The following is a 139,642-nucleotide window of genomic DNA, read 5'->3' on the forward strand; positions in this document are numbered from 1 at the left end:
CAACTGAGCAGGCTCAGTTGCCAACCAAGTCGGCTCAGTTCCAACTGAGTCGACTCGATTGATGCTGAAAGGCATCTTCTTCGTTGTAAACCCTAAAACTCCATTGTTTAGGCCTCTAAGCTTCAACCTAAGTCCCATAAGTCCATATTAATTTATTTTAGATATTCTAGCATGTAAAAATTCAACCTAAACACCAATTCATGCATCAAAAATCCAAAAATATACAAATCAAAAACATGTGAATAAAATTATAAAAACCTTTGTTCTAATCCGATTCAAGCATGCATAATTATTAAATTTTAATGTTTAAGCATCCTAGAATCTCCTAGGCATGTATAGAACACAAATCTAATGGAAAGAGATAGAAGAAGAACTTGCCTTTTAAGGAGTTCATATTGAAATCTTAAACTGCCTTCTTCTCTGATTTTTCGGCGACTCTTGCGTTGCCATCAAACCTCTCTGCTGCTCCTTGCTAGCCCATGCACAGCCCCTTCTTTCATCTCTCCTTGGTCCGGCCTTGAACCCCTCCTTTGGCCGTACCTTTTCTTCCGTTCTTCTCCTCTCTCGGTTCTCTCCTTTCTCTTACGTTCTCTCTTTTTCCCTCTCTGCTATTCTCTTTGCCTCCTCTAATATTACGTAAATAATAATCCCCTCTCTACAGACTATACTATATATATATATATAGTCTACACAAACCAACCCTAATCCCAATTCCTATCTAAGTCTGACAACTTAGGGTAAATAAAAAAAAAAAAAAGGAAAATAATACAATATACACATATATCCTAAGTCTGATACATGATGTACATATATATATATATATATATATAATATATCTTTTAACTATATATATATTACTAACTATATTAAATAATAATGCTAAATATTAATACCAAATATAATAATAATAATAATAATATCCTATATACATATTTACCTATATATATATGTACAGCTATCCATGGGTAAATATTCGTACCCATCAAACCTCCTATCCAAGTAGTCCATGCGACCCAATTGGTTTGTCTATTACTACTATCCATATCCATCCTTTTAAACTACAAATAAAATAAAATAAACATTTAATCTACCAAATAAAATTACAATAAACTCACATCATTTAAGCACAGAATTTAATTAAACAAATAACACATGAACAAATAGCCAACTAATCAAGTAACACTTAATTCAATTAAACACATAAGCAATTAGCCAAATAATCAATTAAACAATTAAATAAATACTAAGACTATCCTTTTTAAAATTAGGAGTATTACACATAATGACCCCAAATGAAATCCCATATATATATATATATATATATATATATATATATATATATATATATATATATATATATATCATGTTAATATGAAACACTCACAACATTAAGCATGACAACTCAATGCATATAATAAGGGAATGCAAATGCCATAATAATAAAAATAAATAAATAAATAAATAAAAATAATAATAAAAAAAAATCTACCCATTCATATAGGCAACACCAGTTATAAGGGCGAATATGTTCCCACATAGACATAATATCATGTTATCAAAATGTAACAATCAATATGGTAACTAAATGTATGTAGAAAAGGAATGCAAGTGCCCATATAAACCTACATACTTATATAGGTAATAAAAAAATAACATTAGACATACCTCCACACATACATGCATCATGCATTATGATATCTCAATTATAACTACTAACATGGTATTAAAGGAACTGCAAGAAAGAATGCAATAAATGCACCCTAACGATATCGTGTCCTAACATGTCAAAGGAATGAAATAAATCTTATCAACGATCCAAACTCCCGAAATCACAAAATCAATGAAACACCTCAACTCATCTTGGTCTCCAAACGCGAGTCCTTACCTCCATGGTAAGACCTAAACAATCCATTTCTAAACCTCAATATGACACAACAAAGTGATACTATCAAATGCAATGCTCTCACTACCCAACATATCAACAAACCAACCCAATCCCAAATATCACAACCCTATATAGTAATGTCACGCTAATAAAACTCAAAATAAATGGAAAACCATAGCCACGTCATCGGATAATCAGACCAATCTCTATAACTAACTCAAAAGTAACCATCAGTCATCGCCATATCATAGGACGCCCAAAAAATGAATCTCAAGAGACTCTATGCCTCTAACATCCTCAAATACTCATATCATAACCGTCATCAATCACAAGGACTACACCTACCAAAAGAGATGCCAATACTAATTCCATCCAGATTGTGCCCGTAGCTAGCTAGTATGGTAACCTGTCGATGTCATACACCCACCCACGCATACCTGTCTACAAAATCTCAACAACAAAGGAATCAATCCTAATAAACAAATAAGCCTAATAGATCTATACCTCGCCTTGGCTCAAAATCAACAGAAATCCCTCTTGATACTGAGAGTCCAATGCCATCAATCCCATACCTAACTCACTAAGTAATATGGCCACAAAACATAGCTCTTCTCACCGGAGCCTAAACAAAAGGTATCTCCCCACCTATCCCAAAATAAATGCTAGGTTAATCTCAACCTATACTACCACAAAATCGTGCCATCAATCACAATAAAATCTCAAATAAGAGTGCCTAAGCACCAATCATTCTCATCATCCATCAACACACTAAATACCTAACTCATCATGCATCTTAACCTCAACTCATGTAATCTATAGCCAATCCCATGTCATGCCAAGCATGCATCAGTAATTATACATATGCATGTCCAATTCTAGCATACAATCATATGCCATACTTATCACATTATATCAAATTATACCATACTTACTCATACTAAACATATAGCACATAAACATAACAACTAGCATACTTCTATTAAAATGCATCTAACAATGTATGAAATCCAAAATAAGTGGCTCTTGTGCATCTCTCATACCCCATTAATCCGTTTAAGTCAATGACACAATGAGCACCAAGAAAAATGGTTAATACAGATGTAAGTCATTAATCATTTTTAAGTGTCATAACCCCATGCAACTCACCAAATGAATGTACATAACAACCCCGTATAGCAAAGCATATAATCACTTAAATCATGTTAAGTCATATAACAAAATTGTTAAACATTTAAGCACATAAGCATAAAAAATGCTAAGTCAATATGAAGTATGAAGAAAACCTAACCCACCGTCTATGGTTTTCGAACCCAGACACTCTGATACCAAGCTGTGATGCCCCAAATCCCATTATCGGGTGCATTAACTAAAGAGATCGGAAACCAACCCGAGAACCCAGGCAATAAATGCGGAAGCTAAAGTTAAAACGGTCATACTGCGGAAGCTAAGGGTAAAATGGTCATTTAATGAAAAAAAAAAAAAACAAGATGGGATGTATAACATTGGTTAGCTTATTTAAAATCCATAAATTTAGGCTTAAAAATAACCTAAATCGGGTTTAAAGCGAAGGACATATGGCCATTTGAAGAAATGGGTCAAACACACAAGTAAAGTGCTCAGTGCTCGAGCACTAGAAGGTAGTGCTCAAGCTGAAGGTCAGACACGATGATTTTTCTCTCGAAAAAAGTAGTGCTCGAGCCCTAAAAGCCTGTGCTCGAGCACTAAGAGTAATGTTAGAGCTTAAAACCCTAGAAAATGCCAAAAATCATAGAAAATGATGCTTAAGGTCCCGGGTACCTCCTTGGTGCCTTACAAGATCCTAAGTATAACCAAAACTTGTCCCCAAACATCATGTATCAAGTGCGCATGGATACATACTCATACAATTGTGCAATATAAGAATGAAACATACATTAAAATGAAAACGACTCATTGGCCTCATTACATTATTGTTATGGTATCAAATATATGCAAGTTTGAGTATTACAATATCCAAAATAAATACATTTACGCATGCTTAACACATAGCAAGTAAGCATTATCCAAAAAGTGTCTATAAGCAGAAACAAGGCATGTTTGAGATGTAACGGAGGTGCATTCAAGTATAATATATTCTTACGTGAAAAATGATAATCAACTGGTGTGAGTAATTTAAATTACTCCATTGGCAATGCATTATGGAATTAAACTAGGTTCTTTGGCTCCGCAAGTACATCATATGCTACCCATATATGAGTCATATCTCCTAACGTCTAATTCAAGGGTAATTCTAAGGAAACAACCTAGAACTAGCAATTTAATTAAAAGCAACAATGGATTCAAGTATATACCAATATAAGACAATGCAATAAAACTGAATATGCTAAGTCACAACTACAGATGGATGTCAACTTGAAAAATAAGATACGAAATCACATAATAGGGATAACTTAGACACACCCATACCCCCGGTCATACTTACTGCATGAACTGATAAAATAGTTATTCTTGATCTATTAAACCGTAAGGAACAAACCTAATGACCACTATAAAGTTGGGGAAACCCAAGTTTCGCCCGCTAGCGCCAAGCCTTAGTATTCTCAAAGTAACAAAAGGTCCTAAGTATCTCCCAAAAATCATTAACCAAATCCGCAATGTAACACATATATTATAACTAATCAAAACACCTCACAAGCGTATATAACCTTCACTACTCAAGCAACACATATCCTAGAGTCCCAAATACTATCATGGCATTTAAATCGATACAAATGACATCAAATATGATAGTCTAAGACCATACACCAAACATGATAGTCTAAGATCATGGTTAACTGATAAGCGCCGAATATTATATATTCAAGCGCCCTAAATTGCATTAGTAAAGTCCGTTGTATGTTAATTTATGTAGATTATCTTCATTTCTATGTTTTTATGCATTTTCAGGTTCATTGGCCAAAATGGAACAAGAATAAGGCCTTGTGGAATCTTGAGCAACAAAAGGTGCCAATGCTGAATTCTGGCAGCAGTAGAACCTGGACTTTGCTCGCCATTTTGACCTTCCAAACTCGAGAACTGGACTTCCCTCATAACATGAAAGATTTAGAGCTCTGAATCAGCTTTCCAAATCTTCAAACGGTTTGTCATTCGGAGCTCGGAGCAGAGAGTTATGGCCTTGTTACCAGAGGTGCGGAGAACTGCCTGGCAGCAATGAAATTCTGCCTTGATCTTCATTTTCGACCAACCATACTTGAGAATTGGATCTCCACCAAAACATGAAATATTTAGAGCTCTGAATTAGCTTTCTAAATCTTCAAACGGTTCATCATTCGGAGTTCGGAGCGCAAAGTTATGGCTGTTTAACCGAAGTAGGTCTGGGCGGAGCAAGGCAAGAATGGAGCATTCTGCTCCAATTTCGAGTGCTCGAGCCCTTATTTCGAGTGCTCGAACTTAGGGCAGAATTACATCCGGAAATGGCCCATTTTCAGCCACTTGCATCTTGGGTTCCTCAATTCTAATTTCCCTCTTTAATGGTTGGTTGGAGATGTTGGTTGGTGGGGGTTTCTAGAGCCTTATCTCTAGAAGATAAGAGAGGGAAGCCACACAATATGATTGAGCTTCATTTTTACAAGATTAGAGGAGAGAGAAGAGAGCAAGAAAGGTGTGTTCTTGGAGCTAGAAGAGGGGAGCTCGAAAATGGAGGTCAAGGCTTTGCTTCCTCCTTCCTCTAGTGCATCAATGGGTAACTAACTCCCTTCTAGGGAGGTGATGAAACTCCTTCTTGTAAGCATGTCTTGTTTTTTATTTACATTTGGGGATGTAATGTATATATATGACCTTTCCATGAACTAGAGCTTTATTTGATGTGAAGAGCTTCAATGTCTATTAATGATCATTTTGAGTTTAAGATCTTGTCTTAAGATTGTCTCCTCTTATGATTATTTTGCTTCCATTTTCATAGTGACAATGAAGATGAGTTTATGGAAATGTTTTTATTGGCATGATGCTTGGGAAATTTGATAGTCTATAGCTTAGGGTTCTCTTTTGATAGATTATTCTTGATTCCTAATGTCATGTGCTTCTACTATGTGATTAAGGGCTTGATAACTCTATGCTTAGTGAGTATGTCTAAGGTTGCAACCTAGTTTAGGTAACCAAAACATGCAATACTTTGATAAGTTATTCTTTCCTATTGATTTCATAAAAATTCTTGAAGGTAATGTAGCAATTTTATGTTGTTGCATTTCATGGTTTTATGTATATATTATTCCCCAAGTAAATCATGTATTAACATGCTTATGGATAGGTAGTGGATTCACTTCCCTAGCCCTCTCTACCTAGATCTCCTTCCTTTACATTTACTAGCATTCTTGTTTTATGCACACTTCAATTACTAGCTTAGTGACAAACCAATCAACAACTCCTTATTACACCTTATCATTCTTAAATAACTCTAGATACTTAGGTTGCCTTAAGACTAGCGCAGTCCCAGTGGTTCGACTTACCCGACCAATAGCCCTATTTTACAATGATTCGTGCTATTGCGAAGGTTGATGTTTAGTTGATCAACCGATCAATTTTTGGCGCCGTTGCCGGGGACTGCAAACGGTTTAGCGACCAAAGTTCTAGGGTTAATTTTAGTTTGATTGTGAATACAGTGTTTTGTGAATATTTCTTGTGTGGTTTAACCATTTTTGTGTTGTAAGTGAGATTCTAGGAACTCGAAGCTCGCCGTGGGAATGCTAGCAAATTGTAAGTCTAGAGGACCCCAGGTAAGTCTCGTGACTTCTAGTTTCAAATTGTGAATATCGTGCATGTGTTAAGCTTAGAAGTAGATAAATTGCAAGCCCTTGTCGAGGCTTTTTCAATTGTGTATTTTCAATTCCAAGCATCGGTCCTTGTCGTGGCCATTTACATTTTTGTCTTGATAATTGAGGAGAAAGGGAATATCATATGTGGAGGTTATGGTGATGAAGTGTTGTATTGATTGCTTTGTGTGTTGTTGAATTACTCCTAGATGGAGGATAATTATCTCCCAACTCAATTCTACACACCACATGCGTTTTGTGCTTTTTGCTCTAGTAATTCACATCATACAAGAGATTGTCTTCCAACGAGACAATTCTCGGATTTTTATCTAGAGCAACCAAATGAAAATTTCTTTGAACCGGGTAGTAATCCATACTTCAATGGTTACAACTCGGGTTGGGGAGACCAACAAAACTTCTTGTGGCATGACATAGGAAATTCAACCCCACAATCTCATATGCAACCTTTTCAACCCAATGATCATCCTTTCCCGCCCTCTTCTCCTTTTCCACCGTCTCCATTGGATGAGCTAATTGTTGCTAACAAACAAATGATGGAGTCTATGCACACGCAAATGATGGACTCCAACAATCAACTATTGGCCTCCCTTGCTAGCATGCAATCCACAGTAGAGTCTATCAATCAAGTGGTACCATATCACCAGTCCCAAGTTAGTGCAATGATAGATGACCAAATATCTCAAATTCAACAAAGGATTAATGCTAAAAATCATGAAGAGGAGGAAACATTTTCATTTGAATTTATGGCCAATCCAAAAGAAAATTCTATGAATGATGAGATTACTCCTAGTAACTTTCATCATGAGAATGATCAAGTGGTTATTATATGTGAAAATGATGAAATGGTGGTGGAAGATCAAATTGTTGCCCCACATCAAAATGAAGCAATTGTGGCTCAAAATGGGAAAAATAATGATGTAGAGATTGTCTACCCTACTCCAAAACAGCCCCTACATAATGCTTTGCTTGATACACCTCCTTCAATGGAGGATCCTTTAAAAGCTTGTTTGGCTCATTTCAATTGTGAGGATTTTAATGTTGACAATTCCATTTCGGAGGTGAATTCTTTGCTTAATATTCATCCACCTATTCATTCTCTTCCTTGGTCAACATCAAATGTATCTCTTTCTTGGGAGCTTGCATCTCATCCCATTCCCTCACTTGAGTTGTCTCAAGTTGTTGAGCCCGAACCGTCGGATAAGTGTGAGGAGGATGTTGAAATTTTGAAGGATAAGTTGTCGAGCATTCCCGTGCTCAATATGACCCTTCAAAAGCCTTTGCTAGGTGCACTCTCACCTACTCCATCTTCCTATAATCCAAATAAGCCCCATAATCCAAAGTTCTTCATTGAGGATGAAGAGTGGATTGAGGTCTTTCCATTACCTCTTTCCAACTTTTGTCTTCAAGCTCTTTTTCTTCCGCTTCCAAAAGAACTTTCTTATTTAGGGAAGCTTGAATCTCTTGAGAGACATGGTATAGGGTGATGAGGACCACCTTGATCTCGGTGCGTCTAGCTATCGACGTTAAATTTAGCACTCATGGGAAGCAATTCTTCCAATTTCCATGCTTCCCTTGTCTTCAATTGCTCGTGCCTTGAAATTTTCTGGGAAACGGTTTAGAAAAGCCAAAAGTTTAATTTTTCTGGAAATATTTTTAGTTGTGTTCCACAATTTTAGACTGGCCTCTTAGATTATCTCAATTCTCACTTTCATTCCTGGAAGTTTCTATCTTAATGCATTAGCATGATTCTTGCAAACTTTGAGAATTTTCTCAAAATCATCCATGTAATGGAGAGATTGTGTACAATTTAAAAATTTTCTTAATTTCATCCAGGCATTAGAAGAGAGGTTAAGCAATTTAAAAAAATTTTCCAGAAATTTTCCATGCATGGCTTGAATTGAAGCTGCTGCTTGCAATGATTTTTCAATGCATGGGAATGACATGAAAAATTTTCGATGCATGGAATGGCATGCAAAGTTTTCAAAATTTTCCTAAAAATCTATCCATGCATTGGATTGGAATAGCATGCAAAGTTTCCAATGATTTTCCAATACAAAGTCTCCATTTCTTCCCATGCATGCCAAGCTTGAAAATTTCATTTTTGAGAAATTCATCCATTTTGCATCATGTTGCAATGTATCAAGCTTGGAAAATTTTCCATTGGCATAATGTTGCAATTGTTCAAAAACCCTTCCCAGTGATTTCATCCGCCTAGCATGCTCACTGCCTCTAGTTCGAGGGCTCTAGCACCCATTCCGAGTGCTCAGCATTTCATCTCATAAGCCTCTTCATTTTCCCGAGCTTACTGATCCAATTTCGAGCACTCGAATTGGCATTTCGAGTGCTCGACATCCCTCCACATCTTGGCCATTCTCTCTGCCCCAAGCTCGAGCACTCCAGCTTCCTCTTTGGAGTGCTCGAATTTTGCTCCATCCCATACTAACCTCTCTCAATCTCACTGCCTCATTTTCGAGCCCTCTATCTCCCATTTGGAGTGCTCGAAAACTCCATGAAACTCCTCAACCAACCCACATCAACCCACACCCATGCATGCACAACCATGCATGCACAACCTTCATCTCAAACGCATCAACCTCACCTCATCATCCTCAACCCGCATCTCACCTCCCAAACCAACCACCATCCCTCTCGGCCTCACACCATTCAACCACCATCAACCTCACTTCACCACCCTCATCTCATCCCACCATGCATGCAACCCATAACTCACCACCATCAACCCCCCAACCTTCCTCATCTCTCTCGGCAAACCTCAACCCATCAAACCAACCCCTCTCGGCATCTCTCTTCCTCATCCACTCTTTAACTCTCGGCTACCACCAAACCCAATCCCACCTCTCTCGGTAACCATGCACACCATCCTCCAAACTCAACCTCTCGGCACCCTTAAGCTCCAACCCAACTATCCACACCCACCACTTCTTGCATGCACCTCGAAAAACAACTCCAACCACCATGCAACCCAACCTCCATTAACCCTGTTCCCACATCCACATGCATAACCATGCATCCACCAACCTCACAACCCACCCTCTCGGCATCTCCATCCACAACCCCAACTCTCTAACAACCCACTCCATGCCAACCCCAAGCCACCCCACAACCTACAATTTCATGCACAAAGCTCCCCTCACCTCTCTGCCATATTTTCGAGCACTCGAAGCCAAGCTTCGAGTGCTCGCACTTGCTTGAGTTCTCACACAACAACCAGCCGAGGCCGCTGCCCCTATTTCGAGCACTCGAAGGCACCCTTCGAGTGCTCGAACCAAGCCTCTCTCTCTCTCCCTTTTAAAACCCCAGCCCACCACTCTCACTCAACCTCATCTCCTCTCCTCGGCTGCCAACCCCTCTCCTCCACCAACTTCACAACCCAACCACCCTCAACCTCACCACCCCATGCAAACCTACCTTCACCTCCTCCACCTTTTTTCCCACTCTTCTCTAACCCAAGCACCATCATCAACCTCCCACCCATTCCCACCATTTATCCCACGCACACAGGGCCTTTGGTTCTCCATTGTGGGGTAAGTTTCTCCTTCTTTTTTCTCTTTCACATTTGTGGTATCAATGGAGGATGGGCTTGCATGCAATGGAGATTTGTGATTGTTTGGGAGTTGTTCTTACAATTGCAGGGCCAAAAATTTTTGGGTTTCATCCTCCACCCCACTCATTTTCACCTTCTCCTTTTTGTGGTGCACGCCAGGTGTTCGCTGAAATTCCTCAACCATGCCAACCAACCTCAACCCTCCTGCATGCATGCATGCAAGCCCATGCATGCATGCCCCTCACTCTCTCATGCCACCCTCTCGGCATCCCCACCTCTCCACTCTCCACCTAACCACCCACACCTCCCCACCCAAGCATGCAAACCATGCATGCTCCCCACCCTCAACCATGCATGCTCCCCACCCTCAACCATGCATGTCTTCCACGGCCACCCTACCCAAACCAACCAACTTGGCTTCTATCCCCTTCACCCTCGGCATCCACCCTCCCCCACCTCACCTTCTCACTCACCACAAACTCATGCATGCCATTCATTCCAAAAAAAAAAAAAAAAAAAAAAAAAAAAAAAAAAAAAACATAATACTATATATATATAATAATAATATTATAACAATATATATATATATATATATATATAAATAAATAAATACGTCCTGTTTTTTTTTTTATTTATGTTTTGATTTTTACCTGTGTACATTAGTTCTGTTTTGATAGGTCTTCATGTCCAAGTTTGGGGGACGCCGTTGCGCACTCACATGGCTGAACATCTACGTCGTCGTCACTCCACTTGGTATTATTGTTCTTTTCCCCCCTTTACTCTTATTTTGTTTCACTTGTCTTCACACATTGAGGACAATGTGACATTCAAGTTTGGGGGTGCAATAGGACATTTTTGGTTTCACATTTTGACATTTTTGGTTTTATAATTTTTGCTAAGCAATGATAATGGAATTTGAAACCTGTTGGAGATGAAAGCATATGTTTAAAACTTTGTGTATAGAAGCAGCTGATATTTTTGAAAATAAAGAAATTTTGAGTTGAAATGATCATGTAGATTCAAATTAGTCTGTATAAATGTCTCAATTAAATTCTCGCTGGATTTGACACTCTTTTAAGCTTCACAATGCACGGATGCACATTGGAAACTTAACTGTGAGGCATGCAACTTGATCGACCTTGACCTTGGCCTAGTTAATTTGATTTGATGAACCTGATAGATGAATATCTTTGGCATGATGTAAGTTGTCTAAAAAAAAAAAAAAAACTGAAAAGGAAAGAAAATAATGACCAGTTGACGTTCGTAGCCTTTCCAACTCGAGCTATTAAGCCCTAGGAGTGTCTCTACACTTAACACCCTAAAGCCATCTGGTTTGGGAGTTGTTGGCCTAACGCTTGCTACAAGGGTTGGTTAGAAAGCTTAAAGGACTTAAACATTGCACGGTCATTCAAAAAGATTGTAATAAGCATGGTTCGCTAGAGTTCGTAGCCTTTCCAACTTGAGCTATTAAGCCCTTTGGAGTGTCTCTACACTTAACACCCTAAAGCCATTTGGTTTGGGAGTTGTTGGCCTAACGCTTGCTACATAGGTTGGTTAGAAAGCTTAAGGGACTTTAGCATTGCACAACCATTCTATGTTTCGCTTATAAGTTGCAATAAATTGTCAATAAGCAACAAAAGTTGTCTTGTAAATAAAATCATGCCTTAGGGACCTCATTTAAAGGGGAATTTAATGATTTGAAAACTTGTGCTTTGGAATTGGAAAAGAAAGTAAAAGCCGCATGTTGAGAATCCAATTCACTTTCACTGAAGCTAGAGTTGATTTCCATTCAAGAGATGATAATTGAGTTATTTATATAGACTTTGATGTTGATGCATGTATGTGGAAATGTATTTAGCCAATTTTTGTATCAATGCTTCATATATGCAAGGTAGTTTTCCCAATGACCCCATCTCCAGTTTTTGTCTGTTTCAAGTTGTATTTGAGCTATGTATCTATCTCATTTTACCATGGATGATATTTTTGTAGTAGCATGCCCATGGTTGTCTTTTCATTGAAGTATTCATTGTAGTTTTGCTAAGGGACTAGCAAAATGTAAGTTTGGGGGTGTGATAAGCGCCGAATATTATATATTCAAGCGCCATAAATTGCATTAGTAAAGTCCGTTGTATGTTAATTTATGTAGATTATCTTCATTTCTATGTTTTTATGCATTTTCAGGTTCATTGGCCAAAATGTAACAAGAATAAGGCCTTGTGGAATCTTGAGCAACAAAAGGTGCCAATGCTGAATTCTGGCAGCAGTAGAACCTGGACTTTGCTCGCCATTTTGACCTTCCAAACTCAAGAACTGGACTTCCCTCATAACATGAAAGATTTAGAGCTCTGAATCAGCTTTCCAAATCTTCAAACGGTTTGTCATTCGGAGCTCGGAGCAGAGAGTTATGGCCTTGTTACCAGAGGTGCGGAGAACTGCCTGGCAGCAATGAAATTCTTCCTTGATCTTCATTTTCGACCAACCATACTTGAGAATTGGATCTCCACCAAAACATGAAATATTTAGAGCTCTGAATTAGATTTCTAAATCTTCAAACGGTTCATCATTCGGAGTTCGGAGCGCAAAGTTATGGCTGTTTAACCGAAGTAGGTCTGGGCGGAGCAAGGCAAGAATGGAGCATTCTGCTCCAATTTCGAGTGCTCGAGCCCTTATTTCGAGTGCTCGAACTTAGGGCAGAATTACATCCGGAAATGGCCCATTTTCAGCCACTTGCATCTTGGGTTCCTCAATTCTAATTTCCCTCTTTAATGGTTGGTTGGAGATGTTGGTTGGTGGGGGTTTCTAGAGCCTTATCTCTAGAAGATAAGAGAGGGAAGCCACACAATATGATTGAGCTTCATTTTTACAAGATTAGAGGAGAGAGAAGAGAGCAAGAAAGGTGTGTTCTTGGAGCTAGAAGAGGGGAGCTCGAAAATGGAGGTCAAGGCTTTGCTTCCTCCTTCCTCTAGTGCATCAATGGGTAACTAACTCCCTTCTAGGGAGGTGATGAAACTCCTTCTTGTAAGCATGTCTTGTTTTTTATTTACATTTGGGGATGTAATGTATATATATGACCTTTCCATGAACTAGAGCTTTATTTGATGTGAAGAGCTTCAATGTCTATTAATGATCATTTTGAGTTTAAGATCTTGTCTTAAGATTGTCTCCTCTTATGATTATTTTGCTTCCATTTTCATAGTGACAATGAAGATGAGTTTATGGAAATGTTTTTATTGGCATGATGCTTGGGAAATTTGATAGTCTATAGCTTAGGGTTCTCTTTTGATAGATTATTCTTGATTCCTAATGTCATGTGCTTCTACTATGTGATTAAGGGCTTGATAACTCTATGCTTAGTGAGTATGTCTAAGGTTGCAACCTAGTTTAGGTAACCAAAACATGCAATACTTTGATAAGTTATTCTTTCCTATTGATTTCATAAAAATTCTTGAAGGTAATGTAGCAATTTTATGTTGTTGCATTTCATGGTTTTATGTATATATTATTCCCCAAGTAAATCATGTATTAACATGCTTATGGATAGGTAGTGGATTCACTTCCCTAGCCCTCTCTACCTAGATCTCCTTCCTTTACATTTACTAGCATTCTTGTTTTATGCACACTTCAATTACTAGCTTAGTGACAAACCAATCAACAACTCCTTATTACACCTTATCATTCTTAAATAACTCTAGATACTTAGGTTGCCTTAAGACTAGCGCAGTCCCAGTGGTTCGACTTACCCGACCAATAGCCCTATTTTACAATGATTCGTGCTATTGCGAAGGTTGATGTTTAGTTGATCAACCGATCATTAACATGATTATCATAAATGAAGCATTACATCAATATAAGCTATATCAATTGACCAAAATGATTATACAACTATGTAATCTAAATAAAGCTTACATTACCAACATTATAAGCACAAAATCATGTAAGTGTAGACATTAACCTAATATAAACTAAACACATGAATACACCTATATGTATATTATGATTTTCTCTAAAATTATCATGTATATATATATATCATGTGAGTATCTAAATCAAAGAGTTAAATAATGGCAAGCAAACTTTACCCTTAACATATTTAGGTATTCCTCTGTGTTCTTCAGGTTTAAAGAGGTCTCATTGTGCTGTTCTTATGGATAAAATTGCAAAGAAGATCAATGTTTAGAGTAACAGTTTATTATCATTTGCATGAAAGGCTGAACTAGTAAAGACAGTTATCACTCCTATTTGTTTATACTAGTGTAGTGTGTTCCCACTGCCTATAGCTGTTCTTACTGACATTCAAAAGTTGTGTAGAAACAACATTTGGAGTAGTAGTGTAATACCCCTAATTTAACAAGGGTAATCCTAGAATTTATTTAATTGTTTAAATTGTGTTTTTATTTATTTAATGGTGACTTTGTTATGGTGTAATTAATGAATTTTTGTAATTGTTTAAATTGTGTTTTATTTATTTATTGATAACTTGGTTTTGGTGTAATTAATGGTGTATTATTGAGTTATTTGGTTTTTATTTAATTATCAATTTTACTTGAGTTACTTGATTTTTATTTAATTGTCGATTTCTTAATTGTTTTAATTGCATGGTTATATTACTTGATTTATTTGATTTAGGTTAATTGTGTTTTTGTTAAATTAGGTTTTAGACGTCACGGATGTAGCCGACATAATTAAACTTTAATTAAGTTTTCTATGGGCCGATTAGAATTTAGTTTAGGGCTTGAATTAATTTAGGGTTTGGTATAACTCTATAAATATAAAGGATACGTCTGTTAAGGGTTTTAGGAAAAGAAAATAAAACCTATTCACGTCTGTGGAGGCAGAGAGGGAACAGAGGAGGAATTTTGCAGTAGGAATCGCCGGAACCTTAGAAGACGACGTAGAGATTTTGAACAAAAGTCTCAAAGGCAAGTTCTGTCTTAACTCTCTCCCTTAGGCTTCATGTTCTTTGCATACTTAAATAGTTCCAAGATGGATTATATGTTTTAAAAAAAAAACGTAATCTGTTTCCATGATTTAAAATTTCAATCGTAACTTTTATGCTTGATAAATTATTTAAACTTGAATTTTTCCCTGCACTGTTTTCTGTTTAATTCAATGTTAGTAAATATAATAAAGATTTAAACAAGGGTTGGAATCTACTGGGACTAAGTTAGAACCTCTGGGAACCTAAGCTGTGAAGTGTCGGAGGTGTAGACGATGACTGAAGAAGAAAACACGAGGCAAATGAGAGAGAAAGCCGGCTCTCCCTTGGAGGGAGCCGGCTCCCCTTGAAGTGGAGGCGGCTCCAAGGCCATTAGAGGTGGCTCCAAGGTTTTGGAGCCTGCTCCATGTTGTTCCTTTATGGTTTTTACGTTCTGTTTGTTTTGTTTTTCAGTTTTCAGTAAGGAAGCTTTTTGGTATTGAATTTCTAAGTTTTCTGAAGAGAATAAATACTGTAATGAATCTTTTAGAGGTTGTCCAGAGTAGATTAAAGTCTCAAAGGATAGAATAATGTAAAATTGGACACGGAGTATTAATCTTTAAAACTGTATGGATTTGTTTTATGTGTCTTGCAGACCTGTATGGATTTGGATATTTAAATTTCTTAATTATATGGGAATTTTCTGTGAGAGCTTGTCCACTGCTAATCACAAATTCGTGGAATAGAAATACATACTGGGAGGCTAAGAAGAGTGGAGCCTCCTCTACTTAAAATTGGAGCCCCCTCTACCCAAGTGGAGCCTCTTCTACCTTAAATTAGAGCCCTCTCAACCTTTTGTATTTGTCCAGTACGTGAAATTTTGGGATTTTTGTTTCTCTAGGGGCTAAAAGGCAATTCTGAAATTTGATGGGGGGTTCTTAAATGAAGTATAAAACACATTAAAGACTTAAAATTATTGGTTTAAATTTGTATTTTGCTAAAGATTAATTGATGATTAAATTGTAACATTTAGTACATCAATTTGTTGGACAGGAAATTAAAAATATGATCAATTGCCTAGATTGATTATGCATGCTCTGGAATTAAGTGATATAATGTTTATTTAGGCTCTGTTAATTATGGATATTGGGAATAGACTTGTATTTACAGACACAGTCCTGTGTTATCAAATAAGGGTTGCTGTGTTGGTTTACTTAAGCATGTTTGTTAATATACTTTAATTTGCTTAGTTTGGAATTGTTGATACTGATATTTATATTGTCAGTTCCTTATCAACTGTTGGTTATATTTAAGCATGTTTGATAAGATACCTTAATATGCTTAGTATGGAATTGTTGATATTGATATCTATATTGTCGATGTTTTATCAACTGTTGAATGGAAGGGATTGTATGCACCGATATAGGACGGTGTCATACTAGGTTTGGATTAGCTAAAGTTGCTAAGTCCTACCTATTTTAGAATAAGGGTATGGGTTATTAAATAAATCTTCCTTATATATATATGAGTCAGTGCGGTTGAATACGCCGAACGACTTACTGGATTTCTTGTAGATGGTTAGGAACGGAGTTTAGATATATTGTTATGATACCGTGACATGACCTTGAGTCTCAGAGTCGACGGTTAGGATGCGTATATGCAGTTGGATGCGTAGTTGGCTGTGAGGGTTGAGGTATACCCTATTTAGGCTTAGGTACTCATGCCCACTCAGGTGCGCTTTGCGTGATGCCTTCTATTCAGGTTGAGACCCTCTTCATAGTCTAGCGAGAGTCCAGTAGTGTGAATATATTTATGTATGGATTATTAGCTATTGTGAACTATTTAGTATGTACATGCGTATCGAGTCCCTGCTTGGATTGTAGTAGGATAGAACTTGTTCGTGGGCCTGACCCACACCTATTTTTCAGGTGTACGTTAGTTCCAGACTCGAGCTTATTCGTGCTGAGCAGAGACGATTACTTATTCTTCCGACGACGTAGGATCTTTCTCCACGATTTATTTATGGATTCTTTCTAGATTTATTTTTCAGTTTGGTTTCATTATTAGAGGTCCACTGGATGGATTCCCGAGATGTATCGCTTGGAGGTTTTGGAGATGGATTAATATTTATTATTTGTGATTTTGAAAATTTAAAAGGATTATATACTTTAGTTTTCATTCAGCTTAAATGTTTATTTCCTAAATTCGTTTTGTATTCTGTGTTCGCTAAATTATTAATTGTTTGATATTCCCTTGGGTTTGGGCCTGGGCCTGATCAAACCGTGTCTCAGATCCGAGGGGTATCACAGTTGGTATCAGAGCACTCTAGGTTCAAGTGTCTCTAGGATGTTTCGTATAAGACTTCCGCGTATCGTTTTCTCTTGATTAGAGCTTAAGTTTACGATTTGTTGAATTCCTTTATGGTTCATTTAGAACGTACTGATGTCAAGTTTATTATGTAATTTCAGAATGTTTGGCACTAGGAGAAGGATGTGGTCCGCGACGAAAGCAAAGAGGGACCAAAAGAAGAGGAAGGTTACTCCGACAATTCCCCTGCGAAAGCCGACCAAGAAGGCAGAATTGGAGACCAAGGAATTGGTTCTCATAGGTGTTGCTTTAGAGTATAAGCCAAGGAAGGTTTCTAGTGTGCGAGATTGGCCACCATACTGTGGACCCAACACAACTTCGGCGGTGCTCAAAGCTGAGCCAAATGGAGAGGAAGACCCCGAAGAAGATCAGGATGGAGGAGATACCGGAGCGTTCAAGATGGAGGTTACCGGAGTTCAGGAATGAATGTTCCTCTAGGAGTGATATGATTTTCGTTTCTAGTAGGAGTGGAAGTGTTGTTTAAAGAATAGTACTGTTTAACTGTCATACACTAGTATGTTCAAGAATATTTATGATTATTCTTTTAACAGTTGTGGTTTAAGAGAGGTTTTAATAAAGTAAACTAGTGGTTTTGGCTATCTCTATTGTGTTTTATGAAAGTTGTGTTGTGATGTATACATGAATGGTTTTTATTAAACTATATTGGAATGTGTACGTTGCGATAAGGAAGGAAAGTCAGTCACAGTGGGGTGATTGGTTTTTAGGCAAGCAAACAAAGTTTTGCTTATAGGTTCATTGTCTTACGATAGGATGATTACCAAGGAGTTATAAAAGAACTTGTGTAAACTCAATATGGTAGGTTTGGTATAGAAGGAAGAATTCTCAAAATAGAGCGACGTTCTAACTCTAAGTAGATTTCGGAGTATTTTGTGTACCTTTTGTGTTTTGCTATACAGAATATTTAGTATTTTGGTTTGGATGGTTTAGTTGAGGCACTATATATTTGCAGGCTCAGATTCCTAGCCAATCTATTGATTTTGGACATGCACACTTATACGGTATTACTTGGGGTGGATTGGTTATCTCACTACCAGACCCAAGTTAATTGTTTTGAGAGGTCTATGATGTTCACCATACCTGGTCAGGATATGTATGTTGTAGCTATGCCATGTTCTAATGGGGGCGGTAGCACTTATTTGTTCTATATGGATGAGGAAACGGGGGAGGAGGTTACTGTATCATTGGATCGTATACCAATTGTACAAGACTTTTCGGATGTATTTCAGGAGATTCCAGGGTTACCACCTAGTCGCGAGATCGATTTTGTGATCGACTTAGCTCCAGGCACTACGCCTATTACTAGGGCACTGTATAGGATGGCACCAGTGGAGATGTGGGAGCCGAGGGATCAGATTTAGCAATTACTCAGCCAGGTTTCATTCGTAAGAGTACTTCACCCTGGGGAGCACCAGTTTTGTTTGTAAAAAAAAAAAAGAATGGTTCGTTTCGCCTGTGTATTGATTATAGAGAATTGAACAAGGTTACTATTCGTAACAAGTATCCGCTACCCAGGATCAATGATTTATTTGATCAGTTAAGGGGAGCCACATACTTCTCCAAGATTGATCTGCATTCAGGGTATCATCAGCTGAGGGTTAGGGAGCAGGATATTCCTAAAACAGCATTTCTCATGAGATATGGTTCTTATGAGTTTCATGTTATGCCATTTGGGATGACTAACGCACCAGCAATGTTCATAGACTTAATGAACAGAGTCTTCAGGGCTTATTTGGATCAGTTTGTTATTATTTTCATTGATGATATCTTGATCTATTCTAGGTCTGAGGACGATCATGCGAGACATCTTCGGATAGTGTTGCAGATGCTTTGTGAGCACCAGTTGTATGCCAAATTTGAGAAGTATGAATTTTAGCAATGGGAAGTGAAGTTTCTGGGTCACGTGGTGTTAGAAAGGGGGATAGCCGTGGATCCAGCCAAGGTTTCGGCAGTGGTCGAATGGGGACAACCTATTTCACTTACTGAGATTCGGAGTTTCCTCGGTCTGGCAGGATATTATCGGAGGTTCATCCAGGGGTTTTCTAAGAAAACTGGACCACTCACGCACCTAACTAAAAAGGGTGTACAATTTGTGTGGGATGAGCACTGTCAGCGAGCCTTTGATGAGCTCAAAAGAAAGTTGACTTCTGCACCGGTTCTGACTACTCCACAGAGCGGGATCAAGTATCTTGTTTACATAGATGCTTCGTTGCAGGGTCTTGGATGTGTTTTGATGCAGGAGGAACTACCGATTTCCTATGGATCTTAGAAGCTTAAACCTCATGAGCTTAATTATCCAACACATGATTTGGAGTTGGCAGCGGTGGTCTTTGCTTTACGTATTTGGAGGCATTATCTGTTGGGTGAGTCCTTCAGATTATTAAGTGATCACAAAAGTCTACAGTATTTGTTCACTCAGCGGGAGTTAAATATGAGACAGTGCAGATGGTTGGAGTTTGTCAAGGATTATCATTTTTCTATATAGTACCATCTAGGGAAAGCGAATGTGGTGGCGGATGCACTCAGTCGCCGACCCGATACTAGTCTTTCTGCCTTATTCACCACTGAGTGGAATGCTTTGAGGAATGTGGATGAGTTATCGGATGCTTTTATGGTTTGTATGGTGGTTACACCTTCTATCATTCGCAAGGTTTTGCAAACACAACTCACGGATCAGCAGTGTATTGACAAGGTTGCAGAGATAGCTGCTGGGAAGTTCTATTCTACTATGTTAGGACTGACGGAGGATTGCAGTACAAGGGACGTTTGGTAGTACCTTCTGCTGACAATTTGAGGAAGGATGTGATGACTAAGACTCATCATTCTGAGTTTTCTGTTCATCTAGGAGGCGACAAGATGTATCAAGATATGAAGCTGCAGTTTTGGTGGGCAGGTATGAAGAGAGATATTGCTCTTTTTGTTTCTCAATGTAGTACTTGTCAGATGGTTAAAATTGATCATCAGAGGCCGCCAGGAGCTCTACAGCCACTACCGATACCGGAGTGGAAATGGGAGAGCATTTCTATGGATTTTGTGGAGGGTTTGCCTAATTCTTTCAAGGGTCATAACTCTTTTTGGGTCATTGTGGATAGGTTGACCAAATCAATGCATTTTTTGCCTATTCGCACTAATTTCACTACGGAGCAGTTGGCAAGGCTTTACATTGCGGAGATTGTGAAGTTACATGGTATTCCATTATCTATTATATCAGACAGGGATTCGAGCTTTGTGTCTGGCTTTTGGAAGAGTTTTCAACAGGCTTCGGGTACTGAACTACATTTTAGCACTGCTTATCATCCTCAGACTGACGAACAGACTGAGAGGGTTAATCAGATCATGGAAGATATGCTTCGGTCGTGTGTTCTTGATTTCAAGGGCCATTGGGAGGATTATTTGCCACTTGTGGAGTTTGCATATAACGATAGTTTCCAGAAGACTATTGGTATGGCACCATTTGAGGCATTGTACGGTCGACCGTGTCGATCGCCTGTTTGTTGGATGGAGGTTAGAGAGAGTAGATTCTTGGGTCCTGAGTTTATTATGGATACATCTAAGAAGATTGCTCTTATTCGGGATCGCATGCGTAATGCTCAGAGTAGGCAGAAGAGTTATGCTGATCGGCGTACTCGTGCTTAGGAGTTTAGGGTCGGAGATCAGGTTTTACTCAAGGTGTCGTCTATGAAAGGTGTTATGCGCTTTGGGAGGAAAGGGAAGCTGTCACCGCGATTTGTCGGTCCATTCATGATCACGGATCGCGTTGGAGCTGTTACTTATCGGTTGGCACTTCTGGATACTTTGGGTCGCATACATAACGTGTTTCATGTGTCTATGTTGCGAAAATTTTTGCGAGATGAAGATCGGTATCAGCATATTGATGTTGGGGAGATTGAGTTGCAGCCGGATGCAACTTATTTGGAGCCACCGTGTCGTATTGTGGACCGACGGGATCAAATCCTTCATAACAAGGTTATCCCTTTAGTTCGTGTTCAGTGGAGTCATCACAGTGAGGCTGAGTCCACTTGGGAACGGGAGGATGTCATTCGCTCGCAGTTTCCTGAATTATGGGAAGAAGGTAAGAACGAATTCCGAGGACGGAATCCCTATTGTTAGGGGGGAAGAATGGAATATCCCTAATTTAACAAGGATAGTCCTGCATATTTATTTAATTGTTTAAATTGTGTTCTTATTTATTTAATGGTGACTTTATTTTGGTGTAATTAATGAATTTATTTAATTGTTTAAATTGTGTTTTATTTATTTAATGATAACTTGGTTTTGGTGTAATTCATGGTGTATTATTGAGTTATTTGGTTTTTATTTAATTGTCAATTTACTTGAGTTAATTGATTTTTATTTAATTATCGATTTCTTAATTGTTTTAATTGCATGGTTACTTGATTTATTTGATTTAGGTTAATTGTGTTTTTGTTAAATTAGGTTTTAGATGTCACGGATGTAGCCGACATAATTAAACTTTAATTAAGTTTTCTATGGGCCGATTAGGATTTAGTTTAGGGCTTGAATTAATTTAGGGTTTGGTATAACTCTATAAATATAAAGGATACGTCTGTTAAGGGTTTTAGGAAAAGAAAATAAAACCTATTCACGTCTGTGGAGGCAGAGAGGGAACAGAAGAGGAATTTTGCAGTAGGAATCGCCGGAACCTTAGAAGACAACGTAGAGATTTTGAACAAAAGTCTCAAAGGCAAGTTCTGTCTTAACTCTTTCCCTTAGGCTTCATGTTCTTTGCATACTTAAATAGTTCCAGGATGGATTATATGTTTAAAAAAAAAATGTAATCTGTTTCCATGATTTAAAATTTCAATCGTAACTTTTATGCTTGATAAATTGTTTAAACTTGAATTTTTCCCTGCACTGTTTTCTGTTTAATTCCATGTTAGTAAATATAATAAAGATTTAAACAAGGGTTGGAATCTACTGGGACTAAGTTAGAACCTCTGGGAACCTAAGCTGTGAAGTGCCGGAGGTGTAGACGATGACTGAAGAAGAAAACACGAGCCAAAGGAGGGAGAGAGCCGGCTCTCCTTGAAGTGGAGGCGGCTCCAAGGCCATTGGAGGTGGCTCCAAGGTTTTGGAGCCTGCTTTATGTTGTTCCTTTATGGTTTTTACGTTCTGTCTGTTTTGTTTTTCAGTTTTCAGTGAGGAACCTTTTTGGTTATTGAATTTCTAAGTTTTCTAAAGAGAATAAATACTGTAATGAATCTTTTAGAGGTTGTCCAGAGTAGATTAAAGTCTCAAAGGATAGAATAATGTAAAATTGGACACGGAGTATTAATCTTTAAAACTGTATGGATTTGTTTTATGTGTCTCGCAGACCTGTATGGATTTGGATATTTAAATTTCTTAATTATATGGGAATTTTCTGTGAGAGCTTGTCCACTGCTAATCGCAAATTCGTGGAATAGAAATACGTACTGGGAGTGTGATGACCCTGGTTTTTAGGCCAGCGTGTCCTGTGATGAACCGTAAGGATGATCTGATAACGGATTTGAATACGGAAGCGAAAACAGAAAACAAAACTCTAAGAAGTCAAAGTGACCTTCCATGAGGTCGTGGAACTCAACAAGAACTGATGCAGAAACTGAAGATCAAAAATATGACAAATAAGCCCCCAGGGCAAAATAATCATTTCTGAAAACTGTAGATTCGGGCGCTACCGAGTACACCGCTGGAAGGACAACAAAAAAATAATCAAGATGGACTCAAGAATCGCATGATTCGGAGTCCGGACGAAGGAGAAACGGCATGACGAAGAAAAACGAGCACTTAAGGTAAAAGGGTAAACTGGTAATTATCCAGGAAGAACCGGGTGCAACTGAGCACACCGTTGGAAAGACAGCGAAAAATTAGTCAAGTTAAAAAAAAATTCACTTGAATCGAAGTCCGGACGAAGGAGAAAAGCCCAAAAGAAGAATTGACGTCGCGGCGGCCCGACGAGGGGGCCATGACAGCCCCCATGTGCGCCCATGCGCACACCCATGCACGCCGCGCGCGCGCTGGGCGCACACACGGCTGCCAGCAGCCCAAAAGCTGCTATGTGTTTTTTTTTCAAAAAAAAAAAAAAAAACAGAACAGAGGCTGAATTTGGAGGCTTAGATGAATTTTTTTGCAAAAACACAAAGAAGAAACCCCCCTCAAAATTGAGTTTTCTACATGACTCACTAGAGAATTAAAAAAAAAAAAAATGCAATGTAGAATGCCCAAAATGCCCCTCCATGAAATCTGGTCATGGAGGTCCAAAAAGCTGCTAAATTGAAAAACTGAGAGCTGAACTTCGTAAGCGATTTCCGATATCAAGACGACATTTTCTGGAAAAACACGGAAAAGAAACCCCCTCTAAAATCATGTTTTCTATTCAATCATGTTGAAAGAAGAAAATAAAACCACCGTGAAAAGTCTATAATGCCCCTAGATCAGAATATGCAAAAAAAGTGCAAAAGAAATTCACAAGAGGCTCAAAACACAAACGATAAGGTTTTGCCCAGAAACGACCATGCACGCAAACGTAACTTACCTATCTAGACGTGCTACAATGGTCCACGACTTAAAAATACCACCGATACAAAATCCGACCCCTCAACGAGCAAAAAGGCAAAAATGGAACTTGGAATGAAAACTTAGAATCCAAAAATATATAACGGGATCAAATGACCATTTGGCCCTTGGCCACACTTCAAACATGATTTATGAGACCCTATGAAAGAATGAGAATGGAATTCCCACACCCGATGCAACCATGGTGAAGCAATGACTGTGATTTTTCAAGAATTTCGCAATATTTCATGAAGTTAAAAAGTATATAGAATACAATATAATGGTCATTGGCCTCTGGCATCATCTCATACATATCAAATACATTGAAAGGAGTGTACTTAAGTACACATTACATACATGGAATCAAATATACATATTTTGACATATAAATCGACAAAATGACATTTTATGCTAACATTTGCATGAAATGAAAACTTGAAAGTTACACGACATCCAAGGAATGCTAAGCGTCACGAACCAAGTTTTTGTACCTGAAATATGCCCCAGTATCGTAGGGGTGAGTAACATAAATCTACTCGTAGGAGATGAGCACGCATCGACCTAGTATTTTACAAATTTATCACCTTAAGGTGAAACATGTTAAAGGGGTTCATGCCACCTAACGTCTATATCGAAATGAGACTCAGGGAGCATCCTAAGCTACCTTAGAGTGTTTCTAGCATAAATCACATCATCTATGCCATTTAAACAATATGGAAGCACGTTATACAAAGCAACAAGATATAGGTTCTTAAAGGTATTAACTTGCAATCTCGAATACAGAAACAACTAAAGTGATCATGTCATCTAACGTCTATACTCTAAATAAGTCTAAGGAATCATCCTAGGCCATACTGAACAATCAAAACGCAATTTACAACTTCAAAACAATCTAACCACATAAAAGCATATTATACAAGGCAACAAAATACAATTTCTTAAAGCTATCAGCTTGAAATCTAAAGCACAAAAACAACAGAAGTGGGTCATGCCACCTAACGTCTAAGTTATAAATGAATCAATAGGATCAATCCTAAGCTTTATTAGAACGTCAAAACACAATTTTTAATATCGATGCAATTTAACCAACATTGGAACTTCCAATACAACGCATAAAGCACAATTTCGCAAAGTTAACATCATGTAACTTAAAATGGAACGACAAATAAGAAATAACAGGTTACAACATCATCTAGTTATCAACTTGAAAATGAAATGCGAAATCAAACAAAGTGGATACTTAGACGTCACGCCGGATTAGATCGACAACATAGTTACTTTAGGGTTACTAGCCCATGGGTAACCTCCCTATGTGCGCACTAGACTACATAAAGGGACTATCCCTCGTACTAGAACCACGTCCTAGCCATAGCCAAACAATGACATCTCCAAGTTTCCAAAATCAACAAGTTGTGCAACAACGCATATATCAACAAGAATATGCAAGATAATCAACTATCTACCAAACACAACCAAATTTGGAAACCTATACAATACATGCTCTAAGTCCACAACTAATATGATATAATAAATGTCGAATCTTCAGTGTGCAATTCGTTACATGCTATGCATGAATGATGTTAAATATGAAGTGTGCAAATCATTACGCAAGATAACAATATATTCAATATTGAAAACATAAGCTCATGAGTTTAAATACAACAACAAGGTAGAACTTTAATTAAATCATGCTAATTTAAATCCCAAGGTTCTAAAACAACTTCAAATAGTCCCAAATTAATATATACTAGTAAACAAGTCATGGCCAATACAAATATCAAGTTAAAACCTTAATTAAGCTAATGGGACCATAAAATAGATTTAAATTAATTCTTTTAATTAAAATCTCTAGATTTTTAAACTTAACCAAATGCTCTCAAATTAACCTATGTTGGAAAACATGCCAAGGACTAATGTAATATCACATTACAAGTTTATTTCATTCAATTTACGATTATGCGAATTAAACTTTCACTAAAGTTAAATATAAAACAAAAGTTGCAATTCTAATGCAATAAATCCCAATTTAATACATGTGAACAACCATACCAAAACTTAATTTTCTAGCATGCCACAATACAATTCCAAGTTATATATCACCATGAGGATTAAATCTTAAACATGGAATTTAATTAAAAAAAAGGTTTCAAAACCTAACCAAATATTCTAAATCAAATATATGTGAAGTTATATGGCATGTAAATTAAGAATATCAAGTCAGAATTCAAATAGAGTGAATAGTGCACTCGGGGCAAATTAATTAATAATTACTAATTTTCAAAACACCTCCAATTACTTTCAAATTCAACTATGTTGGAGAGCATACTAAGGCCTAATTTAATATGCTAACACATATTGATTTCAAACTAGTTAAGGCCATGTAAATTAATCTTTCACCTAAGATAAATATTAAATAAAAACTTTAGTACTTATTTAAATGCTCTAATTTTAATACACGACAATGAGTATATCATGGGGCAATATAATATCATGCTACATATTTAAACCAAGTCACGAGCAACCGGGAAAATTAGATCCCGTACAAGAAAAATAAATAATAAAATCTCTAGATTTTATATTTAATCATGCAAACAAGTAGTATAAGCATCACAAGCATGCTATATAACAAGAATTTAAACCTAGAACATTCCCTACCTCAATTTGAGATGAAAATCTCAAATCCCCACCAAAACAAAAGTGCTCCGAATCCGATGATACCGAGAGGTTTTGTCGGGGACAACACTGTGAACAAGAATCTGCAAGAAGCCCCATGAAAATCCCAACTTGACTCCAAACCCGAACTCGAAAAATCGTCGGAAATGGATTCTAATAAGGGCATAAGATGCGCAGCGTCAAGACAAGCATTAAACGTTAAGGTCGAAGACTTTTCATCAAAGAAAAGTGAACCAAAAGAGGAGAGAGAAGATGGCAGCCATGGAAGGCTGTGGGATCTGGTCCAGAACATGTGGGGAAGAAGAGGAAAATTATGTTTTAATTTTTCAAACCCCCTATTTATAGAAAATCACAAAAAGTGCCCCGAAAGGGCCACGCCGGGTCTGAAAAAGTGGATTTTGAGCAGACGCGCTCAAACGGCAAAACTCCATGAACAAAAAAGATTCAAAATGAGAAAATATGAACAACGGAAGAAACGGCGTTGAAAATTGAGTCCCGAACAAAAAGTTATGTCCCGAACAAGTTCGGCGGCAACCGGATCCAGAAACTCTGAAACTGGAGAAAAACGATCAGAACGGAATTCTAAGAGTCCACGACTCAACGAAATGTGAAAATGAATCCTGTACGAGGATCCAGGCTCCAGACGAGACATTTTATAATAACTTTCGTTAATTGCACAATGACCCCTACAAAAAGGGTTAACTGCAAAACTGCCCAAGAATGAAAATATCTTCCAAAAGATATTTTCTTAGATACCCCTGAAATAAAATATCTTCAAAAGATATTTACAAAAAACATCCCAAGAAATGAAAAAGATTCTAAAGAATTGTGCATCCATGCCCCTGTGGGAACCGGGAGTAATCAGAGTACTTTCTTGGAAAAGTAAAGATACGTATTTCGAGGAAAGCACTCAAGATGAAGGCACGTGAAGTCAAAAACCAACTCCGAGCATGAGAAGTGAGATTGTGCCAAAAACTGACAAATAAAGATAAGACAGAATAGGGAAAAGAACGAAATAACGCATAGTGTCAAAAAACGAAAAATGTGAAAATGACTCGGTTCTCAAAGGAAGTTGTCAATCCACGGAAAAGAGTCTCAGGAACCAATTCCGAGCACTTGAGATGACACTAAGCGACACGAAACAGAGCTCAGAAAAGAAAATTAAACGAAAAAAATTCATTCGTAAAATTTCAGGAAAAAGGAAAGGAAGGCAGATGACCAGGTCGTTACAGGGAGGCTGAGAAGAGTGGAGCCTCCTCTACTTAAAATTGGAGCCCCCTCTACCCAAGTAGAGCCTCCTCTACCTTAAATTGGAGCCCCCTCAACCTTTTGTATTTGTCCAGTACGTGAAATTTTAGGATTTTTGTTTCTCTAGGGGCTAAAAGGCAATTCTGAAATTTGATGGGGGGTTCTTAAATGAAGTATAAAACACATTAAAGACTTAAAATTATTGGTTTAAATCTGTATTTTGCTAAAGATTAATTGATGATTAAATTGTAACATTTAGTACATCAATTTGTTGGACAGGAAATTAAAAATATGATCAATTGCCTAGATTGATTATGCATGCTCTGGAATTAAGTGATACAATCTTTATTTAGGCTCTGTTAATTATGGATACTGGGAATAGACTTGTATTTACAGACACAGTCCTGTGTTATCAAATAAGGGTTGTTATGTTGGTTTACTTAAGCATGTTTGTTAATATACTTTAATTTGCTTAGGTTAGAATTGTTGATACTGATATTTATATTGTCAGTTCCTTATCAACTGTTGGTTATATTTAAGCATGTTTGATAAGATACCTTAATATGCTTAGTATGGAATTGTTGATATTAATATCTATATTGTCGATGTTTTATCAACTGTTGAATGGAAGGGATTTTATGTACCGGTATGGGACGGTGTCATACTAGGTTTGGATTAGCTAAAGTTGCTAAGTCCTACCTATTTTAGAATAAGGGTACAGGTTATTAAATAAATCCTCCTTATATATATATGAGTCGGTGCGGTTGAATATGCCGAACGACTTACTGGATTTCTTGTGGATGGTTAGGAATGGAATTTAGATATATTGTTATGATACCGCGACATGAGCTTGAGTCTCAGAGTCGACAGTTAGGATGCATATATGCAATTGGATGCGTAGCTGGCTGTGAGGGTTAAGGTATACCCTGTTTAGGCTTAGGTACTCATGCCCACTCAGGTGCGCTTTGCATGCTGCCTTCTATTCAGGTTGAGACCCTCTTCATAGTCTAGCGAGAGTCTAGTAGCGTGAATATATTTATGTACGGATTATTAGCTATTGTGAACTATTTAGTATGTATATGCATATCGAGTCTCTGCTTGGATTGTAGTAGGATAGAACTTGTTCGTTGGCCTGACCCACTCCTATTTTTCAGGTGTACGTCAGTTCCAGACTCGATCTTGTTCGTGCTGAGTAGAGACGATTACTCATTCTTCCGATGACGTAGGATCTTTCTCTACGATTTATTTATGGATTCTTTCTAGATTTATTTTTTAGTTTGGTTTTATTATTAGGGGTCCACTGGATGGATTCCCGAGATGTATCTCTTGGAGGTTTTGGAGATGGATTAATATTTATTATTTGGGATTTTGAAAATTTAAAAGGATTATATACTTTAGTTTTCATTCAGCTTAAATGTTTATTTCCTAAATTCGTTTTGTATTCTGTGTTCGCTAAATTATTAATTGTTTGATATTCCCTCGGGTTTGGGCCTAGGCCTGATCAACCCGTGTCTCAGATACGAGGGGTATCACAAGTAGTGATAATTAGAAGAAATTACATCTTATGAGCTGGGATTTGATGTGTTGTCCTAAATTTAAAGGTGGTCTAGGTATTCGTAAGCTTCTTGATTTGCAGACAGCCTCTCAATGTGTCTTATCTTGGGATTATCTTTTAAGCAAAGACAGGATTTGGGTTCCTTGGTTCAAGAATAGGTACTATTCTCAATCCTTATATTGGAATGCAGTCCCTAAGCTATCACATTCCATACTCTGGAAGAATTTGTAGTCTTAGGACTGTCATGATTCTTAATGTCAATTTCTCAATTGGCACTGGGCAAGTTTTTAAGCTTCTGACAGATCCTTGGTGTGAAGGTCAGACATTAATTTAGAAATTTGGTTATAGAATTGTTAGAAGGCTTGGGTTCTCTTGGGAAGCTTCTTTGTCTAATCTAATAGATACTGGAGGCTGGAATTTGGATATACTTTAAGCTGATAATTTCAGGGTTATTAAGGACTATATTCAAACTTTGCTTATTCATGACAGAGCTGATCGTTTTTTTTTAGCTGGAGGTTCTTTCTCCTTCAAACATGCTTGGTAGAAGTGTAGAATTTCCTATCTTAAGGAGGATTGGTCTAAGTTATGTTGGGGAAAAGCAAGGCCTCGGTGGTCGGTTCATAGAGTATTTGTGTTTCAAGATAGGCTTCCTTCTATGGTTAATTTACAGAGGAGGAATGTGAATTTAGCTCCAAGGTGCACTCTTTGTCTTCACAATATTGATTCCAGAAATCATTTATTTGGGGAGTGCTCCTTTGCTTTAAATTTCTGGAAATGGTTGGATGATACAATGGGATAGAGGGTTGATTTTTCTTCATTCACATTGGAAGATTTAATACACTGGTTTTCTCAACAATCTAGTAAGATGTTTCATACTATTTTTGTGGCTGCTCTTTAGAGTATTTGGCAAGAACGAAATAGAAGACTTCATGGTCACTCATCTAGGACTTCTTAGGAAACTGCAAGGCAAATTTTACTGGAAGTTCTAGATATTTATAATGTTGTTATTTAAGATTTTTTCAACTGTTATATTTTTGTTTTCTTTTTGTTTGGTTCTGATCTTTCTCTTTTTATATTATGTTAAGATCAATTCCATCATTTTATGAGGGTATGCCCTCTGTGCGCTTGTAAATATTTATTTTTCTTTTTATATACAACCCCCATTTATGAATATATATATATATATATATATATATATATATATATATATATATATCATTATTAGGAAACTAAATCATCAACAATCATAGTCATAAATACTCATAACTCACACTATACATGCATAACACACACCACACCCCAAAACACAAAGAAACCATTAGGTTAAAGCCATACTACACCCCCTCCATCACTAGGGAAAGCAAAACCTAGAATCCAAAGTGAAAAATGTTCTGATTCTGAAAATGATGGAAGGGTTATGACGACCTTGGTGTCCCCAAGCTTTCTCCCTCCTATGGCTAGTCAAGAACATGAGTGGAATGTGAAGGAAAATGAAGTTTTAAAGCTTGGCAACAATGGAGGTTTGGTAAGAGGAAGAAGATGAAGTGTAGGAGAAAAGGTCAGATATTTGTAAAAAATATCACAAACACCTAGTCTTACACTACCTTTATCACACACATACATCTCCACCCTACACTTGTCATCCATCTAGCCCCACACATGACCACAATTTTCACAAATTGCACCAAAGTCCCTACATAAAAATATCTCAAAAGATAATCGCACAAATGTCCAAAATGAAAATATCTCAAAAGATAATCGCACAAATGAAAATAATATAATTGCATACAAGTGCAAAATAAATCCTACAATGTTATGAAGATAAAATATGACCCAATGGAATGAATGAAGTATCGGGAACTATCCCCAAGCACTTGAGTCTTGACCCCGCCTTGGGCCCACACAACTCGAAGATGAAAAAGAAATAAAATAAAATAAAAATAAATCCAAAAAGTAAAAATAAAAAATGACACCCATCCTCACACTTCCATTCTCCACCCTTCTACCACTGTTTGTAGATTTCTTGGAGGGATAGAAGTGTAACTTGCTTCACGGACCCTTGATAATTATCCCATTTATTTGTAATAATGATTTCAATACTAATTATATATGTAATTATCCTCATTAATTTAAATGGGTCGTCTAGACTTATTGGGTAATTTAGTTTAACAAATTGGCCCGTACGTTATATTGGGCCAAAATTGGTAATGGTGGACCCATAATAGAAATTTATGGTTTTTTTTTTGGTAATTTGAGCTATTATTTATTTATTCGGGGGCAAGTAATTTGAGCTTTCTTTTATTGTTGAGTCCTCCATCAAACAGATTCACCACACTCGTCAATTCTAATTTCTAAGCAATCAACCACTAGCGCTTGGCACTTTTTGCCGTCCGAATCTATTCCTCCTTCTCACACACTCTCTCTCTCTTTATTTTATTATGTCGAGTTCTTTACGAAATGTGATGATAATTATAGTCAACAAATTATTATGTATATATGATATGAGATTGAGTGCGTTGCTCTGCTATATATACTGGGTATATATTTTTGTCCTCTCTATTCGGCCCTTCCATCAATTCTACCAACTAGCAGTAAGACACAGAGACAGGCCTGACTGAACCAATGAAGAAGCGTTACAGAAACGGAGAGATTTGGGACTTCGAGCACGAAATGGCGGTGGCGATGAGCCGAGAGGTAATACTGGGTTTGGACGGTGGCACCACCTCCACCGTCTGCGTATGCATCCCTTTTACCGACCCACTCCCTCACCCTCTCCCTGTTCTTGCTCGTGCCGAGGCGGGTTGCTCCAATCACAACAGTGTCGGCGGTATGTAATTCTTCGATATCTATGAATTTCTTGTGCTATTATTATTGATGCTTTATTTATGTGTTCATTGTGACATTACTTCATTTTAACCATTGATCATAATTCAGAAACTGCAATACACTATTCTTCTTTTTATTCTATTCTCATTCTTGCTAGATTAGTTTCTTGTGTTGTTTCAATTTTGTTATTCTTATTGACTACGCAGCAGAAGATGTCAACACAGATTAGAATCATAATTACCAGTTGTACGAATGATGAATGCGAAAGAAACGATACTAAAGCCCTCCAGAACTCACAAAATATGGTCTTTCTATTAGTTCTGTTATTCTGCCTGGTATCATATAGATGGGCAAAATAAAAGTATACAGATTAGGGTTAATAAAGTTATAATTCAATTTAGAAACTGCTTTTTTGCAAAGGTTTGATCATCAAAATACTAGTCGATGAAGCTCTAGTAAGCGTCGATCAAAACCTCTATAGATCGAAGTCTACTGCCATTTTAGAACTTGCATAAATTCAAAAACCGTTTCCATTTAGGTGGGAAAAAAAATTCAAAAACCGTAAGTTTCCCAGTACCCTTTTATGCATGTTTTGAAACAATTTAGGGAAAAAAAAAATTTCCAACACAATTTAGGGAATTAAATAAGTTCAAATCATGAAACTTGGAAACCCTAATAATGCATGCAATGAATCTTAATTTTGGTGAATGTATCAATGTATTAAATTACTTAAATTACCTTTTTACCCTTGTAGAAGAAGATTACTCAGATATCCTTAAGCGTAGCTTGGAATTCCTTTGACCTTGAGTAGGAGGTAATCAACTATTATTTTATTTATTTATTTTTATTGTTATTATTATTTTATTTATTTTTTTGTAAGTAAGAGTATATTAGAAAGCCTTCAAAAGGGGAACGCATCCTGGAAACTATATAAGGTCCGAAGCCAAAGAAGGGGACCTAAAGACCCAAGGAACCCAAAAACTAATCAATCCCTCTATAGATTTACAATTTCTCCCCATGACCCACCTAAAAAGAATACTAAAGATAATAAATTTCAAAGCCCCTATGGAAGATTCCTCCTTGTCAAAAGATCTTCTATTCTGCTCCTTCCAAACACACCACCAAACAGAAAGGGGGGTTGCCCTCCAAAAAATTACGAGCGTGGGCTCCCACAAAATAGCCTCTTCAAGCATCGATCATATCCCTTGAAGACCGGGGCATAACCCATTGGACGTCTAACAAACCAAAAATAAGGCTCCAACAGTCTAAACCATGGGGCAATGCAAAAGGAGGTGGCCCACAAACTTTCCATCCCTCTTGCACATGCAACACCAATAGTAACTTGTCTTCTCTTGCTCAGATTATCCATCATCAAAATCTTGCCCCAAACTGCGGTTCAAACGAAAAAGGCTACTCTGAGAGGGGCCTTCGAGCGCCAAATCATCTTCCAAGGGAAACTAGAACCATACAAGTTGGAAAGACAATAAAACAAGGAATGGATCTCAAACCTCCCTTGAGGAGAGGACACCCAAACAATGTAGTTAGGGCCTCTACCATCCATTAATGAATTTAACCAAGTTACATATTATAATAAAGTTGATCTTTCAACTCCAATAAATTCAGCACATGTACATTTTCATTTCTTGGAATATCAATCGCCTGAATTAAACAAGGTTTGACCTAGACTTCAATTTCTTTATGAACATTTTTTTGCTTTATTCCTTGCCATTAGGAATAAAAAAAAATGTAACATTGGAATTCAATAACTTATCCACAACTTTCTTTTTTAATACTCTGAAACACTGTCAATGTTTGGAATCTTCTTACGATCATCAATATTTTTGGTTCGACTTATTTTTTCGAATCATTAAGATTCTTTACACACAATTTGACTATTGACTTTTATTGCTTTATTATTTGTCACGGCTGGTTTTCCAATGAGATTACTTTCTTCCTATATTTTTTAATCAAATAAATATGTCATTTCATAATCATGTATAGTCTTATGAATCCATGGTTTATCTAAAAATAAAATGTCAAACTGAATCCTTAAGAGTTACATTACATGACACAGATCCTTTGATGGAGAGGAGACTTCTATTTGGTCTCTCAAATACATTATACTGAGCTCTTTATTCGTTTGGGTAAATGGGCGAAATTGTAAATCTGTGGGGATTTTGTAGATTTTGTTGATAGCTTGAAATTATAGTTGGCTGTTTTTGCTTTTCGCTTATGTTCTTGGGAGCGCTCCCCTTTTGAGCACCTTTAATGAAATATTACTTATCAAAGGGAGGAAAAGAAAAACTAAATTTAGTTTTTAATTTTTTATCAATGTTATAAAACCATCCTTAATCCTTGACTGAAAAACCTTTACAACCACTGTCTGATCCCATTGAACCTTTCCAAAGGTAAACCAATACAGCTTTTTGTCCAAAACTGAGTCATAATATAATATGAAAAATTACAACTCGAGCTAATTTTTTGTCATGAAAATTGCCAACTCAGTGAGACTAAGTTCTTAGAGTCAGGTTCAGGTTAATGTTAATAAGTCATTAACTGCATTGTTGAATGGTGCATTCCTTTGTTACCAACAGTAAAAAGTTCTGCACTTAGGGTGCCAGAGATAGTGGGTTTGCATTGGAAATTAATAGCTTTATTTTAGTATAAAATCTTCTTGTGTTTTCATAATATTTGATGTACTATATTAACTAATATTTTACTTATCAAAAAACAATATTTGATGTACTATATGATCTTTAGTTATTAGTTAAGAAAAACTTATTTTTGAACCTTGCGAAGGAGATTAAAATTTTCAGTTTTTTTTATTATACAGAAACTGCTGCAAAGGAGACATTAGAGCAGGTTATGGCAGATGCCCTTGCGAAGTCTGATTCCAATCGATCTGCCGTCCGAGCTGTTTGTTTATCTGTATCCGGTGTCAACCATCCAGCAGATCAACAAAGAATATTAAATTGGCTTAGGTTTGCTATCTTAGATCTATTTGCATTGTTTTTCCTCATACTTCTAAAATACATCCAACTTTTGCGCTAAACAATATTTTGCTCTTGTAACAAAACTAGTCATGCTCCTGATTGGCTACTGCAATCGTGACTCTAGAAAACAAAGAGATTTGGGGGCCAGGAAATACTGCCTCAAGAGATAATTCTGAGTGGTGTACTAATGCTGAAAAGTCGTGAAGTTGACAAAATGTAAAGAACAACACACTTATAGATGCACATTTTGGTTTACATTAGGAACGAACAGGTTCTTTTTCGTGATATGTCAAATTTTGTGGAGTGGTTAATGAATTTCTCAAATAACTTGGACCACTTGGTCTTCATTCATAATATCAGTGCATTTCGTTGATTTTTTAATCATTTGATATACTTGTATATTATCAGTTATTAACCCGATTGATAAGTTAACTGATTAAGAGCTTCTTTCGAAGGTTCAGATTTTTTTTGGCAATGATGCTGTAAACTATCTTAATTATGTTAGTGATAACTAGGAATTCTTATTAGGCACAATAAACTCACATAGCTTTACTACTTACCATTTAGTATTTATTATAGCTTGCAACTCCAATATCTGTGATGCGTTTAATAACCATTTCAGCCCTTTTCATCTCTTAATGGTTATGGTTTTCACTTCTTTATGTAGTCATGCATGAGTGCTATTGTTTTTCTTCTCCCATATAATAATGTTTAGAAATAAAAGCCATTACCTAGTACAGACTTTGATAAACGAGGGTTTTGGGTGGGTGGACAGTGTACAAACCTAACATTTGGTATTATTGTGCAAAGTGACTGCCTTGAAACTCGAATAGACGTCCTCATTTTTTTGCCACTGTAGAAGCAATGACTCCTAAGAATGTTCATAAAAATGATTTGGAATGTTTAACTTCCATGAGTGACAGAAGAAGATACACTGAGTAGCCAAACCTGGCCTAGTTGTGGTGGCTGGGGATGGCAATAACCCAGGTTGATAGCATGACACTACTTACTTTTTTTTTTTTTTTGGTGATAATTAAGATTGTATTAGAAAGCGTTCAAAGGGGAACACAACTCAGAGAACTACACAAAGCCAAAATGTCCACTAAACTCTCAAAGAGTCCAAAAATTCTACAATTTCCCCCATATATTTACAATTTCTCCCCAAAATCCAACAAAAAAAGAGAAAAAAGAATAAAGAACTTCAGCGCTCCCATAGGAGTCTCTTCACCATCAAAAGATCTCCTATTCCTTTCTGTCCATAAGCACCACCAAACACACAGAGGTGTTATCCTTTAAAAGTCACAGGCTTTGGCATCCACTAGACAACCTCTCCAAGCCTCAATCAAACCCCTAGAGGACCTAGGCATAACCCAATGGACCCCAAACAAACTCAACAAAAGGCCCCAACAATCTTGGGCTATAGGACAATGGAGCAAAAGCTGATCAACCGTCTCCTCGTCTCTCTTTCACATTCAACACCAATTAACCACAGTTTGTTTCCTCCTTCTCAGATTGTCCAAGGTAAGGATTTCCCCTAGAACAACCATCCATGCAAAAAAAGCCACCTTGGGAGGAGCCTTGGACCGCCACACAGCCTTCCATGGAAAAGAAGATCCTGGATCATCTGTGAGGACCCTATAAAAAGACCGCACACCAAATCTCCCTTGCATAAAAAGGACCCAAACGCAGGAATCCAAGCCCACCCCCACAATCTCCTAACGGTAAAGCAAAAGCAAAAGCCCAAAGACATCCTTGACCTTCGATCTTCATTATGTTCCCATTTTGTAGCCTATTTATACTAAAGTTACATTTTATATATTTATTTGTTGAAATATATAAATATTTCCATATAACAGTGGAGCAAAATCCTCCACCAATCACGGTGCCTCCTTTGACTATTGTACACCTTCCATATTTTCTTATTTTTACCATGCCTATATTTAGGCTCTTTGTACTGAAACAAAACATAGATCTGAATAATAGAAATGTAGCCCTTAGTGGCTCTTTGTCCATGGATGTAGGCCTTAGTGCCGAACCATGTATATGTCTGTGTTTCTCTCTTCCCTTTTCCTATTTGCATTTCTTATTTCCGCATCCAAATTTTAGCATAGTATCAAAGCCTAGATGTTCTTGTAATCCCATCTATAATTTGAGGGGGAGTATTGGAATTATTATCATAGAGCATATTCTCTATGTCTTCACTCTTCACATTCCATTTCCCGGCATTGTATAGGCTTTTCCTAGCTTAGTTCTGGACACCTTCTCATCATCTTTCGAGGCGTTTCTTTGGCAAGTTGGGCATTCATGATATTCACGCTCCATCTTGAGGGGGAGTGTTGAAATATATAAATATTTCTATATAATTGTGAAGCAAAATCCTCCACCAATCACGGTGATCCGGGCAATTTCCTATTTTCTTCCAACTATAAATATTTCTATATAACAGTGGAGCAAAATCCTCCACCAATCACGGGGCCTCCTTTGACTATTGTACACTTTCCATATTTTCTTATCTTTACCATGTCTGTATATAGTCTCTTTGTACTGAAACAAAACATAGATCTGAATAATATAAATGTAGTCCTTAGTGGCTCTTTGTCCATGGATGTAGGCCTTAGTGCCAAACCATGCATATGTCCGTGTTTCTCTCTTCCCTTTTCCTATTTGCATTTTTTATTTCCACATCCAAATTTTAACATGGTATCAGAGCCTAGATGTTCTTGTAATCCTATCTATAATTTGAGGTAGAGTATTGGTATTATTATCATGGAGCATATTCTCTATGTCTTCATTCTAATAGGCGATTTCAAGATTGAAAGAAAATATGTATATTGCCTTCCTTTGAATGGTTTACAATGCTTTAGTTAAATAGGACATACAAGGGGCTAAAAAAAGGAAACTACAAGCTGACTACAAGCTGTGACAGCAAACTACAGGCTGTAATTACAGGCTGTATACTAACAGAAGCTACAGGCTGTGCACTAATAGAAGCTATAGGTTATACACTAAAATATCCCCTAAAATCTGGTCATTGACTATCTATATTTACACGCCTATCATATCCCCTAAAATATGGTCTTATTAAAACCAAATATCTCTTTTTCAACACTCCCCCTCAAGCTGGCTTGTAGATGTCTTCCATAGCTAGCTTGCTTCTTAAAACTTCAAACTGTTTCTTGTGTAGTCCTTTGGTAAGGATGTCTGCAGCTTGTTCAGTAGTAGAGACATAAGGAATGCAAATCATACCACAGTCAAGCTTTTCCTTGATAAAGTGTTTGTCAACTTCCACATGTTTGGTTCTGTCGTGGAGGACTGGATTATGAGCAATTGAAATGGCAGCTTTGTTGTCACAGTAGACTCTCATTGGAGGAGAAACAATAACCTTCAAATCTTCAAGGAGTCTTTTTAACCATATAGCTTCGCAAATCCCATGGGCGAGTGCTCTGAACTCGGCTTCTGCACTACTCCTCGCTACTACATTTTGTTTCTTGCTTCGCCACGTGACTAAGTTTCCTCCAACGAAGGTGCAATATCCTGAGGTAGATCGTCTATCAACTATACTGCCTGCCCAATCAGCATCTGTGTACACCTCCACTTGTAAATGACCTTGTTTCTTGAACATAAGTCCTTTACCTGGTGAGCCCTTTAAGTACCTCAGAATCCTGTACACTGCTTCAAAGTGTTCCTGTCCAGGAGAGTGCATGAACTGACTCACCATACTGACTGCAAATGCTATATCTGGGCGTGTGTGAGATAAGTAAATTAGTCTTCCCACCAATCTCTGATATCTTTCACGATCAACCATATTCTCGGGTTCGGCAGCTTCTAACTTCAGGTTGACTTCAATTGGAGTGTCAGCAGCTTTACACCCGAGTAGTCCTGTCTCATTAAGCAAATCAAGTACATATTTTCGTTGATTCACGAAAATTCCTTCTCTTGACTTGGCAAATTCCATTCCAAGGAAGTATTTTAATGCTCCCAGATCTTTGACTTCAAAATCTTTAGCAAGTTTCTTCTTCAGTCTGGTCAACTCTTCAATGTCATCACATGTCAAAATTATATCATCCACATACACAATTAAAATGGCAATTTTCCCTTCCTCACCGTGTTTGTAGAACATGGTATGGTCTGCCTGACTCTGATGATACCCATGACTCTTCACAGCCTTTCCAAAACGTTCAAACCACGCTCTTGGAGACTGTTTCAAACCGTACAGGGATTTTTTGAGTTTACAGACTTTGCTCTGACTGTGTTTTCCTTCGAACCCAGGTGGCAAGCTCATAAACACTTCTTCTTCCAAGTCTCCATTTAAAAAGGCATTTTTTATGTCCAATTGATGTAATGGCCAATTAGAATTGACTGCCAACGACAATAAGACTCGGATAGAATTTATTTTTGCTACAGGAGCAAACGTCTCTTGGTAATCAATGCCGTACGTTTGCGTAAAACCTTTCACCACAAGTCTTGCCTTGTACCTTTCCACACTACCATCAGCTTTACACTTAATAGTGAAAACCCATTTACACCCAACAGTTTTCTTTCCTTTGGGTAAGTCAACTATTTCCCACGTTCCACTCCTTTTAAGAGCATTCATCTCCTCTAACACTGCTGATTTCCAATTCGGATCATCTAGTGCTTCCTGAATGTTTCTTGGAACAAACAAGTGAGAAATATTTGAAGTAAAGGCCCTATGTTTATGGGAAAGTTTATCATAAGACAAGTATTTGGCAATGGGATGCTGGGTACAGGTTCGGATTCCTTTTCTAACAGCTATAGGGATATCAAGGTCTACAGGAACTTGGCTAGGTGTCTCTGTACGATTAGAAATAGTAGGGACAACTGTAGACAAGTTAGGATTTAGAGTACCTTGAGTGTTCAGGGAGTCATTGCTCGGGACCTCTGATTGGCCTTGCTCAGGTACAATAGTAGGCTCTCTACTCTTTTGATGAGTCTTTTTTCTGTTATAAACCAGAAGCTCAGGATTCGGTTTTTTTGGAACCGTTGGTAGGATTTCTCCCCCTGTTGGAGATACAGTAAGGCTCGGCAGATTAGGACTAGGAGGCCCCGGGTTTCCTGATTCTAGAACATCATTTTCTTGTTTAAAAAGATCAGTGTTTGGAGTAAAGTGTGAGACAATAGTTTTAGGTAAGGGAATATTAGTAGAAATCTCCCAAAAATTTTCTTCACTCTCTTTCTCCCCCTGAAGAAAAGTTTTCTGAAAATAAGGATGATTTTCTAGAAAAAAAAACATCCATACTGATAAACATTTTTTTTGTTGTCGGATTGAAGCATTTGTACCCCTTTTTATTCGGGGCATACCCAACAAATACACATTTTTCAGCCCGAGGATCCAATTTAGATCGAAGTCTACTAGGTAAATGGACAAAGACAGTGCACCCAAATACTTTCAAAGGCAGGTTTGAATAAATCCGAGTTTCAGGAAAAGATTTTTTAAGGCTTTCAAGGGGTGTAAAATAGTTAAGAACACGAGTAGGCATCCTGTTAATCAAATATGTTGCTGTTAAAACGGCTTCACCCCACAAATACTTAGGAACATTCATTGAAAACATGATGGCACGAGAAACTTCAAGTAAATGTTTATTCTTTCTTTCAGCAATTCCGTTTTGTTGGGGTGTGTCAACACAAGTGGATTGGTGAAAAATTCCTTTTTCTGTTAAAAAACTTCCTAACACTTCATTAAAGTATTCGGTGCCGTTATCAGTATGAAGAATGCCAATTTTTGTTTGAAATTGATTTTCAATCATCATATAAAAATCCTTGAATAATTTTTCAACTTCAGATTTTTCATTCATTAAATACACCCAACACAAACGTGTATGATCATCAATAAAAGTCACAAACCATTTTTTTCCAGAAAGAGTTGTGATCCTAGAAGGCCCCCAAACATCGCTATGGATTAAATAAAATGGTTTTGATGTTTGGTAAGGTTTAGGAGAATACGTAGTACGATGACTCTTTGATAAAAAACAATTCTCACAATAAAAAGATGAACAATCCAATCCTTTAAACAAATAAGGAAATAATTTTTTAAGATAAGGGAAACTAGGATGCCCTAGTCTAAAATGCCATAGCATTATTTGTTCTCTAACAGGGATAGAACGAAAACTACTCAAACCTTGAGCCTTTTTATTACTTGAAATATCATCTTCAAAATAGTAGAGACCATCTATCATCTTAGCACTGCCAATCGTCTTCCCCAAGCTCTGGTCCTGAAATTCACAATAGGATTCAAAAAAGATAACACGACAATTAGAGTCTTTGGACAATTTACTAACTGATAAAAGGTTACAAGCAAGCTTAGGGACATGAAGGACAGACTTAAGATCAATAATTTTTGAAAGTTTCACTAAACCTTTGCCTGCAATAGGAGAATAAGAACCATCAGCTATTCTGATTTTTTTTTCAGAGCCAGAACAGGGTGAATAAGTTTGAAATAAATGAGAACAACTTGTCATATGGTCAGAAGCCCCTGAATCAATGATCCATGGGGTAACACTGGAATTTGAACGACAAGATAAGGCCTTCGGGTTGTTACCTGTTTGAGCAAGAGAAACATTAGGAGTACCAGATGAGGAATTGAATTTCAGCAATTTTAGAAGATGATCCATCTGTTCTTTGCTGAAGGGAAGTGCCTCGGCTTCATGAGCTGATGGGGCTCGGTTGAATCTGCCTTCCTGGTTGAATCTGCCTTCCTGCTTACTCTTCCAATTCGCTGGTTTACCATGAATTTTCCAGCAGGTTTCACGGGTATGGTGAGGCTTGTTGCAGTGGTCACACCAAAGACGGGGCTTTTCATTATATTTCCTGCCAATATTCGCTTCAGATGCGACCAAGGCAGAGGTCTCAACAGCACCATTTGATAACTTTTTTCCAAGCATGACCAGCCTGCGACTTTCCTCTCTTCGAACCTCGGAGAAGACTTCACCGATTAAAGGCAAGGGTTGTCGTCCAATTATTCTGCCTCTCACTTCATCAAACTCGACATTGAGTCCAATGAGAAACTTGAAGATGCGGTTGTCTTCCACCTTCTTTTTGTAATGGTTGCAATCTTCAGGCGATTTCCACTCATAATCGTTGAACAAATCAAGGTCCTGCCACAAACGTTTCAGAGAGTTGAAATATTTTGTAACACTGTTATCTCCTTGACGGATCTCTCCGAGTTTCAGCGTTAGTTCATAGACTTGAGACTGATTTCCTAGGTCTGAATACATTTGGTTGACATTGTCCCAAAGTTCTTTTGCTGTGTGGTAACACATATAATTAGAACTGATGTCCTCCTCCATAGAATTCACCAACCAGGTCATCACCATCGAATTCTCTGCATCCCAGGTCGAGTAGGATGGATCTTCAGGTTTTGGTTCCTTCTTTTCTCCTGTTAGGTAGCTGATTTTGCCTCTGCCTCGGATATACATCCGCACGGACTGGGACCAGCGAAGGAAGTTTTCACCATTTAGCCGAATTGTGGTAATCTGGACCGAGTGTGTCTGAGAGTTTTGGACTTGGGACTCAAAGGTCTTGGTCTTGGACTCAGGTATGTCATCAGACATGGTGATTAGAGTTGTTTGGAAGAGAAAAAAAAAAGGAACAGCTAGGGGTTTTTTTTTCAGAAGAATCGGTAAGATGCTCTGATACCAAATAGGCGATTTCAAGATTGAAAGAAAATCTGTATATTGCCTTCCTTTGAATGGTTTACAATGCTTTAGTTAAATAGGACATACAAGGGGCTAAAAAAAGGAAACTACAAGCTGACTACAAGCTGTGACAGCAAACTACAGGCTGTAATTACAGGCTGTATACTAACAGAAGCTACAGGCTGTGCACTAATAGAAGCTATAGGTTATACACTAAAATATCCCCTAAAATCTGGTCATTGACTATCTATATTTACACGCCTATCATATCCTCTAAAATATGGTCTTATTAAAACCAAATATCTCTTTTTCAACAATTCTTCACATTCCATTTCCCAGCATAGTTCCGGTCCATTTCCCGGCATAGTTCCGGCCCATTTCCCGGCGTTGTTCCTGCTTTTCTGGCTTAGTTCGGGCCGTTTTCCCCTGCGTGGTTCCAGCCGTTTTCGCTGGTGAGTTCTAGTTTATTTTCCCCGGCAAGATCTGGTCATTTTCCCCGGCAAGATTTGGTCAATTCCTAGCTTTGTTCCGGACACCTCATCATCTTTCGAGGCGTTTCTTTGGTAAGTTAGGCATTCATGATATTCATGCTCCAACTTGAGGGGGAGTGTTGAAATATATAAATATTAATATAATTGTGGAGCAAAATCCTCCACTAATCACTGTGATCCGGGTAATTTCGTATTTTCTTCCAATTATAAATATTTCTATATAACGGTGGAATCACAGTGCCTCCTTTGACTATTGTATATCTTCCATATTTTCTTATCTTTACCATGCCTTTGTATAGGCCCTTTGTACTGAAACAAAAACATAGATCTGAATAATAGAAATGTAGCCCTTAGTGGCTCTTTGTCCATGGATGTAGGTCTTAGTGGCAAACCATGTATATGCTTGTGCTTCTCTCTTTCCTTTTCCTATTTGCATTTCTTATTTCCGCATCCAAATTTTAACATTATTATTTTTTATTTTAAACGAGGGCCGGCATTAGTGCAATGATATGGTTGCAACCTTGTGACTTAGAAGTCATGAGTTCGAAATTGGAAACAGCCCCTCTCTGCATGTTGAGGTAAGATTGCGTACATCTGACCCTCTAAAGACCCCATAATAGTAGGAGTCTCGTGCATTGGGCTAGCCTATTTACTTTTTATTTTAAACCCTCTTGATTTTTGGACTTCTATCCAAAACAATATTATATTGTTCAACCCTGTTTCATTTTTATTATTTTAAGTAATATCATCCGAATTAGGACTAAAATTGAAGATTATATTTATATGGTACTTATTTTGGGTCACACCTGGGTCTCTAATACCTTAATAAAATCTAAAACATATAAAATATGGCAAGTGTTTTGTTAAAAATGTCGATTTGTGGTTGGGACTTGGGGTGATGTGTTCAGTGCTGGTGACATATATAACATCCGCACCCTACACTTGTTTCTGAACCATATTCGTTCCTTTAGAGAAAGTAGGAGCAGTTCCACCGCATTAAATTTTTGTATTTCCATCTCTATTGCAAACCTGGGTAGCTGAATGTTCTCTCCCTAAATACTTATGCAGCAAGACCTTGTTCTATATCATAGATAGCTTACTTTTCCTGTATACTGCTACTCTCACAATATCAATTTAATTTTTATTGTCACTAATGCCAAAGTACTTTCCCCTTTCTATATGTCTGGTTCTCATATTCCTATCTAATCAATATTGTATTAATTCAATACTGAGCTTTGGCTTTATGTACTCAGAGACATATTCCCAAGCCACGTTAAGCTATTTGTTCATAATGACGCTGTGGCTGCTCTGGCAAGTGGAACAATGGGAAAGCTTCATGGATGTGTTCTAATTGCTGGTACGGGAACCATCGCTTATGGATTTACGGAAGATGGCAGAGAAGCGCGAGCTGCTGGTGCAGGACCTGTCTTGGGTGATTGGGGAAGGTATATGCTATATAATAGTTATGGTTTGTTCTCCACACCACGTGCATGAAGAAAAAGTGCTCTCTCTCCCCACAAACTGTTGCATAAAATCATGCAAAACATTAAAAGAGGCTGTGATGGCCATATTAATCTATGTATGTTAAGCATTTGGAAAAAGCTAAGTTTGTTCAACTAATAATCCTTTTTCAACCAACATCTTCTTGCAACAGCATTTATAACTGATTAAAATTCATAATGATGTTGCAGCATGTATAAGCTTAATGCTTCGTTCCTTAGGAAAGAAAAAATTTGGATGGAAGGGAGAGAAGAAGGGATGGATGAAACATCCCTAGAGAAGAAGTTATGTCCTTCCATCTTTTTGTTCTGTTCGATGGAAGAGAAGAGAATAAGCTCACAATTTATTTCGTTCATTAAGAGAAGTGCAAACAATTCCTTGAAGGGGTGTGTGTGAGTATCAACTAGGAAAAAGAAGAAGAGGAAAGAGAGTTTTAAATTGTTATTACAATTATACCCATCAATATCTATAATATTATAATTTATAGAGGACAATATTGTAATTTAAAAGTTGTATAATTTAGAATTGTATTATAATTCAAAACTTCCATAATAGCACCAATTGTCTTCCCTCCTCTCTTCTGTCCATATTTGGAGGGATGAAAATTTGTAAAGGAGGATGACTCATCCCTCCTATTATCCTTTCTCCCCTTGTCTCCTCTCTACTGAATGAAGGAAGTTTGTTCCTTCCTTCCTATTTTCCCTCCACTCTTCTTCCTTTCTTCCTACCGAAAAAAGCATAAATATATCTAGAAGAATCAAAAGTTTGGTAGGTATTTCTTCTTCATTATTTTTATTTTTTATTTTTGTTTTGTGGGGGAATCAGAGGGTGATGGGGACCCACCTCACATCCACACACACATTGATGCCCAACAGGTACTTGAACCCTAAAAATCCTAGGTGAGGAAGCATGAAGAAGATAATTATAAAGAGGAACGTGTAAAGATGCCAAATATACCAAACAACAATTATGACAATTATGATTTATGGTTGTTGCTCTCTCCCTCTCTCTCTATGACATGCATGTCATTTCTGTTCTATCCGTGCCTAATTACTAGATGGTATTTTGAGAGTGACACGGTCAGAAACCCATTAATGAATTCACAGTCAAAATAGACCTAGAAGAAAAAGATGCGCGGGGTGGCGGCGGCGATGTGGTTCAATAGGGCATTCGTCTCCTTTAGTTTAACCAGATTTTAATTTAAGCGGCATAATCAAGCAATTCAGTAATATATAAATCAAGTAAAGCAAATACCATTTTGAGCTGATGTTCTAATTAGTTTTACTATAAGCTAAATTCAATGAACTTATTTTGCATTATCCATCTTCTAATCTCTCCATTTAGCTGAGATATGACCATTATGAGTTCTATTGATGCATTCATATATGCTAGAATTTCTTTATTTTTTTTCGTTTCCTTTTTGGCAATTTTATATGAACTTGGAAAATATTTTTTTGTTTACCTGTAGTGGATATGGAATCGGTGCACAGGCATTGACTGCAGTAATAAGGGCTCATGACGGTCGAGGTCTGCGTACAAGTCTTACGCATAGAATTTTACAGACACTTGAACTTTCTTCTCCAGATGAACTCATCGGGTATTTAGTCAATTTCCTGTGACTATCATGATCACATATAATCCTACAGTTACTAAAAGTTCTTTTGGAACTTAGTTTGTGCAGCCCCATATGAACAGACATTACATGTATAAATATACATTGTGGGAAGGTTATATTTCATTAATTTGGGGACCAGGTAGGCAATTCTTTGTACGCACAAGCAAAGAAAATCCACAGTTTATACGGATCAAGTAATGACTGTTTTTTAGGGAATTTAATTATTCAGCATGGTCAAAATTTAGGACAAAAGATAAAGTCTGTTTTTTATGCTGGATTTCTCTATGCTTTTGCATTTATTATTCATTTATTATGCTGGAATTAGTCTGGTGTTATATGTTCTACTTGGGAGATTTCATAAAAATTTGAATGCATGTGGAAGCACCTTTGTTCACAATTGGTGAACTAATTTTACACATTTTTACCATTTGAATTTTTTCACTCTCTATTTCACCTCTGAACACCACATTTTTGTGTATAGAGCTGCGCTAGGTGCTATTGTTTTTTGAGATAGATTTTACTAAACTAATTTTCTTTCTTGAATTAATTTTTTAATGAAACATTCCATTTTTTTGAGCATCTTTCTTTGTAATGACTATATACAACATTACCCTTAACATGATAGGTTATAATGAATTTAAAGAAGGATTATGAACTACAAATGTTTCTTTTATTTGAATTTAGGTGGACCTATGCAGATCCATCTTGGGCTCGAATTGCAGCTCTTGTTCCAGTTGTGGTGTCTTGTGCAGAGGCAGGTGATCAAGTTGCAAATAAGATCTTGCTAGAAGCAGTTCAAGAGTTGTCTTCAAGTGTGAAAGCTGTTGTTCAAAGACTGGGCTTGACTGGTGAAGGTGTGTTACAAAACTAAAACTAAAGGAGTTTATTTGATTAAAATTTTCCCTCTAGTTGCGTGGGCAAATATGATAAAAGCTTTATACTCTTTGAGCCTTTTCATTGTTAATAAGGAGCTGTGGCTCAGTTTCAGGGAAGGCATCCTGTATGTATGGAGTCCCACCTCTTGCCATGTAAGAACCACATGGGCAGGCTGAGAAGCATGAATACACTTGGAAAATAAAATTGTTGAAACTAGGGTTTGAGAGAGAGAGAGAGAGAGCAGTTTCTCATCTCTATGCCCATATTTATATCATTAAAGAACCAGAACCAAGACCCTTGGTAAAAACATTAACTAGTTGTCCCCCAGAACCACCCTTGGTAAAAACATTACTAGTTGTCCCTCAGGCTTTGCAAAAGGGATAGAAATCATGCCATCATTGAGCTTGTCCTTGATGAAATACCTGTTAATCTCACTATGTTTTGTCCTGTCATGTTGAACTGGATTATAAGCAATGTTGATAGCCACCTTATGATCGCATAACCTCATGGGTCCACCATCACTGAATATTACTACTGAATCCCAGATCACTCATCAAGGTCTGAAGCCATGTAAGCTTATATATTCCATGTGCTATAGCTCAGTATTCAGCTTCTACGTTAGATCTAGTCACCACTTATTGTTTCTTAGTTCACCAAGTGACTATATTACCACTAATAAAGGTGCAGTAACTTGAACTAGACCACCTATCATCATTTGAACCTACCCAGTCAGCATCTTTAGAGGCTTCTAGCTTTAGATGACCATGATTAAGGAAAAAAAAAAAAAAATTTCCTTTCCTTGGAGCAGACCTTAGGTATCTCCAAATACGATAGACAACCCTCCTAGTGAGTGTTGCAAGGATCATTCATAAATTGGTTGGGAACAACTATTGCATAGGCTAAATCTGAACGCATATGAGAGATAATATAAGCCTTTCAACAAGTCTCTGATCTCTTTATCTACTTGGTTGCCTATACCACCTTCAAATTGATGCTTAACCTAGCCGCCTCGGTAGGTGCATCTATTGGTTTCCATTCTAGCGCCATTCTTTTTCAAGGGATCAATAATGTACTTCCTTTGGGAGATGAAAATACCCTTGTTAGATCTAGCAACCTCAATCACCAAGAATATAGTACAAATTACCCAAGTGGGTTTCAAACTCCCTAGCTAGATGAGCTTTCAAGCGATATACTTCCTTAGTATCATCACGAGTTACACAAGTCACTACTATGTCATCAACATAAACAATAAGAACTGTGGTCTTGCCCCTTGTTCACTTGATGTACATGTATGATCTACGTGACCTTTTTGTATCCAAATTTTACATAACCATATGAAATATTTTAAAGCACACACTTGGAGATTGCTTCAGCTAGTAAACAGACCTTTTTAATTTACGCACCTTCAGTTCAGTTATTAAAGAAGAAATCCTCCTCTTCCTCTAAATCTCTATGCAGGAATGCATTCTTCACATTCACCTATTGAAACCCGAGCCATAGTTGATAGCGCAGTAGAGAAGACTCGGATGGCATTCATCTTCGTGATTGACGCAAATGTCTCCTTATAATCTATATAATTTGTCTTAATTAGTCCTTTGGTAACCAATTTTGCTTTACATATGTCAATTATTGCTTTATAAATAGTAGACTCGTCACCTAACAAAGTATGTAAGGGTAATGATGTTGGAGTTGGAGTAGAAGCTCGAGATTGCCATTAACCTGGGGGAATATGGGTGTTATTCCTATCCTCCTTACCTTTGGAACAACGTGCATGTTTTTGCAAGTCCTCCCTATCCAATCTCCCACGAGAAAAGTGCACCTCCTCAGGTTTTGTAGGATTCTCCTCCTTAATAGTAATTTGCTTCTCCTCACCATGAACTCTTTGTTATGTATTTGAAGTTGTTAGTTCATCTAAAATTATTGTAAATAAAAACATTACTTAGTACTATCCTTGGTTCAATGTTACGTTTGTAGAAAATCACTAGTGTCGCGACTCTCGCCACATATAGAACGAACTCATGTCTTTGTATTCCTATGTATATCCTGAATAATCTTTAACCAACTTCTTATAGGGATTTTTTTCCTCTGTCACTCAACTATATATCTTGGTACTTGGTACTCTATCATATGCTTTTTCTAAGTATAAACTCATATGTTGATCTTTTTGTTTATTCCAATAATCCTTAACTAATTGTCGTATTAAGTAAATAGCCTCCATTTTAGATCTTATTGGCATATATCCAAATTTGTTATTTACCACGGTAGATTCCCTCTTCTTGTTTTGATAAGTAAAGATTGTATAAAAAACGTTCAAAAGGGGAACATATTCCTCAAAAGCTACACAAGGCCAAATAGAGCCTTTAAACCCTCAACGAGTCCAAAAAATCTATGAGTTCCTCCGAGAATTTACAGTATCTCCCTAGAACCCAACAAAAAAGGGTACTTATAATGGAGAACTTCAACGACCAATAGGATTTGTTACCCAAGGAAGTGGGTAACAAATCCTATTGGTCGTTGAAGTTCTCCATTATAAGTACCCTTTTTTGTTGGGTTCTAGGGAGAAACTGTAAATCCTCGGAGGAACTCGTGGATCTGCTAGATCTGCAAATCCGTATCGTGGCCCATCGATATTTTTGGATGATGATTCGGTTCGAAGAAGAAGAGATGATCTTCGGTTGGTGTCTGGTTGGGAAATTTGATAAGGAAGTGGGTGATGGGGCTCAGATCGCAGCTTGGGCCTCGCGTACTTGGAAGGTATCCTCAGGTGTAACGGTTTCGACTCTGCCGGATTCCTTACTGCTTTTCCGGTTCCCCTCCTCGACCGAAGCCTCTCGTGTTCTCAAAGGGGGTCGCCGTGACTGGGGAACGGCATCTCTGTGTTTGGAGGCTTGGAGCTTTCGGGTAGGGTGCTCGGATGAGTTGAAAGAGAAGGGGCTGAAGAAGGTAACGCTGTACGGTCTTCCTCTCCACCTTTGGAGTCATGCTCTGTTCGTGACAGTCGGCGATCTTTGTGGTGGGTTTATTTGGGTGGATGCTGATGAAGCTTTGGATGCTGAACGAGTTCGCATCACCGTCTCTGATGGTCGAAGTTGCCCTCTGTTTGTATTCATTCACGATGAACAGTTTTGCTATAAAGTGTTTATTTGGGAGGAGAAGCCTCCCGAGCTTGTCCCCACGACTGATAGCTTGGAAGGCGGTGATGGTTCGCACTTGCTCAAGGAGAAAGAATGGTTACGGTGGGAATCCATGGGGAAAAAAGGAATGGCTGATTTTCAGAGGTGGGAAGAATGGAGAGATGCGCTATGGATACGTAATTCCGAATGCTTTAAACGGATTTTCAATCAGAAGCAGAACCGGAAGGAAGGGCTCCTTGCCTTTCAGAATCACCGACGGCAAGAAGGGTTTCAGACGTTGCAGAGGGGTGGAGGTCTCGTCGGAAATGGTCGTCGGCCTTTTATGCAGCAACGGGATCATTCAAGACGACGCGGTGTTCTTCACTCCTTTCAGGCGCGTGGGAGGGGGTGGTTTCCTTATTGTCCATGTGGTTGGCGCTCAGGCCCTATACGTTCCTAGTGGAGAACAGCTATTCCCACGATCATTTCAAATTCTAACTCTGCTGGGCTGAATGGTGGGCTTGGTTCCAGGGCTTTCGTTTCTTCAAATGTTTTGCCTAAGCCTACTGGACTCCTTATTGGGCCTAAAAGACCTCCTTCAGTTTATAAGAGGCCTATTTCTGGTATTGTGGATGGCGGGCCGTGTCCCATTTACTCTAAAGAATTGTCTGTTGGTGGACAGTGTACCCAATCTTCTAAAGAAGCTACTGTTGGTGGGCCGAGCGTCCATTCTCCTAAAGTTTTTTCTGTTAGTGGGCCGAGCGTCCACTATTCTAAAGAAACTTATGTTGATGAGGATTTGGGGGTTAAGGTTGGACAGAACTGTGGATCTGGGTTGCGGTCTAACAGTTTCGAGCCCTTGTCTTCATTAGGAGATGTCTCAGGAGATGCCTTGGCTCCTTGTGCAACTGGTTCGATGAGAGCGAGAATTAAGGGAGATCGGAGAGTGAAGGAGCAGGTGCTAAGACATCGTTTGCCTAAGAAAAAGGTTATCCTTCCTGCTTTTCGCAAAAAATGGTCTTGAAAGGAAAAGCAAAAATGGGTGGCGTCTTCGCAGATGGGTTTTGACTCCGGTATGTTTTCAGTTCCTTCAAGTTCTCCCTCTCCTAAGATGTGTTCTCCTTTCTTGGGGGGGTCGACCACTTCTTTGGGACTGGAGTTGGGTGGTTCTACTAATGTTTCTCACTCTTTAGCTTCGGTGGGTGAGAGGGAATTTGTTTTGACAGACAGGCCGGATGGTGTTGCTGGGAATCGACTTGGCTTTTCTCGGAGATGTGATGGCTTGTGTGAGGGGGTTACAGTTTGTGTAGGTCGGGATGTAAAATTGAAACTTGATGATGATACGGCCTCAATTCTGCTGAAGGAGTTACGAAACCATTTGGCTTCGAAAGGTTTTTTCTGTGATTCAGGAGGAGTTTTGACTGAGGAGGAGCCTGTTTCGCAGTTTTGTTCGCATTCTTCTTCTGTTCTTGATGATTGGGAGGAAGCTGCAGGTTCTTCTTTTAATGGGGATTCGGGCATGATTCCATGGGAAGACTTGGAACAAGCAGTGAATTTGGCTGTGCCTTTGGCTGTTGTCCCCCCCGGAGGGAATTGGACCAGTGCCTTGACAAATGTTGGGGTGAATGACACTGAGGAGGAGTGGGTGAGGGAGAAGGGTCTGGAAGTGGGCCCTCTGCTGGGTGTTTCTTTTGAGGGCAGGGTGGATGAGGCGATGTGTTTGTTTAATGATGTTCTCAAATCTCATTTTCAGAAAAAGGAGGGTGATAAGGTGGGGTTGCAGGAGGAGAAAGGGGAGACAGTGATGCAAATTCCAAATGACCTTATCACATATGAGAGGAGAAATCGGGGGTCCAGATCAGGTGGGAAAGGTGGAGGAAGGGAAGGAGGGTTGGTTATTCCAAGTGTTTCCTAATGAAGCTACAAATTCTTTCATGGAATGTTCGGGGTCTCAATGACCCGGTTAGGAGGAAAGTAGTGAAGTCGGTTATTCGTAAAGGTGGGGGCCATGTGGTGTGCCTCCAAGAGACTAAGTTTGCTTCGATGTCTGACAGGATTGTGAGGAGTCTTTGGGGTGGGAGATTTGTGGAGTGGATTGCTTTGGATGCTGTTGGTTCCTCGGGGGGCATCTTAATTATGTGGGATAACAGATGGGTGTCTAAAGTGGATGCTCAGGTTGGGCGTTTCTCTATTTCATGTGTTCTTACTTTGGCTGAGGATGGGGTTCATTGGGTTTTTTCGGGTGTCTACGGTCCTTCGGAGGACGGTTTGCACCATTTACTTTGGGAGGAGTTGGGAGAGATTAGAAGTCGTTGGTGTTTGCCTTGGTGTATTGGTGGGGACTTTAATGCTGTTCGTTCTCCGTTTGAGAGGTCAACGGGAGGTAGGTGGACATCTGATATGGAGGCTTTCTCGGAGTTTATTGATGAGTTTGGATTGATTGATTTGCCTTTGGTTGGAGGGCCTTTAACTGGGTCCAGTGGCCGATCTCCTCCTACCCTTTCTCGGATTGACAGATTCCTTGTGTCCGGGGAGTGGGAGGAGAGGTTCTCTGATGTTGTTCAGGCTACATTGGCTCGTCCTTTCTCTGACCATGTTCCGTTGATGTTGGATTATGGCGGTTTGTGCAGTAAGCGCTCTCCTTTCAGATTTGAGAACATGTGGTTGCGGGCTGAGGGCTTTCTGGAGAGGGTCCGTCTCTGGTGGGAAAGGTATGGTGTGGTTGGCACCCCTAGTCATGTGCTAGCAGGCAAATCGCGTCTTTTAAAGGATAATCTTAAGACTTGGAATAAAGAGGTTTTTGGGAACCTCGAATGGAGGAAAAATCGGATTCTTGCTGAAATAGCGGCTATTGATCAGATGGAGGGTCAAGGGGATTTGGTGGATTCTTTGAAGGCTAGGAGGGCGGAGTGCAAGGCGGAGTTTACTGAGATTGCTGTCTTGGAGGAGATCTCGTGGAGGCAAAAATCTCGAGCTTTGTGGCTTAAGGAGGGGGATCGAAACACTAAATTTTTCCACAGATTGGCTAATGCTCATAGAAGAGGCAATCATATAGGGAGGATTCGAATCGAGGGGGTCATTTTTTGTAAGAAGGAGGAGATTCGCAAAGGATTCTCAGAATTTTTTGAGAATTTGTTCAACGAGTCTGTTGAGTGGAGACCTTTGCTCGAAGGGTTGCAGTTTGACTCCATTTCTGAGGAGGAGTGTTTGGGCTTGGAGTTGCCTTTTTCTGAGGAGGAAGTTCTGTTTGCTTTAAAGAGTTGCAATGGGGATAAGGCCCCAGTTCCAGATGGTTTTACTATGAGATTTCTTCTTGAATGTTGGGAAGTGGTTAAAGGAGAGGTGATGGGCACTTTCCATGCTTTCCATTCTCGGGAATCTTTTGAGAAAAGCTTGAATGCCACGTTCATTGCTCTCATTCCAAAAAAGGGAGGTGCTTTGGATGTTAGAGATTTTCGCCTTATTAGCCTGGTGGGTTGCATCTACAAGCTGATTGCCAAGGTGCTTGCTTCAAGGTTGAGGAAAGTGTTGGATGGCATCATTTCGGACTCTCAAAACGCTTTTGTAGGAGGCCATCAAATTTTGGATTCAATCCTTATTGCAAGTGAGTGTGTGGACTCCAGATTGCGTAGTGGAACCCCGGGTGTTCTTTGTAAGTTGGACATTGAGAAGGCGTGTGACCATGTAAGTTAGAGCTTTCTTCTGTACCTGATGGGGAGGATGGGGTTCGGCGATAGATGGAGGAGATTGATTCATTTTTGTATTTCCAGTGCTCGCTTTCCGATCCTTGTTAATGGTGCTCCTACTGGTTTTTTCTCTAGTTCAAGGGGCTTAAGACAGGGAGATCCCCTTTCCCCCCTCTTGTTCTTGTTTGTGATGGAGGCCCTTAGTAGATTGATAAGAAGGGCTACCGAGTTGGGTCTTTTGAGAGGCTTTCGGGTGGGCAGAGAGGCAGATTCTCAGTTGGAAATCTCTCATTTGATGTTTGCTGATGACATTTTAGTTCTTTGTGATGCGAACGTTTCTCAGATTAGATATTTGAGATGTGTTTTGATTTGGTTCCAAGTTGTTTCCGGCCTTAAAGTGAATGTGGGAAAAAGTGTTTTGGTGCCGGTTGGGGAGGTCCCTGAGATTGAGACTTTTGTTGATATTCTTGGTTGTCGTATTGGTTCATTTCCCATTGCTTACTTAGGATTGCCTCTGGGAGCTCCTTCGAGGTGTGTGGGGATTTGGGATCCAGTGGTGGACAGATTTGAGAGAAGGTTGGCGGGTTGGAAGAAGCAGTATCTCTCCAAGGGCGGTAGTCTCACGCTGATTAAGAGCACCCTCTCTTGTCTTCCCACTTATTTTATCTCTCTTTTCCAGATTCCCTCTTCAGTTGCGGAAAGGATAGAGAGGTTGCAGCGTAATTTTCTATGGGGGGGTGGAGGTGAAGAGTTTAAGTTTCATTTGGTGAGATGGGACCAAGTTTGCAGGCCAATTCGCAATGGTGGGTTAGGTCTCCGTAAATTGGTGCCCTTTAATAAGGCCCTCCTTGGGAAATGGTTGTGGAGGTTCGGCGTGGAGAGACATCGGCTTTGGAGGAGGGTTGTGGCATGTCGTTTTGGGGAAATGAGAGGAGGGTGGAGTTCTTTGGAAGTTAGAGATCCTCGGGGGGTGGGGGTTTGGAAATTTATTCGGAAGGGTTGGGATGATTTTTCCAAGCACATTCGGTTTCGTCTCAGAGATGGGAGGAGGATTCGCTTCTAGGAGGATGTGTGGTGTGGAGATGGGCCTCTTGCCCTCGCCTTTCCTCAGCTTTACAGGATTGCTATGGATAAGCAGGCCATGGTGGTTAACTGTTATCATCTTGATAATGGAAGACTGGTTTGGGATGTTCGATTCAGGCGTTCCTTTCAGGATTGGGAGATCGAGGAGGTCATTCGTTTCTTGGAGTTGTTATATCGCCAGAGGATTGTGGAGGAGGATTCAGACTGTTGGTCTTGGATTGCAAACTCTCAGGGGCGCTTTGAGGTGAGGTCTTTCTTCAAGTGCCTCTCTTTTGTTCCTGGAGTTCGTTTCCCTTGGAAGTCTGTTTGGCAATCCAAGGCTCTTCTTAATGTGGCTTTCTTTGTGTGGACTTCGGTCCTGGGTAGGATTTTAACCCAGGATAATCTGAGAAGGAGAAGCCAGGTGGTGGTCAACCGTTGCTCTATGTGTCTTAGTGATGAGGAGTCTGTGAATCACCTTCTTATTCATTGCCCTTTGGCTAGAGAGTGTTGGGTTTTGATGCTTGGCTTATTTGGTGTTTCTTGGGTTATGCCTGGATCTACTAGAGGGTTGATTGAGGCGTGGAGAGGTTGCCCTGTGGGGGCTCTCAGTCAGGATGCGTGGAGGGCTACGCCGCTTTGTGTGTGGTGGTGTTTATGGTTTGAAAGGAATAGGAGATTTTTTGAAGGAAAGGCTTTGTCGATTTCGGTGCTTAAATTCTCGATTATTTCTACTCTTTTTTGTTGGGTTTTAGGAAGAGATCATTGTTCTTTGGAGGAAGTAGTTGATTTTTTAGCCTCTTTGAAGGCTTGAGGCCTTTGTGGTCTTTTGTATTTGCATGGGTTTCGCTCCCCTTTTGAGCCTTTTTTTATAAAATTTTTACTTATCAAAAAAAGAAAAGAATTGACTCTAGAGGAAAAAGAAGGGGGGGAGGGGGGGAATAGAGTCAATGGCCAATTTTCGCGAATTATAGAAGTACAATTTCTAATCAACAATATAACCAATTATGCAATAATCAACATATGAAATCAAGATATGAAAGTAAACTATTTATAGCACAATTGTAAAATAGATAAGGGAAGAGAAATTGCAAACTATAACACGGCGATTTTTGCGAGGTTCGGAAACTCCTATTCCTCGGCTCAAGATCCCTCTTGAGACTTCCCAATCCACTATAGCTTCTCCTTATGGGTGGAGAGCAAACCTTTACATGAAGCACCACCTTTCTTCACCTTGCTAAGAGACAACCTCTCTTAGTCTTCCTTTGGGTCACACCAACCCTTACAAATTGAAGCTAGCTTGCTTCTTCTTCCTTGGGCCACACAAGCCCTTACAAATGAATATCAAATTTGTTGCATACAAACATATCTCTCAAAGATTGATATGCAAATTAAAGCTCACAACTAGAGTATATATGAATATAAATGAAGCTCAATACTCTATGAAAAATATGAATGAGAGAAGATGATTTAAATGAAGAACAAAAACTCTTATGAACTCAATAAGATCTCTCAAGTGAAGAATAGAGCAAAAGCTCTTTGAGGATTAGAACTAGAGCAACAGCCCTTTGAATCCTTAGTTGAATCTCTCAAGATTAATAGAAGAATGAAATGAGAGAAGAAGAGAAGATGAGAACAAAAGCTCTCTTTGCAATGTAATGTCTCTCAAATGGTGTGTCTGTTATTCTTTAGACATTCCCTTGGTTTTTATAGAGGTTTTAGAAGCTAAATAATGATGCTAGAGGTGGACAGCACAAAGCACAAGACAAAAGAGCCGTTGGATTTGAATTTCCAAGAGTAGAGCCTGCTCTACTTTGAATGGAGCTGGCTCCATTTGCTCTGAGAGCCTGCTCCTTTCAAAAGGAGTCAGCTCTATTGCTGGGAGTTGGAAGTTTTTTGACAATTTGGCTCCTGGAATGAAAAGAGCTGGCTCTACTTGAATGGAGTCGGCTCCATTGATGGGCAGAACTTCGAATGGACATAACTCAGTCCATTTAACTCCAAATGAGGTGAAATTTAAGTCTAAATTAATTGCCTTGAAGTCAGCTTTCTAATGCCACCGGCCTTACTCAAAAATTCCAACCACAGAAATAGTTATGCCTGTTTTAGTGCAACCTGATCAGAAATTTCGCAGACCAGAAATATGCATCTTGTGATGGTTATATCTCACTTAATTCAAATCCAATTTAGGTGAAATTTGAGTCTAAAATCAAGGGCTCGAAGTCAGCTTTCTAATGCCACTGGCCTTACTTAAAAACTCCAACTACAAAAATAGTTCTAGCAGTTTTAGTACAGACTGGTCTGGATATTTTCTGGGCTGAAAATTGCTTCGTATGAGATAGCCATCTTTCTAACACCTAACACTTTGATGTATGGTTCAATTCAATTCAAGTCCAGTTTCTAAGAGTCTAGGGACATATAAGGATTATAAATTTCAAGTGCATTGTGTCCTAGAGTCATTTACCAAATCATGGTAACAAAGGCTTTAAAGATGAAAAGATTAAGTTTAATGCCTTACTTTTACTTTCTAGAGACCAAATAAATCTTATGATTAATGTGCATGGTCCTAGCATTTCTAGCTTAAGTTGTGAGTTCTTTCAAAGCTTATGTAAGCTTGAATTAACTCATTCCTAGCAAAGACTTCATATGTCAAATATATGTAATGAAGTTCATAGTCTATTGCTAATGGTCATAGGAACTTATGAATGATGTAATGATATGCATGATCCTAAGCTTCAAATGGATTCATAAATACTTTGACATTGAATCCTAAACACTCACCATCCTATCTACCCCTTTCTTCATGCTTTGAGGTATTTTTGCTTTCTTTCTTCCTTTGAGTTGCTTTCTTACTCATTGTAGTCCAAGCTATCTTTGGATAGACTTTGCATTTGGCTCCTTGCAACTTCAAGTCTTCTTTGTATCCATTTCTTTCCTTTATGTGATCTTGAATAATGGAATACTTGGAATAATCTTTATAGCTTCATTGAGGTCATTCTTTGAATGTGAATAATCTATATAACACTCAATGTAAACATTAGTCCTTAAACACCATTAATGGTTTGTTATCATCAAAACATCTAGATTGACTTTGGATGAAATCCTTAAGGTCAACAGGATTCTCCTTTCCAACGAAGGATTTCCTATTTCTTTCAAGACAAAGTCACCACCACACGCATAAAGGCGCAACCCTCCAGAAGTCACGAACTTGGCCTCCCACCAGACAACCTCTCCAAGCCTCAACAAAGCCTCTGGCAGACCTAGGAATAACCATTCGAACCCTAAACATACCCAACAACAAAATCCAGCAATCCCGAGCCCCCAAACAATGTAAAATGAGATGATCAACTGTTTTCTCATCATTCTTACAAATGCAACACCAATTTACCACAATCTGTCTCCTTTTAAGGTTATCATGTGTCAATTATCTTCCCCAAAAAGGATGTCCAATAAAAAACACACCGCTTTCAGAGGGGCCTTCGAAAGCCAAATAGCCCTCCATGGAAACGGCAGCCCTGGGGCATCCGAAAGACACCTGTAAAAAGACCTGATATCAAAGCAACTCTGGGAAGAAGAAACCCACAGGTCCCACACCCTAAAGTCAGAAACGTCTCCCATGATCTCCTGACCATACAACAACTCCAAAAGGCCAATGGCATTGTCAATCTCCCAATCCTGAAAGTGTTTAGAGAAGCCCACATCCAGACCGTACTCCCACTATCGAGACGATAGCAGTCAACCACCAAAGCATGTCGATCTGTAGCAATCTGGAAAAGTCTAAGAAAAGTGTGAGCCAGAGAATGGTCACCACACCAAATATCCTCCCAAAAGCAGATTTCCATGCCGTCCCTAACTCAAAATCTAATATGTTTGGAGAATTCATCCCACCCCTTCCGAATGAATTTCATATAAATTATTTAACATGTTTTCTTTACCTATAGTTCGTATCTTCTTAGCTTCATTTTTTATTTTGTTATATTTCTCTAAATTCTCTTGTTTCTTAATTTTTTTGTCATTCTTTGAAACTCTCCCTTATTTTTTATTACTTGTTGTATTGGGGATTGGAATGCCATTAGTTTCATCTTGAGAAAACTGGAGGTCTCAAGGTTCCTTAAACTTTGTTTGATATGTTTAATGATGTGCTAAAGGATCTAAGAGGCGATGATCTTTCATTACAGAATGGGGATTGTACCTGGTTTAACAAGGATGGATAGGTGGATTTTGACTAGACTTGATAGAGCTCTTGTAAACATAGTTTGGTTGATTCCTTTCTCAGACTGAAAATCCCATCTTACTACTGCTTTTCTGTCTGACCATTATGGTATGACACTATGGCAGTTAAGTGCTGTTCTTCTTTTTCTGCAGATCCTAAGACTTTTAAATTTTTATAGATTTGCTGTATGCAGCAGGAGGTGGAGGACATTGTGGCTAAGGCTTGGTCTGTTCCAACCACTGGTATAATCCTATCTATTAACTTTTAAAGAAGCTTAAAGGGGTTAAAGAAGAGGTGAAGAGTTGGAATAAAGATAAGGAATCAGTTTCAGATCAATTGGGGAAAGCCAGAGAGGAGCTACATCAGAGTCATTTAGAATTGTTGCTTGATACATTGAATCAAGAGATAATTCATAAGGAATGTGAGCGTAAAGGTAGATTGGAACGCATTTCAGATTTAGAGGATGTTTAATGGGCTAAAAAATCTAGGGTTAAATGGTTGAAGGAAGGGGATAACAGCACATTTTTTACAAGAAAGACAGAAGAAATTTCAATTCCATTACAGCTTTGGAAAATATTAATGGAGAAGTTTTTGAGGATCCTAAAAAGATGGAGGACTAGCTAGTTCAATTCTATGAGGGTTTGTATTCTGCTAGTAGGGAGCATGCTGCCTTTAATCCTCCAAGGAAAGGTTTGACAGTTTCAGAAGCTGCCAGTTTGCTTTCATCTCTGCTAACCTGGTATTTTCTTGACACAAGAAGTCCTCTTTGGAACAAGGAATCATGATCTCATTCCTTTAGACCAATATCAAACAAACTTCCACGTCACTCCCCTATCTCTTTAAAATCTGTTATGTTTGCAAGAGGAATGTGAACCCATGGCTTAATCCAGATCTTATCAACTCAATAGATTGTGTTTGTGTTTCTGTGTAGGAATACTTGTCTGTATCTTCATACTATCTTTTTATGAAATTACTGTGTTGACATCTCTACGCTTGAACTTATGTCCCATATCTGTCATTGCAAAATAGCTTATGCTCTACTAGATTGTACAATGATGGAAGACATCTAATATCAAATAATCATGGGTAAAGAAGAGAAAGGATTTACCACACTGAACACACAACAGATAACCCTTGAATTTTTCATGCTCAATTAGTGAGATGACTAGATTTTTTATTTGTTCATATTAATGACATAGCCTAATTGAACATTGTAATTTATGTCGACCTTGTGATTTATGATTTGTAACTTGGATGATGATCAAAATCTCCTTGCACCATATGATTATCTCTATTATGATGGATAACTGATAGTTATATATGTTTCCAGTTGCACAGATTATCATTTTTTTCCCTTAGTTCACAGATCATCATTTGAGCTTAGTGGGAAGAGAAAATATTGTGTATTTTCTCGTAAAGACCTTTAAATAATGGACTTACAAATAAAAGAATATATCTTGTCCCTTGCTTTTGCCAAATTTTTCTTAAGACCTCACTGGTGAATTTTCTGTACATGTTTTAAAAATTGCATGCAGATGGAAGGGATTCTTTTCCTCTCGTAATGGTTGGCGGTGTTCTAGAAGCTAATAAGAAGTGGGATATAGGGAAAGAAGTCATAAATTGTATCTCCAAGGACTTCCCTGGAGCTATTCCAATTCGGCCAAGGGTAATCATATTCTACTCAGTTTCCAGTGCAATTTATTGTGATCTTCTTTCCTTTTTTATTATAAAGCCCTTGCTTCTGTTGCACTCTGCTTGCATCTAAGTGGAACAGAAACAACAGGAAAGTAACTGATATGAGATTCTGTAGATTTCCATTGCCTTGGATATAGCTATGGGTTACTGGTGCTGATTCTTGATATGCATTTAAAGTTGCATTTATCTAACTCTTATGACTTTAAAGACTTGGGAACTTGGCCTGACTTGTACTATTAGTATTTTATGCCGACACAATCCATTGGATAATATACATTAAATACTAGGACATACAAATCAAATTGATATATAGAATAATGGTTTCATTTTTATTTTGATATTGATATATTACACTACTAGTTTTTAGTCTACAGAAGACTATTATCGTTTGGGTTTCTTGTTTTCTTTTTTCCTTAAATCTTCTTTTACCACTAATCCTTAGAGTTTAAACTTCATCAAATTGGGAGTGTGCTTATATTTGGTATCCTTTTAAGGTTTCATGTAATTAGTTTTTTGTTGCATTGCTTGACAGTTAAATAAAGCAGACGGTGATTTTTGGGTATTTTACGATATCTAAATTTGATAGGATAAACTATTTCCTCCTGAGTTCTATGGCGATAAAAGTGTTAAATCATTCATGGTACTATGCTTAATCAGCACAGTGATAATAAAAGCTTTTTTTTAAAGTTGATCATATATATAATTACTATCATATAGTATCATAATAGAAGGCCTTCGGAATATGATTTTGGAAAGACAATTATAGTAGACCAAATCGACATAATAATTTCTTAACTTCTATCTTCTTTCTTTTGTGGTACTTCTAATTGTAGTAATTTCTTTATACTTTGGTTAGTTTTTAGATTATCTCTGTAATGATAAACGCTATTAAGTTTTTCCATGGTTCGTACAGCTAAAACTTTTTGAGTTGCTTATCATGTGTGATACTATTTACAAGGTTGTTTCTTTGGAATTGGAGAGCATGATATATTTTGCTTTTATTTGGTGATAGTGATGTGGTTATTTCCTCTACTGTGATCTATATCAGTTGGTTGTTGCTCAAGGATTCAGTTGATGTTGAGGAGAGCAGACTCCACTGTGCATCACATTGTTAAATGATGAGTGATTGGTTTTATTTTCCTTTTACTAAACCATTATTTCTCTCGTGTGGATTGTCGACTATGTGGGAGAAGTTTAGTTGGATTTTCTTTTGCTCCATTTTCCCTTGTCCAAGCTTCCTCCATCTCTACAATGCTAGATGGCCCCTTTACCTGGAAATGGAAAAAAATGGGGCTGTCACTCTTTATTGAGTAACTTAGATATTTTGTGATTGGAGCAGGGGCGGCTATGAACTTGTGATGCTTTCTGTGAAATAAGTCAAAGGACTGCCCAAAAATATTGATAGTAGTCTCCTTTAAAATAAATAACTACCTACTTCGTTGTTGATCCCAGAGGAGACTGCTTGGGCCGAAACCAAGGAAAGAAAAACAGTGCCCTGGGGGCATCAAATCACCCAAATAAGTCGGCCAAGAAGCATATCACTTCTTAGCCAACGTAAACATTCCTAATTAGCCAATTGATGTAGCCACGCGACTGCATTATGCAGATAACAAATTAGTTCTTACACTGCCAAGTCCCTTACGATGGGAATATACGTCCAAGGATCATTGACTATCTTATTACAACAATGAACATGTTCACTCAGTCACCTCTGTAAACTGAATCCAAGAAGCCTCTACCCTTCTCTCAAACCTCATAGGAAGGGAAGCAATTCCACTTCAAATTTTGTCGTCTTATCTTAGTGGTTAAAAAAATCTTCATTATTACAAGAAGTTCCCATAATATATCTCAGACCTAGACTTCCAATGGAGGAAGGATTATAATTCCAGCTCTTCTTTCTTCTTATCCTAAACCCCACAATTGTAAGAACTTTGAAACTGCAAATGGCGGATATGGATGCAAAAATCTTTCTTGAGCATTGGCATTGGATTTTTTATATAGAAACTGGTTGAAATCTATATGCAATGCCTCATCTATACTTGTGTTTGTGTATGTGCTTATCAAGCGTGTACTTGATTCATTTGTGGTTTTCTCCATTTTGTTTTTGTTTTCATATGTAACTTGTAGAAACATCGACTGTTTGAAATGATTAATATCTAATACTAATAACCGTAATTCTTTAGTAGTGGTGTTTCATTTGAGTAGGAGAATGTATTTTTACTAGACTATATTCATTTGTGGTTTTTTTCCATTTTGTTTTTGTTTTCATATGTATCTTGTAGAACCATCGACTGTTAAATGAAGTAACCATGCTTCATTTGTAGGAGAATGTAATTCGTACCAGACTATATGATAATTTTAACACACTAGAACACTTAAAATGAACTGGAGTATAAAATATACAACAATAGGGTTTCAGTTGCATGATCATGAATCAAAGAACAGAAAGAAGAAATATTAACAGAAAAAATAAGAAAAAAAAACTAAGATAAAACTTGATCTCGAATTCTTTAGTTGGTATGTCAGAAGGGTTTCAATTATCAATTTCTTGGCTTCCACTTGAACGTGGATTGATGAAATTTGTGTTTCCTAATTTGAAATCAGGTTGAGCCTGCAATAGGAGCAGCACTGCTAGCATGGAATTATTTGATGAGACAATCGTGATCAGATTATACTTCAGTACATATCTATTGGTCATTCTGAAGGGTCTATCATTGTACAGTAACAATGCCAAATGATAAAGATGAAGCAGCGGTGAAATCAGAAAGTAATATTGATTATTTTCATCTATTTATTTGAGTTGTGTTTGTAGGTTGTTTTATTTTCTTTGGTCTATATATATATTATACTCATTATTTTCCTCTTCCTTTTATTTCTTGCCAATTTCTGAGATTTCATTCTTATGAGAAGGCATCTAGGCCTTAGAAGCTGTAAAAGTAACAATTGGAATTATAATAAATTCCCAAGTGCACTTGTATTGTTTTGCGTATTTTCTTTCTTCTATGTTTCTATATCTATTTATTTTGGTGATAACCAGTATCCTATTTTATTATTAAATTACTGATTCTTTTCATTTTTTTTTTTTTTTCACCTGGCAATGGTTAGTGGGGTTAGAGCGGGAAGGGGAGGAGTTAGTAGTTAATAGCATGGTGTTGGGATCATATACCCTACAAGCTAATTATTTATTATTAATTCGATATTTTATTAATAAATATGATATTTATGTATTGGGCTTTACATATAATTGTATGAGATGCATTATAGTCCTCAAGTTGCATTATAGGTGACTTAAGTGTGTAAATGAGATTTACACGCAGGAGATTTGGGCTCACTGGTTTCTTGCACCTTGGCATTGTTCGCAGTCAGTGATAAAAGTTGAGCACTTTTATCTGTAAGACTGTAACACACTTGACCTCTATAAGATAGGATGGTTTGTCTCGACTATTGGGGTAGTTGACTCTAAGGTAGTGTGTCAATGTGCTTGGAGTACGTTGAACTGGATCACCATAAGATCACACCATACAATGTACTGTCAGTATTCTGGTGTGTTTCTTATCTACTAAATTCATAGGCTCTAAATCTTGAGAGATTTAGTGAACTCAAGTTTTAGTACTAGTCACTTTGACTTATTAATGTGTGAGATCTTTTTAAGGTCAATACCACAGTATCTTGGGTGGTTAATATTGGAGCTCTGGGAACACAAATGCTCAACATGGAATCCACACTCTTTATAAGAGTTAGAATATCCCCTTGATGCAATTTAATAAGTTTGATCACTGGAACCTGGTCAGGGCATTTTAGAAAAATGTTTACAAAATTATTTTTCTATTATTTATTTAGAAAAATATTTATTTTGAAAAATCCTTTCTAAAAGAATTTAATTCAGTGATCATAAAGATTAAGTTGGTTACTCAAGGAATATAAAATATAAATAAGCCTTAGGTGGGACAGTATATATTTTTCTGGGGCTACTTATGGATATTCGGTAATGGAGGGGTTTTTATGTAATTATTTAGTACACAGGGCCTTATCGTAATTTCTAAATCCTAGAGTACAGTTACAAAACTATTTGTGGTGCTTATTGTAATTGATTGGATAGGATAACTCTATCTCTATCCAATTGGAGTTAGGATAAGGAAGCCTTCTTGGATCCTCATTTCTAGGCCTAGACTTTTTAACCGATTCTCATTAAATAAATAACCGACTTTTGAACCTATATTGGGGTCATAGAGGTGAAGACTCATTAGTTTTCAAGGCCAAAGAAGAAAGTGAATACTGTTTTCGAATACGACGATTATTCAATCGTCTAAAAGTATGAGATCCATTTACAGTATTTATTGATAAATCACGTAGTTACGCTCCTGAAAATTTTTAAATGATTCCGTTGTGCCTTCACATGGATGGCTTGAACACTGGCACTCACACCAACCCGTGAGGCTCGCCCACCACCTGGGCTACAAGGCACATCCTATTAAATTACTTATTCACGTGACTTAAAAATATGAAATTAAAATGATAGAATGAGAGGTTTGCTGTTGTTTGGAATTAAGCTGCATCTCCAAGCATGTTAGGGGCAGGATGTAGCTTTATTTAGTTCAATCTTTGGACGCTGTTCATGAGATGGATCTGCTGTTTTCATATGTGTATGTTCTGTCAACAATTGGATCTGCTGTTAAGACTGGATTCGAGTCATGAACGAGAAATGATGCAAACTAGGCTTATACTTATGTCCGGTAGCTAAATCAGGTAAAATGGTTATTTCAAGATAAGGAAGGAAGGTAAGTTGACTCTAAATTAGTCAAATGGGATTCATTCTAATCATCCCAATCAATTAAAAACAATCCCTAGGAGATTGGTCGCCTGGGAAGTGTTCCCCACAATTGGATAGTCTCGGTTTAGAAGATTCATGAGCACACCTTATTAAAATGGCTATAACTTTTTCTGTAGTTAGAATTTTGGAATGGGATTGGCATCATTCGAAAGTTGACTTCAAGGCCTTCAATTTGAGCTCAAATTTGGAGTTAAATTGAAATAGTTATGGCCGTTTGAAGTTGACTCAACATTGCTGAGTGAACAGGCAGAGTCAGGCGCCTGAAAGTGCAGAATCAAACGGCTAGTGGCCTGCATCAGTAGCCTAAAAGTGAGAACCCGAGAGTTACAACTTCGATTTTGGGCCACCAGTCGATTGACAGCTTGCACTAGTGCCGGAGGTGCCTATTTTGGTCGATTGACAGCCTGCATTAGTGCCGGATGTGCCTATTTTGGTCTGATTTAGTCATTCAAGGCTATGGAAAGCCTCTTTGGTCTCATGGAGGTTAGTTATGACCCAAACCTGTTATAAAGTATATGCATTCCAACATAATTTCCAAACACATATAGCATGTATAGATATATACATGAGTTGCCCATAATGAATACATTGCATCCTTCTTCAGGTCCAAGTCTCATATACATCTAAGGGCACAAAATGAAAGAGTAGTTCCCATGTGTATATATACCAAAATACACAAGAGCCACCAATATGGACATTGGTTACATTAGCTAACCTATTCTGGCACAAATTTACATCATTTGGCATTATTATACATATCGAGTAATTCAACAAAACAACCAATTACACATGCTAGAATGGCAAAAATGATGTCCAAAGCTACGTCGCACGTCTCTAAGCTTGTGGGAGTGGATTCTCCTCCACTTTCATTCCGTTACCAGAAAGTGATGAGGGGTGAGCAACACTTGCCCAGTATGAGTGGCTAAAACACACCCCCTATAGCTACGTGAGCAACACAAATAAGAGAAGGTGGAAAAGGAAAAGTAGATAGAGGGGTCATGCTTTGAAGGGAAGAAGGAAAAAAATTAAAAGTCATCATATGAATTTCATTAATAAAATGAGATAAGGGATAATACAAGTAACGAGACCAAGTGTAAAACATCTTTGCAAACTAAAGTTATGTGTATGTTATATGTCATGAATACATGCACCAACCATCAACTTACACCCAATTCAACCCACGCCGAAATCTGTTAACACAACTCGGCACGAGGCGACTAATCATCACCACGAGGAAAGTTGGCTAACTATCCCTGGCCTAAGGCAACTCCTCAGCACCATTTGAGGCCTAGGTAACTCTACCATATACAAGGCACTCTCCCCGTACTCCCTCTAGATTGGCTAACACACTCAGAACAGAGGCGACTCCTAGACATCCGTTTTTTGCAAATATTTTTTCACTAAACTTTAGAAAATCATCCTCCATACACAAACCACCACACACACCCACACTATGCATGTGTGATGTGTTGTGGAAATTCCACATAGTTATAGAAATATATAAAGTACAATATGTAACGACCCGAACCGGGAGTCCGAATCACTAACCGGGTCCTTAACCAAACCCGAGGACACACTAGGGGTAAAATGGTCATTTTACAATATGAGAGGATAATAAGACATTAAATTAGTCTAATGAAGTTTAAAACAATTATTCTAGTCGTTCAATGATGCTTGGTGAAGTTCTACAGTCATTGGTTATGATTTCCCGAAAGTACCCTTACTCGGTTCAAGAGGAATTCTGACACTGTTCCACTAAAACAACCATAACTCTCAACATGAATGGATTTTGAAGATGAGGTTGGTCCCATTGGAAAGCTAACTCAAAATCCTTGAATATGGACTCAAGAATGACCCTATTTGGGTTTGGAACAAAGAAGTTATGACTATCTGAAGTTAAGTGATCAAAGTTGATAAAAGTGTGAAGGGCAAAAAGCCCACTGGAGGACTTGAACCGGTTCCCAAACTTGGTACCGGTTCCACATGGGCAGAATGCCCAAAACGTGAACCAAAGTACCCCTTGAACCGGGTCCAGAATGATGTACCGGTTCCCCCAGTCCAGAACTAAAAAAAAAAAATTATCCTAAAAAGCCTAAGATTGAGCATTTGTACACTTAGGTATCCCATTGGTCCCATAGTAACCTTAAATCCAAGTCCAAACCTATCCCAATACAATGCAAAATAATGTTCTACATTCCATGGTCATTTATATCAACAATTTGATAGAATACAACATTAGTTTCCATTCAAATAAGAAATAATGCATAGTCTTTACATTTGTCCAATTTTACATCAAAATAGAGCCAAAGGCTCATAGTTAAATTACATGGACATGCTAAACAATCTTAATACATATCAAGATGTTGCTTTATAAAAAAAATGGCTCAAGTCTACAAAATGGTTGCAAAACAAACTTCAAGTCCCCTCATGGTTGTGAAGGAATGTCATACACCACCTTCTTTCCGTGACCTAAAAAATGTTAATAATAGGGGATAAGAAAAATTGCTCAGTAGGTGGTGCCTAAGACACATCTCTTGTGACCCCGTGAATTCAAACAATGAATAGAAATATTGAAAACGGGATCATGCTATGCTAGGGAAAATACAATACAATTTTAAGGCCAAAAACAAACAATCTCATGCCATGAAATGCAATACCATGCTATGTCACTTCCCATTTTCAAAATCACTTCCATTCATCACTTTTCAAATCGTTAACATAACCCGTCCCACGGTGACCCCTTAGCGACACGAGAGAAGGATTTGCTACTGTCCCTGACTCTTGGTAACCTCGCGGCATCATTTGTGGCCCAGATAGCTCAACCACACTATGGTGTTTTCCCTGATTCCCTCTAGGTCACATTAACGCCACAGACCCTCGATAACCCCTCGGCGTCCGGGTTTTCGCAAAGCCCTTTATCAAAACTTTTTCCCACAAATTTATTTCTTTCATTTCAAAACAATTTTTCCTTTTTCATGCCTAATGCTATGCATGAATGTCTCATATATCTTAATGTTGTACAAATAAAGAAATTCATGCTCATCAAATTATCATTCAATAATATACATTCTTTACAAAAAAAAAAAAAAATCTAAAATTATATTTTATGTTTTCTAATCACTAAACTAGCACTAAAGGCACAAAGGGCTTGAATTAATCAACAATTAACATGCTTCATCATCATCATATATATATATATATATATCAAGCAACACATAGTCACAGCTTTAGCATAATATATATATAATAAAGTGTGAAATTTCTACAAATCAAGCATGCTAATCACAATTTAGAAGAATATTTCACAAAAGGCCGAAGAAAATATAAATTAGAAACCCCAAAACCCCCAATTCCAAGCCCTAGATTCGAAAATCAAGGGTTGGCCAAAAAATGAAATTGCTTACACCCACTTGTAAATCTCGCCAAGCTCTCCGGTTTGTCGTAAACGGCATCCAAAAATTCCCAACGGTTGATGATTAATCAAGCTTTGAAAGCTTGAGGAAAAAAAAAAAAAGAAAAAAAAATTAGAGAGGAAGAGAAGGTGCTACCGTGGAGAGAGAATGAGCGAGGGAGAGAGAGAGAGGGATGTGAGGCCAAAGTTGGCATCTTGGCCACTAAAGTGATAGTGGTGGGTCCCACCACTAAAGGATTTTTTTTCTTTTTAACTTTTATTTCTCACCACAATGTATATATATGTACACTAACCATATAAATACCACATAAAACACATAAAATAAAATAAATGAGGTGCAACTAGACCCAAGCAAAATTCCTGTACGCGACGATTCTGGAAGTGGGTCCCACGCAAGACTTTCGAGTCCGAAAAATAGAAAAGTGCCGAAATGGCAACCGGTGCATTTTCAAGAGTCCTAAACTCAATGGAATGCCCCAACCAACTCTCGGACACACCCAACATTGTCAGGAACGCAAAATAAAAAAAGACGAAAATGCCCTTGCAAAAACAAAAAATTCCATAAAAAGAAAATGGCGAAAAACAGAAATATTACACAATATTCATACACAATGAATAATCTAATAATGATGCTTTCATTAAACTGAATAATACATCTTTTGAACAATATGGATATGACAATGAATATGAATTTAACAAGATAAATAATTCAGCAATATAATATTAATATTAACTCAATAATATAAATTAAGAAGTAAAACGATAATAATAAAATAGGTAAGAAAGTGCTGGCCTGATTGTTGAGGCACGTGTAAACACATTAAACTAAAGTTGATAGTCCTCCCTTTTGTGCAGGTATTGGTGAAACTATTCAGCTCCAAGATATAACCCAATCAGCTCGCAGCGGTGTCTCTTCCATGTGCACGATCACAGGAAGACTAAGTCCAAGCCTATATAAGTCTAGTTGTTCATAAACTTAGTATGTAAAAGTACTCTCAAGGAAATAGGCTCACAGCCTTATACATGAAAGTATATAGCATATCCCTCTACAGTATATCACTCTACCATATATCACTTACTCAATTACCATACATATAAGAGATATATATAGAGAATAAATATGTAACGTCTATGGTAATATAATGGTAGAAATAATGATTGAAATAATATTCCCCATAAATATAATTTAACTCATGTAATAATGATTAATATATATATTATGTAACTCATATAATAATATTTATAATAAATAATATTTATTTTTTTTATTAAAATATTTATAACAGTCCCCACCTATTTTAATAAAAATAAGTAAAATATAAATAGTTGAGCATCTTTATACTATGCAATCGGCGTAGGTGCTTTCTAAGCTTGAACCTACACTTAGTGTAGTACTCTCCATTTGAGGAACCTGAATGAACTAAGTATTGAATTCGGTCCCTTGAGCCAAATTTTAACATACCACACACATAGTATTGACGATAGACTTAGTTTGGCGGGTTAACTCGATTAATTGCCATGCGCAGGTATCTTGATTCTCATGAAAGCTCTAGGGAACAGCCCAACTCCCATAGTCTCGGCCTCACGACGACTTTCACTTAAGTGAATCCTCTAAGGTTATATGTGACCTATACCCTATGAGAATATGCTCGCCTCGAATTCATTCAAGGCAAAGCCCTTCCTTAACGTCATATCACAACACGGATGCCATAGCGATGAACAGGAAAGAATCTTCTCGAGAAATCTCCTAATAAAGTAGTATTGTCAATTAGTCAAGCAATGCAGATTGTTTCTACCCATTAAACCTTTCGTCATGTGATTAAATCGCCAATCAGAAGGTTAGGTTACCTCCATAAGTGACTCCCTTGGGGCTTAGGCCCATCCCCCTCAACATATATAGGATTGTGTCTTAATAAGACACTTGACCTTTTTAACTTGGGTTAATTTCACTGAGACTCCCTCAGGTTTGACCAAATATCACCTTCAAACATTTTTCAAAAATAACTAGCACTCACACCCCAACCGTTAGTGGAACGAATCTAACACGATATAAAATGACTTAAATATCCATTGAATTTGTCAAAACAACCTTCAGCGTAAATAATTAAATTAAAAGACTAAAATACTCCTAAAAACTTGTAAATTTACAAATCACATATATAGATATACACATATATATAGATATACACACAGACATAGATACACACAGATAATGATATATTTAAAATGGATAGTACTTAGTTACCAAATAAAAGATAATGATGTATATCAGATCAAGAGGGGTGATTTAAGTATTTTCCATTTAAAATACTGTTGTAACTTTGATCAATTTGTTTAACAAGAAAGTTTGAACTTTATTTGCACACTGAGTTCAAAATTATTCAAAATCAATGAAATTTTAAATGAAATTAAATTAATGAGATTTGAAATCTCAAATATAGCAACTTTTAATCCCATCTAAAATGGTAAAGTTTGACATTAACTCACTAAGATAAGATTTCAATTCTAATTACTAAAAATAGAAGAATATACATATGTGTATTATATATGTATTATATATGTAAATTTACAAATCACATATATAAATATACATATATATATAGATATACACACAGAGCATCCGCCAGCATCCGCCATCGCCGCTACCCACACAACCCCAGCCCATCACCAATATATATATACGCACAAACATAAATACAAATAAAGCATCCGTAATCTCCGCCGCTCATACAATCCCAAACTATCACCAATATATGCACACACAGACACATATATACACACAGAGCATCCGCCATCGCCGTCGTTGCCGCCGCTGCCCATACAATCCCAGCCCATCACCAATCGCCGCCGCCTCCACTCACACAATCAAAATCCTAACCCATCACCATTCGTGCCACCACCCACACAATCCCAATCGCTGCCGCCGCAACCCACACAATCCTAATCCCAACCCATCATCAATCGCCGCCGCCACCACAACCACCACTGTCCTAACCCATCACCAATCTCGTTGCCATAATCTACAAGACTCATTGAACTCTTCTTTCAGCATCTTCAACTCTAGTTTGAGAATCTCGCTTTCTTGGCTGCCGAAGTCTATGACACCTTTCAGTTTTGTGTCTACCCAAACATTGTTTTTATCATATGTTGCCGGAATCTGCAAGATCCATCCGCCGCCATCACAACCACCACTGGCAATACCATCCATCGTCAAATTCTGCGAAACCCATCCGTCGTTGTCCTCGGAGTGTCATCAGAATCTACAAATGTCGGAGTCAGAGTTGCGAGTCTCTGTTAAACCAGTGGTGGCCATCCTCGAAGTGTTTGTTGCTGCGTCGTCTGAATTGGACGCGGGGCCGCTCTATCAATCTGATCCAACAAAGATTGATATGATAATCTGATATGGATTGATATGGTAATCTATGACTTCTCCTCCTCTGTTTGCTATAATTATGGAGGGGTAAAGGGACGAGAGAGAGAGGCGAGTGTGTGCGCGTGGGTCACTGGGTTGTGGTGGTGGTTGGTGGGTGAAATAATAAGGGGGTATATATGGTAATCTGATAATTGAGATTAAAAAATTAGGGGCAAAAATGTCTTTTACATATTTTTAACAGATTCTGTGACGGAAAAGTGAGAATGGACCTAACTGATAGTTATTTTCGAAAGATATTTGAAGGTGATATTTGGCTAAACCTGAGGGGGTGTGGGTGAAATTAACCCTTTTAACTTTATTTCTTATCCTTCACAACCCAACTCATGGGTTTTTCTTTCTCTCTCCTCATTTTTTTTTTTCCTTTTTATTTTCTCTTTCAAAAAAAAATTTTCCTCTATCTTTTTCACCATTTTTTTTGCATTCACCCCACCACTTCCTTCTTTTTCTCTCTCAATTTTTTATTTTTTTTTCATCATATTTTTTCCTCCACAAAATAATTCATCACTGATAATAGCTCATTGGAAAAATATTTAGATGAATACTTTTGTTAGCTTTGTTAATTCTATCCGTATAGAATGTTAGTATATGCTTTGGTTGTAAGATTGCAATATAAGAAGTGGCATGATGAAAGAGAATGCAAGCACACAAAAACACACACGCACCCCAACGGATGAGAGGACCCGGGTAATCCCGTGCGATCTCCCTCTGCCACACAAAACTTAAATTTTATTATGCGTGACCAACCATGCAAGCGCACTTGCTGTGGCCAAGGTCCAATTACAAAACATTAAACTCATTTATCTCTCTCTCTCTATATATATATGTATGATTTTTTTTTTTTCTCTCTTTCGGGTGAAGATGACACTGCCACATTTCCATTGTCATGTGTCTTATTTTCGCTTCAACTCTGAACTGTTCATCACCGTTCCTAACATGGAATCTTTATTTCTATGTGACATGGAACCACACCATTGAAGGATGGCCATAAACCGATTATAGATCTTTTGCTATCTGCTTAGTGGTGTAGTGCAGAGAGGAAGAGAGCAAAATGGATTTATCACTACACTTTCTTTCATCTCCAACTTTAATCTTGTTTTACCGAGACCATGGCAAATATTTCCATCTTCAAATAATTCCAAGCTCATTGCTTCGAAACTATGAGTCTCGATCTTGAATTTTCTATCTCATCGTTTCCAATTCCTTCTTTAATAGCTGATTTTTTTTTTTTTTTTCCTTCGCTATATCCTCAAGATGCTTCAGTACTATACCTCATGAATTTAAACAGAAAATCATTAGAAAATTCCTTCAAAGCATTCAATAAAAACATCTTTCATTTCCTACGGCGTTCGTTCAATGATTATAATATTTATGTTAGCCCAATATCTTATATTTATGTGTTGACTGAAGCAATTGACAGTTACGAAATATTTCAATAAATAGAAGTAAAATAATATATATATTTGAATACTGTATTATTACAAGTAGCAGAAGTTCATTCACCATAAATTAAAACAATTAATAATTCATCACCAAATAAGAAATTACTCCAAATAATATTATAGAGGTAAGAGATAATGTTATCCATAATATAATGACTAGTTCAATAAAGTTCCCTTTAAATACCACTTAAATAATAATAAAAATAGCACTAGCCGTTACATTATAAAACTCAATTGAAATATCTGTTACACTATAATTTTTTTAAAAATAATATTGCAATGAAGGCATATATAATTAACATAAATGATAACTCTAACTGCTCATAATAATATTCAATTTAAATGGATATACATCTTTATATTTCCACTTAATGCTGCTATATAACTACTCAAGGTTGTTGTTTACTTTATATAACGTGTATATATGATGAAACAGTAATGGCACATTTTAATAAAAAACATTAGTTACACATTGTTCACGTATTATATGTCAATATATATAAAAGGAAAACAAAAGATATAGTGTCCCGTAATGAATAAATTATAGAAATAACAATAGCATCTGTATAGAAAGAATATAAAATAATGACATTCATCAGATCATATAAAGGAAAATAATAATTCTCAAAACAGTGATTTTTTTTTTTTTTTCAATTATAAAGGGAAATTTTTTTTTTATAGATGCTCCTTCCAATTATAAAGAAAGAAATAATTCCAGTTTCCAAACCTCTATATCATTCCAAATATAAACAAGACAATTCTTCCAAATATACTAAAACCATTGAAAAAATAGGATTAATTACAATGACACCCCCTGAAGTTTGTCATAATAACACTCATATACAAGTTAAACCTCTGTTCCTCCATGCCGGGCTCTAATACCAAGTTGTTATGTGCAAGAGTAATAGACCGAGTTATAGGACGATGTGTTAAAGGTTGATTGATTTCCTGGACAGATTTCTTCTTTCGCCCCCCAAAGAATAAAGCCAGGAGAAATGGTTTGCATCGAGGGAAATCAAGACCTCCAAGTTAGATAAAACTAACTGATTGAAAATGAAAAAATCAGACACTTTTATTGAGCACCCATATTTAATTTATACAGATAAGCATAAGTACTTCCTACTAATTAGGGATAGATAAACAACTTTATAGACACTTCAATTAACTGATAAGATTTATTCTAATTACTTTTACTAGCTTTAACAGACATAATCTTTATTGTTTCTGATACTAAGAATATAACAAAATACAAGGTTTCTCTCAAATACCTTGTATTGACATAAAGAGACATACTCTCCTACAATGGATTTAATCAAATTTCTATTTTCACTTTGACAATTTCAGTTAGTTGAATATGCATATGTAGGTTATGTTTCTGAATCCACATAAAGTTCGATCATAAACAAGATACTGATTAACTTGTAGCAAAACCGCTATATCAAGGCGACCTATGAAGCAAATAATAAATTACAACTTATTTAAATCACTTCAGAATACTCGCAATTCATGAAGCAAGTCAGGAGTGCGTGTAGTTGAGCTCTATGGTATAACATTCAAGAAGCTAATGCATGATATTAAAACTCAAAGATGTTCCATGCTGAAGTAATGCAACAAATATGCATATAAGGGAGAGCAATTGATTAGAAAGGAATTGACTTAATGTACTAATAAGACAGTTTTAACCTATGCAATACTATTTTCATACACACAAAAAATATTGTACTTTTTTTTTTTTACTAGATTTTTATCTCACTGGCTTTTTTCTAACAAGATTTTAACGAAACAATTTCTTAATGAGTACAGTGAATCCCAAGGGAAAGTATTATACAGTATGGGGTCCACCATATTGTTTACTCCCAGCAAGTCATATGTAAAAGCGATAACAACTTGTGCCAAGGCGGTGAAAATTGTGATAGGCCTAGTGATATGAATGAATTGTATTAGCCCATTGATGTATATTCATTCTATTAGCCAACTAATGTCTATGTTCTTGATTGGTACACTGATGTGGTAATAGAAGATTGGTATGACGATGCAAAGACTTCGTGGGCCTCGAAATTAAAAGCAGCAAACGAATGCGGCATTGTGTGTGTATATATATATGTATGCTAGGATATTGTAATGTGTATCCTTTTCAGCAATAAAATTTCCTTCTATTTTTCTTTTGGTAGGTCTCTTATTATATATTTATAACTGATGCTCTAACCACTTGAGAAGAAAACTCTATTTTTCTTTTTCACACCAAAAAGTAAAAAAATAAATTATATTTTAGCAATTTTAATATTTTAATAATAATAATTATTATTATTGTTGATGTTGTTATATACATGTACATAGAAATGCAATATTGTATAAGTATTGTTTATTTTTCTTTCGGCATTCTCATTATTAATTTACCATATATCATTTTTCGGTTTCATTTTCTAATGTTATGATCATTTTAAGATTGGAACATATATCATTTTATTTATATGATTCTAATTGTGTTGTTTTTATCATTTATAATAGAAAAAAAAAAAAAAAAAAAAAAGAAGAAGGAGAGAATTAAGATTTGATTGAAGAAAGAGAATGCTATTTTTTCTTAAAAGGAAATTAAAGAAATTTAATGAGTCAAAGAAAAAAGAGGTAAGAAACAATATTCATAATTCTTCAGTCCCTCATATAGTAAGTAATTAATTTTATTTTTTTTCTCAAAGTGACTCGTGAATTTAAACTCTCAACCTCCAAATATAAAGTTAGAGTCTTCCCATTACATTATTAATACTTCAAATACAACGATCTTTGTGGGACTACGAATAGAGAAAGTGGAAAAGTGAATTGTTAATGGAAAGTGATGCATAATTAGATTAGGTCATTTTCACACATTACACCCCATGACTCATTTTTATTTTTAGTCCCCATTACTCTCATTCGTGAACTCAAAAACTACTTCTAAAAAAAAACAAAGAAAAGAAAAGAAATAGAATAGCCTTTACCCCTTGTTTTACGAGGTCTCTTTTTGACCATCCCTTTCAGTTCCTCTGCTTCTACTTGTACTAGTACCAGTACTAACGACCCAAGCAGCTATACACTCACTCACTCTATGGCAATTTGATTTTCCAATTGCAATCCCTAAGCTTCCTTCAATTCCTATGTAGCTTTCACTTTCACTTTCACTTTCACTTTCACTTCTTCTGTTGATGTAAAAAGCTAGGGATCTGGACCACAATTTTTCCTTCTTTTTTTTTGTTGCTAAAGATCAAACTAAGGTGAGATAGATCAATTTCTTTGCCTTATAGCTGCGGTTTGTTTAACTGCAACGGCTACACTGTACTGGAGATAGATCTGTTTCCCTTCAACTCTAAATTAGGGCTTTTTGCAAATCTTTATTTAGGGTTTTGGCATTGTAGATTGCGAAACATATGAAGCCTATAGAAGACAACTTGGGGTCGTTTCTCGTTGTAGTAGTAGCAGTGAAAGTGATGTTTGGGATATATTACTGGGCATTTCCATTATTGTGATTTAGGTGGAAAGATCGGCTGCTTGTTGTAGTCAGTATTTGCAGAATGAGACTCTCGTCTTCAACTTCAGGGTTCACTCCTCAGCCAGATGAAGGTGACCTGACCTGACCTTTTCTCTTTTCCTATGAATTTGTTTTCGAAACTAACAGTTTGGGCAGTCTTGTTGCGATTCCTTTGATTTTGGGTGTCAGTGTTTGGTTTAATTTATTTATGGAGTGAATAAATTTGGTGCAGGTGAGAAGAAATGTTTGAATTCTGAGTTGTGGCATGCGTGTGCTGGCCCTCTGGTGTCGCTTCCTGCAGTCGGAAGTCGCGTAGTCTACTTTCCACAGGGTCACAGTGAGCAGGTCAGTACTATTCTATTAACGAAACTCGGTCTAAATTTGATTTTTCTAAATTCTTACCGCGTGCATTATAATGCATTGCAGTCCAGTAGATAATTCAAGCTATGCCTTTAATGTTAGTTAGCTTCTCATTTAATTAGTTTTGTCATTGTTTTGGTGGTTGAATCTTCTCTGTTGAATATTGTCCTCCGGTTCTTGAGCATGCTTTATTTATTTATTGTATGGCCACGGCATTCTAAGAATGCGCTTAAGTTTTCTTTCAGGTCATTGTTTTAGTGTCATTCTATAGCCTGAAAGTATTGTACGCAAATTATGTTTAGTATTTATTGTATCCAGATCTCTTGGTGTTTCTGTATACCCTCTGTGATTGAGAATCCTCAATGCTGCTTATGCAGGTTGCTGCCTCAACCAACAAGGAAATTGATGCCCATATCCCTAACTACCCAAGCTTACCACCACAACTTATCTGTCAGCTTCATAATTTGGCCATGCATGTAAGTGCCTTTTTATGTGGGTTATATTTGCCTTTACTTATGAAAAAATGTGGGTTAACTTATAAAGGATGTGGGTTATATTTGACTTTAAATGTTTTTGAGGTAGGCTCCTAAATGATTAAATTTGTGAAGTGCAGGCAGATGTGGAGACAGACGAAGTATATGCTCAGATGACTTTGCAACCCCTGAGTCTGGTACTTATCTGCAAATTTTAATTTATTCATTTTTTTAATTATGAGTTTGATTATCTTGCAATTTTCTTAGTTTAATGATCCTAACTTTTGCGTAGCAAGAGCAAAAAGATGTATGCCTACTACCATCAGAACTTGGTACACTAAGCCAACAAAGCCAACAGCCAACCAATTATTTTTGTAAGACATTGACTGCAAGTGACACTAGTACTCATGGAGGGTTTTCTGTTCCTCGCCGAGCAGCCGAAAAAGTCTTTCCTCCTCTTGTAGGGTACCTTTAACTATGACTATATTATATTTCCATTTTTTTAATGCTTACGAGTCATTGAGTCGTGAACACATCTACAGACTCAATCTATCATTTGACCTTCTATTATTCCTTCAGGATTACTCGCTGCAGCCTCCAGCTCAAGAATTGATTGCAAGGGATCTTCATGGCAATGAATGGAAATTCAGGCATATATTCCGTGGTGAGTTTTTTTTTTTTTTTTTTTTTTTTTTGTATTTTTTTATAAGAAGTCAAATGTCTAAGATTCCCACTTAATATATGAAATGTTCTAAGTTAAAAAATTTGTTTTGTTTTAATCGTTCTAATTTGTTGCTTGTAGTTCTTTTCCTTTGTACTTGAGCACTTCCTTTACCTTGTTTATGTACAACTTTTCATTAGGACAAAAAGTAGAAAAAAGGGAGAAAAAAAAAATGAATATAATGCAACTGCTATAGCTTTATGAGGTAAATAAGTTGAGCTCGAAGGAAGGTTCAGTGACTCATAAAGCTATAATAGCTGGCTTATAAGTTCTAGACAACTAATAAGGGCCATACTTGGTGCACATGTGAATCATAAAAAGTGTCTAAATAAAAATTAATGCTATTGGATTATAGTCAAAATTCATTTTCAATCTGTTGAACCAAGAGGGGGGGTGAATTGGTTAAAACCTTTCTTTTCAAGTCTTCACAGTTTGTAAAAGAAGCACACAAAGATCACTGAAAACAAGGATTGCAAGGAAACCCTCTCAACTAGGGAAAGACCTTGGTTCTTGGCCTCAGCCAATAAAATCAACTACTAGCTGTATGTATCTTGTTACTCGGCTGTCTCACTCTCTGCACACACCCTTGTACAATAATAGACACTAGTTTTCACAACCAATATGCACACTAGTTAACCACAGTGCACACAGGCACTCCCCCTGTCCTAAGCAACCTTACTTGGACCAAATAAGCTCTCACAGCTGACCAAATACACCATAGCAGATGTAAAACAATATAAACAAGTCTTTCCTACAATTGAAATAGGTTAGACAGCTCAAAACTCCAAGTTACTACCTCAAAACACCATTCAGCTGAAGTTAGGGTTTGAGGGGTAAAATTGGAATTTCCCTTCAAGAACAGTTCACCAGCACCTTCCACGGTCTTGTTTCACTGTATTACTCATGTTCATAACTTTAAACAATCAAGAGCAGCATGAGTATATCACAAAGTTCAGCCTCAGTCAATAAACCAACGCGGCACAGTTCAGGTTTAGGGTTTTGCACAGTCAAAACCACAGTGTGCCAATATTTTGTCCCACGGCCAATTTCAACAGCTTTGATTCACCAAAATAAACTTGTTAGCAGCTATGTAATTCAGGGAATAGCTAGACATAACCATTTTGTACTTGAATCACAGATTAAACCAGAAAAACAAGCTTATAGATTGATCTTAGAGTCCAAATTCACATTCAGCATGTTTTTGTTCAAAACTAAGTACCGAGCAATTGTAATAAGCTTGGATATACCTGTGTCAGCCTTCAAATGTAACCACATCAGCCTTGAACAGATTTTCACTACTCAATCCAGCCCTTGCACCAGCAAATTTGACAGCATCAATTTCTTATCAGTTAACACACACACAAGGCTTGAATCAATGAGTTTTTCTGGCTTGGATCATCATCAAACATCACAGAAAAACTTGTTCATATGAAGCTCTTGAGAGTTCTTAGCTGCAGCTCAATATTCAGTGTATTTTTTAGGCTTAAACTCTAATGAATTCTATCACAGTATATATATATATAGAGCAATGCAAATACTTGGCTGCTTCACACTGAATAAATTGCTGTCACCATTTAGCCAATGATTGTACAAGACAGTTCTGACATTCTCTTAATAAAAAGACACTTGTACCCTTGTTACCTCACCACATATTGACACCTTGTGCACCAGTAAATTCTGCTCATGTAGGTGAGGCTGCAACGAAGTATATCCCTTAGCTTAGCCTCTAAGCTATACAATATTAGTGGACGAATATATCACCATGGACCACAGCCACGTGTCACACTCCTGAGCTCAACATGGAAAGCCCAAAAATACCCTTGTAACAGCTGTGTACTACACTCAGCACAATATGGGTACTGAGACTGTATTAATCACAATGCAGGCACAACCACAGCTGTTCAGTGCAATGCAGCTATCTAGGCATACGTGTACACATAGAATATAGCTGAGAAAAGACCATACTACCCCTGGGAACACCTGTAGCTAATTTTCAAGTGCTGAACCTCAATAACCACAGCAAATTCAGCTTGAACAAGCATATGAACTTTAATATACTATCTAAGGCCAATGTGTAGAGTGTGTCACTGAGGAGTAAATGACAATACTACCCCTGTACCTTATTTTAAGCCACAATGCAGGTTGAATACACCCTTGAACCCACTGAAACAAAGCTTTTTGACATTAAACAGGCAAATATAACTTAGGGGACCTTAGGACCAACACAATCGAACTCTAATCGCACTCTTAGATTTGGAGTGTCTTCTCCTTCCTTGTGTATCGCTAGTTGTTAGATAGTTTTAAGGTTTTAGTTAGAATACTATTGGCCAACTTGTCTCCTCTTTTTCTCCTAGGTATTGACATATACTTCATGTTAGGGTACTTTGTAGCTTTGATGGAATCACATGGAAAGTGTGACATACATAGATATGCATATCTGCAAATTGAAGGGATGATTTTTAAGTGTTTTGGTTAGAATTTGGGTTCGTATGCTGATATAATTGAGACAAGCACTATTTTGTTGAGCTGTATATTGAATTTATATACCAGAATATGAACTTGTTGAACCCAATATATTTGCAAATTGGCTACATGGTAGTTGGGTGTATGATATGTGCAAAAACTTGTCAGAATAATTGAACATGTGGTATATGATATATTCTACACAATGAAGCATGGGCATGGATACAATGGGCACGATATGATACTGGTGAGGAGATATGACTAATTCTTTTTTTTTTTTGATAAGTAAACTTCATAAACAAAAGGCGCCCAAGGCGACGCTACAATTTCAAGCTATCTACAAAGTCCAAAAGAATATCCATAGATATACAGTTCCGCCCATTAACCCAAAAAAAAAAGAGAAGGCATAATACTAAACTTGAGAGACCAAATAGGGGACTCCTCGCCCTCGAAGGGTCTCTTATTTCTCTCGTGCCATAGCCCCCACCAAACACAAAGGGGAGTGGCCCTCCAAGCATCTCTGACTCGGCTCTCCACCGTACACCCTTTCCAAGCCTATCACATACCAACCGTTGACCCTGAAGCAACCCAATCCACACCAAAAACGACCAAGAACATAGACCAGATATTCCTTGCCACGGGGCAATGCAACAAAAGATGGTTCACAGATTTTACCGACTTCTTGCACATGCAGCACCAATTCACCACTATATGATGCCTCCTTCTAAGGTTGTCGAGAGTGAGGATACTTCCAAGGGCAGCAGTCCAAGTGAAAAAGGCCACCTTCAACGGAGATTTAGTTTTCCACACAGCTTTCCAGGGGAAGATGGGGCATGAAGGCTCTGTAAGGCAGTGGTAAAACGACCTAACCTCAAACACCCCTCCAGAGGTGCCCAACCACACCATCTCATCCATACCCTCATCTCCACCACCTGCCTATAGATCAATCCTAAAAAATCTGCAACCTCCAAGATCTTCCAATCATTGAAATTTCTACGGAACTGCAAATCCCATGATGCCCTCCCATTATCTAGCTGATAATGGTTAGCAACCGTAGCATGCTTATTCACTGAGATCCTGAAAATATGAGGAAACCTGCAAGCCAGAGCAAAATCCCACACCAATGGTCCTCCCAAAAGCAAACATGACTTCCACTCCGAACCCTGAACTGGATTCGTTTGGAGAACTCAACCCATCCTTTCCGGATATACTTCCAAGTGCCCATGCCCGTTGGTGATCTCACCTCCCTAGAAGTCCACCCTCCAAAATCTTCCCCATAATGGCTTGCAATAACACGCTTCCAAAGATAAGACCTCTCCCTTCCAAATCTCAAAAAGCCATTTACCCATCAGCGCCTTATTAAACCGCTCCAACTTTTAGATCCCCAAACCTCCTTTTCTAATAGGGGTACATACTCTCTCCCAATTGACCAAGTGATACTTGAACTCGTCTCCCATACCTCCCCACATTACTAATTCTTAAAATATAGGATACAGGATATGGCAATGATACCGCAAAACAACAACAATAACAATCAAGCTTGTTTCCTAACTACGCAGGGTTGGCTAGATGTATCTTATGTTTCCATTGTGCTCTATCTAAAGCCATAGCCTTTGGTTAAACCACATGCTATATGTATCTTAATTGATTTTCTCTCATTTTATCTCCCATTTCGGCTACTCCAACCATCTCCCAAATTTGATCATTTCTAATTCTATCCTTTATAGTCTTACACTCTTACCACAAGTCCATCTCAAGATTCACATTTCTGCCACTCACTTAATGCATATGTTGTTAGGGTTGCAAATGAACCGAGCCTAGCCGAGCTTGAGTTTGTTTGGGCTAGACTCATTCGTTTGAGGGCTCAGCTCGGGTTCGTGATGAGCTCGAAAAACTGGGCTTGGGCTTGACTCGTTTAATAAATTTTTTGTTCGGGCTTGATTTGAGCTTGTGTTCAAGATTGTTTTAGTTCGTTCATGAGCGTAAACGGGCCTACACAAGCCTCTGTTCACGAGCATGTTCATGAGCTTATGTTCATGAATCTATACAAGCCTATGTTTAGGAACATATACGAGCCTACACGAGCTCATGTTCACGACCCAAGACGAGCCCAGCCGAGTCGAGTCCAATACTGTTGAAGATCAGCTCGTTTACCAAACGAGCCTAGAAATCGAGTTCGAGCTCAACTCTTTTGCTTAACGAACAAGCCCGAGCCTAGTCGTAAACAAACTGAGCCCGATGTGTTCATGAACAACTCGATTCATTTACAACCCTATCATATTCCTAGTTGCCCAACATTTTGTGCCATAAAGTATGATTGGTCGAATAGTAGTGGTTTAATAGAACTTCCCTTTCAATTTTAAGTGGATACGCCTATCATACTATACACTAGATGCACTCTTCCATTTAATCCATCCTGCCTTGATTCTATGATTAACATCATCACCAATTTCTCCTTCATCGTGAATAATTGAACCTAAATAACAAAAATGTTCACTCTTTTGTACCTCATGATTCTCAATCCTCACTACATCCTCATTTGTATTTCTAGATTTACTATAGTTACACTTCATGTATTCAGTTTTATTTCTATTTATCTTAAACCCTTTTAATTCTAAGGCTTCTCTCCTCACCTCTTATTTGGCATTTACTCATTCTCTAGTCTCATCAACTAAAACAATATCATTGACAAGTAGCATACACTAAGGAATTTCATCTTGGATGTGTCTTGTTAGGTCATCCATAACCAAGGCAAAAAGGTATGGACTTAATGCTGACCCTTGATGTAAGCCTATAGTGATTGGGAATTCACTTGTTTCTCCTGGCATTCTAACTATAGTCACACAACCATCACAAATGTCCTTTATTGTGTCAATGTATTCCATTGTGACTCATTTCATTTCTAAAACCCTCCATATCAGATTTATAGGTACCTTGTGATAGGCTTTCTCCAAATCAATAAAAACCATATGAAGTTCTCTCTTCTTCTCTCTTTATCTTTTCGTTAGTCTCCTCAATAAGTAGATAGCCTCCATCCTTTTAAGTTGACCTTCTCGGCATGAATTTACATTGATTTTTCGTCACTTCAGTCTCTCATCTTATGCATTGTTCAATCACTCTGTCCCAAAGTTTCACAGTTTTGACTCATTTAGTGTCACAATAATTATTACTCCCTCTGCCCCATATTAGTAGTCAATTTTTCCTATTTAGAATGTCCCAAATTAGTTGTCCAATTTGAGAAGTCAAAGCAAAATAAATGTTATATTTCCATCATTGTCCCCTAAGTTTTCAAAAAAATTCAAACTTTAAAAGGATAAGTTGGTAATTTTAAAAGGGAACAATGCAATTAGTTGCATGTCCCCTTTAAAACTTCTAGTACCAAAGATGGACATCTAATATGGGACGCATGGTGTAAAACTTTGTATGTCACCTTTATTTTACATATAGGCATTAAGATACATTTGCACCGCTCATCAGGCATCCTCTTAGTTGTAATGATACTGCAATGCATACATATATATATATGTGTGTGTGTGTGTGTGTATAGTATTAATGTAAATATACGTGAATTTTAGAATATATGTATTTATTTGTGTCAATTTAAAGTAATAATCATTGGTCATATTATTTATATATTGTTACTAATATTTCCTTATAAAAATATTATGACAAACAAGTTGAGAGTTGAGATGATATTGCATACATAAATTTTAGACTAAATTAGTAATGAAATATATTTCTCAATATATAAATATCTTTCGATAGTGCATACATAATTTTTAGACTAAATTAGTAAACTATGGACGAGTTTAGGAAGTATGGGAGATGTATCCGTGAGTATCCAAGGCATGTCAATATCTGACACGGATATGATACAAGTACGTCCCTCTTACAGAAGTCTTCATGAATCATGCTTCAATTTTACATCTTGGTTAAAATTCCCTGTCTTGCCAGTTTTGGAACATTAGATGTCCTTTTTCTTGATCATTACAGAATACAAATATATAAATATATATATCCTTGTACAACTCTTGGGATGCGTTCCCCTTTTGAACGCATTCTAATACAATTTTACGTATCAATATATATATATATATATATATATCTACCATATTCATTTGGGGTTTATTGTATCTAATTTTGTTCTGGATTTTTTGTTCTTCACTGTCTCTCTTGGCATGCAAATCCTCCATTGCGATAAATAATATAATGCCTACCACAGGAATCATACATGCATCCTTTGATTGGATAACATTTTCCCTACTTTTTATACTTTGTGGCCTTTGGCTCCATAACTGCCCTTTCACTCATCTCTTTGTCCCAGTAATGTATTTGTTATACTTGTTGTTTTTATAGATTATATAGAGAGAGATAGTAAAATGAGAGAGTAGGTGGCTGAGAGAGAGAGAGATCTGATAAGAGAGGCGCAACCCCTTTACTTCATGTTATAAAACCCTTACACATAACACAATATATATACAATATAAGAATGGCTTATTTACATAATGGCCACAAACCCTATGTCTAATTACAATATGACCCCAACATAAATACCTATTTACATATAACTGTTCTAACACTCCCCCTCAAGCTGGAGAATATATATCATATAATCCCAGCTTGGAACAAATTGCTTTTAACCGATTATGACCAAGAGCCTTAGTAAACATATCAGCTAATTGATCTTCTGACTTCACAAATGGAGTAGAGATGTTCCTGCTCAATATTTTCTCTCGGGTGAAGTGACAATCAACTTCAATATGCTTGGTTCTTTCAGGAAATACCGGATTTGATACAATATGAACAGCTGCTTGGTTATCACAGAACAATGGAATAGGAGTCTTGACTATTAACCCAAGTTCCTCAAGAAAGTGTTGTATCCACGTTAAATCACTAGAGGTATGGGCCATCGCCCTGTACTCTACTTTAGCGCTAGACCATGCTACCACTGTTTGCTTTTTACTTTTCCATGTAACAAGATTTCCACCAACAAATGTGCAGTAGCCTGTAGTAGATCTCCTATTTGAGGGAGAACCAGCCCAGTCAGCATCTGTGAAACCTTCTACCCTAAGATATCCATTTGGTTTATATAGCAACCCAAAACCTGGAGCTTGCTTGAGGTATTGGATAATCCGAAGAACTGCATTCCAATGTGGCATCCTAGGAGATCCCATGAACTGACTTACAACGCTAACTGCATATGAGATATCCGGTCGAGTGATAGTGAGATAAATTAATTTCCCAACAAGCCGTCGATATCTGCCAGGATCATCAAATAGATCACCCTCATTTGACATGAGTTTTGTATTTGAATCCATGGGAGCATCAACAGGACGACCACCCAACATACCTGTTTCTTCTAATAAATCCAATGCATATTTTCTTTGAGATAAACTTATACCTTCTTTGGATCTAGCAACTTCAATACCCAAGAAATATCTGAGTTGACCCAAGTCTTTAGTGTGGAACTGATTTTGTGGAAACAACTTCAATTTAACAATACCTTCAGAATCATCACCTGTGATCACAATGTCATCTACATATACCACAAGGAAAATGAAACCAGCTTTAGTGTGCTGGTGAAACACCGAATGGTCTGTCTGACATCTCTTAAGACCAAATGCTAATGCTGCCGCAGAGAACTTTCCAAACCAAGCCCTTGGAGATTGCTTCAATCCATACAGGGCCTTCCTAAGGCGACAAACAGTATGACGATACTCCCCTTGAGCAACAAACCCAGGTGGTTGCTCCATATAAACTTCTTCAACTAAGTTGCCATGTAAGAAAGCATTTTTCACATCTAATTGAAAAAACGGCCAGTTACGATTGGCAGCAATGGAAATAAGGACTCGTATAGAAGAAATCTTTGCAACAGGGGAAAAAGTCTCATCATAATCAACACCACAAGTCTGGGTTAACCCCTTTGCAACAAGACGAGCTTTCAAACGCTCAATAGAACCATCGTGGAGATATTTGACAGTGTAGACCCACTTACAACCAACCGGTTTGGAACCAGGAGGTAAGGGAACAAGATCCCATGTCCTATTATGATGAAGAGCATCCATTTCATCGATCATGGCTTGTCGCCAACCAGGATGAGAAAGAGCATCCTGCAAAGTCTTGGGAACAGGTATAGCTGACAGTTTGGATAAAAAACAAGAGAAAGTGGGTGAAACATGATTATACGAGACAAAGTTAGAAATAGGATGTGCAATAACACAAGATTGAATACCTTTGTGTAAGGCAATAGGAAGATCATCAGCAGCAATAGGAGCCTCAATAGAAGTAGACAATTGGGGGGGTGCTACCCGTGATCGTCGACTATACACTTGAAGTGGCGATGGCACTGGAGGTGGTCATGGTGGGACATAGGCTGATGAGTGTGACACAACAGGCAACGGAAGCAACAACTTGGTATCTAAAGACGAACCATGTGAAGAAAAATAAGGAGTGTCCTCAAAAAAGGTAACGTCCATGCACACAAAAGCACTACGAGTGCTAGGATCCCAACATTTATAACCCTTTTGAGTCTGAGAGTACCTAATAAAGACATACTTAATGGCACGAGGAGACAATTTATCAGTGCCAAGGCGTAATATGTGAGCAAAGCACACACACCCAAAAACACGAGGCGGTAATGCAAATAACGGCCAGGTAGGAAAAACAAGGGAATAAGGACATTTCCAATTAAGAACAGAAGATGGCATACGATTAATTAAATAACAAGCAGTTAAAACAGCATCTCCCCAAAATGCCTTTGGAAGATGCATATGGATCATCAATGTTCGAGCTATTTCAATTAAATGCCTATTTTTCCGTTCGGCGACACCAATTTGTTGGGGAGTATAAGAACAAGAAGTTTGGTGCAAGATGCCACGAGAGTTGCAAAAGGTAGAAATAACACCTTTGACATATTCCATAGCATTATCAGATTGTAAAGTTCGTATAACACAACCAAATTGAACTTCAATTTCTTTTAAAAATAATTGAAATATGGGAAAAAGTTCAGAACGGTCTTTCATTAAAAACAACCAAGTCATCCTTGAATAGTCATCAACAAAGGTAACAAAATAAGAAAAACCTGATGGACTAGTTTGACGAGTAGGACCCCAAATGTCCGTATGCACCAATTCAAATAAAGAAGACCGACGATTAACAATACGAGGAGGGAAAGACACTCTATGGTGCTTACCCAACTGACAAGACTCACAATTTAAAGTAGACACCGACTCAAGGAAAGGTAATGCAGACTTCAAGTACCGCAATGAGGGATGACCTAACCGATAATGCCACTGGTATACAGACATCTGGGAATGTAAAGCAACACCACTAGTGGAAGGTGTGCAATCCAAATAGTGTAGGCCATTTCTGTTAGTGCCCCCACCAATCGTCTTCTTCGTGTTGAGGTCCTGAAAGACACAAAATGAAGGATAACATGTGACAACACAATTGAGTGCTTGAGTCAGTTTACTTACAGATAATAAATTAAAAGGAAATTTTGGAACCAATTGCACAGAAGATAAAGAAATGGATGGGGTTAGTTTAATTGTTCCCTGGCCAATAATGGAATATGTTCTACCATCAGCCAAAGTAACAAAAGATGAGAAACGAGACTTCTGAAAATTAGAAAATAGAGATTCATCACCTGTGAGATGAGTAGACGCCCCAGAGTCAATAACCCAAGGGGAGGCTGAAGTTTGTAAATCGGACAAGCATGCAATATTACCTGATTGCGCAAAGTTAACCATATTAGTAGAGTGGGGATGTGTCCGGTTGACCAAGGCACTGAACTCAGCTCGTGAGAGTATCACACTGTCACTAGTAGGTGCAGATGATGGCAGTACAGAGTTTTGAGCAGGTGGGTGGTGGTGGTTAGGAGAGAGATGAGACCCAGCAATGTCGGAAGAAGACACTACTTGATATGCCCATGCTGGTTTCCTATGAAGAGCCCCGCAATGCTCAACAAAATGGTTAGTGTACCCCTACAGTGGCTGTAGTAGCGAGTATCAGTATGTCCACGACCACGGTGACTGCGACCTCTATCACGGCCACCATCGCCACGAGAACCACTCGAAGTTGCTCCATACCCTCTGTTGTTACTGGGAGTATCACGGCCTCTAGAGAACTGTGGAGAGATAGAAGGAACCATCGTAGCTGAATTTTCTTTCACAGTGGACGTCCCATGTGATTGTTTTGAAACACGAAGCAATCGGGCATAAATGTTACCTAGAGATGGGAGTCCTCCATCATTAGCAAGGATGTGATCCCGAATATTTTGAAGGCTAGGGTGCAAACCAGCAAGAAAAATGGAAATCGAAAATTCCTCACGTTGTCTCTTGAGAACGTCAAGATCAGTAGTTAAGGGATAGTATTGATTCACCTCATCTAGCAAGCTTTTGAAAGTACTGTAAAACTCACCGATGCCTTGACCAGAGGGGTCAGATTGACGAGAATGGAACATCTTCTCATACAGGGAGTATATGCGAGAGACATTTGTGTCTATAGAGTAGGTTTCTTTAACTGCATCCCATATTCCCTTTGCAGTGTTGACAAACATAAAAGTAGATGCAATGGAAGGTTTCATACTGTTCCACAACCAGGACATAACCATATAGTTATCAGCTTCCCCATCATCATATGTTGTGGATGTTTGAGGTGGAGGAGCTTGTGTAATAAACTTCAGCTTTCGTTGGGCGCCTAAATAGGTCTTCATTGCTTGAGCCCATAGTAAGTAATTTGAATTACTCAATTTCATAGTTGTAATTTGCAGCCCGACATGATCAACATGTGTTGCAGGAGTTTTAATTCCAGTAGACTCAGAAGAAACAATTGAGGAATCCAAATCCATGCCACGAACAACAGAATTAGCCGCTGTAAATGTATATGTAAACTGAAAAGAACTTATCTGGCCCAAGTTGAAGCTGCTGATGTCGAATCTGTCCCGAGAGGAACTGAAGAGAAACAAATAAAAAAAAACAGCCGGATCAAGGAAAAAGGGTCGAACCAGACCCGGATCTGAAAACAAGCTGGACCTAAAAACGGGCCGGGTCTACTGATCTGGGTTGATCTTTGATCGGTTGGCAATTAAACATCAACCTTCGCAATAGCACGAATCATTGTAAAATAGGGCTATTGGTCGGGTAAGTCGAACCACTGGGACTGAGCTAGTTTAAGGCAACCTAAGCGTCTAGAATCGTTTTAGAATGATAAGGGGGAATAGGGTGTTTGCTTGGTTTGTCACTAAAGCTATGAAATTAAGATGCATAAAATAGAACTTGCAAGAATTTAAAAGAGATAAAATGTCGGTAAAAGAGACTAGGGAAGTAACTTCACCACCTACAATATAAACATGCTAGAATATGATTCATTCGGGGAAAAACAACATAAATATGTGGCTATGATAAGTAGTTACTCATGGTTACTACATTACCTTCAAAGGATTCATGGAATCAATAGGCAAGAACAATTTATCAAAGATTTTACATGCTCAATTACCTAAACTAAAGTGTAATTTAAGACATGTTCACTAAGCTAGAAATTGTCAAACCATCAATCACATGATAAGAGCACATGAAGCTAAGAATTAAGAATAAGCCATCAAAGGAATAACCTAAGCTATGGCCTATCAAATCTCTCAACAACATGTCATTAAAACCATTCCAAAAATCTCATCTTCATTGTCACCATGAAAATGTAAACCATACAACCATGAAAACATACATTCTAAGACAAGAAAGTAGGTCTAACATGATCATTAAATCAAAATCAATTCATTACATCAAGTAAGAGTTCTAGATTATGGAATCACCACAAAATACATTATTTTTCCCAAACTAGAATCAAAAGTAAAGCATGCTTACAATGAGGGGTTCCATTACCTCCCTAGAGGAAGAGTTAGTTACACATGGGAGCCTTAGAATGAAGAAGAACCATGGATCCTCCTTCCATTTTCGAGCTCCCCTTTCTTGCTCCAAGAACTCTCCTTCCTTTGCTCTATCCTCCTCCCCTATCTTCTCAAAATGAAGCTTAAGAGATAATGAGTGGCTTTGCTTCCCTAATCTAGATCACTTATCCACCCCAAAAGCTACCAACCAACATCTCCAACCACTTCATAAAGGAGGCAATCCAAAAGGGCTAAAATCTGAGCACAAGTGGGCTGAGTCGTGTAGAATTTTGCCCTAATTTCGAGTGCTCGAAATAGGGCCTCGAGCACTCGAAAATTGGGCAGAATGCCCTATGCTTGGTTTGCTCCGCCCGGACCTACTTTGGTAAAACGGCCATAACTTTGTGCTCCGAACCCCGAATGACAAACCGTTTGAAGATTTGGAAAGCTAATTCAGAGCTCTAAAAACTTTATGTTTTGGTGGAGATCCAATTCTCAGGTCTGGTTGGTCGAAATTGAAGAACAAGGCAGACTTTCATTGCTGCCAGGTAGTTCTGAGCACCTCTAATAAGAAGATCATAACTCTCTGCTCCGAACTCCGAATGACGAACCGCTTGAAGATTTGGAAAGCTGATTCAGAGTTCTAAATCTTTCATGTTATGATGGAAGTCCAGTTCTCGAGTTTGGTAGGTCAAAAATGGTGAGCAAATCCGGATTTCACTGCTGTCAGAATTCAGCATTGCACCTTCCTATGTTCAAAACTCCACAAAGCATCATTTTTGCTTCCTTTTTGCAATTTAACATGAAAATGTGCAAAAACATACAATTGGAAATAATCTATATAAAATACACAAATAAAGAACTTAACTAATGCAATTTAGGGTGCTTGAATATACAATATTCGGCGCTTATCACACCCCCAAACTTACATTTTGCTAGTCCCTTAACAAAATCAAAATGCAAAACTCAATGGAATGACAAACATGGGACTGCTACTACAAAAATATCTACCATGGTAAAATAAAATAGATACATAGCTCAAATACAACTTGAAACAGACAAAAACTGGAGATGGGGTCATTGGGAAAACTACCTTGCATATATGAAGCATTGATACAAAAATTGGCTAAATACATTTCCACATACATGCATCAACATCAAAGTCTATATAAATAACTCAATTATCATCTCTTGAATGGAAATCAACTCTAGCTTCAGTGAAAGTGAATTGGATTCTCAACATGCGGCTTTTACTTTCTTTTCCAATTCCCAAGCACAAGTTTTCAAATCATTGAATTCCCCTTTAAATGAGGTCCCTAAGGCATGATTTTATTTACAAGACAACTTTTATTGCTTGTTGACAATTTATTGCAACTCATAAGCGAAACATAGAATGGTTGTGCAATGCTGAAGTCCCTTAAGCTTTCTAACCAACCTATGTAGCAAGCGTTAGGCCAACAACTCCCAAACCAGATGGCTTTAGGGTGTTAAGTGTAGAGACACTCCAAAGGGCTTAATAGCTCAAGTTGGAAAGGCTACGAACTCTAGCGAACCATGTTTATTACAATTTTTTTGAATGACCGTGCAATGTTTAAGTCCTTTAAGCTTTCTAACCAACCCTTGTAGCAAGCGTTAGGCCAACAACTCCCAAACCAGACGGCTTTAGGGTGCTAAGTGTAGAGACACTCCTAGGGCTTAATAGCTCGAGTTGGAAAGGTTACGAACGTCAACTGGTCATTTTTTTCTTTCTTTCTCAGTTTTTTTTTTTAGACAACTTAAATCATGCCAAAGATATTCATCTATCAGGTTCATCAAATCAAATTAACTAGGCCAAGGTCAAGGTCAATCAAGTTGCATGCTTCACAGTTAAGTTTCCAATGTGGATCTGTGCATTGTGAAGCTTAAAAGAGTGTCAAATCCAGCGAGAATCTAATTGAGACATTTATATAGACTGATTTGAATCCACATGATTATTTCAACTCAAATTTTTCTTTATTTTCAAAAATGTCAATTGCTTCTATACACAAGGTATTAAACATATGCTTCATCCCCGACAAGTTCAAATCATACTATCATTGCTTAGCAAAAATGTGAAACCAAAAATGTCCTATTGCACCCCCAAACTTGAATGTCACATTGTCCTCAATGTGTGAAGACAAGTGAAACAAAATAAGAGCAAAGAAGGTAAAAGAACAATATTACCAAGTAGAGTGACGAATGCAAAAATATCCATCGATGTAAATGCGCAAACGCGTCCCCCAAACTTGGACCCGATGACCTGCCAAAACAACACTAATATACATAGGTAAAAGCATAGGTTTCGGAATGAAAAACTAAAAGAGAATGAATAACACAAACATGAAGTCTAGTAAAAATCTAAACAAAACATAAATTAGCACACATTAGTCATAAGGTTACAATGGATAACAAAACAATGCCAAGAATGGGGCCATTTAGAGAGATGAAGCTGGTTCAGGCATTGTGTCGAACAGGTAGTGTGCATGACAAAAAGGAAGAGGGCCAAAGGTTGATTAGAGTGAAGAAAACCCAAAAAAAATTTTTAGACAAAATGCTCTCTAGCATAGAGCATAACAACAATCACACCCAAACTCCACAATTTCCATGCCCATACTCCTCAAAAGGATAACAACAACAGAACAAAAAGAATAAAATAAAAAGGATGAGAAAGCATACCTTGAGAGAAGAATGGAGAGAAGGGAAAGATGGAATTAGGAAGGAGGATGGAGGTGCATGCATGAGGTGGTGGGTTGATTGGTGCCGAGGGTGGAGGGTGGTTGGTTTGGGGTTGAGGATGGTGGAAGTCGAGAGGAGGGTTGTGGTGAATGCCGAGAGGAATTGTGTTGGGGAAGGTGATGGTTAGGGAGTGAATTTGCCGAGAGGGAGGTTGAGTGTGGGAAGGTGGTGGAGGAGTGTGCATGGTGGTTCATGCAGGAGGGTAAGAGGTGTTTGGTTGGTTTGAAGGTTTAAGAGGAGGATGGTGGAGGATGGAGAGAATGCCGAGAGAGGGAAAGAAGAGTGAGGTGGGTTGGTTTTAAAAGAGAGGTGGCTTGGTTCGAGCACTCGAAGTGTGTCTTTGAGTGCTCTAAAATGGGGCAGTGGGCTCGGTTGGTTTGTTGTGTGAGGAGTGGGTGATTGCGAGCACTCGAAGTGTGTCTTCGAGTGCTCTAAAATGGGGCAGTGGGGTGAGAGGGGGGTTTGGCATGGAGTTGTAGGTTGTGGGGTGGCTTGGGGTTGGCATGGAGTGGGTTGTGAGATGCCGAGAGTTGGTTCTTGTGAGCATGGTGGTGATGGAGTGGGTTGCGGTGTGTTTGTGTTGAGGTGAGGGGTGGCATGGAGTGGGGTGGATGAAGGAGCTTGAAATTGCCGAGAGAGAGAGAGAAGGTGAGGTTGGTTTGGTTGGTGCATGGTTGGTGCGTGGTGAGGGGCATGCATGCATGGGGCTTGCATGCATGCATGCAGGGCGTGGGAGTTGGTGGTTTGCATGGTTTTTGGGTTGATGAGGTTGGGAGGAGGATGGTGAGGTAGGGTAGTGAAGTTTGTGGGAGGGGTGGTGAGATGCAGAGAGTTGGGGGCCGAGGGTGAGAGGGTGGTGGCTGGTTGAGTTCGAGCATGGTTTGTGAGGTGGTGGTTCGGGTGAGGGGTGGTTTGGTTGGTTCATGCATGAGAGGGAAGTGGGTTTGCCGAGAGGGGTTGTGTAGGTTGGTGTTAGAAGGTTGGGTGGTTGTGTTGGAGAAGGATGTGTTGGGGTTGAGAGGAGAGAAAAGGAAGGTGGTGTGTTGGGTTGATTGTCCATGGTGGGAAAGTGGCCGAGAGGTGGAGGGGTTGTGGTTTGCTTGGGTTGTTTTTAGTAGGTTGGTTGATTGAGTTGGTGGGTTGCTTGGGTGAGCAAGCTCGAGCACTCCAAATAAGAGCTTGGGGTGCTCGAGATTTTGGCAGAGGCATGCTATGGAATTAGTGAAGCTTCGAGCACTCGAAGCTTGGCCTTCGAGTGCTCGATTCTGAGGCAGTAGATGCGGAAGTTGGGCTGAAAATTTGGAGCAATCCAAAAGGAATTTAGAGTGCTCTAAAATTGGGCAGTGGTGCATGCAAGATTGGTTCACAATTGGAGCACTCTAAAATGGAAGCTAGATTGCTCGAAATGAAGGCAGTGACTTCGGCAAGTTGGTGTGATAATTTGGAGCAATCCAAATGGAAGCTAGAGTGCTCCAAAAATGGGCAGTGAGCTTGGGATTGATGGTGAAGACATTTGGAGCAATCCAAATGGAATTTAGGGTGCTCCAAAATGGGTAGTAGCTCATGGAATTTTGGTTAGATCATTCGAGCACTAGAATCTTGGCCCAGTGAGCATTTTGAATGGATGCAATTGCTGAAACAAATGTGTCAAACTTTGCAACATCTTGCTAATGCATGAATCAAATTGGCAAAATTTTCAAAATGCAACACATTTCCAATGCATGGATGAATGTAGGAAAATTTTTAAACCTTTGCAACATCACACAAAGCATGAATTAAATTTCAGAAAATTTTTTAACACTTTGCAAATTCATTCCAATGTAACGCATGGATGGAAAATTTTGAAAACTTTTCAACTTCTTTCTAATGCATGGACAATTTTTAAACTTTTGAACTTCAATCCATTCTAATGCAAGGAGGGAAAATTGTCTAACTCTACACTTCATTGCAATGCATGGAAAATTTAGAAAATTTTTCAAACTGTGCAATTTTTTTTTTTTTTCTTCAATGAGTGCATGAATGATTTCAAGAAGATTTCCCAACTTTTGCAACCTCACACAATGCATGGATGATTTTGAGAAAATTTTCAAGCTTTAGAACATCTCTTCAATGCATGGATGAGATTAAGAACATTTCAACAATGCATTAAAAATGAGAGATTGCACATGAGTTGCATGCCAAAGATCCTATGAAATTGCTCGAAAGCGATGGAAATTTCCGGGAATGAAAATTAGAGCTGAGAAGGTCTAAGAGGCCAGTCTAAAATTGCGAAACACAACTGAAGACCATTTCAGAAAAATCAAATTTTTGGCTTATCGAAACCATTTCCCAGAAAATTTCAAGGCACGAGCAATTTAAGAAGGTAGAGAAGCTTGGAACATCGAAATAATTTATTCCCTTGCTTTGCTAAATTTAATGTCGATAGCTAGACGAAGTTAGAGCAGGTACTAATCCTCAAAAATCTCGATAGCTAGACACACCGAGATCAGGTTAGTCCTCCTTACCCTATACCATGTCTCTCAAGAGATTCAAGCTTCCCTAAATAGGATAATTCTTTTAAAAGCGAAGGAGGAAGAGCTTGAAGACAAAAGTGGAAAAGAGGTAGCGGAAAGACCTCAACCCACTCTTCATCCTCAATGAAGAACTTTGGATTATGGGGCTTATTTGGATTATGGGAAGATGGATTAGGTGAAGGTACACCAAGCAACGACTTATGAAGGGTCATATTGAGCACGGGAATGCTCAACAAGTTATCCTTCAGACTTTCAACATCCTCCTCACACTTATCCGGCGGTTCGGGCTCAATAGCTTGAGATAACTCAGGAGAAGGAATGAGAGGAAGTGCAAGTTCCCAAGAGAGGGATACATTTGATGTTGCCTAAGGAAGAGAGAGAATAGGTGGAGGAATATCAAACAAAGAATTTACCTCCAAAATAGAATTGTCAACATCAAAATCCTCATAATTGAAATGAGCTAAGCAAGCTTTTAGAGGATCCTCCATTAAAGGAGGTGCATCAAGCAAAGGATTATGTAGGGGCTGTTTTGGAGTAGGGTAGACAATCTCTACATCATTATTTTTCCCATTTTGAGCCACAATTGCTTCATTTTGATGTGGGGCAACAATTTGATCTTCAACCACCATTTCATCATTTTCACATGTAATAACCACTTGATCATTCTCATGATGAAAGTTACTAGGAGTAATCTCATCATTCATAGAATTTTCTTTTGGATTGGCCATAAATTCAAATGAAAATGTTTCCTCCTCTTCATGATTTTTAGCATTAATCCTTTGTTGAATTTGAGATATTTGGTCATCTATCATTGCACTAACTTGGGACTGGTGATATGGTACCACTTGATTGATAGACTCTACTGTGGACTGCATGCTAGCAAGGGAAGCCAATAGTTGATTGTTGGAGTCCATCATTTGCGTGTGCATAGACTCCATCATTTGTTTGTTAGCAACAATTAGCTCATCCAATGGAGACGGTGGAAAAGGAGAAGAGGGTTGGAAATAATGATCATTGGGTTGAAAATTGGCTTGAAAATGTTGCCCATGAGATTGTGGGGCTGAATTTTCCATGTCATGCCACAAGAAATTTTGGTGATCTCCCCTACCCGAGTCATAACCATTGAAGTATGGATCACTACACGGTTCAGAGAAATTCTCATTTGGTTGCTCTAGATAAAAGTCCGAGAATTGTCTCGTTAGAAGACATTCTCTTGTATGATGTGTATGACTAGAGCAAAGGCACAAAACTCATGTGGTGTGTAAAATTGAGTTGAAGGAAAATTACTCCCCATTAAGGACTAATTCAGCCACTTGATTAGATACATTAAGGTGAATTCACACAAAATATATACAACACAATTAAACTACATAGCAACCCTTCACCAAAACATCCAAATGCAATGATCCCTTTCTCCTCAATTATCAAGACAAAAATGTAAATGGCCACGACAAGGACCGATGCTTGAACACGAAATATAAACAAGATAAGAGCCTCGACAAGGGCTTCACAACTAAATTAAACACATACACAATATTCACAATGCGAAACTAGAAGTCAAGAGACTTACCTGGGGTCCTCTAGACTTACAATTTGCTAGCAATCCCACGGCGAGCTTCGAGTCCCTAGAATCTTACAACACGAAGATGATCAAAACATACAAGGAATATTCACAAGACACAATATTAATAATCAAACTAAAATTAACCCTAGAACCTTGGTCGCTAAACAGTATGCAAGTCCCCGGCAACGGCGCCAAAAATTGATCGGTTGGTCAATTAAACATCAACCTTCGCAATAGCACGAATCATTGTAAAATAGGGCTATTGGTCGGGTAAGTCGAACCACTGGAACTGTGCTAGTTTAAGGCAACCTAAGCGTCTAGAATCGTTTTAGAATGATAAGGGGGAATAGGGTGTTTGCTTGGTTTGTCACTAAAGCTATGAAATTAAGATGCATAAAATAGAACTTGCAAGAATTTAAAAGAGATAAAATGTCGGTAAAAAAGACTAGAGAAGTAACTTCACCACCTACAATATAAACATGCTAGAATATGATTCATTCGGGGAAAAACAACATAAATATGTGGTTATGATAAGTAGTTACTCATGGTTACTACATTACCTTCAAAGGATTCATGGAATCAATAGGCAAGAACAATTTATCAAAGATTTTACATGCTCAATTACCTAAACTAAAGTGTAATTTAAGACATGTTCACTAAGCTAGAAATTGTCAAACCATCAATCACATGATAAGAGCACATGAAGCTAAGAATTAAGAATAAGCCATCAAAGGAATAACCTAAGCTATGGCCTATCAAATCTCTCAACAACATGCCATTAAAACCATTCCAAAAATCTCATCTTCATTGTCACCATGAAAATGTAAACCATACAACCATGAAAACATACATTCTAAGACAAGAAAGTAGGTCCAACATGATCATTAAATCAAAATCAATTCATTACATCAAGTAAGAGTTCTAGATTATGGAATCACCACAAAAATACATTATTTTTCCCAAACTAGAATCAAAAGTAAAGCATGCTTACAATGAGGGGTTCCATTACCTCCCTAGAGGAAGAGTTAGTTACACATGGGAGCCTTAGAATGAAGAAGAACCATGGATCCTCCTTCCATTTTCGAGCTCCCCTTTCTTGCTCCAAGAACTCTCCTTCCTTTGCTCTATCCTCCTCCCCTTTCTTCTCAAAATGAAGCTTAAGAGATAATGAGTGGCTTTGCTTCCCTTATCTAGATCACTTATCCACCCCAAAAGCTACCAACCAACATCTCCAACCACTTCATAAAGGAGGCAATCCAAAAGGGCTAAAATCTGAGCACAAGTGGGTTGAGTCGTGTAGAATTCTGCCCTAATTTCGAGTGCTCGAAATAGGGCCTCGAGCACTCGAAAATTGGGCAGAATGCCCTATGCTTGGTTTGCTCCGCCCGGACCTACTTTGGTAAAACGGCCATAACTTTGTGCTCCGAACTCCGAATGACAAACCGTTTGAAGATTTGGAAAGCTAATTCAGAGCTCTAAAAACTTTATGTTTTGGTGGAGATCCAATTCTCAGGTCTGGTTGGTCGAAGTTGAAGAACAAGGCAGACTTTCATTGCTGCCAGGCAGTTCTGAGCACCTCTAATAAGAAGATCATAACTCTCTGCTCCGAACTCTGAATGACGAACCGCTTGAAGATTTGGAAAGCTGATTCAGAGCTCTAAATCTTTCTTATGATGGAAGTCCAGTTCTCGAGTTTGGTAGGTCAAAAATGGTGAGCAAATCTGGATTTCACTGCTGTCAGAATTCAGCATTGCACCTTCCTATGTTCAAAACTCCACAAAGCATCATTTTTGCTTCCTTTTTGCAATTTAACATGAAAATGTGCAAAAACATACAATTGGAGATAATCTATATAAAATACACAAATAAATAACTTAACTAATGTAATTTAGGGTGCTTGAATATACAATATTCGGTGCTTATCAATCTTGAACCGGATCTCGACACAACAGGTTTAAGTGAACCTGGATCGGGATAGCCTTGCGCCTGCAATCAAACACTACCCTTCTTAATGAACGCCGGCGAGAGCCATAATTTGCTACCGTCAACATCGAGCAAGGATCCTCACCTCCACAAGGCGAAACCCCAACCACAAATCTCGACTGCAGCAAGGAACCACACTCAGTTTCAGCGGCGACTACTCACGACAACCACCGACGTCAGCAAACGGAGAACAGCGAACAGTGAAGACGTCCAAGAGAGGCCGGATCAACGGCGAAAAGTGATCCCTTCACGAGCTAGTACACACCCTAGCATCGCAGTAGCAACGTCAATAGCCGGATCTACGCTCTGATACCATGTTGTTTTTATAGATTATAGAGAGAGAGATAGTAGAGTGAGAGAGTAGGTGGTTGAGAGAGAGAGAGCTCTGATAAGAGAGGCGCAGCCCCTTTACTTCATGTTATAAAACCCTTACACATAACACAATATATATACAATACAAGAAAGGCCTATTTACATAATGGCCACAAACCCTATGTCTAATTACAATATGACCCCAACATAAATACCTATTTACATATAACTGTTCTAACAATACTAATTCACTATGTGGGGTGGTGGCATAAAAAAAATGGAGGTTGATATAAATTTTGACATTACTTTGCACAAAGTGGATGCTTTTACTTGAACCATAACATCCTTATTTATGTATCGATCATATTTTCTCAATTTTTCCTTTTTTATGAATTTATTCTCTTATAATGTTTATTTTCAAGAACAAAGAGGCCTAAGTTTCTCCTTGTTTATCATTCTCTAAGATATTTTTCCCTCTCTCTCTCTCCATATAAGTAGAAGTTTCCTTAAAGGTGCCTAACGAGGTGTAAACCATGAACATGTTATGTATATACAGAACAAACACCATACAACTATGTAGGTACAATTGTTTGGTATCAGATGACTCGCTTGATATTTAGATTAAATTGTAATTAATCTCACATTACACTATATAAGGTGATTCATTTCAGATGCAACACATTGTTGTCAGGGGCTTATTTGTTATTACTTATATAATGTTGGGGCTTATGTGTAATTTATGAAACCTATTATTATAAATATAATGTGGTGGAAGGATGAAAGTATTCTTTCATTCTTTCTCTCTTTCCCCATCTCTCTCTCTTTTTTTCTCATCCTCTTTCTTCTCTTTTTCTTCTTCTTATACTTTACTCTTGATTTTGATTATATCTTAAAGTCAACACACATGCCCTGACCTGAAACTTGAGAGTTGTTGTGCTAGCGGACGGATTTGGGTTGGGGTTCCCCAATCCCAAAGACCTATAGAGGAAGAATAGATCTACTTGTTTATTTTGATTGGTTTTAACTTATTTAATTTCTTCAATTAATTTTGTAATATCATTCAATCATGAAAATTAAGAATGCAAAAACACAAATTCAAAGCAAGTAAAAGGGATAGAAGACACCAAATTACTGACGAGGGTGACTGAGTAGAATCACATTTATAAAAGAATCATGTTGGGTTTTTTTTTAAATTTTTTTTTTTAAGAATTCTTATGTTTGCTTCTTTTCCTCTTTCTTTTTTCTGGTTTATGTACAGCTCTTGGGACGCGTTCGCTTTCTAATACATTTTACTTATCAAAAAAAAAAAAAAAAAAAAAAAAAAAAAAAAAAAAAAAAAAAAATTCTTATGTTTGCTGTCCTTGTATTAGGAAGGATAAAACTATTTCATTAGTATTAATATTGATTGGACTGTACAAGTCTATATGTCAATTAATATAAAGTATTGGTTTCATCTAAATGTGTTAGGGATGATTATAATCTATTGTTTGCTTGGTGATCCTAAAACACTGCTTTCCAGACTTAATTTTTTAATATGTATGATGAATAGGGAAGTGACTATTCCAATTTTTCATATGCAGGCCAGCCAAAGAGGCATCTTCTTACAACTGGATGGAGTGTGTTTGTAAGTGCAAAAAGACTCGTTGCTGGTGATTCTGTCATTTTTATCTGGTAGGCACATTTAGTTCCATCTCCATATGAGTATATATGTTTATGTTTGTCATTGGTGTTTCTGTAATTGGTACAAACTTTTACTCAAAGGTGGGAGTAGTCTATCTTTGCCTTTCTTTGCACACTTGAGGTATACTTGAAATCCAGGGATGGCTTTTAAAATGGTCTGTGTTGTTCAATCAACGTCTATGATAATGAGTAAAAGGATATGTCTTAAGAGTCTGAGAAGGTTGGGATTAGTTCTTACATGATTAACACCATCTGATGAGACTTGTTTCAAGATTGGGAATTTTCCTTGAATGGGTAGTACCATATATTTACTGCAGTCAATGGCGCAGCTTCTTCCCTTCTCCCATCTAAAATTTATTTAAATTTTAAAAGTTTTATTGGGAGCAATTTTATTATTTTTATATAAGTATATTTTATCGCATCAGGAATGAAAACAATCAGTTGTTTCTGGGGATTCGACGTGCAAATCGTCTGCAAACTATCATGCCTTCATCAGTTTTATCAAGTGATAGCATGCACATAGGGCTTCTTGCTGCAGCAGCTCATGCAGCTGCCACAAATAGCCGCTTCACCATATTTTATAATCCAAGGTTCAGTTTCTTCTAGTTCTACAGATATTAAATATTACAATAATCATGAATAGCATTAAACATCTTATTTATTACCTTGATTCAGGGCCAGTCCATCAGAATTTGTCATACCTCTCGCGAAGTACGCAAAAGCAGTTTATCACACTCGTGTTTCTGTGGGCATGCGCTTCCGGATGTTGTTCGAGACAGAAGAGTCAAGTGTTCGTCGGTAGGTCCTACCTTTCTATGTATGTATTTTTTCACACATTAACTCAAATTGATCTTCAAATAGACAATTCCGTGATTAATGCAATCATAGTAAGCAAAGAGGAAGCTCACGGAAGCCGTGCAACAGTTAATATTGTTGTTTACTGGCCAAAATTTTAAGGTCAGGAATTCATACGTTGATCCATGCCATAGCCAACATCTGTCTCAGAAGCTACCAACAAGTTCTATCACGATTATCATCAGGACTCCAGTAAATATCTGTAATTGTAGGATATGCTTCAACCCTGTTCTTTTGTGCCTATAGCTATCCAGCATGCTTTATGTTGTAAACCACATCATTTTGTTTCCTGCCTTTTGAGGAACAGCTGCATATTTTTTTTAGTCTATTAGGACGATAGGAAACTGCATTCCATCCAGAGCTGGGTTATTAGTTATTACCATGGTATTTATATGCGGTATCAGTTGCAATAGCAGTTGAGGTGTAATGGTTTCCTAATGGGAATCAGTTAGCCAAATGGTGATTTTTATCTATTGCTAGCGTGCCACTAGAAATTAATGAATATGTATGTTTCCAATAACATTTATTGCTTACTACTGAAACCCCTGTCCAATAACATTTATTGTTTACTACTGAAACCCCCAAAGACTTGATTTGTTTTAGGTATTGAGTTTTACATTTGTCCTTGAGTTGATGTCAGTTGGAAAGATTTATCTATTTTTAATAATTTTCTACTTTTCATGACAAAGTAAAAATTGAGAAGTCATATAATGTACCCAATGTAGTAATATCAGTTGATTGTGCTATTGAATATACTGTTTTAATTTGCTGTTCTTCCTCTTACAGTGAAATGCCTCTTTAGCTCCTCCATTTGACGGTGTGGCTGGAGCTTTGATCTTTCTAGTCTTATTTGTAGAGGTCAAATCCAGTGTGAAAATAGGGATTTTTAAGTTCAAGATATGGAATGAGTGAAAAATACAAGAAAATAAAAAGTAATAGTGTAATTTGAGGTATTTGATAGATTTGAGTGCTGTTTGGGTGACAAGGGGTCCTATCTTTCTGTAGACTGACATGGCCATGGTTATCACATTAATCATTATTTCTGCACATAGCAGCAACTTCTCGATCCTATAATGTCATTGAAAAACTTTATGTATCAGTATTGTTCAATTGTTAAGATGATGGTTATCATGCTCCAAATTATTAGTAGGTGTTCTTTCCCCATTTCATCAAATTCCTATTTGCTTTTCCCATTGTGAACTACTGTTACACCTTTTGGACTATAAATATTAATTAATATGTTATTATCAAATTTGGGTCGTGGCAGCTAGCAAAAACCAACTCTAACAAATAGTGCAATTCTTGAGAGAGAGAATTTTCTTTAGGAGAAAGTTTGTCGTGGCAGAGATGCGGCCGGAGTCTACTGCTCCGACCAGTCACCGGAGTCATTAACTCCGGTGAAATCCTCTGTCATTTTTCTTTTTGATTCCCCTTTCTCTGTTGGCTCTATGTGTTCGGTTATTGTTGTGTGGATCTGCTAATGAAAGTGCTGGAGAGTCAGAAGCAGTCTTATTTGGAGGTTGCTCGTTTACCTCGTCTGGATCTAAAAGGAGAGGTGGAACGGATTCCTTCCTCAAGGGATCATGTGTTTAGAGTGGACACTCGCAGTACTTCCTCTCGAGAACGTGTTCTTAGGGCTTGTCTGGTTGGGAGATTCGACAAAGAGGTGGGGTCTTTGGAGAACATTGAAGATTGGGCTACGAAGACTTGGTTGATTACGGGAGGAGTTAGGGTTAATTCTTTGCCGGACGGACTTCTGTTGTTCCGGTTCCCGTCGGTGTTGGACGCCCATAAGGTTCTGGATTGGGGCAAGAAATCTTGGGATGAGGCTCAACTTCTTATTGATCCTTGGTACTATAGGGTTGGGTGTTCCGGTTTGAGATTGAGGCACAATTTCCGGCGAGTGATTCTGTATGGTCTGCCGCTGCACCTTTGGTGTCAGAAGCTCTTCGTCGCCATTGGTGACGCATGTGGCGGGTTTAGAGATGTGGAGGCTTTCGAAATGAGTGATACGGTAAGAATTGTGATCACTGTGGCTGGGGGTGGTGTGATTCCGGCGAGTGTGGTTGTGGAGGATGGAAGATGGGCGTTCAGAATTTCGCTATCTGAAGAGATTGATCCGACAATGGTTCCGCTGATTGGGACATGTTCCGGAAAAGGCGATTCGGGCTCACCGGAGGTGTTGGCCTGCATCTCTCGTTCGGTTTACAGTCATGGAGGTGGGGATGGATCTAAGCCGGATTTCCAACAGATGGAGGTGCAGAGTAACCGGATCCAAGGTCAGGGACGTGTGAACAGCCACGCGCCTAAGGCAAGTGGAAAGGGGAAGGCTTCGTCTGGGACACGTGGTTGGAGGAGAAAGGATAACCGTTATGAGTGGAAGACAGCTACCCTTCCTCGTGCTGAGTCACGTGCTTCTCTTGATTTTTTAAACTGAACTTCTTTTGGGCAGGATGGTGTTGGGCCTAGATTACGTGGGACTCATGCAGCGGGATCAAAAGTCACTGGGAAGGATTCTAATGCGTGGGGTGGACCTGGGTCATCCATTGGGCCAAGGCGGTTCATTAAGTCTGTTCAAGGGGATGGCCGATCTAAGCAATCTGGGCCTCTCTTTTCCTCTGGACCGATTCAGGTGAAGACAAGAGTGGATAAAGGAAGGTTAGTTAAATGGGGCCCAAACAACCATCTCTCAATTTCCTTCCACAGTGGGCAGCCCATCACATCTTTAGAAGCAGATCAAAGCCATGGCATTCCAGAACCTGACTTGGTTACGTCACAGAGAGTTTCGACCTCACGTGTTTGGTCGAGGAAGGAGAAGGAGAATTGGGTGAAGGTGAGTTCGAAGGTGTCAAAAGGGGCTGGGGCTAGTTCAAAGAACTTCCGGCATGGGTCGTGCTGTCATAATCGACTCTTGGGTAACAGATTTGAGATTCTTCAATCTGGATTTTTGGGAGATGACGAGAAAGGCGAATGTGTCTCCATTAAGAAGGATGTTACATCTCGGAGTTTGCCGATAATTCCCAGTAAGAAATGGACTAGGAAGGACAAACAGAAATGGGTGGCCCGTAAGGTTTCTCATTCGTGCCCAGGTATGTCGAGTTCCTTTCATGCTCGGAAATCTGCATCTTCTTCTATTTCTGCTTCTACTCCCTCTTGCGAGTTGAATAGTAAAGGGGGTAAGATTGTTGATGGGAGGCATCATTTGCTTTCACCTGTTGTTGAGGCTGACTTGGTGGAAGGGTTGATCTCTACGGTTGGCTCGGAGTTTGGGATTGTTGGGCTGTCAGAAAGGGATGGGACGGTTTGCTTGTCTGGTGACTGGGATGTGGATCGACACTCTGTAGGGATCGCTGAGACTTGTTCGGAATTTTCCTCAACCTCTTGGTATGATTCTTCAGGGGAGGAGATGGGCAGGTCGGCTAAGCTTCGTTTGGGTGGATTGGTAGGGGTGTGTTCTTCTTTTAAGGGTGATCCAGTGGCTTGTCTGAAGGATCCTGTGCCTGATGTGGTGACTGTTTGTGTGGGTAAAGATATCCGCATTTCCCTTAGCGAGGAATCAGCTTCTTTTTTGGTGAAGGAGTTGCAGAAGCACAGATTTTCGATCGATGACCATACTGTAGATTGTAACCCGGTCCCGGTCCCAGTCACACAGAATGATGTGTTGGATTATAGAGAGGACTGGATATCATCTGTTGATGAAGCTGTGGAGGCCAAGGGAGGTATGGCAGATGGGAGCAGAATGGATCAGGGGAGTTCTCTGGATATGATTTTGTGGGAGGAGGAGGGTTTTGCTAATTTGGGGGTGGTGGACCCTTTGGCTGTAGTTCATCCAGAGGAGATGGGCAGCAAGGTGTGTAGGCAGGAAGGTGAGGACACTGGATTGGATTGGGTCAAGGCTAACATTGGGGCTACTTGATCTACTGGGTGTCTCATGCAAAGGAAAGCGGGATCAAGCCTTAGCAATCCTTCAGGCCACGGCAGAGGGGAGAGAAGGAGAGATGATTCAATTTTCCAGAAGGAGGAGTAGGAAGAAGAACCTGACGCCGGGAAAAGGGGAAAGGGAGCTAAGAAATCTGTGCTGTGATGTGAATTATGATAGGGTGAGTGGGGGGGAGAAGGAGAGGGGTAATGCTAAGGGAGGAGGGAGGGGTAGGGGGGTGTAGGGGATGATTGTTTCCTCATGAAGTTTCGAATTTTATCGTGGAATGTCCGCTGTCTAAACGATCCAGGCAAGCGCATAGTGATGAAGATGGCAGTGAGGAAATGGGGGGGTGCACTTGGTGTGTCTTCAAGAAACAAAGATTGATTCTCTGTCTAATCGTGTGGTGAAAAGTCTGTGGGGCAACCGCTTTGTTGAATGGGAGGCGTTGGATGCTGTTGGGACTTCAGGAGGTGTTCTTATTATGCGGGATAGGAGATGGCTGACTAAAGTTTATGTTTGCAGAGGGAGATTTTCTTTATCTTGTGCTTTTGTGATGGAGGAGGATGGCTTCACTTGGGGTTTTTCTTGGGTGTATGGGCCGGTTGATGATGTTGTGAGGGATAGTTTGTGGGAGGAGTTGAGTGGGGTGAATGGGAGGTGATCTCTTCCTTGGTGCGTGGCAGGAGACTTTATGTGGTTAGATCCCCGGCGGAGAGGTCTACAGTTGGCCCGTAGACTCAAGCTATGATGCACTTTTCTGATTTTATTGATGGCCACCAGCTTATTGATCTCCCTCTTGAGGGAGCTTCCTTCACTTGGTCCAGTGGAAGGGAAGTTCCAACTTTCTCTCGCATTGATAGATTTTTGATTTCAGGTGAATGGGAGGAGAAATTCCCGGATGTTGTTCAGGCAGTTTTGGCTAGGGTGACGTCGGATCACATTCCCTTGGTTTTGGACTGTGGAGGTTTGAGATCTCGCAGTACTCCTTTCAGATTTGAGAACATGTGGCTTCGTGCGGATAACTTCTAGGAATTTGTCCATTCTTGGTGGGAGGAGAATCTGGTGGTGGGTACATCGAGCCATATTCTTGCCGGAAAGCTTCGAATCCTGAAAACAAATCTTAAAAGGTGGAATAAGGAGGTGTTTGGGAGCTTGGTGTGGAGGAAGAACAGGGCTTTGGCTGATATTGCGGAGATTGATCGATTGGAAGGGGAGGGTGCTATTACGGAATCTCAACGTAGTAGAAGAGCAGCTTGCCAGGCAGAATGTGTGGAGATTGCTCTTTTGGAGGAAATCTCATGGCGTCAGAAATCTCGGGCATTATGGCTCAAAGAGGGGGATCGTAATACGAAGTTTTTTCACAGAACTGCTAATGCTAATAGGAGGAGTAATCATATTGGGCGGATGTGTGTGGATGGTGCAGTTTTGTCTTCGGAGGAGGAGGTGCGAAGTGCTATTGTCTCTTTCTATCAAAGACTTTATTCTGAGCCTCTTCGTTGGAGACCTCGTCTAGATGGTCTTCATTTCGATTCTATTTCTGCCTTGGAGAGAGATGGGCTGGAAAATCCTTTTTCGGAGGAGGAAGTGTTGAAGGCTTTAAAGAGTTGCAATGGTGATAAGGCTCTAGGTCCTGATGGTTTCACGATGAGATTTTTGTTGGAAAGCTGGGAGGTGGTCCGGTACGAGATTATGTGCACTTTTCATGAGTTCCATTCCACGGGGCGATTTGAGAAATCGCTTAACGCATCTTTTATTGCCCTTATTCCACAAAAGGGTGGTGCTTCTAATATCAAGGATTTTAGACCCATTAGTCTGATCGGGTGCATTTACAAGATCATTGCAAAAGTCCTTGCCTTTAGATTAAGGGAGGTCCTGGATGAAGTTATCTCTGAGTCTCAGAATGCTTTCGTTGGGGGTAGACAGATTTTGGATTCCGCCCTTATTGCTAGCGAATGTATGGATTCTAGACTTCGTAGTGGGACTCCTGGTGTTCTGTGCAAGCTGGATATTGAGAAAGCCTATGATCATGTTTGTTGGAATTTCCTGTTCAATCTGTTGGAGAGGATGGGTTTTGGTGAGAGATGGAGGAAGTGGATTGTTTCTTGTGTTTCCACTGTCAGGTTTTCGGTGTTGGTGAATGGCTCTCCTTCGGGGTTCTTTGGCTGTTCTTGTGGGTTGAGACAGCGGGATCCTCTCTCCCTTTTTCTTTTTATTATTGTTATGGAGGCCCTTAGCAAGCTGATGAGAAGGGCGGTGGATTTGGGTTTTCTTAGGGGTTTCAAGATTGGCCCTGAATCAGTTCAACAGTTGGAGATCTCTCATTTACTTTTTGCGGATGACACTATTGTTTTTTGTGAGGCTGATGTATCCCAGTTGAGGTATCTGAGATGTGTTTTGGTTTGTTTCCAGGCTGTTTCTGGTTTGAAAGTTAACTTGGGAAAGAGTGTGATTGTTCCTGTGGGGGAGGTTCAGGAGGTGGACACTCTGGTTGCTGTTCTAGGGTGTGGGACGCAACACTTTCCCATCTCGTACTTGGATTTGCCGCTGGGGGACTCGGCTAGGAGGGTGGGAAGTTGGAACCCGGTGATTGAGCGGGTCGAGAGAAGATTAGCGGGTTGGAAAAAACAATATCTGTCAAAGGGCGGTAAAGTTACGTTAGTGAAGAGCACTTTGTCAAGCCTTCCAACGTATTTTCTTTCGCTTTTTCGTATTCCAGCCTCTATTGTTGGAAGACTAGAAATGCTCCAACGGAATTTCCTTTGGGGGGGTCGCGGAGAAGAGTTCAAGTATTATCTTATCAAATGGGAACAGGTTTGCAGGCCTATTCGGTTGGGAGGGCTTGGAATAAGGAGATTGGCCCCTTTCAATTGTGCTCTTCTTGGTAAGTGGCTTTGGAGATTTGGTAAGGAAAGACACAGATTATGGAGAAGGGTTATCTCATGTCGCTTTGGGGAGGAGAGAGGAGGGTGGTCAGTTAGACCAATCAGGTCTGTTAGCGGAGTGGGGGTGTGGAGGGCCATTGGTAAGGGGTGGGATGCCTTTTCCAAACATATTAGATTCAGAGTTTGGGATGGAAGAATTGTCCGGTTTTGGGAGGATCCATGGTGTAATGATAGGCCTTTGGCCCTTTTGTTTCCCAGGCTTTTCAGGATTGCTGTTGACAAACATGCTATGGTTGCTGACTACTATCGCCTTGGTAGTGGAAGGTTGTCTTGGGATGTGCGTTTCCGGCGAGTTTTTCAGGATTGGGAGCTGGATGATGTCACTGGGTATTTGGCTCTCCTTTACGGACAGGAGGTGGAGGGGTCTGGGGCAGATTCCTTGATTTGGGTGCCTTCTTCTCAGGGGATGTTCCAGGTCCGGTCCTTTTTTGTGTGCCTTTCTGGTTTTTATGGTACCTCATTCCCATGGAAGACGGTATGGAGGTCTAAGGCGCCTCTTAGGGTGGCCTTTTTTGTGTGGACTGCAGCTTGGAGTAAGATTTTGACTTTGGACAATTTGAGGAAGCGAAGGCATATCATTGTTAATAGGTGTTGTCTTTGCAAGATTAATGGGGAGTCGGTGGATCATCTTTTGTTGCACTGTCCTGTGGCTCATGATTGTTGGAGTTTGATGTTTGGCCTGTTTGGTATTTATTGGGTCATGCCTCGGTCATCTCGGGAGTTGTTAGATTTGTGGAGGGGCCAATGGGTGGGGGCTCAGGCCAGAGTTTTTTGGAGGGTGACCCCTTTTTGTATTTGGTGTAGCCTTTGGAGAGAGCGTAATGGAAGATCTTTTGAGGGAAAGGAATCCTCCATTGGGGTGTTAAAATTTTCTATCATTTGTAATTTGTTTTGTTAGGGTCAGGGGAGAGACTACTCCTCTCTTGAGGATATTGTTGATTTTATGAGCTCTTTGAGTTCATAGGCTCCGTTTTGTCTTTGTATAGTTTGGGATGCGCTCCCCTTTTGAACGCTTTTAATACAATTTACTTATCAAAAAAAAAAAAAAAAAATTATCAAATTTAAAAAAAAAATTATCAAATTTGTAAATATTTTAATCAAATATATCTAATGTCGTGTTTCCTTCTTTTCCTTCTTATTCTCCTTTTTGTCACATATATCTTTCTTAAATACTCCCAATCCCTTCACCTACCCTCGAACAAATGAAAGGTTTAACTGGTAGCTGCTTTATACTAGCACAAATATGATTTTTTACTTGTGCAAGTATGACTTCATGCAGGTACATGGGAACGATAACTGGCATTAGTGATTTAGATCTGGTTCGCTGGTCAAGCTCACATTGGCGCTCAGTGAAGGTTTGTTTATAATTTAGAGCTTTCGATAATAATGAGCTTTCTAATGTGTTTCAACTGCTTGGAATCATATTAATTGTAAACTCGTATTTGTGGTGATAATTGAAATTTCTCCCAGCTCTAATATATGAACCTGAAGCATTGCATCATGAGTTTTTTTCTCTATGGATGTAGGTTGGCTGGGATGAATCCACCACAGGGGAGAGGCAGCCTAGAGTTTCCTTGTGGGAAATCGAGCCATTGACAACTTTCCCGATGTACCCATCCCCATTTCCGCTCAGAGGACTGAAGCGGCCATTGCCTTCTGGATTACCATCCTTCCCTGGTATGCTTGTTTAGACTATTGATGCCGAGATATTCACTATATTCTAAAATTTTGTCAAATTCAAATTCTATTTGTTCCTTCCTTGTATACTACAAATTTTCAGGTCTCAATGGTGGTGATGTGAGCATTAATTCTCCACTTCTGTGGCTCCAAGGTGATGTTGGAGACCACAAGATTCAGTCATTAAATTTCCAGGGATTTGGGGTAACACCCTGGATGCGACCAAGGCTTGATGCTTCCATGCTTGGTCTACAACCTGATATATACCAAGCAATGGCATCTGCCACGCTTCAGGAGACCAAGATTGTCGATCCTTCCAAAGATGGAAATCTATCCCTTCTGCATTTTCAGCAACCCCAAAATATTCCTGGTGGGGCTTCGTCTCTAATTAAGAGTCAGATGTCTCAGCAGTCTCAGTTTCAAAATATCTTTCTCCAGAGTGTTCCAGAAAATCACGCTCCATATCAGGCTGAAGGTCTGGCTCAGTTTCTGCAGCAACATTTGCATGATAGCCACCAATATGATGACCAACAGCAGCAAAAACAGCATCAACAACAGCAGCATCAAAAACTTCAGCAGCCCCAACTTCATCTACAATTTACTGATCATCAACAAAATCCAAAAGCCAGATCTTTGTCTCAGATTGGGTCAGCTACTCAGTCCCAGTATTCATCTCTCCAGACAATCTCTCCGATATGCCAGCAGCAAACCTTTCCTGATGCCGTTGGGAGTACTGTAACCACATCTATTATCTTTCCCACACAGAGTCTCTTATGTTCGATCTCCCCAGAAGAAACGTCCCACATATCCCACCTATCCCACCTACTTAATGTGCAGGGATCTTACAGTCCAGTCTCTTCTTTTTCCTCATTACCCAAACAAGTTGCAGTGGAACCTCAGGTTCCTTCTGCAGTTGCTCAATTTGTACTACCCCAGGAGGAAGAATTAGTGACCCCCCACTCAAAGATCTCTGAGCTCTCTTCTTTTTTGTCAGCATGTCCTCCTAAAGAGTATCCTGACTATCGAAGTGTAACCGATCCCCAAAGCAATTTCTTGTCTGGGACTAACATGGACTCATCTCTTATACAGAATGGGATGCCAAACCTAGGAAATAGTGGCAGCGAGAATGAATCTTTGTCTATGCCATTTGCAACATCTAATTTTTCGAGTGCTATGGGAACCGACTTTCCACTTAATTCAGACATGACAACATCAAGTTGCATAGATAAATCATGTTTCTTGCAGTCCTCTGAAAATGTGGAGCAAGTGAATGGACCAACTGAAACCTTTGTGAAGGTGAATAAGATCATCATTATTTATGGCAAGCACCATTTTCTCAATTTATTCTCCAAATAATTACAGCAACAATTTGTCCAGCCCTCTTTTGTGGTGACAAGCGCCAAAAAAGATTTGGATTTTCTGAAACAGTTCATATGGTCATATATTTGGGCACAACCCAGTGTGGTCTCCATTTGTTGAGGGTTCTGGAAGGGGTAGACTATATAGTGGGTACAAACTAAATTTGGCATTATTTGCATATAATGGTTGCCTGTTGCCATTAAAGTGGAACCAGCATTCTCATGCTTCGTAGCATGAGCTTCTGTCACTGCACTTAGCTATGGCCCCTATGCATTCGTGTGTATGTGTATATATATATGCATACATATCTTTGTACAAAATTTTGGCACTGTTTTTCTGTTCTGGATTGTTGCCCTTATATTCCAGAAGTTGATCAAATTGGCTGCCTATATTATTTGGTTGGTTCTAGCTTGGAAGGCTTTTCAGAGTGGAGAAACATTCTAGATAAGAGTGTATGTTCACCTCAATATCCAAGTGGATGCCCCTTTTAGTCAGATGATGAGTGGTTGAACCTACAGTAAATCCACCTTTCTTTCTCTAATTGTTTATGCTCTAAATCAGTTACTATACCCTTCTCTTAATGCTTTACAATAAGTGGTTATTTTGGTTGGCCCAACTTATGTTTGGCCTTTTCTTCTTCTGATATTTTTTCATTATTTATGTGGCTATACGGTTCTCTAATGCAGAATTATATGTTACTGCTACTCATTTGTGCTGGTTGATTAAAATGGTATAATTCTGACAGGTTTACAAGTCAGGGTCCTTTGGACGGTCATTGGATATCTCCAAATTCAGCAGCTATCATGAGCTGCGTCGTGAGCTTGCTCAGATGTTTGGCCTTGAAGGCCAGTTGGAGGACCCTCAGAGATCAGGCTGGCAGCTTACATTTGTTGACCGAGAGAATGATGTCCTTCTCCTTGGTGATGACCCTTGGCAGTAAGTCTAGAAACAATTTCTTGCACTCTCTTATTTCCAAGTTAATTGTCAACTCCCAGGTCACACTTCACAGCCTAACATTATTCTGCTCTTACCCTGTTCTGACAAAATTTTCTCAATCCTCTAAGAGGCTTCTTGTTTGGTGATACTAGCTGACTGGAAGCCTGGTTTGGGTTGCACCAACATTAAATGGAGGGTGTCACAGATCAATGCTTAAAACACCTCGGCTTTGTTTCTCGCTGCTTTATACATAAGTTCACTTAGTGTTGTATCTGTTCTGCCCCTTTTGTATAAAATTTCTGATTGAAAATGGTTCATGTCATTTTGATTATTATCGGACTAAATCTCCCCCTCCCTTAGAGGTTGATGGATCTAAATATATGAGAAGTCTGATGGCCTGGAATCTGGCTCCACTTTGGAGCCAAATACTATGTGGCTTGGAATTAGAGTAAATATAGTTCGTATAATATCATCTGACTCTTGATATGATCCATTCATAGAGGCCCACAAACAGAATATGATAGTTCTAATATGTGGGAACTCTATTCGTTTGGACCGTTTGGTATACTTTTCAACTTTGGTGAGCTTAGAGTTATATAGCATTACTGTGGATGTCGGCTAGGACGGCATCATTAACACCAATGAGACATAGTCCAATTACGCACAAATATAAAGTGTTTCTACCTAATGTCATGGATCTAGTTGGTGGGATTTTGGTCCTGCGTTCTATCTTGATTAATAGTTGCTTTCATTTCCTACCAGGGAGTTTGTAAACAACGTGTGGTATATCAAGATACTATCACCGATTGAAGTGCAGCAGATGGGCAAAGGACTTGATCTTTCGAGCTCTGGCCCAATGAACGGGCTTTCCAGTAATGGCAACAGCTGTGAGCTGACAGCGTGCAGAAGTAAAAAAGATGGTATAAGGTCTGTTGGGTCACTTGACTACTGATGACTGGCTTAAAAATTGAACGGTGAGTTGTACCTTATTATCTACCATTGGCCTTATTATTAGCAATACTTTGTTTCGGTCAATGGGATTTAACGTCGGGGTTAACTCCTGCAGGAAGCTTGTATGTCAGATCGTTACTGTAAATTATAATATGATAATATTTACATATCTTCTTCCAGATATATAGATACAACTGCCAAATCTGTTGGTAGGGTGATTGATATTAAGAGTTAGGTGCTGGTTTAGCATCTTGTGATTTACTAAGATGGACATTTTTAAAAGAAATTGAACAGGATCTTTGGACCATGAGCCAGTGGGTCAGATTTTGAGGTTTATGCTAACATTTTCAGGTTTGGTCGTCTGAAGAATGTTGAACAAAATTTTTGAAGCTTGCGTAACTTGAAAACAACTTGAATTTTTCTTAAGTATGCATCTGGAAGTCATACATCACACTGTAAATTTGTATGCGTGCATATGCGAATGTGTATTTGAGTAAACAGTGTGTATGCATATACATGCACAGTGTGTGTGTGAGTATTATACACAGGATTTATACGTGTGTGTATATATAAGTGTCTATACGTCTACACATATTTTCATACCCTTTCATTCCAGGATTTGCTTGCTTGCATTCTGTAGATAGGGCCTTAGCGCCCCTTCATTAAAAACTCAAGGAAAATATGACTATCTAACGGTAGCTTGTTTGTACGTATGCCTATTTGGCAACCCCACGATACTTTACTTGATATATATCTGTTTAGAATCGTACATAATGCATTTTATAAAAGTGGGCAAAATGATTTCAAATTTTCAACTCTAAAAGATTTTAGACAAAAATACGTTTTAGTGTGAAATGTTTTTACATCAAAACAAACACAGCATTACTTCAAATTAATTTCTTGATAAAAAGAAAAAAAAGAAAAAAAAAAAATGATAGTGACAGTGTGTTTGGTTGGTTAAAAATGAGAGAAAGGAAAGAATAGGGAGGGATATCGTTCTTCAATTTTCTATCATTTTACCATTTCCAAAAAAACTTGAGTTAGATCGCTTTTTCATTTCCATTCAAGCATTCTTATGTGTTTTCACGCCCCTTTGAGACTCCCAAAAATGGACAAATTCCTTTTCTTAGGAACACATACAAGATTGTCACTACAAAAAGGATAATGGTAACCCCAACATTAATTACCTCATTTATGAATTTCATAGAGAAGATAGGGGGAGAAAGTATAGTGTTTAAATAGTATTCTCATAATCTCAAAACTGTCCTCAACAATTAAAAGGAGAAAATTATTATTCCACCCATATTCCATCTATTTTAAAGGACATAATAATAATTTGTGTGTTATTCTTTTCTTCTTCTTTTTTTTTTTTTTTTTGTAAGTCATATCCAAACAAGAATAGTATCATTTTTTTTCTCTTCTCTTTTATCTATTCAAACATAAATAGATATTATTACTATCATTTGTTTTATTTTTATTTTTTTATATATTTTTCATAACTAATACTATAATTTCTTTCATTTTTTCTCTAATGTATCCAAACAAAACCGACAACTAAGGTTCTGAAGAATAAAGAGTGTGTGCACGTAGTTCTCAAGAATAAAAACTGTGTGCGCAAGCGTGCGCATAGAGAAAATGCTAAGAAAAAGTAGTTGATTCAATCCAATGGTTCAGCATGTTACTGCAAAAGCATGCTTCCTTGTTTGCCACAGGACTTGATCAAAGTGACCAATTAAGGTTCTAAATCTCTAATTGGTTTAAGATTTTTTTTTTTTTTTTTTCAAACCTGTGAATCTCAAACCAATTATTATTATTATTATTATTGTTATTAATTTTTGGATTAAGTATTCATACAAACTTTTGTTTACGCCGAGATTTGAATAACTCTCTCTCTTTGAAGATGGAGAGTTTATAAATTTTTTGATATTATAACAAGAAAAATTTCTCGAATCTTTTCTTTTTTCAACAAATGAAGACCACGATCAAATCAAAAATATTTATGACCTAGTTAGTAGAGCTAGAAAATTCGAATTCTAAAGTGAAATTTCTATTGTCCATGAACAGGCATCCAAGGCTTATAAATACAGCCTCAAGGGTGAGTGGAGGGGATCATACTTTTATTACACAGATACGTATTGAGAAATCCCTCCTCTTTGTTCTACCAACCTTTAGCCCGAAGTTTCGTTTCGCGATCCTAAGAAATCAAAAGATAAAAGCAAGTTGAGCACTAATAAAAAAAAAAAATTCAGATTACTTTGTTTGGTGTAATTTTTTCATTTCTATGCATTAAATTGGGAGTTTTATTGCTTATATTGCTCTTAGTTATGTGTATATTTATTTATCTCACGAATATTGTGGCCGTTTGACACCTTAGTTGTCACATTGGTCATTCTTTTATACAAAATCTCTACTATAATTACATGACACCTTAGTTGTTATGATAGCTATAGTCATTTTATTCATCGACTCTTTATTTTTCAAGTACTTGCTTCATGTGTAAGCCATAATGCCAAAGCATCAAGACTGTCATGAGATCATTAAAATCCGAGATATTCTCAAAGGCATGAACCTTCTTTACTCCTTACAACTCCTCTCATAGCTTCATTTGGAGTACTCATACTCGTAATCAGACTTCTTTACTCCTTACAACTCCTCTCAAGCCATATTGCTCACACGAAGAAAATTCTATTTGATACATGTACTACATGGATGACACAGCACCAAAGCCCTCCTTTTTATTTATTATTTACTATTATTATTATTATTATTATTATTATTTAAGCCAATAAAAATACTGATGCATCACTTCTCATTTGATTATTATTATTACCATTTTTCTAGTAATGTAAGCCATGTTATTGCAAGGCTGTGCTACACATCTAACATTTTTTTACACACCAAGGATATTTTATAGATATATTATTGATCCTTTTGTTGGCGGCTAACTATAGTTGAAAAACTTACTGATAATAATTTAGCAAGTCCCTCTTTGTGTAATTGTCAAGTTATGTTTTGTTCTATGGTTCTCTCTCTAATGAATGTAATAAGGATGTTGTAAAATTCTATGGAGGAAGGTTGTATCACTATCAAGAAGCCACCCTAGGAATAAAAGGGACTCCAAAATTCATAAATTTTGAGTTTAAATAATTTATAGATACCCAGATTTTTTTTTAAGGCTTACACAAGGTATTAAAGTAAAGTGTGGATTTGTTACCAATTACATTTCATCCTTTTAAATTTCTGAAACTCTAAGGCTCCGTTTGTTTTGACGTAAAATATTCCTTTTACAAAATATTTTTCTTTTTTAGGTAAAATATTTTTTTATTTTTACTTTGTCGGTGTTTGGTAAAAGTCTATATCGAGGTTGAGGTCGAATCCATCGGGCGGAATATGTAAAATAACTTATTGAAAATTGATGAAGAAGTTATTTTTGTTAAATTTTAATATTTTTTTTCTTCGTAAATATTTTACAACAACCAAATACCAGAAAATAAAAAAATATTTTCTTAAAAAAATTTTACGTCCAAACAAACGGAGCCTATATTTTAAGTACTTTGGCCTGTTTATTTATTATTATTAGTATTATTATTATCACTATTATTTTATTATTATTTTAAAAGCTAGCATTCAACCTTCATATTAACTAGGGTGTAACTCATAAAGTTGCAGTTCCAGCACTAAGACTAAGATATAGTCTGTCAAATGACCCATTAAAAATAATGTGACTTTTCTTAAAGTAACCCCTCTTTAATTCCTTATATTCTTAAAATATGAAATACTATTTTATTTTCAAATCATATTCTTTTCTAAAATAAAAATTTTCTTCAAAGCTTATACTCAAATTTATTTTTTTCAAAAAACAAACTCATCTATGCTAAGTCTTTTAAGAATTCTTAAGTTCATTTCTAAAAAAGACTTGCATGTTCTAAGTATATATATATTAGGGCCATTATTTTTCTTTGCTTAATAAAATGTGCTTATAAAAGTATTGATCTTACCTTTCGTAGATAGGGTTAAACTTTCAAAGATATATTTAATGGGGCATCTTTAGATGCTACATTTATACTTATTGTTGATGCATAAATCTACATGACCCGATCCAACATTGTTTCCTGCAACAAAGAGAGATGCTGATCTTTGTCGACACCGATGTGGTGCCTGCCAAAGGTTCTCCGACGATCCAGTCAGTAATGGAACCTATGAAATTTAAGCAGGAAATATATTATTTAATTCTTACGTACCTCTTTGGTTTGACAGAACTATGCACTTTATAGCAAGTAGACGTCATCTGTTAAGAGTTGTTAAGATCGAGGAGATTTTTTGGGAAGTTAATATATCCCTTTGAATTTGAACTTTGGTTATCACTATTTAAACCTGTTCAACCATCTTTATTCGTATCGTTAAAATACCCTAATTCAAATTATCCTTATCAGTTGCCCCCCATTCTCGAGCTTGCTTGTCAAGCGTTCGGAATGTCAACACAATTTTTCTTCTTTTTGTTGGGTCGAGTTGTTTTTAATCAGAGCTAAACATATATTATTGCTTCAATCTTGTTCCTTTATCAATGGAAGTTGTTGTACTATGCTAATCCTCTAGAAGGAGTAGTTATTCCGAGTTTTACTTAGCTCGTTTGGTTAGTAAGATAAGTAAAATTTGTCGAACTTCACTTAGCTCACCTTTAATAAGAGAAGAGTATTTTACGAGCTTCACTTAGCTCACCTCACCTTTTAATAAAGGAAGCATATTTTACGAACTTCACTCAGCTCGCCCTTTATAAGGAAAGTATATTTTACGAGTTTCACTCAGCTCGCCCTTTATAAGGAAAGTATATTTTACGAGCTTCGCTCAGCTCCCCCTTTAATAAGGGAAGTATATTTTACGAGCTTCGCTCAGCTCGCCCCTTAATAAGAGAGTAGGCTTTTTTTGAGCTTCATAGACTCACCCTTTAATAGGGAAGTAAACTTTTACTAAGCTTCATGAGTTTCTCCCTTTAATAGGAGAGGTTGATTTTACTGAGCTTCATAAACTTCTCCCTTAATAAGAGATGTTGATTTTACTAAGCTTCGTGAGTTTCGTCCTTTAATAAGGGAGATTGATTTTATCAAGCTTCGTGAGCTTCTCCCTTTAATAAGGGAGATTGATTTTACTAAGCCTAGTGAGCTTATTCCTTTAATAAAGGAGGTTGATTTTATTAAGCTTCGTAAACTCGTCCCTTTAATAAGGGAGGTTGATTTTACTAAGCTTCATGAGCTTCTTTCTTTTATAAGGGATGTTGATTTTATTAACCTTCGTAAGCTTGTACTTTTAATAAGGAAGATTGATTTTATTAAGATTCATCAGCTTCTCCCTTTAATAAGGTAGATTGATTTTACTAAGCTTCATGAGCTTCTTCCTTTAATAAGGGAAGTTGATTTTATTAAGCTTCGCGAGCTTTTCCCTTTAATAAGGGAGGTTGATTTTATTAAGATTCGCGAGCTTCTCCCTTTAATAAAGGATGTTGACTTTACTAGGCTTTGTGAGCTCATCCTTTTAATGAAGGAGGTAGACTATTTTGAGCTTCGTGAGCTGTTTTTTTTTCTTTTTTTTTTTTTAGAGCTTCATGAGCTTCTCCCTTTAATAAGGGAGGTTAATTTTTCTAAGCTTCATGGAATCAATTTTCTTAAGCTTCAGCTCGTCCCTTAATAAGGGAGATAGATAGCCATGTCGTGAGCAATCTGTTTTGTTTTGTATTTTTTTTTTTAAAAGTAGGACATAACCACCACTATGTTGTTGTCGTTCTCTAGTGGGTTGCAAGCAGTGATTTGGTTGCTAGCGATGCTCACCACGTTTGTGATAATTTCATAACACGTCAAAAAAAACAAAAAAAAATCCCACAAGAGTTGAATCCACACAGTGTCTCAAAAGTTGCTAGATATAAACTAGCATCTTTAACTAGGGTAAAGTTTAGTTTACAAATGTAACCATTCATATACTCAACCTCAACCACACATCATTTAGAGAGCTCCTGTGACGGCCCAAGTTTTGTAAAACCCGCGTCAGTGATGACCAAAAGATGACCCGATAACGGATCCGAGATGCGGAAGCGAAAGGTGAAACAACGGTCTCTAGAGATACAATGCGTCTCTAAGACACCAATGTGACCCTCAATGAGGTCATGGAACCCAAAGGAAAACAAATGCGGAAGTGTCATTTCAAAAACGAACAAAAAGGAACCTAGGGGCAAAATGGTCATTTTGTAAAAAAGTGGATTCAAGTGCTATCGAGCACACCACTGGGAAGAGAATGAAAAACTAATCATGATAGACTCAAGAATTTCATTATTCGGAGTCCGGACGAAGGAGAAAGGTCAAAAACAAAAATGATGTCGTGGCGGCCCGACGAGGGCAGCCCACTACTGCTGCAACTGAGAGTAAAAATGGACATCTAAACGGACTTTTCTGGAAAAACTCAAAGAAGAAATCCCCCCCTAAAATCAAGTTTCCTACCCCGATTGTGAACAGAAACAAAAAAAAAAATGCATTGTAAAATGCCCAGAGTGCCCCCAAGAAAATCTAGTCAAGGGGTAAAAATTTCTGCGAGCTGCTGCCCAAGGAAATGAAATAGGGCTTCGGGAGGTTTTTAAATTACCTAAATTGAAAATGCAATCTTAAAATACACCCACAAGACCCCCGGATGTTTCAGATCGGTAGTCACACTTTTCAAAAAAAAGTCGATGAATAGTACCAAGTACATTTGCACTAAAAATCTGCAAAACCTGGCAGCAAGGATTTTTTGGACAAATATGAATTTTTGAGGGCCAAGATGGCATTTTCTGGAAAAACACAAAGAAGAAACCCCCCTTAAAATTGAGTTTTCTACGTGACTCACAAGGAAAAATGAAAAAATGCATTGTGAAATACCCAAAATGCCCCTGGAACAGAATATGGTAAAACTCCCTAAAAATGCTACTTAGAGTTTTTGTTTCATCAAAGATGGTGTTGTTTGCCAAAATGAGTATGCAAGTGCATGCAATATGATAAAATAGATGTATCAACATGGCCTAAAGCCTTTTTACATTCCATTAACAAGTTTTAGCATACAAAGCCTCCATAGCTGATAAAAATACATTTTCAAGCAAAATATGGCACCAATTGAATACAAGTGCAAATATAAACTTGCTTGGCCCTTGGCCTCATGTCCTACATGTCAAATGCATTAAAAGGAGTGTACTTATGTACACTTTACATACGTAGAATCAAAGAATACAAGTTTGATACATAAAGCTACCAAACGATCCAAGGCAATGAAATCTTCAAGTCTCAAGCCCTGTACCTGAAATATATCCCAGTAACGTAGGAGTGAGTAACATAAAGTTACTCGTAGGAGATGAGCATACATCGACCTAGCGTTTTACAGTTTTATCACCTTAGGGTGAAACATGTTAAAGGGGCTCATGCCACCTAACGTCTATGTCAAGTGAGACTCAGGGATCATCCTAAGCTACCTTAAAACATTTCTAGCATAATCACATTGTTCATACAATTCAAACAATATGGAAACATGTTATACAAAGCAACAAGATATAGATTTTCAAAGTCTTCAACTTGAAATCCAAGATACGAAAACAACAAGAGTGGGTTATGCCACCTAACGTCTATGTTCAAAGTGAATCTATAGGATCATTCTTAAACTACATTTGAACATCAAAACACAAATTATGATATCGATGCAATTTAACCAACATTGGAACTTCCAATACAACACTTAAAGCATGATTTCTCAAAGTTAACATCTTGCAACTTAAAATGAGAAATCAAACAAAGAACAACAAGTTACGATATCATCTAGTTATCGACTTGAAATGAAATACGAAATCAAACAAAGTGGATACTCGGACGTCACGCCGGATCAGACCTACAACATAGTTACTTTAGGGTTCTTAACCCATGGGTAACCTCCCTATGTGCACACTAGACTATATAGAGGGACAATCCCCCGTACTAGAACCAAGTCCTAGCCGTAGCCAAACAACGACATCCCCAAGTTTCCAAAATCAACAAATTGTGCAACAACGTATATATATATATCAACATGTATATACAAGATATCAACTATTTACCAAGCACAATCCAATTTTGGAAACTTTTACAATACATGCTCAAAGTCTACAACTACTATGGCATGAAAGATGTCAAATAAAAAGTGTGCAATTCCTTACACATAGCAACAATATATTCAATAAGGAAAAACATATTCTCATGAATATAAAAGTAACAACTATGTTATCCAATGCTCAAAAGTAATCAAGTGAACATACACCAAATCCAAATCCATGATTTAAATATAAAAACAACTTCCAAAATGCAATTAAATTCATGGAGTAATAAAATATAATTTAATTAAACATAAATAGTTAAATTCTCTAAATCCCAAATAACCTCAATTTAATATATTTTGAAGGACATGTCATGGTCATCACATATATATCATCAAATGACAAGTTAAGTAACTAAAACACTTAAAACAAAATTAATCAAGCTAATTAATTAATTTCCTCTAGATTTTTAAACAATTCCAAATGCCCTCAATTTAATCTATGTTAGAGAACATACCAAGGCCTATCCAAATATCACATTACATCATGATTTCATGTTTGCTATCACCATGTGAATTAAACTTTCACAAAAGATAAATATTAAATAAATTTTGTAATTCTTATCCAAATGCCCCAAATTTAATATATGTTCATCAACATACTAAAACTTAATTTCCTAGCATGTCACAATTTAATTCCATATTATACACAAAGCCATATGAATTAAATCTCAAATATAGAAATTAATTAAATTAAATTCTAAATCTTAAACAAAACATGCTCACAAATTGTATATGCTCATATAACAATCAATACAACATAAATATAATCCTAAGACACCCCCTACCTCAATTTGAGATGAAAATCTCAAAAGCCATCAAAACTAAACGGCTCCGAATTCGACGAAACTCCTAGGTTTTGTCGGGGACAGCACGATCTATATGAATCTCTAAGAAGCCCCATGAAAATCCAAACTTGGCCTAAATCCCAAACTCAAAATTTGGTCAGAAATGGTTTCTAATAAGGGGTAATGGTAGAGCACGACGAGGCGAGCAACAAATGCAAAGGCCGAATGATTTTCACTTAGGAAAAGTAAGTTAAAGGATGAGAGAGAAGATGGAACCTCCATGGGCATCCATGGCTGCCTTTGGTCGTGCAAGGAGAGGAGGAAGAAGAAGAAAATCTGATTTTTCTTCTTTAAGGCACCTATTTATAGTAAATCACAAAAAGTGTCCCGAAAGGGCTCCGCCGGGTCCGGAAAAGTGGATTTTGAGCAAACGCGCTCAAACAGCAAAACTCCGTGAACAAAAAAAATTTAAAATGAGAAAATATGAATAACGGAAGAAACGGCGTCAAAAACCGAGTTCCGAGCAGAAAGTTATGCCCAGAACAAGTTTAGTGGCAACTAGGTCCAAAAACTCTGAAACTGGAGAAAAATGACCAGAACGGAATTCTATGAATTTGCAAGTCAACAAAAAGTGAAAATGAATCCTGTACGAGAATTCAGGCTCCATACGAGACATTTTGCAATAACTTTCGTTAATTGCACAATGGCTCCTACAAAAAGGGTTAACTGCGAAACTACCCCAGAATGAAAATATCTTCCAAAAGATATTTTCTTAGATGCCCCTAAAATAAAATATCTTCAAAAGATATTTATGAAAAATACCCCAAGAAATGAAATTAATTCCAAAGATTTATGCATCCATGCCCCTATGGGCACCGGGAGCAACCAGAGTACTTTCTTGCAAAAGTAAAGATACATATTTCGTGGAAACCACTCACGATAAGGATACGTGAAGTCAAAAACCAACTCCGAGTACAAGAAGTGAGGTTGTGCCAAAAACTGACAAACGGAGATAAGACGAAATAGGGAAAATGACAGAATAGGAAAAGACGAAATAGCGCATAATGTCCAAAAATGAAAAATGCGAAAATGACTCGGTCCTCAAAGGAAGTTGTCAATTCACATGAAAGAGTCTCAGAAACCAATTCTGAGCACTCGAGATGACACTAAGCGATGAAAAACCATCCATAGAAAAGAAAAGACAACGGAAAAAATTTATCCGCAAAATTTGAGGAAAAAGGGAAAAGGAAGAAAATGACCGGGTCATTACAGCTCCCTCTTGGTGTCATCGTTTTCTAGATCAGAGTCTATTGAAACTATCAGGTTTGAAAAATGTAGACTCTGCAATGGAGTCTACTATCATAATTGAAAAATGCAGACAATGCGGTGGCGATACACTCCGAGACCAACAAATTGAAGTGCAAAAAAGTTAACCACATTAATCGGCTATTAGTATGTCTGACCATGTATGCCAAACCACTATCATCGACAAAAATATTTAAGGCCATTGAATTCCGTTATAATTACAACATAAGGTATATATACTTGCTGGACAAAATCTTTATGACTGTCGCACATAGGTCGATATGAACAAAATTTATTATTCCAGCAATTTGATTTCTGAAGTAATTTATTCTTCCAGCAGTAAGAATATAAAACATACATATATATATATATATATATGCATATATTGCACTTTTTTTTCCCGGACGTATATTGCACATCAATAAAGGAGTTTTATTTTAAAAACTTCCATAACTTCAATCATAGTGCATAATTCAGGATACCGTGCAAATGAGTTTATACATAGTCTAATTTCTATTAATGTATAACAGCTCTATATATGTTTTCATATACACCAGTTACACCACATAGCAAGTCCCTATTATTTGAATATTATATTAAGAATAATAAATCAAAGTTGTATGCACATATTGATGTACTTGAATATTGTTGAAAAAGAATATTTGGTTTTAATAAGACCAGATTTTAGGGGATATGATAGGTGTGTAATCAATTGCTAAGATTAGGAATTTTTGTTAGTGTACAGCCTGTAGCTTCTGTTAGTTTATAGCCTGTAAGTACAGCCTATAGCTTGCTGTTACAGCCTGTAGTCAGCCTGTAGTTTTCTTTTGTTAGCCCCTTGTATTTCCTATTTAACTAAAGCATTGTAAACCATTCAAAGTACGGCAATATACAGATTCTTTTCAATCTTGAAATCGCCTATTTGGTATCAGAGCATCTTATCGATTCTTCTAGAAAAAAAAAACCCCTAGCCGTCTCCTTTTTTTTTTTTTTTTGTTTTTTTTTTTTTTTTTCTCTCCCTCTCTCTCTCTCTTCCAAACAACCCTAATCACCATGTTTGATGATGTACCTGAGTCCAAGACCAAGACCTTTGAGTCCCAAGTCCAAAACTCTCAAACACACTCAGTCTAGATTACCACAATTCGGCTAAATGGTGAAAACTTCCTTCGCTGGTCCCAGTTCGTGCGGATGTACATCCGAGGCAAAGGCAAAATCGGCTACCTGACAAGAGAAAAGAAGGAACCGAAACCTGAAGATCCATCCTACTCGACCTGGGATGCAGAGAATTCGATGGTGATGACCTAGTTGGTGAATTCTATGGAGGAGGACATCAGTTCTAATTATATGTGTTACCACACAGCAAAAAAACTCTGGGACAATGTCAACCAGATGTATTCAGACCTGGGAAATCAGTCTCAAGTCTATGAACTAACGCTGAAACTTGGAGAGATTCGTTAAGGCGATAACAGTGTTACAAAATATTTCAACTCTCTAAAACGTTTGTGGCAGGACCTTGATTTGTTCAGCGATTATAAGTGGAAATCGCATGAAGATTGCAACCATTAAAAAAAGAAGGTGAAAGACAACCGCATCTTCAAGTTTCTCATTGGACTCAATGTCGAGTTTGATGAAGTGAGAGGCAGAATAATTGGACAACAGCCCCTGCCTTTAATCGGTGAAGTCTTCTCCGAGGTTCGAAGAGAGGAAAGTCGCAGGCTGGTCATGCTTAGAAAAAAGTTATCAAATGGTGCTGTTGAGACCTCTGCCTTGGTCGCATTTGAAGCGAATATTGGTAGGAAATATAATGAAAAGCCCAGTCTTTGGTGTGACCACTGCAACAAGCCTCGCTATACCCGTGAAACCTGCTAGAAAATTCATGGTAAACCAGCGAATTGGAAGAGTAAGCAGGAAGGCAAATTCAACCGAGCCCCATTAGCTCATGAAGCCAAGGCACTTCCCTTCAGCAAAGAACAAATGGATCATCTTCTAAAATTGCTGAAATTCAATTCCTCATCTGGTACTCCTAATGCTTCTCTTGCTCAAACATGTAACAACCCGAAGGCCTTATCTTGTCGTTCAAATTCCAGTGTTACCCTATGGATCATTGATTCAGGGGCTTCTGACCATATGACAAGTTTTTCTCATTTATTTCAAACTTATTCACCCTGTTCTGGCTCTGAAAAAATCAGAAAAGCCGATAGTTCTTATTCTCCTATTGCAGGCAAAGGTTTGGTAAAACTTTCAAAAATTATTGATCTTAAGTCTGTCATTTATGTCCCTAAGCTTGCTTGTAACCTTTTATCAGTAAGTAAATTGTCCAAAGACTCTAATTGTCGTGTTATCTTTTTTGAATCCTATTGTGAATTTCAGGACCAGAGCTTGAGGAAGACGATTGGCAGTGCTAAGATGATAGATGGTCTCTACTATTTTGAAGATGATATTTAAAGTAATAAAAAGGCTCAAGGTCTGAGTAGTTTTCATTCTATCCTTGTTATAGAACAAATAATGCTACGGCATTTTAGACTAGGGCATCCTAGTTTCCCTTATCTTAAAAGATTATTTCCTACTTTATTTAAAGGATTGGATTGTTCATCTTTTTATTGTGAGAATTATTTTTTATCAAAGAGTCATCGTACTACGTATTCTCCCAAACCTTACCAAATATCAAAACCATTTTATTTAATCCAAAGCGATGTTTAGGGCCCTTCTAGGATCACAACTCTTTCTGGAAAAAAATAGTTTGTGACTTTTATTGATGATCATACACGTTTATGTTGGGTGTATTTAATGAATGAAAAATCTGAGGTTGAAAAATTATTCAAGGATTTTAATATGATGATTGAAAATCAATTTCAAACAAAAATTGGCATTCTTTTTACTGATAACGGCACCGAATACTTGCATGAAGTTTTAGGAAGTTTTTTAACAGAAAAAGGAATTTTTCATCAATCCACTTGTGTTGACACGCCCCAACAAAACGGAATTGCTGAAAGAAAGAATAAACATTTACTTGAAGTTTCTCGTGCCATCATATTTTCAATGAATGTTCCTAAGTATTTGTGGGGTGAAGCCGTTTTAACAGCAACATATTTGATTAACAGGATGCCTACTTGTGTTCTTAACTATTTTACACCCCTTGAAAGCCTTAACAAAACTTTTCCCGCGACTCGGATTTATTCCAACCTGCCTTTGAAAGTATTTGGGTGCACTGTCTTTGTCCATTTACCTAGTTGACTTCAGTCTAAATTAGATCCTCGGGCTGAAAAATGTGTATTTGTTGGGTATGCCCCGAATAAAAAGGGGTACAAATGCTTCAATCCGAAAACAAAAAAAAAATGTTTATCAGTATGGATGTCTTTTTTCTAGAAAATCATCCTTATTTTCAGAAAACTTTTCTTTAGGGGGAGAAAGAGCGTAAAGAAAATTTTTGGGAGAATTCTATTAATATTCCCTTACCCAAAACTATTGTCTAACACTCTATTACTCCGAACACTGATCTTTTTAAAAAGGGAAATGATGTTCTAGAATCAGGAAATCTGGGGCCTCTTAGTCCTAATCTGCCGAGCCTTACTGTATCTCCAACAGAGGGAGAAATCCTACCAACGGTTCCAAAAAAACCGAATCCTGAGCTTCTAGTTTATAACAGGAAAAAGACTCATCAAAATAATAGAGAGCCTACTATTGTACCTGCGCAAGGCCAATCAGAGGTCCCGAGCAATGACTCCCTGAACACTCAAGGTACTCTAAATCCTAACTTGTCTGTAGTTGTCCCTACTATTTCTAATAGTACAGAGTCACCTAGCCAAGTTCCTGTAGACCTTGATATCCCTATAGCTGTTAGAAAAGGAATCCAAACCTGTACCCAGCATCCCATTGCCAAATACTTGTCTTATGATAAACTTTCTCATAAACATAGGGTCTTTACTTCAAATATTTCTCACTTGTTTGTTCCAAGAAACATTCAGGAAGCACTAGATGATCCGAATTGGAAATCAGCAGTGTTAGAAGAGATGAATGCTCTTAAAAGGAGTGGAACGTGGGAGATGGTTGACTTGCCCAAAGGAAAGAAAACTGTTGGGTGTAAATTGGAGTAGTAAAATTATTCCAATAAGTGAAAAACTCATAATTACATACGTATATTTTATAGAGAGAAAATTACATCAGTTCCTTAGTAAGAGAGATATTATTATATCAAATTCTCTACACTAAATTCTGAAGAAAATCTGAAGCCCACATTTTCAACTACTTGAGCAATTCCTAACCAGAATAGGACTGAAGATCAGAAAGGTACCACAGTCGATACAACATGGAAGGTCTTTGGATTCTGAATCTTACAAATAAAAAATATAATAATTGGTGGTAGACAATTATTTAATTTTCTACAAGGTATGTTGTTCTAGTCTTCTTCAGTATTGCAAAATTAATTTGATTTGTTTAACCTGATTGAGACAATCATGGGATGCTGGTAGATAAATTATTTTAATTAAATTAAAAATGCTTCTACTATAAAAATTATTACTCTACGGGTGTGGAGGGAAATTTCCCACTACTCAGGAGATGCCACATGTCAAAAGAATAAGTAAAGAAGCCCAACCAAATAAAACAACCCAGCATGCAGAAGCCCAGTATCCGAAACAGCCATAGGGCAATAAACCGCCCAAAAAGGCCCAGCAAGAAATAGCCCAACACCAGGAGCATTTTCGAAATCACGATCCGCCCCATCAAGCCCAACCTGGACAGTAGCCAAGTGTAGCTGGTAGTAATGCCTGAGATAAATGACGTACAATAATGGACATTCAAAACAATATATGTAACGGCCTGTAACGGTCCCTAAGAATTCTGATTGTAACTAGTATAAATATGAATGGCAAAGCCTAGAGAAATGCATCCGGTTCACTCTGCTATTTGCTCTTGTTCTTCCTTGATCCCATTTCCATTTTTCTACTCTCCTGTTTGTGCCTGTTCTTAATTAAGTGTTTAATCTTTCGGGTTGAATCATCATATTTAGGCTGAAATTTTATGCACCTACAATGGACTAAGTTCCCAACATACCACTGATGAATTCATTAAGTCACGCAATGTTTAGGAAAAGTTCTATAAAAAAATAGGTGATTACGTCGTTTAGGAAGTTTGGGTTTTAAACAAGGTTGTAATGACCTCGCCCATTCTTCCCGGGAACACCCCTGGTTGTGTGTGCTAAAGGGATAGTAGTTGGTAATTTGGAAATATCCTATGAATAAATGAAATTTTTGTTTTGGATCAAATGAACCCAAAACTCCTACCATCCCTTCATCCATCACACACAAACCTAAAACATACCATGGACTGCATTTGGTTCATTTATCTAAAAATTGAGGTGGAGACACTATAATACACATTTATGGACACTAGAATTCCCATGTCTATCCTCATTCCACCCTTCGGGGGTGGAGACCCAATAATATTTAACCATGAACCACATAAGGTTCATTTCTTCATCTTCTATAGATGAAGGTCTCTAAACTTAATTGGAGTTGAACCCAACTTATTATCATTTTATATGGCGAAGGGCCTAAAACTCAAATTGAATCCACCGTGATTCACCCTTCAAACTGAATCCACTGTGATTCACCCTTTAAATTGAATTCACCACTATTTATCATTCTCATTGAATCTACCGCGATTCACCCCCTTTCACTGAACGGAGGTCCTTAAACTCATTTTACTCTAAATTATGTTTTGACCTGATTCTTGCACCATGGGATACGTAAGCAGCTTAAGCCAACCTTGAGCTCAGTCAGGTCCCATATCACTCTCATCATTCCTTTATCAGGACCATCATTCACTACACCAGCATCTCTCCTCCATAATCACCTATATCTCCATTGCCATATAAATGTAAATTTCCCAAGAATGTACCTTATCATCAATCATTGCATAATCGTATTAATGGAAATAAAATTTTACACAGAGAATAGGTTACCGTACTTGGTACGGCGTCTTGGGGTGCCTAACACCTTCCCCAAGCGTAAATAAACCACAGAATCCCACATTTGGTGTAGCAGACCAATCAGTAGTCATTAAGGCCTTTCAACCAATCCAAATTCTCTATATTTGGTAACACACCAAAACTCAATATTATGTGGCGACTCCACAAATGTCTGAATTTAGCCTTATCAATCATTCACCTCCACATCCAAAATAATAATCCATCGCATTTAAATATTCGTTTCTTCTTCATGGCATGACAACTGACCTCCCAACCTAGGGGATAAATCTGGAGCCGGTTGTAGACTCGAGGAAAAATTGTGGCGCGACAGCTAATTTATGCACATTGATAGGGGGAGTACATTTTAAATTTCGTATCTATTATCCCTCTTTATTGAACACATTAATAGATTGTCATCATCAAAATGGGGTATATTGTTAACCCCAAGGTTTCAACCCAAAAGCATTTAGGTAATTTTGCTGATAACAACCTATTAATGTGAAAGTAACAATTTACTTAAATGTCCTTATTCACACATTATTCATAAAACTCAAGTACTCAACGCTCATTAGGACCCATGGATTATTATGATGATGATATGAATGTCAAAATCATGGGTAGTATAGGTTCGTAAGTATTAGGCTTGAACAGAAAGTAATGAATGATGCTAGTGATTTTACAAGTTCAAATCTAAGACTCTAAAAAAGGACTTAAGACCAAATAAAATAATTTCATATTGTAATACCCCTAATTTTAAAAGGATAATCTCGGTATTTAATTAATGATTTATTTTACATTTTATTTGATTATTTGCTATTTGTTTAATTGTTTGATTATGTGTTTAATTGGTTACATTATTTAATTGAGTTATTTGCCTGTTATTTGAATTAATTGTTGAATTATTGTATTTAATTGTATTTGTATTTCTCTTGAATTGAATTAATTATATTCTTATTTTCTTTCATAGAAGTAATTGTTTTATTTATAAAGTAATTATTTTAATTATTTAAATGAGTTAATTGGTTTACGTTAGGGTTGGTTAATGTTAATTTAGGTTTTATTTTTCTTTTATGTTTCACGTGGTGGCCGACTGGGATTAATTAGGGTTGGCCTTCTCTAATTATAAGTGGACTAGGGTTTGTATTAGTCTATAAATATATGGTGAGAAGTCTGTATAGGGTTAAAAAAAACCATATTCACGTATTGAGAGGCAGAGATAAACAGAGGGGTTCAAGGAGGACGGGACGGGTTGCTTCTGGATTGAACCAAGAGCAACGGAAGTGTGGAACGACAGTTTAGAAGGTGGTCAGAAAACTCAGAGACGGAGGGTTAAGGTTTTGAACGGAAACCTAAAGGCAAATCTTTGTTCTAACTCTTTCCCCTAAACATGTGTTCTGTGCATGCCTAGGTAGACTCCAAGGATTAATTTGATGCTAAAACATATCTTATATGCATGTTTAAACTTTATCTAGTTTCATTAAATTAAACTGGTTTGAGAATTCTTAAAGTTCTTAACTGAATCCTACTGTCTTTAAGCTTAAGCTTTGTTTAAGTGATATCGTTGATACATGTCGATGTCTTTTAAATATTTTGGGACATTGATTAAACACTGGAACAAGTATTAAAAACATTACAGAGGCCCTGGATATCGCTGGAGGCAAGGAAGATGAAGCAGAAAAGGTTAACGGCTTCAGGGAGTGAGAGAGTAGGCTCCCAAAAGGAGGGAGCCAGCTCCCTCATTGATGGAGCCGACTCTAAGGAGTGTGGAGCTGGCTCCCAAGGGTAGGGAGCCGGCTCCCAAGTGAATGGAGCAGGCTCTCAACTTGTGAGAGCCTGTTCTTGCCTAAAAACGCATATGTAACTGTGTTAGGGTGTTGTTTGCACTGTACAGGGTATTTTCACTCCGTTTAAACTACTTTACATGATGTATGTGATTGCTATAGACCTGTAAAATTATGGGGAAACATTAATTCATAACTGGATTAAAGAATGGACATTATGTATTTAGGGAAAATTCCTTATGTTGCACACTGGTTGTTAATAAACCTTACATACTGGAACTTGGAGATTATTTTATATATGATTTAATACGGTTTAATCATGTTTTAAATAGAGTTAAGTATAGTGAATTACTTGCAATTAACTATGCTTGGTTTGGAATAAATTGGTATTTAACTTGTTTTTAACTGTATCAATTTATGGACGATTTGGAGGATTTAAATGCTTTGATTTATTTTAGCAATTTAAATAGTTAGAACATAATTTTTAGGTTTTATAATGAATGCCTAATATCGTTGTATATGTATTAATTTATATTGATGCATATTTTGGAGAGTGGTTGATGAATACCTAGTGTTGTTTTATCAATTATGCTAATTGGAGGATTGTATGCACCGGTATGGGACGGTGGCATACTAGGGATGGATTAGTTCAAATACTAAGTCCTACCTAATTTGGATTGAGGTATGGATTAACCATAAAGGTTAAGTCCTACTCATATTTGTGTCATGTCAATAAAATAATTGAATAACCTACTTTGGTTTTTAGATGGATTATTATACATATATCAGGCCACTTTGCCAGATGGATGATATTTCGTATTATGAGTATACGGACTTTATATATTTATGTTATGATTCCATGGTATGAGCTTGAGTCTCAGGACCATGGTTAGGGTGTGTATATCGCCTAGGATATATAACTGGATATAGGTGTTATTCCCTGGTAGGTTTAGGTATACATGGCCATGTTATGTGTGATTTGCATGGTATCTCTACTCAGGCTGAGACAAACCTATTGGACTAGTGAGCGTTCTATAGTGTGTATTTATACATATATGGACTATTCTAGTTATTGTTAAGTTATCTATGATGTATTTGCATATCGGATTTCTGTATGGATCGTAGCAGGATAGGATTTGCATATGGACCTGACCCACACTCTTATTTTTCAGGTGTTCGTCAGTTCCAGGGTTAGAGTTTGATCGTGCAGAGTAGATACAGTGACTCACTCCTCCGACTACGTAGGACTGCTTTCTATATTTAGCGTTGGATTTTTATTACATTTATTTCCTTTCTAGTTTGAGATTTTATTAGGAGTCCACTTGATGGATTCCCGAGTAGTTAAATTAATGGAGTTATTTTGGATTATTGGATTTTAACAATAGTAACCTTTGAGGATTTTATAATTAAAATTCTTTTCAGCTTATTATTTTATTTCTTTGATTCATTTTGTATTATGTGCTTATTTACATATTAATTGTTTGGTATCCCTCGGGTCTGTGCTCGGACTTGATCACCCGTAGCTCTAGATTCGAGGGGTATCACACATATCATATCATAGTCTTTAAAATGACTGACATGACCTTGGACTTAAAATATTTAAACCATAAGGGTAAAACGGTCATTAAGTTTGATGAATGTCATGCCCTGAATCCTAAAGACCCAGTTTGCTATAAAAGAAAGGATAATTAAATTAAATTTGATGTGCCAACACATTCAAAAGCTCATGCATAAACCTTATCGTCACCCATAACATGGATCACCAAACAGTCACAAATCAGCAATCTGTCAAAGTTGGACCAGTCGAGAAAATGTTAGACTGATTTAATTTGACTAGTCCCAAAATCCATTACACACAAACTCTGCTGAACTGGTCTCATTTGACTAGTCTCATTTGTTATGTCAGATTTTCGATTTGACAGTCAGATTGTTTTGTTTTCACACTAGGGGTGTGAAATGACTATTTTGCCCTTGCGTTAATCCAAGGGGCTAGAGATGTGTTGTGCATATGGCATTGAGCCTACCCTAGTGTTTTAGGGTGCTCTGGAAGTAATGGTGAAGTCTACTTTCTGATCAGAAGGTTGGATTTTCAAATTAGGTGTGAGTTAACCGTTTTACCCCTATCTTAAAGTTTGGTTGACTTTAAATTTTTGAAAAGATCTTGACTTATGACGTATCCTACAGTTTTTAGGCCTTTTGGATATAATGGTGAAATTATCTCATCATTTTGGCAATCGAATCAATGTGTTAAGGCACAAAATTATGATTTTGCCCTTATCTCGAGGTTTGATTGATCAGTGTCGAGGGTCACTTTATAAGCTTAGCTCTAGGTGTATCATAAGGTTTTGGGATGTTCTGAACATCATGGTAAAGTTGAATTTTTTATCCAACGGTTGTATCTCCCTGGGTGTGAATCGGAGATTACGACCTCCTACCGGTTGACCCAGTAGATTTGTTGGGCAAAATGGAATGTCTACAATGAATATTATAGAATAGACTAAACATTTTAGTCAAAATTAATATTCTCTTTCTTTCAAAAAAATGAAAAACTTCATTTTTTATTAATTTGTTTGATTTTAGGGTAAAGTACAAAAAAAAAAAAAAAAAAAAAAATACCATGAACTATTGCCCTTTATGCAGATAACCCAGCTGAACCACAAACTTCACCATTGAACTAATGATTTGTTTCAAAAGGACAAACCCGTCGCAAAAGACCACTTTATCATTTCTAATTAAAATTTTCATTTCTTATTAAATTATTTTAATTATCATTTTTCTTAACAAAATATTAATTATACCATATACCTTAATTTTATTATTAGTATCAATTTATCATAAAAATGAAATAAATAAATAGAGTTATTAATACCATTTTCTAAAATGATTAACTTATTTTTAAAACTTTACTATTTATAATAAAACTTATATACTTGGTTTAAACTTTTTTATGTAAATTTTTTTTTTTTTTCATACAATATATTCATGAAAAAATAATAAATTACTTAAATAAAAAATGACTTATTTTTCATGCAATATATTCATGAATAATTAAAAAAATTACTTAAATTGTTTTAAAATTTTCTAGTTAATTTTTTATTAAAAAAATTAATTTCAAGAAATTAAAGGAAAATTTATGCAAATTTAATGGATAATATTTTATCAAATTAATATGAATTTGTTCCATAATTTATTTTAATAAGAAAAATGTATTAAGTATAATTTAATAAGAAAGTGCATTATGATCATTTAATGAAAATAAGAAATTTTGTGACAAAATGTGGTAATTGAGGGTGTATTGTGCATAAAATATACTTCAAGAGAGTTATTTACAAATTTGAAGATAGTTCGGTTTTTGGCACTTTACACCCTTGATTTTATTTTAAAGCATTTTGACATGACTTTTATGGGACCATTTTTTTTAAGAAAACTGCAACTTAATTTTGTGAGGCGTTTACATTTTTTTAATACTTAAAAAATGTTTATTTAAAATAGCGTTTGTAATAACATACATAACTTTTTAATAGAAGAAAGGCAAAAATGCGAAATCCCCCTTGAGCTTTCAGTGAATGCACAATAAAAGTGAGCAACTCATTCATAGTACTTCAAAAAATGAGCACTTTGCACCCCTCCAATCGCCATAATCCTCTTTCCTGTTTGATTTGAATGTGTAATTACATAAACACCCCATATAATTAACATTTTAAAAAAACCAAAAAACACCCGAAATTGCAAAATGTCCTATATACCCCTGACTATTTTAATTACAAGTTTGCCCAAGTTAAAAATATATATATATTTTCTCTTTCCTTATCCCACTACCACCACCCATATCCACCACACCTAAAAGTATATATATATAATCTAAATTCTTTTCTCCATTACTTTCTTTTTCCTCTCTACCACTACACCATCGCCTATTTCGATGACCTCCAAATACTACTTTACTAGTCAATATCAAAATCGCCCTCCAAAGTACCAACACCAACATGTGTTGTTCGATTTAGGGATGAGAGATCTGCGAGAATTCCATTGGAGATGATGCAAAGATGAAATTCAGGGACCTCTGAATTCAACTATTTTATAGCAAAATCCTATAAGAGGGTTGGGTTTCGTTTCATTTTCTCTTATTTACCGATCACAACCAAAATGTCCGCTGCCGGTTTCCACCATCGTACGACGGTCGTCGACCAAAGACCGCCACGTGAAGGTGTAGGGACGTGGCCGGGGGATCTGAATACCCACTACCTGTGCGGCCTAAATTTTCTAGCTGACTCGAGAGCTCGGCCACAAATTCGATGGCGAGACCGTTCGGTGGCTCCTGGAACACGCCGAGGAAGCGATCATTGAGGTTTCTGTTCTAAGGACCATCCATGCTATTGCAGTCTCCATCATCGGAATGAAGATCAAGATCTGAAGTGAAAACAATGAATGTTACAAAAATGGAGCTAAAGCAAATAAGTTATTAAGAAATGGAGAAGTAATGTAAAGAGAAAAAATGACCGAAACAAGAAACTGGTGAGGAGGATACAACTACAAATAAAACCAATCTCAAATGAATCCATGACGATAATGAAGATAGTGAGGATGAATTCGAAGATGACGACGAATTATGACTTCGTCAGAGGGCTCTCATTTATCTATAGTTATTATTGATGCAGGACAGAATGGCGAACAGTTTGATAAGTCTGTTTTTTTACCTGGTGGAGTATTTTTTGGTTGGAAGCAACGCAATGAGAAAAACCTACTAGCTTTAGCTAGTGGGACTTGTTGGTTTTCCGTTGAATATCTTCTTTTAGGGCTCCGAAATCGTGTTTTATCATTTTATAGGAAGCTTGTTGATTATTTTGGGATTTTTTTCAAGGCCTAGACGACCTCAGATTGATCTCACATTTTAGATTTAGTAGTTTTTGTTTATTAGGTTTCTTATTATATATTTTTTTTAGAATTTTTAGAGGGAATTTATTTTTAGAATTATTTTTAAGATTAGTTTCCTTATGTTTTTAGTTTCCTTTTAGTATTTGGTTTTCTCTATTATAAATATGCATGTACTTTAAGAGTAGATTTTTAACTTTTAATTAATAATATTTCAGACTTCTTTGCAATTCTTATTAACTTTGTGGATTCAAAGTAACCTTATTCCTTGTGAACGAATTTTATCGCTTCCGCTTACAACAATTGGTATCAGAGCCTTGATTTTCCTTGGACTGATGACGATTGCCCGTTTTGGTAACATCCACTTTGTTGATGATGATCGCAGAGTGAAGGGCACTTGGGCAGCCATGCATACTTAAGAACGGTTATTAGCAACATGTTTTGGGATTGGTGGCAACCAGGTTCGTCGTTCAGTTCGAGTTCGTACTGATGATGCGTCTCGCAGCCAACTAAATATGGGTTGTGTTCCAATTTATCCACGTAGGCCTCCAGCCTATGCAGAATATTCTGATGGTGAGAAGTTCGTATTTAGTGATCGAGGCACATACAAAAATCGTGAATTTCAGGTAAAACTTGATCTACTTACTTTCCATGGAAGTATTATTATTTAAGACATCTTAGACTGACTTGAAGAAGTTGAAGAATTGTTCGAGTATTTTTGAGATATATGAAAAAAAACAAGTGTTTGTTGCCCTTAAATTGAAAGGATGGACTTCAGCTTGGTGGGAACAAATATGCACTAACCGGAGGAGGCAAGGAAAACAGCTTATGAGGTCGTGGTACAAGATGAAATAATGTCTAATTCCTTACTATCAAATTATGAGGAGTTGATATATCAAAAATACCATAATTGTCGCAAATAGTGTCCATCTATCAAAAAGTCTACAAAGGAAATTTACAAAAAAGATAGTGGCATCAAGGATAATAATAATTTTGTTAGAGCGGCAAGTGATATTATTGGAGTTGATTAAGAGAAAAATTACGTTACTTCGCCTCTTGTAGTTGAGGATGATGAAGTTGTCCATGCTTTAGTAATAACAGAGACACCTAAAAAAGCTTTCAATAATACAACTTAAGAGACAACAAAAGAAGAAGATGGTGGCAAGAAGTTTGATGTTGAAAGCAAGAAACGTGAATTAATTGATAATGGAGTCAAAGAAAATTTTGAATTGCATGTCCAAGATGATTAGGATGAATTTCGGCTTAAAATTGGGAAAGTATCATTATTTGAGCAAATTGTAACTAAAGTATTATTTATTCTGGAAAGTGCCAATGAAAATACTTTGCCATTGTGCTTTGGAGATTCTCATGGCAGTGAAAAATATGATTTTGTGGTAGACAATACTTCATGTTATTCTCAGCCAAACTCGAGGATGAGTTTTTTTTAAGTAGAGGGGACTGATGCATAACAGAATTCTGGACAAAATGGTGAATAGTTTGACAAGTCCATTTTTGACCC

General features: G+C 37.7%; 2 protein-coding genes and 1 long non-coding RNA gene across 4 annotated transcripts; 2 read left to right on the forward strand and 1 right to left on the reverse strand.

Annotated features, from left to right (window-relative positions):
- Positions 1-31,968: 31,968 nt before the first annotated feature.
- On the forward strand, positions 31,969-64,300 carry LOC132311137 (uncharacterized). Its single transcript, XM_059808878.1, has 7 exons — positions 31,969-32,416; positions 35,249-35,396; positions 44,805-44,996; positions 46,520-46,648; positions 47,351-47,520; positions 61,152-61,282; positions 63,916-64,300. The coding sequence occupies exons 1-7, from the start codon at positions 32,212-32,214 to the stop codon at positions 63,973-63,975; spliced, it is 1,035 nt and encodes a 344-aa protein (XP_059664861.1). The 5' UTR covers positions 31,969-32,211; the 3' UTR covers positions 63,976-64,300.
- A 12,931-nt stretch (positions 64,301-77,231) lies between these two features.
- Positions 77,232-115,583, forward strand: LOC132311138 (auxin response factor 6-like). 2 transcript variants are annotated; one of them, XM_059808879.1, is made up of 14 exons: positions 77,232-78,020; positions 78,161-78,273; positions 78,666-78,764; positions 78,902-78,958; positions 79,054-79,221; positions 79,341-79,425; positions 102,535-102,625; positions 103,060-103,224; positions 103,310-103,432; positions 111,633-111,708; positions 111,880-112,030; positions 112,134-113,326; positions 114,135-114,325; positions 115,088-115,583. In XM_059808879.1, the coding sequence occupies exons 1-14, from the start codon at positions 77,972-77,974 to the stop codon at positions 115,275-115,277; spliced, it is 2,751 nt and encodes a 916-aa protein (XP_059664862.1). In that variant the 5' UTR covers positions 77,232-77,971; the 3' UTR covers positions 115,278-115,583. The 2 variants fall into 2 exon arrangements, with proteins under 2 accessions (XP_059664862.1, XP_059664863.1); XM_059808880.1 differs by lacking the exons at positions 77,232-78,020; positions 78,161-78,273 and having other exon boundaries at positions 78,709-78,764; positions 78,897-78,958.
- On the reverse strand, positions 79,953-80,994 carry LOC132311140 (uncharacterized). The gene is made up of 2 exons (XR_009482864.1): positions 80,730-80,994; positions 79,953-80,537 (listed from the first exon to the last, which is right to left on the reverse strand). It is a non-coding gene; the product is annotated as an uncharacterized LOC132311140 (long non-coding RNA).
- Positions 115,584-139,642: the final 24,059 nt, after the last annotated feature.

This window comes from Cornus florida, unplaced genomic scaffold (assembly GCF_030987335.1).
Source record: "Cornus florida cultivar Cherokee Brave unplaced genomic scaffold, ASM3098733v1 CherokeeBrave_3.0.0_Hap2_Chr06, whole genome shotgun sequence".
Taxonomy (NCBI): Eukaryota; Viridiplantae; Streptophyta; class Magnoliopsida; order Cornales; family Cornaceae; genus Cornus; species Cornus florida.

Excerpts from the sequence above, each read along its gene's own strand:
- LOC132311138 (XM_059808879.1), top strand. The coding sequence starts at position 77,972 with ATGAGACTCTCGTCTTCAACTTCAGGGTTCACTCCTCAGCCAGATGAA. Across the intron at positions 103,433-111,632 it reads GAAGAGTCAAGTGTTCGTCG|GTACATGGGAACGATAACTG; the intron begins GTAGGTCCTACC and ends GACTTCATGCAG. Across the intron at positions 114,326-115,087 it reads CTTGGTGATGACCCTTGGCA|GGAGTTTGTAAACAACGTGT; the intron begins GTAAGTCTAGAA and ends ATTTCCTACCAG.
- LOC132311137 (XM_059808878.1), top strand. The coding sequence starts at position 32,212 with ATGAAGAAGCGTTACAGAAACGGAGAGATTTGGGACTTCGAGCACGAA. Across the intron at positions 44,997-46,519 it reads GTCTTGGGTGATTGGGGAAG|TGGATATGGAATCGGTGCAC; the intron begins GTATATGCTATA and ends GTTTACCTGTAG. Across the intron at positions 46,649-47,350 it reads TCTCCAGATGAACTCATCGG|GTGGACCTATGCAGATCCAT; the intron begins GTATTTAGTCAA and ends ATTTGAATTTAG.